This window comes from Schistocerca cancellata, chromosome 8 (genome assembly GCF_023864275.1).
Source record: "Schistocerca cancellata isolate TAMUIC-IGC-003103 chromosome 8, iqSchCanc2.1, whole genome shotgun sequence".
Lineage (NCBI taxonomy): Eukaryota > Metazoa > Arthropoda > Insecta > Orthoptera > Acrididae > Schistocerca > Schistocerca cancellata.
Window position 1 is genome coordinate 88,180,458 of NC_064633.1, and position 144,179 is coordinate 88,324,636.

Below are 144,179 nucleotides of genomic sequence, written 5' to 3' on the forward strand. Positions count from 1 at the left end.
CGGAACTTGCGGCTTATGACTATGTGGTCTATTTGATTTTCGGTAACATGGTCTGGAGAAACCCACATTATCTTATGGCAGTTAAGATCTGGAAACAATGTGCCTCCAATGACTAGGTCATGTTCAGCACATGTTTCACCATTTACATTCCTGATCCCCACGCCATGCACACCCATGATATGTTCAAGCCCTTCATTTTCTGAACCAACCTTTGCGTTCAAGTCACCCATTAAAATTTTTATGTCGCTAGAATTTGTTTATCTAAGGACTCCGTTAAGCTCTGTATAAAATGCATCTTTTAATTCTCTTTAGCTATGTCAGTAGGTGCATAGCATTGAATTACAGTGACATATCGCACATTTGTTTTAAAGCGTGCAGTTATTATCCGTTCTGAGACTGGTTTCCATTCCAGTAAGCTCTTCTTGCTGCTTTTATATAGTAAGAGCCCTACACCATTCCTATGCATCGCGTCCTCACCTGTCTGACCTGCATACAGCAACACTCCACCATTTTGTGTTTGAAATTCCCCAGATTCTGGCCACCTTATTTCACTTAGTCCCAATATATCTAGTCGATAGTTCTCCATATCTTTTTCGACCTGTCTTAGCCTCCCTGCCTCTCTCAAAGTCCTTACATTCCAAAAACCAATATGGGTTTTCCTTTTCAGGCCAAAGGTCGTATCCTTAAGATCCATCTGGCTGTTTCTCCTTTTATTTTCTGTGATATGTGTTTTTTGGTGATACGAGTTATTAGCCCACAGCCCCCGAGTGTCCTGGTGGGGCTGGCACCTCATGGCCTGGACACCTGCCAAGGTTTTATTTCAGGGCCTTACCCCTTAGAGAGCTTGTCTTCACCACGACTACAGAACGCTAGCCATCCCTTCACACTGTAAGGCCTATGTGCATCAACATTGTCCTGGTTTCCAAGGATGTTCCGCTATCCACATTAGGGGACTGTGTCTGCTGCCACACAATCACAGGGAGGGAAAGGAGAGGAAGGGAGTGTATAGGATGGGACAGAACAGAATAGGATAGGACAGGACAGGACACTAGATGGGTCATTGTGACACACACTTTGTCTGGATCCTCTATGGAGACCTTACTGGCTTGGGAGGCCCTGCTGGTAGTTACACCACCACCGGCATAGCCCTCCACTTCATTGGATCTCACAATCCTGTCGCCCACACGGACAGTGTTTCATTAAGGCTGTGTCTCCTGAGGGGAATCGATGTGAAATAGCTTACATTTTACAAAAAATAAAAAAAGGATCTTATTGAACTTTTAACACTCAATAAAAACAAGAGAAAAAGTATGGTTTCCATTGATAGAGATATCTACACGGGATAGGCAAAATAATGTGAACACTTGTACTTATTTGGGATTGGTTTACTAATAAGCAGTTGGACCCACATTTGTCCATAATACAGCTATGATTCTTCTTGGAATACTGTTATGTAATGATTGTATAGTTTCCAATGGTATGTTACACCAATCTTCAATTAGAACCTCTTGTAACTCCTGTAGTGACGAGGGAGATGGAAAGCTGCTCTGGTGTCTGCACTCCAATACCGCCCACAAGGGTTCGATAATGTGCAAGTCCGGGCACTGTGCTAGCCATGGTAGACACTGCAGTTCAGTTGCATGATCCTCATGCCACGATTGTACTGTCCTTGCAGTGTGAATGGGTGCATTATCGTCCGAAAATATGTCATCATTGTTGGGGAACAACATTTGAATCATGGGATGCTGATCACCTAAAATGTTCATATAATCGTTGGCTGCAAGATGGCTTTTGAGAGTAATAATGGGACCAGCAGAATACCATGATATGGCTGCCCACATAATCACACTTCTACCTTCATGTTTAACCGTTGGAATCAAGCAATCTTCTTTCGGCATTCTCCAGATGTAAATCTGGCCCAATGTTGGAAATAACAAAAACATTGACTTGTCGGATCATTTGATGTGTTTCCACTGATCGGTCATCCAGGATGTATGCTCCTGTCACCATGATTTACGCTTCTTTCTGTACAGCAAGTCATCCAAGAATATTCGCTTTATGAAGTTCTTGGCGGACAGTGTCGATGCATATGGGATCTCTACGATGGCTATTGAGCTCTGCAGCCACTTTAGCCATAGTAGTTTTATGTTGTTTTGACACAAAGTGTGTTCACATACAATGATTTCTATCATTTATTTCTGATTTGAGCCCACTATTACGTTTACACGATGATGTCTTTCCATGATTTGTGTAGGCTGTTACGACTTGAAACAGTCAACAAGTTGGCTGTCTTGGTTACTGACGCTCCAACTAATAAGGCCCCCACAATCTGCCGTCTTTGGAACTCTGTTAGATCTTTCATTGCACGTAGACTTCTACCTATGATACAAATGCAAATGGAAAATGGAAATGAGCGTATGGTATTGTAGGCTAGGAGTCTCCCATTTGGGGAAGTTCGGCCACCGAGGGAATGCAGATACAAAGTGTGCGCGGCTCTTAAACAACCTGCACTGATGCCTAGTCCGTACTGAACACTCACAGTCCAGCATGACGTATACCTTACCTGCATTGTTGGCTGTCAAACACAACCATCCCATTACTACCACTGTTCACATTATTTTGCCTATCCCCTGTACATTTATATTAATTAATCTAACATAAATTAATTAATAGACTTACACTGCTAACTAGAATTAGTTGATATATGGGGTAAAGTAAAGATTTCTTGTACTCTCGCGATTTCAGTCACCACCTTAACAATTCGTGTGCAGTGTTGGGAAATGTGTATTTTTCTCTTGTCGCATTCAAGGTTAATGATATCTGTCATACTCTAAGTACAACTTATATTCTTTGGAAGGTTGTAGATGGCGACAAAAAGTTTACACGAGAATAATGTGAGCATAGGAATTTTATTTTTTCCATGCGCTACGTTTCATTTTTGACAGTTACTGCTTCTGGTCACTTCAACTATTTTCGGTGAAAGAAATGGGTCATTGGAACAAATTCCACTGAAGATGGCTTGACTACCCCAAAATTCTGCAGGTAGAGTTTCAAAGTTCTGAAAAGGGTTATGTCACATTGCCATTATGTCACAGCTTGCAATATCACAGGTGCTACTGTTTGTATTATATATGATTATAGTATAGCAGTGCTAGCAAAAAATTAAATCCTACACTGGCAACATCTGCCTTATGCAGTGTCACTGTCCAGTACACTAACTCACTAATGTAAACTAAATGGATACATTTAACTAGTTTATACAGTCTACTAATAACATTCTGAGATAAAGAACTACAAAATTTTTCATACTAGAATAAACCTCATCTCCAGAATTGTAAACATTAGTGACTCTTTGGCTGCTTAACTTTCACCCAGACTGAAGACACTGACAAAATTTCTTTAATCATCTACTGCTTTCTTCCTCCACAACTTTGTCATCTGAATGCTATTTTACTCATGCAGCGTTTTAAGCCCTGGACCATGATCATAAATTTACGATTTTTTAAATATTTCATATTAAAGAAATAGGATACATCTTTATGATGCATTTTCATCACATTATTATACAGATTAATTTTATACATAGCTGGAACCTTATCTTTTGTACATCATTTTTATGTTACAAGTCACAAATGCTGGATGCTAGTAAAGTTCACAACTTCATTCTTTATGTATATGCATTACTGATTTAGTCAAATCACACTCAACAACATTACAAGAATTTTATACCACCACATGTAAATAATAAAATAATGTTATAAACTATTTATGCAGAGACTAATATTTTCATGTAAGTGTGGTGGGCTGTCTTGGCATACCACCATTGTACTAAGTGTTCTTGTTTATAACAAATTTCTACTTTGTTTAACATTATGTCTTGAGCTAAACATGTAGGTAACTTTGTGTGTCAGATGTCATATAATTTGTTGATAAACAGTGTCTATACTTGTGGATATTTATACTATAAACAAAATTATATATTCATTATATATAGATTTGAAGATGCATTTTCATCACACGCCATATATAGCAGTTATCTGGGTATGGTGTAGTTTACACTAGTTTGACATACATGGTTCTAGCCAAATACTTTACAGAAATCAAATGAGGTAGATGACTGATTTAAACAACTTACAGGAATGCAGATGGATGTCACCTTTTATAACCCTTGAAATTTCGCCATTTATGCCTTGAAAATGTTTGGGTGATTACCTGTTGAAATATTGGTGGTTGTCGAAGACATCACATGGCTGAACTCCTCTCTGTTGTTTAAACACTTTTTATGCAGTATAAACTCTCGTTTGAAACAGAGAACTGGTGTTTATCGGTAGTATTTCTCTATTGTTCAGTTTCCTAATGGTGTTCTAAAGATTTTTTCAGTCTGTTTTTTCAAAAGAAAAGTTAATTATATTAAATTATGTGCATTTCCATTGTTACAATTGTTTAGGTGTCGAGGTTACATGTACTGCGTAATGATGGGTACATATGAATAACAATAGGAGTAATTTTTTGTCTTTACTTAAGAAACAATACCCTGTAGAAAGCTTTGTTTTATCCACAGATGTTTATATAATTAGCAGCTTTATGTTAGCATCTGTACAAGTTGATGGCGGTTTTTACGCTCAGCGAAGTATTTGGGAGTGTTCCCATCCTTATCGCTCGCCAGCCTGTCGGCTCCCGCTTCTAGCAGTGCAGCTGTGGTCTCTGTGTGGCCACGATCTGCTGCAAAGTGCAGCGGCATACACCCACAACAATTGCTGGCATTTGGGTCAGCACTGGACGCCACGAGCAACTGCACCACAGCTGTATGGCCATTGTATGCAGCCTTGTGCAGAGGTGTCTCCTGCCATGTGTCTCTGGAGTCCACCTCTGCTCCACCCTCCAACAGGCACTTCACCACCTCCACATGTCCTTTGGCAGCTGCATAGTGCAGAGCAGTGTGCCTCAACACATTCTTGTCCCTCGCCTCCACATCCGCCCCCACAGCCAGCAGTTCCTGCAGCTCCTCCACTGTACCCTCCTGAGCTGCTCGAATCAACCTTTTGGCTTTCTCTTCTGCAGACAAGTTCCTGCACAAAACATCAAGGCTCTTACACTTTATAATCTCTCAGTCTCACTCACTCACCACAGTTTTCTATGTGTATATGTAGGTGCATGCAAATTAATACACATGCATCCATCAGAAGATACTTCCACTGTAACATGTATGCACATCTGCGCACAGTCTCACTCTCAAACATCAAAACCCTCCCTAGCATATACACAGACAATCACACATGCTCATGCTCTGTTTGACTACATTCTTGAGGCTGCTATGTTTGAGAACGCAGCAGAAAAACCTGTAGGCTCCGAGTGTAAATCAATATTTCACATTCCTGTAAGCCAACCTTGGCTTCCTGGACACTCTGTATGCCTCACGCCATAGATGTAAGTACTGAGAGAGAAAGAACCTTGCCATTGATACATGATATTACTGCAGTGAGCCAAATGGACCACACCTGCCCTCTAATACCTTTAATTGTGTGTTGATGTGGTGAGGAGTAAAATGCAACAAATTCTTTATAATCCAAAGACATTTGAAAACGCAGTCTTTTTCTTATACTGCCAAGGGAGGTGGTACGCCAAGTTTTTATAAATTTTATATGCACATGTAGATGGTTATGTCATAGTTTAAATTAAAAATGAGTCTGTACAAACAAATTAAATGAACATTAGCTCATACAGTTCAAATCAAATATTAGACACTGATCATAAATCTTATTATTCTCACAATTATGTCAAATGCTTTGTGATCTTTCCTATCAAGGGGCAAGCTAGATAAATTCTGAACGACTCTACACTGGCCAACCACTGAAATGGTTTTGACCACCCCTCTCACTTTCTTAGGTGTGGCGCTGGTGTAGATGACATGCGTTTGCGTTGTTCTGCAGTCTGCACCAGTTTGTACACACCCACACAATGACATGGAATACTAAAAATAACAATACTTCGTTTTAGAAGACATGGAATACTGACAATGGTCGATGATCACAGTGCTTGAAATGTGAATCAAATGTAAATTGCGAAATGGGCCACTTTGATTTGAAGCAACCAAGATGGTTCACATACAGGCATCTATATCCATATCTACCACCAGAGTTTGTGATAATATTCATGAGAGTTGGCTGCAGTGCCTTCCTTCAGTGCCATGGTTCGATGTATGGTTTACAGTATATATATATATATATATATATATATATATATATATATATATATATATATATATATATATATATATATTAAAGAAAATGTGGTTAATGTGTATTGGTCATGATATGAAAAATACATATATTTGTACTGTGTGTGATTTATTTTAAAATTTGTGTGTAAATTGCATCGTTGTTTATTTTGTGTTTATTTTGTTGCATGGGCTCAAGGATGCTGGAGCAATGACGGCGGATTTGCTATGGCAAGGAATAGTGTCAATGAAGCTGATAACCATATGCGCCACGTTACACCAGGCTAGAAGAAATCGTCATAAGGGGAGCGGCCTTTAATCAATATTAAAAAGATGCTGATTTGTATTGTAACAGAAAAAACGAAAATGTTTTATATGATTTCAAATCTATATCAGTTAGATGCGTGATTGTCTTCACTACATTAACTTTAAACTGATATGTTGAAGTATCAGAGTTAGTGTTATTACGTTAATGGTGTGAAAATGCATTATCAAGACAAATAAAACTACATAGAAGATGTTATTTATTAAGATTTCAAAAGTGTGTCGAGAAATTACTTGTTTCAAGAGTGTTTTTGTGCTTAATGCCTATTATGATAAACGCAATACAGATCATTTTACTGAGAAGAAGAACTGTTAGTTGATTGAATATGGGCTGTACTAAAAATCTTCAGAGACATTGGACCTGCACTGTAAAGAACCTGTGGTGACAATTGAAAATGCGAGACCAGCACTAGAATTGGAATTTCTTGTTGCGCATAGCAGTTATCATAACCATTTTTTTACGTCTTTCACTGTGAGATGTAATTAAAAGGAGTTCCTTATTCCCAACCTTTTACGTTAATTCTTCAACCTTTTTCGTTAATTCTTGCTTAGTATAAGGGTGATCTCTCCACTCTGATTGAAGAAGGTACTTCAGTTCACCGAACAAAGTGGCGCAGTGGTTAGCATACTGGACTCTCATTTGGGAGGACGACGGTTCAAACCCCCGTCCGGCCATCCTGGTTTAGGTTTTCCCTGATTTCCCGAAATCGCTTCAGACAAATGCCGGGATCTTTCCCTAATCCGATGGGACCGATGAACTTGCTGTTTGGTCCCCTACCTGTACTTCGATGTGCGTGACAATTGCTATTCTGACCAGAGCTATGCTTCCCCCATATCTAGTTCATTACATTCACTCTATCAAATTATTGGCGTTGCAGATTAGGGCGTAATAGAACTCTGTATAACTTTTGTCTGTTAGTAATTTTCTCCTACCAGCCAGCTTTCAATTGTTTAGTCAACACTGTATAGTCAGTACGGAATTATTTGTATTACTCCTTGTGAATAACTGGTGCCCACGTAATACCGTCAAATAAAATCTAGATGGTGATTTATCTAGCCTGCGTTGATTTGGATGTGTCTGCTAGGGAACTCCAGTGCCACGAAACAAATTTGTATACAGAATTGTGATTGGTATGCAGCACTTCGTCTTCCATCACGTTCAGCACCATTGCTTGAGCTCTAATGTCTGACTCCCTGCCATACTAGTGTGCACTGTAGCTTTGTGGTAGCAATGGCAGTCTTATTGTTGTCACATCAGACTAACCGTCGTACCACTACCTGCGGCTGTCAGCAAATGTGGTGGGCAGCGGAAGGAATGCTGATAAAAATATTACCATTTTGTGCTGATCAAAAGTTCTCGTGTCGAGAGTCTTCATCACTGCAAGTGTTACCTTACTTTTATGCTCCGGTCAACAGAAAACATGCTTCATGATTATATTAAACTGAGAGAAGCTCTTACATCCACGAGCTGGGATGTTTTAATAGTTAATTTTCGCTCCTGTTACTTCGGTTTATGTTGTTAAAATTCCTTTAGTTTCTGACATATATTCCTTGTTGAAAATCATACTGATTTCATTTGGATATTCCTAACATATCGTTTCCATGAAGAAAACGTCGATAACTTATGTTTCGATACGGGTTCCTTGTCAGTTGTGTGTAACTTGGCAAACAGTGCCATCCCTACCGGATCAGGATTTCTACGGATAATTGTTAACCCTGATTCTGGGGGCCTTCTATCATGTTGATTAGCTTATCACACACGGTGTCTAAGGTCGCGAACGGTCGGCTATGTGTGATTTGTATGTAAGATTATTCTATATCTGCATGTTCTAGAAATAGGTCCGACATACTCGTAATTGCACTGTACTACGTTAGTATGTTCTTAGTATTTCAATAGGAGTTTTTAGTCGGCTATTTACTAGGCATGCTAAAATTTGTAATCCGTCGTGAGCAACGTCATCGGTCGACAATCTTACAGTGGCAATCTTAGTTCTTCAAAATCTCTAGGAAATATTGCTTCAGCTGAAAATTTATTCTATGTGCAAGAGACATCTCTGACAATTATCGCTAACAGCTACTCAAACAGTTTCGAGGATATTCCATCAATGCATGATTTTTTTAAGACGATTTGATCATTTCTTGTTTGGTGAAAGGAAACAGATTTCTTACGCAGTAGTTCTGGCTGTAGCGATAGCCTCCGGCTGCTCTTCTTGTCTCTGGATTCGGTTACACTGAGGTGAAAAAAGTCATGAGATAGATACACATGGTGGCAGTATGGCCTACATAAAGTATAAAACAGCAGTCCATTGGTAGAGTTGTCACTTTTATTCATCTACTTAGTGTGAATAGGTTTGCGACTTCATTATGACCGCACGGCGGGAACTAGACTTTGAACACGGAATGGTAGTTTGAGCTAGACATTTAGGACATTCCATTTCGAAAATCGTTAGGGAATTCAATATTCCGAGATCCACACTGTGAAGAGCGTGCTGAGAATACTGAACTTCAGCCAATACCCCTCATCACTGACAACGCAGTGGCAGAGGGCTTTCTCTTAAAGACCGAGAACAGCGGCGTTGTCTTTAAATTGTCAGTGCTAACAGACAAGAGAACTTCGAGAAATAACCACAGAAATCAACGTGGGGCGAACAACGAACGTATCCGCTAGAACCGTGCGGCGATAAGTGGTGTTCATAGGCTGTGGCAGCAGACGACCGACGCGAGTGCCCTTGCTAACAGAACGACATCGCCTCCAGTGCATCTCCTGGGCTGACAGTGTATTGGTTCGAACCTAGCCGACTGGTCAGGTGAGTCCCGATTTCAATTAATAAAAGCTGATGGTAGGATTCGTGTGTGGCGCCGACGCCACTGAGCCATGGACCTATGTAGTCAACGAGGCGCTGAGCAAGATGGTGGTGGCTTCATAACTATGTGGGCTGTGTTTACGTGGAATGTATTGGGTCTTCTGGTCCCACTGAACCGATCGTTCACTGGAAATGATGAAATTCTTGTACTTTGAGTCGATCTGCAGCCATTCATTGACTTCGTGTTCCCAAACAACGATGGAATTTTTATGGATGACAAAACGCCGTGACACCGGTCCACAGTTTTTCGACCCGGCCGGTGTGGCCGTGCGGTTCTAGGGGCTTCAGTCTGGAACCGCGTAACCGCTACGGTCGCAGGTTCGAATCCTGCCTCGGGCATGGATGTGTGTGATGTCCTTAGGTTAGTTAGGTTTAAGTAGTTCTAAGTTCTAGGGGACTGATGACTACAGATGTTAAGTCCCATAGTGCTCAGAGACATTTGAACCATTTTTGAAAAGTTTTTGGCGATTGATTTAAAGGACATTCCTGACAGTTCGAGAGAATCGTTTGGCCTCTCAGATCGCCCGACATTAATCTCAGCGAACATTGAGGAACATAATCGATGGGTCAGTATGTTGTAACGCCGTTTCCTTTGGAAAATTGAAAATGTAAAATAGTACACAAAACCCAATAAAAGTCCCAAAATCCAAGATCCCAATTTCAAGCCCCACTGGAACAGCATCACTTGAATAGTAGCAAGTACCAGGTGACCAAAAAGTCAGTATAAATTTGAAAACTTAATAAACCACGGAATACTGTAGATAGAGGGGTAAAAATTGACACACATGCTTGGAATGGCATGGGGTTTTATTAGAACCAAACAAAAAAAACGAAGTTCACAAAATGTCCAACAGATGGCGCTGGACAGCAAAACGTCAGTGACTGCGCATGACAATCGTGACGGGTGAGAGGTACGCCGATATGTTACAGAATCGCCTCATTCCCAGCCTAGCTGATAAACACCTGCTGGAACGTATGATGTTTATGCAGGATGGCGTTCCACCGCATATTGCTAGACGCGTGAAAGATCTCTTGCACGCGTCGTTTGGTGGTGATCGTGTGCTCAGCCGCCACTTTCGTCACGCTTGGCCTCCCAGGTCCCCAGACCTCAGTCCGAGCAATTATTGGCTTTGGGGTTACCTGCAATCGCAAGTGTATCGTCATCGACAGACATCTTTAGGGATGCTGAAAGACAACATCCGACGCCAATGCCTCGCCATAACTCCGGACATGCTTTACAGTGCTGTTCCCAACATTATTCCTCGACTACAGCTTTTGTTAAGAAATGATGGTGGACATATTGTGAATTTTCGGTAAAGAACATCATCTTTGCTTTGTCTTACTTTCTTATGTTAATTATTGCTGTTCTGATCAGATGAAGCACCATATGTCGGACATTTTTTGAACTTTTGTATTTTTTGGTTTTAATAAAACCCCATGTCATTCCAAGCATGTGTGTCAATTTGTACCTCTCTATCTACATTATTCCGTGATTTATTCAGTTTTCAAATGTATACTGACTTTTTGATCACCTGGTATATAGAAAGAAAATCCAGTATAAAGTGACTTAATGTTTTGAAAAGGAAAAGAAATAGAATCCATTAGTTTCAAATTAAAATAATAAGAGGTCGCAAAGTAGTGTACTTACAGATCACGGAACAGAACGAGTGAACTCAAAGAATACTCTTTGAGGACACTGCGTAATAAAGAAGAAAAAAGTCATACATTGTTATTGTGCTGCTAGTGCTTGCTGGATCAGATTGTATCTCAACGTATGTATGCTCTTGTACGTAGGCGCGACGAGATTGTTTTTGTGCATTTTGGAAATTTTGCGATCTGCTAGGAATCAAACTTGAAATAAGTAGATCATCAAACTTGAGTATATCATTACAAAAAGCGAAGAGGGGAAGAGATCCGAACTTGTTTTAAATTGATTATCATACAGGGAGAACTGAACTTTGCCCCGAAATAATACACTGTTAGCAATTTTCCGACATAGCAAGTGAACATTGGCATTGAATTGTTAGGAAGTACTGAAGTTTTGTTAAAGTAGCAAATGAAATCTATATCTTGTTACAAACTCCTTGACTGAAACTTACGCAATTAATTCCACCCATCTTAGGGAAAAGTTACTTCCTTAATACAATGATAGAACGCGAATAGTATAGAATAAACCAGCATAAAGTGGATTTACTGTGTGACATTTCTTTCAGTCCATTTAATATTGTGTGTTTATGAAATATTTGTTTGTGCGACGACATAGATTAATAACGGAGCGCAGCATGCATAAATATTCTTTGCCGCGTTAGACAGTTATTGGACCGATTCAAACTATTAAGCTTACGTAAACTGAAAACTTTAGGGGAGAAGCTATTGCCGTACATGGACTGTAGCCATAATTAGTAGAAGGATAGTCATTGGCGTGCAACTACGGGTAGCTGTGCTCGTACGCGTCGGGGAGCATATAATTATTTGAACTGGTCGGTGTCATTAATACGCACTCGGCGTGAATAGAGTGCAGCAGGACAGATTTTTTTATGTAATTCTCCTCATAAGACGATATTACCGCTGGTTAGTCGGAGCACGCATTTCATCAACGAACATTTCTAATATATCTTAAGAGCAGCAGTTACAATGTGCACAACATCCTGCATCGGTAACACATTCGCAATTATAGAGGGCCATATAGGCAGCACGGCTCAATATTTCTGAAGGGGACTTCCATCGGCTTGCTGAGTCCACGCCACGTCGAGTTGCTGCACTTCGCCGAGCAAGAGGAGCTCCGACACGATATTAGGAGGTATGTCACGGCTTTCGTCAGCGTAGTGTATTGTGTGGTAAAAGGCATAGAAATGTGTCTTGAAATTTCTTCCTGCTTCTGACGTTGTGTTTCGTTCTTTCCTGTTAACTGTTCTACTGGTGCTTCGTTTGCGCTTCTAATTTACTGATAACGTGTAAAGCCGATGTTTGTAATTACTTCCACTTACAATTGCCTCACTTGTAAAAACTATTATGCGTTTGTCTGATTAATCCTCAAAAAATTGCGTTGTTTGTGATCCATCTGTTGATACTGGCCGTGGATATACGTGGAATAATAAGGTGTTTTGCCATTCTGTGCGTTTCTTTATGAATTGCATTAGGGTTCGTCTGATTTTGTTTTCATAAATCTAGCCACCAAGCCACCAGTGCACCCCTGTTTGGAAACGTGGAAAAAAATGTCTCAAATAGCGCTTGTGATATGCAGTGATCTGGTAAGCTGCATGGCTCCATTTTAGACTTGTCGTTCTACCTTCCGTCTTCCACGTCCTTTGGTTTGTTTTGTGCGAGTATTTTAATTTATTGTGCGTATATGTTTCCTAAAAGGAAGGGCGTTGTCTTATCGTTGGCAGACAAAAGTCCTTGAACAATTAAAGAAAGGCATAGCTAGTAAGCGGTTACATGAGACGTTTTGCGTGGGAACATCAACAATGTGAGACATAAAAAAAGTCCTCAGTTTTAAGCTTTGTATCTCCTTCAGAAGGAGGTAGGAGTTCGTCGAGAAAAGGGATGACAACAGCAGAAAACAAAATGATTGAAGAGGCCATATCCAAGTGGTTTTGCAGCAGTTTGCAAGAAATCAAAACTTTTATCCTAGAAAATGCACAGTTCGTCTTCATTAGCCACTGGCTGACTATAGAATTTCAAGGGTAGGCACGATATTCATAAACCAGATTTAAGTGGTGAAGTAGACCCAAAAGTAAGAAAAAATTTTACTGAAAAATTCAAAATTAGTGGAGAATCTTATGACAACTTTTATACAATGCAGATGAGAAAAGCCTCACTTGGAAGGCTTTACCTGACACACCTGTACTTCTGAAAGGTAAACTGATGCTCCTGGCCAAAAGATTAGTAAAGACCGTGTGACCCTGTTGAACGTTAAAGCCTCGTATCTATTTTGAGGAGCGATCAGAGGACCAGAGGCCCGGATTACTGCTGCTTTGTTTTGGAGGGGTACTATTCAGTTTTCGTATCTGAAGTAGAAAATAATACCAAAAGGCCACGGGGGAAAGAGGCAGTAAGGTGATGTAAAATCTGTACAATGCACCCACCCATCAAACAGAAAGCTTCTTGTTAGAAACGATGGTCGTTTCAGAACTCTCTTCCTGCGGCCAAACGTTAACACGCTTGCTGCACCCAATGGACGAATCTGTTACCGAAACTATGAAGCAGGATTACAGGAGACAACTGCTGAGGAAGCTTTTGTCAGAAGATGGAAATGAAGAATGCGTTCTGGTTCATCACCAAAAACTGAATATAAAAGTCTGCTCTTACACGGTGGTGGAAGCATGGAATTTGGTAAAAACAACAACGTGCAAAACAGCGTGGAGTACTGTGAAAGGCATGTCATCCACACTGGTTCAAAAGACAAAGATAAATAGAAGTAGTGTGAAAAAGGAAGGGGATTAATGAACCACCAGATGACGAAATATCACTTGAGGACATAAGAAAGAACCTTCTGAAAATCCACGAAGGTTCCGATTGCAGTGCAGAGGATGTATGAGTGGCTTGTTTGTGATTCTTTTGACCGTGGATTACAAATCCTCAGTCACGGTGAAATCGTACGAAACGAAAGGGAAGATACTGACGGACAGGATGATGAAACATCCGCTGAACCATATGGGGGACTATCAGCGGATGAGGCGCTGGCATGTCTTGACACTACGCTAACATGGCGACCGGTGTGAGACCATATAGCAGATGTTCACTGTCAAGTGAATGCGAGGCTTGGCTGCACGAAAACGACTGAAGACAACAAAACAACTGATTCAGACCGATATGTCAAAGAACCGACGCTGTACGTGTCATTAAATTGATGTTACAGTAGAATACATATCAAAATATCGCTTTTTTTAAAACTGAATCACCAGTTTTCATGATTCACCCAATTATTTGGATTAGCCAGATCAAATCCAGAGTTCTGTTGTATTTTATAGTAGTGCATTTTTAAAGGAAGTGCATATCCCATACATAGGCAATGTATCACAGAGTAAAAATTGGGGTTTCTACAGCTAATAAACTACAACAAAAAGTAATACATAATATAAAGTGTAATCAAGATCCATATTCAGACTCTGGAATATAGAAGGTAACATGCCAGGAGTGCTCCAAGTTCTACGTAGGACAAACAGGCCGAAATTTCAACATCAGGTACACAAAGCACATTAGAGCATATACACACACAACAAACACACTACATCAGCAATAGCAACACACATATATAATACAGAACACCCATTTGGAAAAATATAGCAAAATGTCAAAGTACTCCATCAACTAAATAAAGGACACAAAATGGATTTACTTGAAGAACTGGAGATATATTCACATTACAGAAAATGTGAAGATAAAATATTAAATGAAAAACTTGAAAGTGAATCAGTGAATTTCTTCAGATGTATCGACAATATACTTAAATAAGAATAGTAAAACATAGAAATAAGCACAATTGTAAAATAAATATAAGTAATTTATGAGCCAAATTAAGATAAATAACCTCTGTACAAAAACATATAATCTGTGGAAGACCTATAATGTTATCTCTGTGGACTACCTGTAAGAAGACCTTTGTAACTGTTTTTGTTTACATAAGATATTTTCTGTGTGTAAAGTGTTCATCAAGTTGTCTGTGATGTTTAGTGTGTGTGAGACTCTGCACAAATGAACCATTAGAAAACTGTAAGTACAAAGTCTTCTAAATTTCGCCACTAGCTTCACAAAAAGAATTGATATCCAACTAAAAATTCGCGTGTTTCTTATATATTGCAGTAAAAGTAAACGAAATGAAGCAGACTCACACACACTGACAACATCAAAGGAAATGGCTTAATACACACAAAAAACGCACTTGAAAATGGGAATTATTTCTCGAAACGCGTTGTGCGAAAAGTAAAATAAAGAAAAATCGTGACTGCTAGCAGAAGTTTATTTATTAATAAACAAACCTATTGTTTTTACAGTCGCAGGCTTTCAAAAACCATTTATAAAGGATCGAATGAGATTTAAAGGAATTTGTTGCTATAGTGGACATTAAGTTAGTACAGAGGACAAGACGAAAAAAATTGCGGTAGTAGCCGGCGATTTGTGTGCTGCTTGCACGTGGATTTCTCGAAAGCAAGAACGCACATAATGGCTCAAAAATGGATTTCCAAAGAGCAACAATCCAGACTTGTATGAAGCATAGGGCTATGTACGTGTGAGTTTGTAATAAAGGATATTTGCATCCAAACATCTCATGAATTCTGAGGTTTTTAGAGATCAGTTAGTGACTGCAATAGATGGCACAGGAAAGTTCATCATCTGTGCCCTAGGACAAGGGAACGAGGTGCCATTTACTGGATGGTTGTAAGTAGAGAGCCATAGAGAAATTCTAGAGGGCAGAAATTTGAGCCCTGTTCCTCCAGTATTTAAGGAGAGTGCATTACAGTTACACCTCATCCTGTGTGTGTGTGTGTGTGTGTGTGTGAGAGAGAGAGAGAGAGAGAGAGAGAGAGAGAGAGAGAGAGAGACAGAGAGAGAGAGGGAGGGAGAGGGAGGGAGGGAGAGGGAGGGAGAGAGAGGGAGGGAGGGGAGGGCGAGGGGGGGAGAATGGGGTGTAAGAGGAGTAAGCAGCAACATCTTGCTCCATATGTAACTACAGCACTTTGTTTGCAAGGTGCTGCCTTACGCAACCTGACTATGCACCAAACCCCCTCCTGTGCGTATTTTGTTTGATGTATCTCAAAAGTTATACCAAATTCTCTCTGCTCTGCTAAAGGATAATAAAATAATTTAGTTAAGCTTATTTCGCATCAACCCGGTAGCAGACAAGCCGGCACTGTCGCCGGGCTGACACGTGACCTTCCGCCTTTTCATACGTAGCCGGCAGCCCCACAACGTGCTGTGCCTTCTGCATGTTTAGTTGACCTCGACTACAAATGGAGCACGACCAGCTATTAGCGTGGCATCTCTTGTACAGATGTTGACTGCATTGGATCCATCCAGTCAATATGAGAAGAGACGAAGTGGCTGCATTCTTTGTTCTTTTTGGGGAATTACGGGGAGATGAAGATAAGTTATTTAATTATTTTCAAGTGAGTTTACGAACTTTTACGATCTACATGCACGAATGAAGAGTTCCAGTCAAAGCCGTAATACATCCTTCCGAGAACGTATCCAGCAATTACAATCAGGTAAGTTGGAAAGAAAACAATAGTTAAAATTTAAAAAAGTTATTATCCTAAAGGACGTGTATTTTTATTATTACCTTAAAAAATTAAAACATTGGTTAGGCATTAAGAGATGCAATACTGATTTTCCAGAGAGTTATGAAGCGCGGGGATCCGGTAGATGTTCCTGAAAATTGTTCTACTGCTTGTTCGCAATACTGTTTGTCTGTAGTGGGTGGTTGACTAATTATTGCAACATTTGTAGATTGTTGTTCCTGATAGAGAAGGGAACTTGAGGTGTACGCACGTGATGTACTATGATGAGTGGTTGTAATAACTTTTTCCAAAGGCTTTTTACGTTTCTTAATATCGGAGACAAGCTGCATAACCCTTAAATGAAACTCGACTACCTCATCGTCATCAAATGTTTCCAAAGTTGGAACTGTCCCGCTAGAAAATGACACGCCGATTGGGTTATCTGTGTAGCGCATTAATCAGCTCTACCTGGACAGGGTCAAGTTTCCTTTTTTTCTATTGCGTGGGTCTACTGTTTTAAAAGTACATACTTCCTCTGTGATTGTCTCATTACCACTATTTTCTTTATGCTGAGCGTCGTCAGTGACCGAAGAAATGTCATCAGAAAGTGATCTTTCCGTAAACTAATCATTATCAGAGAGTGGGAGACTGTCGGCAGTCGGACGTCCTTTGTGGTTTTCTTCAAAAACTGAAGCTGTTGAGTGTATATATACGTTCTGGGTGGCTCCCTCTCACTACCAAATTTTACGGATGACTTACACGTCCTCTCACTTCTGTGGACGGAATCGCGGATATTCGCCCACTTCATAATAAATTTGCCTGAAACAAGAATAGTATCTGAAGTGGTACATCACTCTACTATCCTTACAAAAAATTTAAATGGTTTTTCAGCCTGTCTGAAATAATAGCGTCACGAAAAGCGGAAACGTTAAATGGTCTAGTAAAACAGAAGTTAATCTTTTTAGAAAACCAGTCAGTTTTGCCCTCAATTTGGAAAGTACTGGAGAGCAGTAGGAGATCGAAATTTTATATTGGCAAGTTATTACATACTAAGTTTCTGGTTTATTTCGCAATTTCTTCCCGAGATATGAAAGGCCAAACTTCACACTCTTTCGTGGGGTTATTTTCTCGCTCGACTCAGCTTTAAGTTATATATATATATATATATATATAAGTTGGTAATGCAATCTTTTTTTTAGAATGAGATTTTCACTCTGCAGCGGAGTGTGCGCTGATATGAGACATCCTGGCAGATTAAAACTGTGTGCCCGACCGAGACTCGAACTCGGGACCTGCCAGGAAGTTTCATATCAGCGCACACTCCGCTGCAGAGTGAAAATCTCATTCTGGAAACATCCCCCAGGCTGTGGCTAAGCCATGTCTCCGCAATATCCTTTCTTTCAGGAGTGCTAGTTCTGCAAGGTTCGCAGGGAGCTTCTGTAAAGTTTGGAAGGTAGGAGACGAGGTACTGGCAGACGTAAAGCTGTGAGTACCGGGCGTGAGTCGTGCTTCGGTAGCTCAGATGGTAGAGCGCTTGCCCGCGAAAGGCAATCTTTTTTTTATTTAATTTAAAAGAACGTTGTACAACATGTCGTAGACTTGTTTCTTTCACGAAAATATTGCCGGAGATATGTTTCAATTTGTCGAAAACCGTGGGCGCACTATGCAAAGGTGCGCTATGCATGGAACAAGTGACTGTATTTTCACAAGTTTTTAATTCGCGAAAGTAGAACACTGGCACTGTTATCCGTACATAGTTTCATCAATAACTGTGATGATCATGCGGGACTTCTTTCCCATTTTAGACCACTGGGCACGCAATGGTCCTAACGTAGGAATGTTCACTTTATTTCTTCCATTATTGTTTATGTTAGGTATACACTATCCACTTTTCCGGAAAGATATAAAAAATGTACTATTATTGAACAATTACTTTTTTCCATATATCTGGCCAGTGGCTGCACGTTCACAGATCTTTATTATAGTTACACACTTGGCATTCCTACAATCAGTAAAATAGATGTGTGCCAAGCTATTTGGTCTCTACGTTATGAATGGATGCCTCTACCTACCAAAGACGACGTTGAAAATATTGCTGAAAAAGTTGAGCAAAGAGCAAATTTTTCTCACTGCATTGGAGCTGTAAATGGAAAGGACATTCGTATCGTCCATCCATGTAACTCTACGTACTACAATTACAAAGGATATTCATCTATAGTGTTGATGGCTGTGGCTGGCTGACTGACTCTAGATTTATGTACGTAGATGTCGGCAGTTATGACAAAATGAGTGATTCTACTATATTTAACGACTGTTCTTTGTGGAAATCACTGATGTAAAAAAAGACTGGTAATTCCTGAAGACAGGGGACTTCGTAGTACTGTAACTCCCAAGGAATCTTTTTTTTTTTTTATTGGTGATGAAGCATTTGGACTGCATCAAAACCTTCTATGACCATACTCTGGACACCAATTAACAGTTGCTAAAAGAGTGTCCAATTATCGCTTGTCAAGAGCGATAGAATGGGATCCTCACTAATGAATGGAGGATTTTCCCCAGAGCTATAAATTTAAAACCAGATTTTGCTCTTGGCATTCTCAAGTTATGTGTTGTTTTGCACAACACCATTCTTAAAAAAGAAGGCTACAACCCTAAAGATACTCTGTCCATAAATGGACTTTAAAGTATAACAAAAAATGAATGTGTATGTGGGGGAATTTCTGCCAATAATGTACGAAAAATTATGACGGATTATTTTATGACACCTGAGGAATATGTGAAATGGCAATTATCTAAAATTTAATATACCACCAATGTAATTTTTTTTTGTATTTAACATAAAAAAAAGATTTGTACTTACCATAGTCATCTCTGTTTTTGTCACATATCCGTTCAAAGCCTTCGCTCAGTTCTTTGCGAACTTCCATGCATTTCTTGTTTGTATTCTGTCATAAGAAACTACAGTTTCTTTCTTTCTTTTGCTTACGCCATATCCCGCACCGATCGCAGGGTCGGCGCGGTTAGGACGGATTTGGCGAGGCTAGTTTTAGGGGTGGCTTGATGCCCTTGCTGCCGCCACCCCGTACCCCCCGGGACAGAATTAGTGCACCCCAACTGTCTGTGTCTAGTGTAATCCATGGAATAGTGTGAATGTGTTGATGTCTGCGAGCCGTGTAACTGAGGCGGGACGTGGGGACCAGCCCAGTATTCACCTAGCGGGATGTGGGAAACCGCCTAAAAACCACATCCAGCCTGGTCAGCACACCGGCCCTCGTCGTTAATCCGCCGAGCGGATTCTATCCAGGTTCGGCGCGCCTACCTGAGTCCAGGAAGCAGTGCATTAGTGCTCTCGGCTACCCTGGCGAGTCATAAGTACCTACAGTCTTGTTCCACAGAACTGGTCGTTCCTGAACTAATGTTTTTTTCGATATCAATCTCCACCATGACACAGTAGACTAGTAATGTCCAGAACAGATTAAACCACCAACAAATCAAAACACAACTGGCCGGAACATGACAGTTGTTGGGTAGATGTGTAGCGCTCTACTTTTCTGCATGCCCTGCAACCTGCGCCGACACAGTGGGGGCCGCCGGCATCCCACAGCCAAGGCGCGGCTGTCGGCTGCCGTTTGGCCCTCTGTCGGTCTGGTGTGGAACGTCCCGTAAGCGCTTCACCCTCACAACCGGCTAGCCGGTGCCGGGTACTGGGTAGATGTGACGTAAGTCTTACATAAATCTCTGCCATACACCTTACATTTACTAACATGATGGAAGAAAATAACCCAATAGAGAAAACTTGAAACCTCTCCTGCATTGAGACTCGCTGCGGCACAATGTAATGAAGCACCAGTTGTTCACACTGACTGACAGATCGTTGTCCTAAGTAAAGGTTCCCTGTATGTTAGATATTACGTTTAATATCCTCCAGCTCCTTTCCGGGCCCCCCTGCGTACACCCCCGTGGTGTGTGCCCCGCCCTTGCCTTCGGTTCGAATTGGCATAGGGCCCGAAGGACTCAGTACCTCTGGAGGCCTTCCGCCGCCGCTTTCTTTCCATCCTTGCCACGTATCAGGGCTCTGGCGTTGTTTACACTAATGGTTCGATGGTTGCTGGTCGTGTTGGTTATGGGGGACCATTAGGAACAACGCTCATTGACGGCTGGCTGTAGCGTTTTCACTGCTGAGCTGGTCCCCATCTTTCGTGCCCTAGAGTATATCCGCTCCTGCTCAGGTGAGTCCTTCGTTATCTGTAGCGACTCCCTGAGTGGTTTACGAGCTATCGACCAGTGTTTCCCTCACTCTCGTCTGGTGACGGCTGTCCAGGAGTCCCTCCATACTTCTGCCCATTGCGGCCGCTCTGTGGTCTTTGTGTGGACCCCTGGTCATGTCCGCATCCCGGGCAATGAACATGTTGACTGCCTGGCCAAACAGGCCACCAGTGAACCAACTCTGGACATTGGCCTCCCGGAGATTGATTTGCGAGCAGTCTTACGCCTCAAAGTTTTCGCGCTTTGGGACGCTGAATGGCGCCATCTGCCCACACCTGATAAACTCCGTGCTGTCAAGGAGATGACGACCGTGTGGCGGTCATCCAAGCGAGCCATTCGCAGGGTCTCAGTTGTCCTCTGTTGGCTCCGCATTGGCCACACCAAGCTGACGCACAGACCCTGAGGACCCGCCTCTCTGTCACTGTGGGCGGCTTTGACGGTAGTCCACATTTTGTTGGCCTGTCCGCTTTTATCTGTGCTCAGGCAGACATTTGCGCTGCCTGATACGCTCCCTGCCCTTTTAACAGATGACACTGCCATGGCAGGCTTAATTTTGCGTTTTATTTGGGCAGGGGTTTTTTATCACTTGATCTGAGTGTTAGTCATTTTTTCGTTATGAGTCTGGCCTTTGGCTTACGATTTTAGACTGCGTTATTTTTTAGTGTGTTTATAGGTGGTTGGCTTTTCCTTTTTTGTCTCTACGGCCGGCCAACCACTGTCACACTCTGTGTGATTTTAAAGTCCCTTTGTATAATCTCAGTCTGCGTCGTTCTTGTCCTATGTCGTCTGTTGTCATGTCCATAGTTCGTTTTTATTCTGTGTGGGTGTTTGCAGTTACGGAAAAAGGGACCGATGACCGTAGCAGTCTGGTCCCTTTAATCCCACAAACCAAACAACTGTACCCACTTCAGTCCCACATCTGTGTCTCTCAGGAAGCGTCCAGCATCCTCTTAGAGGTGACAGACAGACGTCTGCACACGTCAGCGGCCTAACACCTGGCAGTCCCATATTTCAGACGGATACTACCAGATGCCTGTGCAGATGGTGGGAAACCTTATGTTAGTATTCTCTATGAAAACCCCAAGCCTGGAGAGAAGCTCTCTGACATGGACCGCAATCGTACAACCTGACCGGGGCTGACATTCGGGGAGATGGACGACCAACTTAGGGAACAGGAGACGATAATTAGGATGCCCGTGCAAGCTACAAACATGTGTAGCATAAGCGGCCAGTAGACGCTGGCGCCATGACTACAGTGGAGGGACACCTGCCTCCACAAGTACGCTGTTCACAGGGCTAGTCCAGAAAGCTCCAGTGGCAAGCCGGATCCCGCTGTGAACGGTTGGGTCCAGCACCCTCAACGCAGAAGGGGATGCTGATCTATAATCCAGGCTCCCATAATCCAGATGGGACTGGATTAACGCCTGGTAGAGCTGTAACAGGGTAGATCGGTCGGCGCCCCAGCTGGTGAGGCTCAAGCATCACAGAACATTAAGATGCCACCAACACATCTGTTTAAGCTGCCGAATATGTGGGAGCCAAGACAACCGAGCATCAAAAACCACACCGAAAAACCAATGTGTCTCCACCACAGCAAGAAGTTCGCTGGCAAGATAGCGCCACAGCTCAGGGCGAACTGTGCGTCGCCGGCAGAAATGCATAACGCAGGTCTTGGCAGCCGAAAACTGGGAGCCACATGCTACAGCCCAAGAATGAGCCTTGCGGATAGCGCCCTGCAGCTGACATTCTGCAGCTGCAATGCCAATGGAGCTATAGTAGAGGCAGAAGTCGTCAGCATACAAGGAAGCTGAGACAGACGTTCCCACCGCCGCAGCGAGCCCAGTAATTGCAATTAAAAACAGGCAGACACTTAAGACAGATCCCTGTGGTACCCCGTTCTCCTGAACTAGGGGGGGGGGGAGGGGGGGGGACTCTGGGAGGCCGCTACTTGCACGCGGAAGGTACGATGTGACAGAAAATTTCGTATGAAAATCGGCAGCGGACCCTGAAGACCCCAACCATGAAGTGTAGAGAGGATGTGATGGCGCCATGTCGTATCGTACACCTTCCGCATGTCAAAAAAAGACGGCGATGAGGCGGGCAAAGGCCATACGGATGGCTGACTCCAGGCTCACCAGATTGTCGGTGGCAGAACGGCCTTTACGGAACCCACCCTGAGACAGATCCAGAAGGCCCCGAGACTCGAGTACCCAACTCAACCGCCGGCTCACCATGCGTTCGAGCAACTTGCAAAGAACGTTGGTAAGGCTAATGGGGTGGTAACTGTCCACCTCCAATGGGTTCTTGCCAGGTTTCAAACCGGGGATAACAATGCTTTCCCACCATTGCGACGAAAACTCACCCTCGACCCAGATATGGTTGTAAAGGTCGAGGAGGTGTCGCTGGCAGTCCACTGAGAGGGGTTTCATCATCTGACAGTGGGTGCGATCTGGCCTGGGAGCTTGGCCCAAACCTATGATGGAGAGATATGGAGGCCAATGGCGGAGACATACCGCTCCCAGCACTCCTGCTTATGTTGGCGAATGATGCAGCGGGCTTGCGCATGGAGCCATTTAAAGGTGATGAGGTTTTCTAATGAGGGATGCCGCTTGTGACGCTGGAGCGCCTGCCTGCGATCTTTAATCGCCTCAGCAATCACAGGCGACAACCAAGGCACAGTCCTTCGCTGACGGGACCCAGAAGAATGGGGAATGGCAGATTCTGCGGCAGTAACGATGCCAGTGGTGACCGAGTGAACCACTGCATCAATGGGTTCAGTAGAAAGAGGCTCAATAGCGGCAATAGACGAGAACAAGTCCCAGTCAGCCTTATTCATAGCCCATCTGCAAGGGCGCCCACTAGAGTGACGTTGTGGCAGTGACAGAAAGAAAGTGGTCACTACCAAGTTTCTTGAAGAGCAATGCAGAAGAAAGGGTGAAGGCTGATAAGTTGTCGGAGCTCAGCAAGATGGTGGAAGAAACCGCCGCAATTCCACTTGAGGATGACATTGTCCATGGCTGAGAAATGGTTGAAGGGACTGGGGAGGTAGATTACGCCACTGGGTCACTTGCTGCCACCGATTCAGTACCCGCATGAGTGATATCCATTATGTCTGAGAGTCCAGCGAGGCGAGATCCAGGTCTTCAGCAGACGTTAGAATCTCGACCTCATTCTCAGACGATGAGCTTGTAGGAAGCGGTGGGATGGGTGCCACCGATATCACTGGATTCTTGGGAGCCTTTTTGTTTTTGAGCTTTTCACGCTGTGCCTTTGGTGGTTCCAGCTGGGAGGGCTTCACCGGGACAGTCTCAGGGATGAACAAGGACCGTGAAGTCCTATGACCAGCGACCTGTGGTTGCCTCAGCCACTGGCAGGTGTCCTCTTTTCCACTTGTCTGAACTTGCGAAGGGAGGTCGCCAAGGGCGAGAGGAGCCGAAGGAGTGCATCAGGATGACATATGCCGAAACTTCCAACATTTAAAACACCGCATTGGATGAGGGATATATGGCTTCACATCAAGTGGTAAACCAACACCTTGACCTTTTCAGGTAAGATGTCAACCTTGAAGGCCAAGATGAAGGCACCCTCGGAACCCGATGGACACGCCGGATGAAATGAACACCTTGTCGTTCTGGGTTGGAGCGTAGTTCATCATCTGACTGCAGAAGAAGATTTCTGTGGAATATAATACCCTGGACCATGTTTAAACTCTTATGGGGCATGATGATAACTGAAACATCCCCCAACTTGTCACAAGCGAGCAACCTCCATGACTGGGCAGAGGATGCTGTTTTGATTAGAAATGACCCAGAGTGCATTTTGGACAAGCCCTCCACCTGCCCAAACTTGTCCTCTAAATGCCCCACAAAAAACTGAAGCTTCATCGACATAAATGATTCACCATCAACTTGCATAGAGACAAGGTACCGAGGTGAATAATCTTCACTGCCGTCTTTAGCCATGCTTTCCTCCCATGGAGTGGCCAGGGAGGGAAATGATCTCTGATCATATTTCTTCCCATTGAGGGTAGACCTCGATCACTTAGAGACTGCTGGTGGAGGCCCACCAGCGAGAGATATTGTACCACACTTCATTGTGGGTCATCTGCCCTGATGCTACCCACTCTGACCAGGGGCTCTCCCCACGGATGCCACCCAGCCACAGCAAAGACCACCTGGCATGATGGCCTTTGCCAGGAGTCCTGATGCCCCAGAGGGATAGGCATCTACTCCTCGGCATACGTGGGAAGGTAGCAACTCAGGCATCAGCAGTGCGATCCCTGTGTAGTCAGGGGGCTACCACAAAGAGAGTACATGATGACCCCACCACAACAGACTGGCTACCGTGCTGGATGTTGGGTGTCGAATATCCATATATAACATGAGGGCAAAGATGGAAGTGCACAATGGAGGGAATGTATGCTACCCGGAACAAACTGCACCCGATGTGCCCGGAAGCTCGGTGTAACTCCAACTCCATTTCAATAACGAATGTACCAGATCTTAGGGCAAGATGGATATATAATGCACCACGTAAGGCGTCCTTCCCCAAATGGTACGCACTAATGGAAAATTTGGAAATGTAGTGGTCAAACCCCTTAGGGGACCATCACATTAAGGCCGAAACGTTGGAGACTCCTTTTTATCGTCTCTTACAACAGGCATGAATACCACGGGCCTATTCTAACCCCCAAACCCGCACGGGGGCGTGACGTGGGTATAGCAAAATGCTTTACTACATATAGAAATTGCCACCATTTCGCCATTTACAGCTTGGCAACATCGGCTAAATGCAGAGTGATACCATTTGTAGGTAGCTCATGAACAGCAGTATCACCAAAACAGACGGCTGTTTTATGTGAAGAGGTTCACTGTGGTGACCTGTGCCATGCAGACAAAAAATGCTAAGCATTCGCCTATCTGGCTACAAACTACCCATTTCAGTGTGTGTGTGTGTGTGTGTGTGTGTGTGTGTGTGTGTGTTTCCGTGTTCAGCAGTGGTTGTGTCCATAGCGAGAATTATTCCTGTTGAGCACACAGTCAATATATCCTTTGTTCAGAGTCTTCATACCAAACAGAAACAATGATTGCAAAAATGGATGGTCTGCTTCAAGGTCAAAATTTTTGAAGCTTTGCTCTTCAGTGATTTTTGTTAGTTAACTTATCTGCTAATAAAGTTTGAATTAGAGCTCTATTGAACCGGTCATGACAAGGGAATGGAAGCATTGTTAGCTACCAGCAAAAGTCTTTTATAGCCAACAATGGAGAATTATTTCGTAACACAGACATTACACGCACACGCATACGCACACACACACACACACACACACACACACACACACACACACACACACGAAACACTGATGAGTGCTTGCCTGAATTGTGCCATCTCACCGAGCAGCCGACTCACTTCGACTGCGTCATCGGGCTGGTGGAGCACTGCATCGGACCAACCCTGTGTGGCCAGCACTTTGTGGTTGGCCTTTATGAAGGCGAGGGCGGCCGCTGTGAGGCTAGGACAGGAGTGTCTCACGGCGAGCACAGCTGTAGCCGCTGCGGTCTCCACTGATAGCTGAGCGCCTAGCTGCTGCTCGCACACTGCCTTCAACCCCGAAATGTCGTATTTGTCTGCAGCTGCCAGAAGTTGTGGGACCACGCTCGGCCGCTGTGGAGCCCGAAGGGTGTAGCAGTACGAGACCAGCTGGCGCAGCGCCGGGCCCTCGACGTCTGTGAGGGTGATGTGGCCGCCGCTGACCTCCAGCGTGTCCTGGTGGACCATGGCGGCAAACACTGGACTCCTCGCTGCCAGGACGGCCCTGTGCGCCGCCAACCGCGCCTCCCCCGCCGCCAGGGTCACCATGGCGCACTCCCCGGCGTCCAGCAGGGGGCCCAGCTCCAAGCCCGCCATCTCCTCGGCCTCCGGAACGCGTCCCATTGAGGATGATTCTGAAAGACCGCATCTTCTGATCAGCCCTCTGCCATTACCCAACACCATCAACATTTGTGTGAACCTCAGGCAGATCTTCGTCAAGCAACAGCTGGCAAATTTTGTCAATCACCACTCAATTACAACAAACATTGTCAAACCAATGTTACAGGTGAACAGCTACAGATTATCAAAGATACAATTGCACCGACACAATGAACACAAACAAAAGCAGAACACGGATAATGGAACGTAGTCGAATTAAATTAAGTGACGCTGAGGAAATTAAATTAGGAAATGACATACTTTGCTATTTGGGGAGCAAAATAACTGATTATGATGATCGAAGTAGACAGGATATACAATGTAGACTGACGTAGGCAAGAAAAGCGTTTCTGAAGAAGAGAAATTTGTTAACATCCAGTATAGATTTTAAGTGACAGGAAGCCTTTTCTGAAACTATTTGTACTTCGTGTAGCTACGTACTGAAGTGAAACATGGACGATAATCAGTTTACATAAAAGGAGAATAGAAGCTTTTGAAACGCGGTGCTACAGACGAACGGTGGAGATTACATAGGTGGATCACGTAACTAATGAAGAAGTACTGAGTAGAATTGGGGAGAATAGGACTTTGTGACACGACTAGAAGAAGGGATCGGTTGTTAGGACACGTTCTGAGGCATCAAGGGATCACAAATTTAGTATTGGAGGGCAGCGTGGAGGGTAAATATCGTAGAGGGAGGCCAGCGGATGAATAGTGTGTTCATCGGTCAGTCAGATTCACAAGGATGTACACTCCTGGAAATTGAAATAAGAACACCGTGAATTCATTGTCCCAGGAAGGGGAAACTTTATTGACACATTCCTGGGGTCAGATACATCACATGATCACACTGACAGAACCACAGGCACATAGACACAGGCAACAGAGCATGTACAATGTCGGCACTAGTACAGTGTATATCCACCCTTCACAGCAATGCAGGCTGATATTCTCCCATGGAGACGATTGTAGAGATGCTGGATGTAGTCCTGTGGAACGGCTTGCCATGCCATTTCCACCTGGCGCCTCAGTTGGACCAGCGTTCGTGCTGGACGTGCAGACCGCGTGAGACGACGCTTCATCCAGTCCCAAACATGCTCAATGGGGGACAGATCCGGAGATCTTGCTGGCCAGGGTAGTTGACTTACACCTTCTAGAGCACGTTGGGTGGCACGGGATACATGCGGACGTGCATTGTCCTGCTGGAACAGCAAGTTCCCTTGCCGGTCTAGGAATGGTAGAACGATGGGTTCGATGACGGTTTGGATGTACCGTGCACTATTCAGTGTCCCCTCGACGATCACCAGTGGTGTACGGCCAGTGTAGGAGATCGCTCCCCACACCATGATGCCGGGTGTTGGCCCTGTGTGCCTCGGTCGTATGCAGTCCTGATTGTGGCGCTCACCTGCACGGCGCCAAACACGCATACGACCATCATTGGCACCAAGGCAGAAGCGACTCTCATCGCTGAAGACGACACGTCTCCATTCGTCCCTCCATTCACGCCTGTCGCGACACCACTGGAGGCGGGCTGCACGATGTTGGGGCGTGAGCGGAAGACGGCCTAACGGTGTGCGGGACCGTAGCCCAGCTTCATGGAGACGGTTGCGAATGGTCCTCGCCGATACCCCAGGAGCAACAGTGTCCCTAATTTGCCGGGAAGTGGCGGTGCGGTCCCCTACGGCACTGCGTAGGATCCTACGGTCTTGGCGTGCATCCGTGCGTCGCTGCGGTCCGGTCCCAGGTCGACGGGCACGTGCACCTTCCGCCGATCACTGGCGACAACATCGATGTACTGTGGAGACCTCACGCCCCACGTGTTGAGCAATTCGGCGGTACGTCCACCCGGCCTCCCGCATGCCCACTATACGCCCTCGTTCAAAGTCCGTCAATTGCACATACGGTTCACGTCCACGCTGTCGCGGCATGCTACCAGTGTTAAAGACTGCGATGGAGCTCCGTAAGCCACGGCAAACTGGCTGACACTGACGGCGGCGGTGCACAAATGCTGCGCAGCTAGCGCCATTCGACGGCCAACACCACGGTTCCTGGTGTGTCCGCTGTGCCGTGCGTGTGATCATTGCTTGTACAGCCCTCTCGCAGTGTCCGGAGCAAGTATGGTGGGTCTGACACACCGGTGTCAATGTGTTCTTTTTTCCATTTCCAGGAGTGTAGGTTGGAGTAGTTATTTGGAAATTAAGAGCTTTCACAGGATAGGGTAGCATGGAGAGATGCGTCAGTCCAGTTTTTGGACAGAAGACCACAACACAATAGTAGTATTTCCCATATTGCTTTAACACTCGTATTTTAATACATGACTTACCCTCCTAAATTCTCCTTGTATTTACGTACACAAACTATAATTTACTTGAATATGTATTACTCTGCTGTTAACAACCAGTCCTGTATGTTGTCAGGCTGGTTCAAACAGTTCATCGACCATTTGGTAGTAAAGCCTTGTTGAGAAATGCTACCTCTGGTCAGACTGCAACACCTGAAATGTCCGTACAGGGCAACATCCAACGATATGTAGCACTGAATGTTTAGTCAGTTATTCACATATTTGTTTTGTTTTTGCTTTAGTGCGCAAGAAACAACTGGGGCCAGTCGCGCCCAAGTCAAAACTACAGAACACGAAGACAGAGATGAGTTGAAAAACGACTATACGTCAGTCCCTATTGACATAATAGAAGACAGCTAAAAACAGACACGTGAACAATGGGTTAAAAACGATACCATCCTGAAACGGAGGTCAAAAACTAAAAATTAAATCACCGTCGCCATGTTGCTTTGGCGGATAAAAATTAAAACGCAGTCGAAAGCCCGTGCGTCATTTGCTAAAACGGCCGATAACTCAGATGGCAAACCCAAGTGGGAACGTAAACGTAAACGGTTAAAAAATGGACATTCCATCGGGAAGTGGCGGGCAGTTAAAACTTGGACGCAATGTGTACCAATTGGTGGGGTATGGCCACTTATCAAACGACGATGCCTAAAAAGGAATCGCCCAACACGCAGCCTACTTAAAATGACCTCCTCCCGGCAGGAGGGCCGAGGGTAGGTCGTCCAAGCCGGAGGGAGAGCCTTAATAATCCTGAGCTTATTCCCGCGAACGGAGGACCATTGGCGATGCCAAAGGGACACCACGTCCTGACAGAAGGCAACACAGAGATCATTGGAGGGAACAGAGGTACTCGCGGGCTGAGGTACGAGGACTGCAGCCTTGGCAGCAGCGTCAGCAGTTTCGTTTCCTGGCAGACCGACATGACCAGGAAAACACAGAAGCATCACACTGGCTCTACCAAGTGTGAGCAAGTGACAGTTTTCCTGGACCCACTGCACTAAGAGATGGGCAGTGTGCAGTGCACATAGAATTTGAAGGACGCTGAGTGAGTCTGAGCAGATGGCACAATTGAAAAGGCTGTGTTGCTGTATGTACTCCATGAACTGATACAGAGCGAAGAGATCAGCTGTAAATACTGAGAAGTTTGCCAGAAGCCGATATCGAAACAAACGGGTTGCAATGATCAAGGCACACATCCGACCCCACAGTCAGTCTGAGAGCCATCAGTGTATACGAAGGTACTATCGCGAAGTTCCATGTGGAGTTCGTGAAACTGAAGGCGATATACCGAGGCTAGAGTAGTGTACTGAAGGCCAAAGTTAACAAGGGCCACTTCACGAAGGTAGTGAAGGATTCACACCCACTGGGAAAGTTGCAGGTAGCGTGAAGTCAAGCCGCCATAGCAAGTGGCGAAAGCGGACTCCAGGATGTAACAGAGAAGAGGGATGCGCCCCATATTGGCGATCAAAGGAATCACCGAAGGCGGCGGCATAGGATGGGTGTCCACGCATGGCAGACAAACGGCAGGAATATGTTTTGAGGAAAAAGTCACGGCAGTGGGGCAGTGGTAGATCAGTAGCTTAAGCATACAGACTCTCAACTGGGCTAGTCTACAAGGTGCCCGTGGCCGAACGGATAACACGGTGGTGGATAGTGTTGAGATGACATACGAGGGATGGATGCGTAGACGCATAAATAAAGCACACAGTCGAGTTTCGAACGGACAAGGGACTGGTACAAATGGAGGAGGGTGGTTCGATCAGCACCCCAGGAAGTAACAATTAGGACTCGTAGGTCACTGAGGAACCGAGTACAGCGGGATTCCAGGTAAGTCACATGATCAAGACAGCGCTGAAGACGACGTTCAGTGAGACAGGTCCGTAAAGAACTGCAATAGATGGCAAAATCGTCAACAAAAAGGGAGCCGGAGATGCCTGGCAGGAGACATGCTGTTTAGTGTTAACGGCGATAGCAAAGAGGACGACGCACAAAGCGGAACCCTGAGGCGCACCATTTTCCTGGATAAAGGTGTCCGACATGGCAGAACCCACACACACCTTGAAAATACGGTCTTTTAAAAATGCCTGAAGGAAATAGGGCAGATGGCCGCGGAAGCCCCACGTGTCAAGAGTACGGAGGGTTCCAGTTCTCCAGCAGGTCTCTTAGGCCTTCTCCAAATCGAAAAACAAGGCCATAGTCTGTGATTTCCACAGGAAACTATTCATGACATAGGTGGACAAAGTAACGAGATGGTCAACTGCAGATCCCCATGCTCGAAATCCACACTGTGCATTCGTCAGCAAATTGCTAGACTCGAGCCAGCATACCAGCTGGGCATGAATCACACGTTGCATCACCTTGCAAACGCAGCTCGTAAGAGAGATGGGGCGGTAGCTGAAAGGCGGGTTTTTGTCCTTGCCGGGCTTAGGTATGGGAATGACAGTGGCTTCACGACAGCGTCTGGGAATGTGCCCTCTGCCCAGATGCAGTTGTATGTGTTAAGCAGAAAGTGCTTGCTCGCAAGAGAAAGGTGCTGCAACATGTGGATGGCGCCTGGCCCTGGGGAAGGGGATCGGGATTAACTGAGAGCTTGATCTAGCTCCCTCATAATAAAGGCGGCATTGTAGCACTCACGATTCAGAGAAGGGTATCGTCCTCGCACTCATGATGTGGAGAAGGGAATGGAATCACCTGAGCCTCCTCCGCTCGTTTCTGATGGAGAAAAGCAGGATGATAGTGTGAAGAGCTCGAAACGTCCTTAAACTGGTGGCCCAAGGTATTAGAGATAGTAGTAGGGTCCACGATGACATCGTCAGCTACTGTCAGGCCAGAAATTGGGAAATGGATCTTGGTTCCAAGAGAGCCTTCGGAGGTTGTCCCACACGACACAGGAAGGTGTGGAACTGTTAAAAGAACTAGTGTATGAAATCCAGTTGGCTCTCTTGCTTTCCCAAAGAACGCGATGACACTTTGCATGCACCTGTCTATAATGAATGTAGTTTGGCATCGTAGGATGGCGGTTAAACACGAGGAGAGGACGTCACTGAGTGCGAATTGCGTCGCGGCATGCCTCAGGCCACCAAGCGACTGGGACACGATGTGGTAAAGAGGAAGTGCAGGAAATGGAATGTTCTGCAGTAGTAAGGATAACGTTTGTGAGATAGTCCACCTGATCATGACAACTGGGAAAAAAACATTCTCTGTAGGTTGCCAGGGAGGAGTAAAACTGCCAGTCATCCTTAGGAAGCTGCCATTTGGGCGTGCATGTGGAAGGGGTAGGAGTCAACAAATGGATAGCACACAGGAAATGGTCGCTCGAGCAGGTGTCAGAGGGAACTACTGCTCGCTGCTTGCTCTGGCAGCTCTCCAGTGCAGATGTTACGCACGTGTGCGCGCGCGCGCGCGCGCACACACACACACACACACACACACACACACACACAGTTTACAATTACAGTTTTCTCTGTCATCAAATATACTTAGATTTGTTTCTTTGAAGGATATGAGAAATAAAAGAGGAAACTACAAAAAAATAGTTTGAAGTGAAAATGTTTATTTATTCAGTTGATATGAATATACAAAGTTTTAAGCACTGCTAGATTAGTTTTTTATTCTTTTACGTTAAGCAATAATAGCAGCTTCTCGGAGTTCTTCCTCTATTGAAATAATTTCATTGTCGTGTGAGTTGTTGCCAGCTGGTTTTGATGCAAGGAGAAAAACTAGACGTTCAACAAGTTCGTTTGGGTTATTCCAGTGAATGTAGTCAACATGTGATTTGTTTGAATAGTCTTTCCAGTCAATTTTTACTTCTTGTTCTTCATCTTCTTTGTTTACTCCAGGTACAGAGGGAATTCCCTTTCCTGTACGTATTTTACTTTTATTTTCGCTGCTTTACCAATTTTGTATTCCTCAACAATGTCATCATCACTATCGTCATCCTCGCTTCTATTATTACCCTCTTCACGGTCTTTCTCTGTAGATGTTAGGGAAACCGTTGCAGTTGCTGCTGCTGCAGTACGACGTTTTGTACCCTCAAGTATTCCAATTAATGGCTTTATGATACGTGTATACTTATATCCTTTGTTTGAATTTACAGGCTTGAAGGCGAGGTATTGTTGTCTAAAGGCATTGGTTGCCTTCAGAATTTTTGCATAATTTTGAAGATCACGGCTCGTGTAATTCTTAGGCTTGATTTTGAACAATAAACTGTATCGCCCTCTAGTTCCAGGATATCTTACGTTGTGTATTATTAAGTCATTTACATCAACTTCCACTGGTGAGTTTCCAATCATCCATTCACTTGATAATGGATCAAATCTTACTCCGTACACGGTGTCGCGCGTTTTGTCTATAGGTTTATTAAAATACAAAGCCGACAGTCGACCAGCTGCATTTTCTGCTATACGCAACTCTTGTATTTTTCTGCTACTTTTCGTTTTTTTTTCTCCACATCATCGTCATCATATTTTTTTTAATGTCACAGCCGTTGATATTGTCTTGACATTTAGCTGCAGAATTGCTATTGTTTTCTCTCGGCGGAAATCGGTAAATCAGTTCCTTTAGTGCTTGTGAAATGGGCTTAAATGTCTTTTCCAGCACAGATTTTGTTTCAGTTTCTCTTTTATTTAGAGATAGCATCTTTCTTCGGATATTCTGTCTAGCTTTAGCGATCTGTTTTTTAATATTAATGTTTCGTTTAATCAAATCGTGCAGCATGTTTTTAGCTCAAAACTGCCCACTCCCTATCTGAACTAAATTTACGTAGACATCTCAATTTATAACAGTAATTTCTTCACTTAGAGGTTTCAAAGTATGTGTTTATCACACGCTGCCTATGCGCATCGTCGAGGATTGGTGAGATAATTTTACACATTTGTTCTATACGTTGCTTGAATCGAAGACTGTCAATGGCGGCACGTTGCCAGCAAAGCCCTATTCGAGCCTCTCTGTATACCGAAAAATCCCAATCATTTAAAATGTGCACTGAGGTACATACTTCATTTGGAAAGTGCACTTTCTTTTTTCTCACCTTCTCCATTTCCTATATAGGTCTTTAATGCTGGCGTGAAAGATGTGCACTCATTGACGTCTGTTAGGAATCTGAGGAACATGATGATAATTGCGAGTGCTTAGCAGTACGCAACTGCTCAGATAAATTACACTTTAATTTACAATCCGATATTCAAATTCAGCATGAAGTGGACCATTTCCAAGTGTTAAATGCGAGGCTTTATGGAACTTGAATCTGTCTCCTTTACGTACGTCAATCTCTGTATTCATGAAAAGTTGGTAACTGTTTTCATTCAATTCAAAGCTAATTGTTTCAATATCAGGGGTAATAGAGCGTAAAATAACTTTACCAGTGTCAGGTAAAACATACTCATACTGACCATTGTGTAAAAGGTAAGCTGATTCATTGGGATCTCCTGAAGGGATGCTGTCAATTCTAAAAATGATGGAACACATTCGATTTTTTTCAACGTAATCTTTTGTTGCAACATCCGAGTCTAAAATTGGCTCACGCACATTCGTGATGCGTTTATTCTGCACGTCTAAAACTCGTTCTGTTACACTAATTAAATCTAAAAAGTTTTGAACTCCTGCATTCATAGATGTACGTAAGTATTGTAACAAGGCCGGTGCCATTCCAAAGTACCATTATCCATGATGGCGGCCTTGACGTCAGAGACATTATGAACTGTTTTGATAACACCGCCACCATTCCTAAGCATCGTTAGGTGACAACAACAAGGTCGCACGCAGTGTATCCAGCACGTGTTGCCTCTCTAGTCTTTATTACCGCCACCAGAGTAATCTTCATCAAGTCAGCTGATGGTTTTGTGGGGTGGTGGAAATGGCTGTATCCAATACGATCCCTTAATTGAGTCACATGTTCTACTTCTACCAATAGGATTCAACTATCCTATGACCTCATTGTAGGACATATATAGGTTAAGTTCCGGGACCTCAGTCTTGGTCACTCAGTCAGCGGGAGACTAAGAAGAACAATCATGAAGCACCAGTCGACCTCCAGTGCAGTCACTCAGAACAGGATCAAACGGAAAAGTAAGTATCATATTTCACATTATTCTATCTCGTTCATTATCCTTATTATTCAATGTTTTCACTTATTCGCTAATATCTAATCATTCATCATCTTTTTTCAACAGAGTCAAACGCAACCATGCTTAGCTCCGCAGACGCATCCGAACCTGCATCATCATTAGCTTCGTTAACCATCTCATCCGGACCTACACCAGCGACAGCCGACTCATTTGATCCAGTAGCGACCACGTGGGATCCTGTAGCTCACATGTTGGAGCAGGACAAGGAGTTGCTGCTCTCTGTCCCACTCAGCAACTTGTGTGATGAAGACGCTCGATCTGCTCACCACACAACGAATTCAACCACTGGTGGTGTTAAAGATCAACTAAATGGTGGTCAGTAGTGGATGCCTACATATAACTCATCACAATCGAACACTCCCGTGATAGTGCAACCACCGAGTTTAGATACTGTAAATAAAAAGAATACGTCTAGTGCGGCTACGCTATTCACCACGACATATAATTTAACCTCCAGTGGTTCCAAATGTGTGAACATTGCTATAGACGTCCATCATGTCTGGGGAATCCAAGCTATAATGGAGATTGAAAATATTTCCAAAAGTGTTAAAGTCCCGATTTCCGAGTTCGACTGGGCCGGGATCTGTCATGCAGAGCGCTACATCAATCAACAAATGACCACCGAATATGATCCAACTCATCCCCCACCAGAAATTCGTCTTGCCGATGTCACACTTTCCATTACTACTGTATATGATGACTGCGCCTTATGCATTAAATCAGGTGTCGACAGCGTCTATCTAAGGCATCCATCAGTTATCAAATTATTCAACCTAGACTCCTCTATACGGTTTGCTCTCGAGAGACTGAATCGTTGGGTTCCTAGCATAGAGGCAGCATATAGTGATGTTAAAAACTCTCTACGTGTTAATAATATACATATTGACGATTTTGAGCAGCATCTTCGTTCGCATATGGCCATTAAAACTACAGACATCCAATTGAAATGCGTGTGTCAAAAACCAGAGTACTCAGAGTCACCTATCGGATTGCGTGAGATACATGCAGAATTTATTGCCAACCAAAGAGAATTATTTGGTATATATTGTACAGGTTCTAAGAAGAAACGTGCAGATTATGATAACACCTCAGAAATAGTACATCCAATATATGATTTTTAAATAAATAATTTATATTTAATCTTATCTCCTGTTTCTCTTTTATTTCAGACCACCACTCCTATTATAATCAAATTGATCCAATAATTTTTTAATTCTACTCAAATTATGACCATCTTACTCTTCATACATGTGTTCCTCGTGTAGGCAGTATAGCTCAATCGTTTAATTGATCGAACTATACTGGCTACACACAAATATTATTATTATCCTCTCAGTTATATTTTCTATATATGTCAAGTACTTGTTTGTACACGGCTCATTTACTATCATGGCTGGCTGGGTGAAGCACCCTCACCACAAGGACTTCATTGTCGGTGACTGGTCATGTGAAGATTCAAGTGAAGAGCAGAAGAAGAAGAAGAAGAAGAAGAACAAGAACAAGAAAAACGGAATTCTCCTTCCCGATAATATAAGAGCGATTATTGTAGGCCCATCCAACTGCGGCAAGACTAATGTCCTCATGACTCTGCTAACTCATGTGCAAGGTGTCCGATTTGAACATGTCTGTCTATTCTCAAAGACACTCTTTCAACCCAAGTATCAGCTATTGCATGAGATATTTCCAGGTGTAGATGGCGTTACATACACAACATTCAGTGAAAGCTCTGATATCCCCCCACCTGAAGAAACAAAACCAAACACAGTATTCATATTTGACGATGTTGCAGTAGAAAACCAAGACCAATTTCGCAAATATTTCTCTTTCGGTCGCCATATGGGTGCTGACGTATTTTATCTAAGTCAAACATATTCCAGAATCCCCAAACAACTTGTTAGGGATAACGCAAATCTCATTATAGCCTTCAAGCAATACAATCTTAATTTAAGACACATTTACCAAGCACATGTGGGGACGGATATGTCATTCAATGATTTCTTAAAGATATGTGCAGACTGTTGGAACCATTCACAGTATGGGTTTCTCGTTATTGATAAAACAAGAAAACTGTATGATGGTAGATACAGACGAAACTTTCAAGAATTTTTGCATATATAACAAGGTAATAGACGTTAACACATCAGTCTACGCCATACCATGGACAAATTCGCGCGTATGTCCACCTCTCAACCTGAGATGATTGGTGTACACAGACAGAACATTCGCTTGTACATGGATGCGAAAATTCAAGCTATGGCTCTTAAAGTTGCAAGTATGCGCAGGGAACTAGAGACCTATTACCAAACCCTTCTGAGAATGGTGAATCAGTTAAATGAGCTAGTTAATCAAATCAGTAAGAAAGTAACCGACTTAACTGAAAAGGTCGATCATATTCAGAGAAAAATAGATGTAGACCTCATTGTTGTCGATAAGGGTGATCGTGATCATACTAAGAAGCTGAAGAAAATGAATGCATATATAAAGCCTCATGTCGCAGAGACGACTGATTAGTATACGTTGAGATGTCGACGACCAAACAGAAAGTCATTCAAGCCCGTAAAGCAGTCCGAGAGAAATTACGGTTGCTTAGGTTAGGGTATATTGATCGTCAGCAAACACTAAGAGAGACCTTTAAGCCCGTTACTGAGTCTCTCCGACAGCTCTCACCAAAAACAAAAACGACCCAAAACGACAGTCAAGCCATTGATGAATTCATTATTAGTCACGCACCAGGCCAGATAGATAGAACATTTGGCGTTAGCCCGGGAAGACCATACATGTTGGGCACGCATCCCATAACTGTAACAGAAGACAAAATACAAATAGCTGATAGACAGTTTGACCGAACACCAGGCTTAATGAATCTTATTTTCCTAAGACCAACTAAAAAACCTATAAATTATTCAGTTAGTGATAAGGACACGTACCGTCAAATACTACACATGACTGGTGTACACAAGATCACCAAAAGCCTAACCAACAGGAAGTATAAAACCATTATAAAACCAATACTTGAAGACCAAAACAACAACAACGGTGCCAGCAGCGGAGATGGTATTGACATTGGTCTTAAGACAGTGAACAATCGAGTCCCTCAGTATATATATTATGACGACCCCAACGAACTAATAGATCGACTACGTCTGCTCATGGCATCAGCTGCTGCAGGTAATACAGCTCATTCGAATGAAGTTATCTCCATAATCTCTGAGCTTCGAGAGAGAGGTATCATCGAATAAGTATGGAGACCGTAGTTCGAGAACTACACAAACCAGCACGCAAAACATACCCGCGCAGGCATGTCATGATTAAAGGGATGGATGACTTGTGGCAAGCTGATCTTGTAGATATGCGACAATATTCACATGAGAATAATGGCTTCAAATACATTTTAATTGTTATTGATACATACTCCAAATTTGCGTGGGCAGTACCAGTCAAGACAAAAACCGGACCAAATGTCGCTGATGCTTTTGAACGCTTGCTACAGATAGGAACCAATCGATGCCCGGACAATCTCCAAACCGATCATGGTGGTGAGTTCTACAATAGGTACTTCAAGACAGTGATGCAGCGGTATGGAATACATCACTACTCGACATTCACTCACCTGAAGGCAAGTATCGTAGAGCGCTTGAACAGAACAATAAAAGGCAGAATGTGGATGCGGTTTAACCTTCGTGGCTCATACAAATGGACAGATATCCTCCCAGAAATAATTGCTCAATATAATAGAACCAAACATAGCACAATAAAAATGCGGCCAATTGATGTTCGTGATAACACACTCATGGATACGGTATACTTTCACATTAAGATACTGGATCCACGCAAACAGAAATTTAATGTAGGTGATTTGGTGCGTATCTCAAAACACAAGACCGCATTTGAGAAATCATACCTACCGAACTGGTCAACTGAGATATTTACAGTTTCAAATGTGCAGCGAACGAATCCTAGAACTTATTTATTGAAAGACAGTAAAGGTGAAGAAATTGCAGGCTCCTTCTACACTGAGGAGATGCAGAAGAGCTCACAACCAGATCTTTTTCTCGTGGAGAGAGTCATAAGACGACTTGGAAATAAAGCCCTAGTCAAATGGCTTGGTTTTCCTGCTACACAAAACAGTTGGACTGATGCCAGGGATTTGCTATATAATGAACATTCATCGTCCACAACCACCACAGTAGCCTGACATGCGCGATCGAGGGCACATTAGAGGAGGCGGTGGTGTTCTGGACAAACTACCTTTGGAATTACACATCCCGGGGTATAATTACTGCGGACCTGGGACAAAGCTTCAGAAACGCTTGGCGCGAGGTGATAAGGGAGTGAATCTGCTTGACGAAGCGTGCATGGAACACGACATTGCATACGAAGCAAATAAAGATCTACCAAGTCGTCACATTGCAGATAGGATTTTAGCTGATAAAGCTAAGGCGATACGGAAAAGAAAAGATATTGGTATAGGTCAACGCATCGCAGCATTCGCAGTTGATAAAACCATGCGCGGAAAAATCAAGTTAGGATTAGGAGTGATGAATTTCAAGCGCGTTATGAACGCTGCACGTCGCGCACTAAACATGGAGAACAAGAAGGGTTCTTTGAAGAAATGTATCCTGACAGCGATGTATGCAGCTAAAAACGCAATGAAGGACAAAGAATCGCCAACGAGAAGATCCGTTAAAGCACCTCGCATTCTACCGATACCCAAGACATCCGGCGGTTTTATTCCTTTTCTCATCCCAGCCCTCTCCGCGCTCTCAGCGGTAGGTTCGCTCGCCGGTGGGGCTGCAGCTGTCGCTCGAACAGTCAAGAATGCGCAAAACTCGCAAACCCAGTTAGAAGAGGCGAGAAGACATAACCGCATGATGGAAGCAGCAGTCATTGGAAAATGTCTATACTTGAAACCGTACAAGAAGGGTCTTGGTCTATTCATAAATAAAAAAAAAAAAAAGCCCAATAGCAGTCCTACCAGATCGACCACTCACAAATACAGACCTTCTTAAGTTTGTTAGACATAAATTCAAGATACCAAGATTCCGTGGTGTGTTTATGAGGGATACATTACCTAAGACTATGTGGAAAACTGGTGAATGCGGTATTGTGAATTTAGATGTTGTCGGAGGTCCTGGCACCCACTGGGTGGCGTACGTTATGAAAGACGCTGGGGTAGTCTACTATTTCGACTCCTTTGGTGACCTGCAACCACCCGAAGAATTACAGCAATACTTCGCTCACAGAAGACATGTGCTATACAATTATCAACGGTATCAGGACTTTAATACATACCTCTGCGGGCATCTTTGCATCATCTTTCTCTTGACGTTCACAAAGAAGAAGAATAAGAACAAGAACTAACGTATATAAGCAGGATGTTTAAACATTCATTCATCAGTTGACGTTCAGATGCAATGTCGTACACTTTGACGTTGAAAGGACGGTCATCTGTATTGCGTGCAAATTACTTCCCACCAATTGATTTGAGTGCAGGTCAATGGAGTGTTGCATTGATTGGACTGGAGACGTACAACAGCATCCCGAATATCACCAACACTAACAATAAACTGCATCTCGATATTAATGGTGAAAAAGATATTCTTGAAATAGAATCTGGTGCATACGATATTGACGATTTAAACGAACTCTTAAAACAGTCTGGAAAAGGTATTGAACTACGTGCAAACATCAATACACTTAAATCTGAAATAAGGACTCTAAATGCAACGATTGACTTTAGCCAGAAACATTCAATAGGACCCCTGCTTGGATTCACAAAAGGGCAGATTTTGAAGAAAGATCCAACTAAATTTTACAAGTCCAATCAGTCTGTGGATATACTCCCAGTCAGCACAATACGTGTCGAGTGTAACATTGCTACGAATTCCTATCTCAACGATACTCTCATTCACACTATTTACGGATTCTTCCCCTCAGTTGCAGCGGGGTATAAGATTGTTGAGACACCTGCCAATGCAATATACCTTCCAGTGACTGCTCAGACATAGGGCTATTTGGAGCTGCGTATTGTGGATCAGAATAATAAACTTGTCGACTTTCGCGGTGAGGAAATCACTATACGATTACATCTAAAACAAGATGGGCTTGCGGTATAAAACAAGTGCACGCAATACACAGCGCGCCACTTCGCTACTGAACAGCAAACTGATAACACCTGTGAACTACGAATTTCTTAAATCAGTTGGTCTCAAACCCTGCAATGACGTCATCACTCAATATAACCAATCCAGTAGAGTATGATGACAGAATTATACGTCAAGAATACTTCTCTCATAAATCTTACGCTTCAACCACGTTTAACAAGAATGATGAAATCAGGATTGTCATACAGCACCAGGACACACTCACTCTTCCGTGCAAGAGTTTCATATATCTCGAAGGGTCATTCAAGAAAACTGATGGCACCGATACAGTGGGGTCCAAGCTGACACGCAACGCATTGGCATTCCTCTTCCAAGAGATTCGCTATGAACTGAATGGTTCTGAGATTGATCGTACACGCAATGTTGGTCTAACATCGACCCTTAAAACATACGTCTCGGCATCACCAGCAGATCTGCACAGTTTAGAAAATGCTGGATGGTTCATAGACGATGCGGAGGGTAGAACACCCCAGGAGTACAAGCGATTTACTGCATGCATACCTCTAAAAATACTTATGGGATATTTTGAGGATATGAGACAGATTATTATGAACGCTAAACAGGAACTTATTCTCGTGCGGAGTGCGACAGACAATAACTCGTACATTCAAGGAGCTCAAGAAGAGAATAGGATCACAATCAACAAATTAATATGGAAAATGCCTCACGTCAGTGTATCCGACGAGGAACGATTGAAGCTTTTGAAAGTGTTTAATTCAGGTACATTTCTGTCACTGACCTTCCGCTCATGGGAGATCTTTGAGTATCCAGTGTTACCGACCGCGAGCAGACAAACATGGGCTATTAAGACCTCCAGTCATATCGAGACACCCAGATTCATTATACTTGCGTTTCAGACTGATAGAAGAGCAAATACATCAAACGATTCCACCGTGTTCGATAACTGCAAGTTAACTAACGCCAAAGTCTACCTCAATTCAGAATTCTACCCATATGACAATCTACATCTGCAATGGAATGAAAATGTATACAGCCTCGCGTATGACATGTATGCAAGGTTTCGTCCTTCTTACTATGAAATTGCTGAAGGAGAGGGAGGGGGGTGTCTACTGAGTCCTCGTAAGTTCAAAGAGCTTTCACCGATCATTGTAATAGACTGCTCTAAACAGAATGAGATAATTAAGTCTGGACCTATAGACGTTCGAATTGAATTTGAATCATCGACAAATTTCCCAGAACACACCGCTGCATATGCATTAGTCCTACAACGACAGAATAATCAATTACTCACCGCTCACAGGTGTTGTGCAACGAGCTGTATAAATGAAAATATGCTGTCCTGTGCATTGATCATTTGACGATGGCAACTCAGCCTGTGAAGATCATTGCAGATGTTCAAGGATTCCATGATGGAGAGCGAAGACAGTTCGTATTTAAACAAGTTGCTTTTGTGGTCTACACACAAGACGCAGGAATAATTGAAACCTTCTCCGCAAATATTCGATCACCAAGACCGTTCACGCAAGTGAAATCTTGTAAAACACGGACCAGTGCATTGGGGTTAACTAATTTTTATCATGGAATTCACTGGGATGATCCCGGCATACCCTATAAAGATGTGGTGATCGCACTTAAATTATTCGATCACAAGGACACCATCGTTTACGTGAAGGGAAAGGACAAAACCTCCTGGATGCGTCAAATATTTAAATTTGCATCTATTCAAGACCTTGAATGGTACGGATGTCCATCCATCCATCGACTGAAGAACGATTACCAAAAAAGTGCTTTTGTATCTGCATATGAGAATGTAAAATTACTTTTCACTTTTATTAGAAATAAATAATAATTTATAAGATTGAGTGTTTTTTCTTTCTATGACATCCAACGTCCCTAGTATTGTAAGTTTATTCTTTTTATATTGTATATGAAGGGAACTGTCCGAGAGAGACTCATACCCCGGCCTTTGACGTGGAATGAGCCTACTGTCATAGTTAGGCGCGGATGCGTCAGATGCCGATCTCACGGCCTCCGTCGAAATCGGCAGACACGCGCTGACGCTTGGTAGGGGGTTGCACCAGTTGCCGGCCTCGCGGCCGCTGTGGAAAGCGATGTGTCAGATTACGATCTCTAAAGTATCTGTTGACGTAGGACTGTAAGAGATAGCGCTGCAGTGGGCTGTGTGTGTTCGTGACAACTAGCAGAAGTCCGGCACTTGTGAATAAAAGCAGGAAACCTTATAACTTTATGCATTGCGATGTGGCTGTATGTACATATTCTGCATACACACATAAATAAATTTATAATATTTTTAATAAAAAGAATAATCATTATTAGGGTATCAAATAATAACAACATTTTTTTTAGAATGAAATTACTGAGTTTATTATTGAATTCAGAATTTAACATTTTTTACATTATATATAAATATGAGTTTACAGATATAAGATTGGTTTTTAACCAAAAATCTGAAATTCCACATCTTTTTAGATAATTTTTTTAACAATTTTAGATAATTAAGAAATATATATAAGCATTCTCTTCAGATAAATTATATATATAATTTTAAAGCTAATGCAGAGGTACTACCTTATCTTACAAAGTAACTAATATCGCTAATGAAGTTCCACCAGAATAACAAAGCACTTTTAATTAATACCAAACCTATTTGCTTCAAGTCAATGGCTCTAAACATTTTCGAAAAGAACAACAACAAATTGAATATATATTTTTTTCCAAGTAAGTCGATTTAAAGATTTTCAACTACAAGAACAAGGTGAACATATATATTTTTCTTTAAAGTGGACGTCTAGAAACATTTTCCGCTAGAACAAGCAATTGAACATATAGAAAGAATTTTATTAGTGGAACTCATACACTTAAAAACTAGTTCTGGCTGGGTGGCTAGCGGTAGGTGAAACTTACAAACTAAAATCTAAGCTCTATAATGACTAGAAGTGATGCATATATTACGTGAGAAATTTTTTTTTTTGTTCATACAGAAGTTAATTGGCTAAATTTATAGCCTTTTCATATATATATATATATATATATATATATATATATATATATATATATATATATTAATAATGGTCAGCAATATGTAGATATAAAGACTATTTTATTTATTATGATTTTCTTTGAAAAAATAATGATTATATTTACATACACACACACTTAACACAAGTTCGCGCTCATTCGCACACTCAGACATGCATGGAAACACGCAAACTGATACACGCAACAAAACACTCTCATCAACTATTTACACTATGATAAAAGAGCCATACTATTTCCACGCATAGCCCACATTCGTAACATTCACACGCTCATTCCCTCTCTATCACTCAACCAGAGTACCCCACCCCTACTTTCGTTTCAAGTAAATAGTGTGAGTATGGGAGGGTTCCCACACCATCCTCACAAATGACTCTTTTATCGTCATGAGGAGACAGTCCGACTTTAGACTGCAGCACAGTGTACACCTCGTGAGCTCGTGATCGAATGCTAGTTTGTTGAACCATGTGCGGATGAGCGCCTTCAACGCTACGACCGTACAGGCACTGCAAGTAGTCCTCGACCGTAAGCGCACGAGACGCGATCCGTCTAACACCCTTTGCCCGTCTCAGAGTGCCCCCGTCTACTGTGCGATATGCATACATTTTCGATCTCAGTCCCACAAGCTCTACAATTGGTAAACCATTCGACTCGTCTTTCATGAGACCGATAACCTTCTTGTTCTGTGGAACAATACTATAAGGGTTATTGACCTCATAAGAAGAGGTGTCGAATTCTTTACCATTGCACCTAATTACTTCATATGGTTCACAGTTCTTGATCCAGTAGATAAAGCTGTCTGTATCCATATAAAGTAATTTTGGATCTACGAAATGAGGTTTCGCAAACTCATAGTGGAATCGGTACATGTAGAATTTGGAGATATCGAGTATACACATCCCCAAATAGATGGGTTTCATAAACTCTACTGCAGTCTTCGACATCTCCACAGCAACAAAGTTTTCATTGAAGATGGTGGCACGCTTAAAATTTGGCCTGGCTATACATTTTCTCACGCCGTAACGCCCTTCCCATGCGGTTCTAATAACAATATCGCGTTCATTTCTTACATTTTGCATAGTTTTCCCGAAAATGGAATTATTCATTAATTTATAAAAGTCTTTTTCAAAATCATTACTCGCGACCGCCCTCTTTTCGGTATTTAGTTCAATATACTCCTTCAACCAGGGGGATTGCTTGAAGGAGATTGCCCGGGTGATTTTAATGAGCTCCATTCCTGATCTGAGACACTGCTGGAGGTTACGATAATGAATAATATACCTCTGCTTATCCCCAACAGTGGCCATCAGTTTAGGGATGGTGCTTCCTCCTGGAATTTGTTGCTCTGCACATAACGGCAAGTCGCTTGTCTCTCCATGCAAATTATTAGGGTACGCGATGTCTGCCTCAAGCACATACCCTACATCAGAATCGGCCGCAAGACCCATTATCTGTCCACCTAATCCCTTCAATTCGTCTTCAGGCACCCATTGGAACCCGGCAACCGGCAGCGGTTGCTTCATAGCATGCCCATATAAATTGTTAACATCTAAGTACAAAATGTAACTAGAATCAAGGGATGCGTTGTACTCGACACCCATCCGCGGATTATTTGCCCTGGCGTGTCTGTGAACACATTGACAAAGTCCACCGCGGATCCCTCGCTCAAAAAATAGAAGCATTGAAGCATCAGTCAAAAGTTCAATGTTGCAATCCGTTTTTTTGAGCATAGCGTCCCAGGACAACCCAGGTGCCGTGTAATAAAAGGCAGGGTCCAGAGAGTACGTGGTCATACATACACTCCGGAACTTTTCGAAAACATCTGCAACCAAACGAACGTCCGTGTCCATGTATAACCTTGCATATTCTCCCAAATTGGGGATGTTGAATTCCTGCCAGACATTAATGGCATGCTCATAATCTGTGATAGTTATGGTATCGCCAGTGAGAGTACTGGTAAAAGAAGTTATGTCGGGAAGCCTGGTTTCATTGAGTTTTGCCATACTATCAAGATACTCGTACGGGAAAACTCCTTTCCTCGTCGCAAGTTGAAACTTTTCCTCATCGGTAAATGCAGATCGAGTGATATGCATATCATTCCGAGGTAAAGTCTCAACCAGTTTCTGAAGCGAAGTTTGCATAAATCGTAGAGTGTCAAGGAAGCGGAGCGTAATTTTCGGCGTCATTCGTTTTGAAAAAGAAATGTACTTTTCAACACTTTCGGGCAGGATATTGACCTGATCATTCTTCATACCGAACTTAGCCAAGTGCTCAACGAGAAAATGAGCGTCATACCCGCTCAGATTATGAAAAAAGACGGGTATGTGTGTAGGTAACTGATACTTCAAGTTGCATGCATTGTGGGCTGCACCGCGGAACTTACCCGTAAGATGACAATGGTCTCTACGAGGAGTCTCCGCTTTTCTATCTAAGACCAGCCCGCAAATATGACAATTAACAGCCTTTTCATACAAGTCATCATTTTCCTTTGATTTGGTCATGGGAATATTGATGCTGTAGAGCTTGTGAACTTGCCAAGAAAGTTTTTCAAGCTCTGTGAGAAGCCAAACCGCCGGGTCGTTCCCTACATAAGACTGATAGCTATTAAGTTTATAGTCATATGCGCATACAACTTGGAACGCCGCCGCATAAGGTACGTGTTTTTGTGTGAAGGTTGTGTGTGAGGCTAAAGGGGTTCCCTTCACAACGAGTAATAGGAGCCAGCAAGCATTCAAAATCGGCGTACACAACAAAAGGACAACGCTGCTGGTGGTGAGCATTTTTAAATTTAATGAAGTTATTTTCCTCAGTGGGCATAACAACACGTACCGGGTCCTTGCATGCACAATCTAATAGATGCGTTGCTAATAACTCTTGAGATGAAAAATAATTCAAACACCTTATACAAATATGTTGTTTATGATCATTTTTACTTAACTGGGAGGAAATGAGTCGGGACATGTCTTTGATCCAGACGTAGTGATAATTATCACGTTCAGAGAAGAGCAGCATGTTGACATGCAGCTCTCGCTCACCTGCAAATTTTGAGAAATGGAGGGGGCCTACTACTGTATGCTTGTTCTGCTCATCTGACTTGCTTTTCTTCTCCAGGCCATAAACGTGGACCGATATTGCGGTATTCTGAGCCTCAAACTTAGGTATGTCCTGGATTCTTAAAGGGAACTCTATTCCGTCAAAGTTATACTGTCTCTTAATATCTTTGACTTTGTAACTGCTGGGACGCTCGGGATGATGTTTGTAATTGTAATTTCTCTCGCAAGCCAGGACTGACCATGCAAAACACGCATTATCATACTTATTTTGAACATTAATGCATGCTTGCTTTTTCTCAATATCTATAGGGAGTTTAATATAACTGGACCCTCCATTCATTGGATCATAGACATGTATAAGGATGTCGAGGTGTGGTATACTGCTGAGCGCTTTAGCGGATCCACGTACTTCCATCTCGGAAAATCGGGCCATAATAGCGCTCAAGGTGGATTCGCGATACCACTCAGCAATCGATGTGCTCCGAGAAATAACGCCATTGTCACCCCATATATAATGCAGAGTAGCCGTCTCCGCGTCACCTTGATGTTTAGGGGGGTGACTCAGTTCACAGCATAACACAGCACTGCATTTAAAGGCGTTAAATTCCGGATCTTCTAAGAGTTTGAGGAGCTCTGTCTCCAAGACGGGGAGGCACGCCTCCAAAAACCTTACAGGATCGCGATACCTCCCGCCTGGATTCTCAATTCTGGTGAAAGAGATTCGCCCCTCAAACGCTCTAGCAACTGCTGAGTATTCTAAGGGAGTCATTACGCCGTTATTCTGATCGAATTCGTTATCGATAGGACGGGGGAGAGAACTACCGCTAGCCATAAGGAAATTACTATTATTACTGTTGCTACAACTAGGAGTCCACCCGATAGATGAATGGGCTGGTGATGGGTGATCGTAATCATCATCATTTGCGGGGAGAGGTATACGTCTCGGAACGCATACCTTGCGTGGGCGGCGGCGGCGAGCTGCTGCTTCTAGAGGAGGAGGGGGTGACAGCCGGTTTGAAGGGCCAGGCTGTGGCGACGGCGGACGGGCTGCGCAGCCAAACGGTTGCGACAGCGCTGGGGGAGGAGCTGGCGCGTGTTCTGCATCCGTCTCCCGCGAAGCCCTTATAGGGGCTACGCAAGGCGCGGCGTGTCTTTGCGGTTCGGTGCGCCCGAGTCCCGCCCCCGCAACCACCGCTCTAGGAACACGGCCTACGCCGTGTGATATACCTGTAAGATAAATAAGGAAAAAAATTAATTTAGTGATTTATATTTAAAAGAGCGATAAAAATAACAATAAGAGTAGATAATGGCGGTTATGTGTAGGAATGTTAATGTTCAAAATTATTCACCTTCTCCGCTCTGACTCCATGGTTTGAGCAACTCATTGCCAAAATCAAGTAGATCCTCAAACCACTCAGGTAGGTTGATCTCCTCCTCAAACGGGTCAGGCAGGTTGGTCTCCTCCTCCTCTAAAGACTGAGTGTCCTGTGTGGCGGGCGCCGTTTGAACGCTACCGCCGCCTCCTTGAACGTTTTGGGTGGTTGAACCGAATGCTGAATTAGGCGCATCTACAAAGAAAAGACCGGCTTATGAGGACTAAATGTATACAATCAGGAAACGGGTATATATTAGATGAAATTAATTAAGTTTAAGAAGTATGATTGTATTATAAATGTACTTACATTCGAGCTGCGCTTGAGCCCTTTCCATCTCGATCTGGTTGTCTAGATCAGCCGTGATTTGCTGGAAGAAATCTGGAAAGATGGAGAAGACTGAATATAATATCGCATATGGAAAGGGAAAAAAAAAGGAACGAAATGAAATATTTACAAAGAGCACTGCACAACGAGTATAACAGATACACAACACGTGGAAGCTAAATCTTTATAGCGGATACGGTAAATTAATTATAACACATACAACATGTGGAAAGTCATTCTTTACATAGAGATGTCCAAAACGGATATAAGACTTAACACATACACAAACATAGAATCCGTTAAAAGACTTAGTAAACTTTACAGAGAGAGATCGAAAACGGGTATAACACGTAACATACAACACGTGGGTGAACAATATTTATAGAGAGCAGTACAAAACAAATGTAACAGTTAAAATAAAAGATTCAGACACCCAAGTTAGAGGTAAAAAAAAAAGGTGTGGATAAGCAATTTTTATAGAGAGAGAGATTCAAAAGGGTAAAAAACATAAGCCGGAACACACACAGAACAAGTGGAGGAGCGATCTTTATAGAGAGCATTATAAAAGATATGTAGCACTCATACACAGAGTTAAAGGGTGTAGATATCAGAATACTGAAAATGTACTTACCAGGGAATGGAACTTCGTCCACATGAGCACGTTTGCTGCTGCTGCTGTCACTGGCGGTTCGTGATCGTTTCATTTTTACACGTTTAATTACGAAGACGTGACAAGTATTGGATGAATGAAGTATACGAGCAGTGTGAGAGTGAGGTAGGTCGTGCATTGATTTATATAGGTCCTGCCTAGCGCGTGTATGTATGCGCGGGGTTGCGGCATAGAGAGAGATGGCGCTAACTCTCTCTCTCTCTCTCTCTCTCTCTCTCTCTCTCTCTCTGTCACAACCCCGCGCCGGTAATAAAGACTAGAGAGTCAACACGTGCCGGAGTGCGACCTTGTGCGACCTTGTTGTTGTCAACTAACGATGCTTTGGAATGGACTCACTCTATGTCACAACCCGCTACGGTAACAAAGACTAGAGAGGCAACACGTGCCGGATACATTGCGTGCGACCTTGTTGTTGTCGACTAATGATGCTTAGGAATGGTGACGGTGTTATGAAAACAGTTCATAATGACTCTGACGTCATGGCCGCCATCATGGATAACGGTATTTTGGAATGGGGCCGGCCTTGTTACAATACTTACGTATAGAGATTTTTAGCTCTCTGAAGTCGTTAAGCTGATTTTGCAGCTTTTGGAACAACAGATCGACATACGATTTAGTTACTACATCACTTGCCCTCGGCTTTGCCTTCTCAGCAGAATCAACTTTGTCTTTCACATGTTTCACAGAATTTTCGATTCTTCTACGAATGTCGTCTACGTATTTTTTCGTTACTGCATCATGATCAGTTCACGGATCAGTTAAGTTAGTGGTGGTTTTGCGGTGCTTGACCGTAAGTGAGCTCTCACTTACATCGAATGCGTTCAGTTTTTCCACCGCATTATCCACATAAACTTTCGTACATGCATCATGATCTTCAGCAGGATCATGTAATCCACTTAAACGCTTATTATTAAAATAAATTGCTGCAGTTGTAGTGTATATGGAGGAAAACAAAGCTGTTATCTGCGGCAAAAATTTCGTTATTAAAGAGCTCGAGGCAGCATCAGTATTAGAGTTTGTTGCATCATTTCCTGTTTTTCTCGGTGTCGAGTCTCTGGCAGAAGAAGAAGAAGAAGAAGAAGAAGAAGTGATACTCACTTGTTTCTCAAATAGCTGATTTACTTTATCGATAAGATTTGTAATAATCTTCGAGTATGACTGGAATTTCGAATCCACATATTTTTTATTAGCAACATCGTTATTGTATTGAGGATCTAGTACGAGCAATAGAGTATTGCTACTGCTGTTATTCGAAGATGTTACCTGTGCAGAAGCCATGATGGTAATAATCTGTAATGGTCAAGCTGTTGCTTTAAATACAGATATAATTATCAAAGTTTATACGATAACGACCATTATTTAATTCATCATCTTTGCTAATAACAAGAAAATCGTAGGCATTCCCATTCAATGCTCGTTTACACATTTCGAGAAATTCATTGAATGTCATGTCAGGATTAACATGATCACTGAAGACATGTTTTAAATTACGCTCATCTTGCTTAAAGAGAACAATAACGTTAGCATTGTCTCTGATTAACTGTTTAGGAATTTTGCTATATGTCTGTCACAAATAGAAACTGTCTACACCGTAATGCCGACCCATCGAAAAGTAAGCTTTCATGTGATCTTGTTTGTCGCAGGCAATGTCGTCGAAAATAAAAACTGCAAGTGGTCGGGCTTGATCTGGTGGTATTACATCTTCTTTACTGGAAAATGTAAAGAAGCCAATATCATGCAGGTTTTTAAAAATTTCTTCCAAATATTTATATTTTTATTGTTGCAGCGATTTGGAAAATATGTAGACATTCTTAAATTTGAGACCATTTTCATGAATTAGAAGATTAACAATCACATTTGTTTTTCCACAATTGGAAGGACCTGCAATAATACACCTAATCGTATCAGGAAATAGATCACCATGCCTACGATCTTGCCTTTGCAGTTTATTTCTGTGTTCAGCAATAGGTCTAATAGGAAGTTGAAGTGCATGTTTCCTGAATTGCATCTTTAAGTACACTAAGGACTCTACGTATCTTACAATTACTATTATAATAGAGCACTCTAGGTGGCAAAGTTAGCACTCGGGCAGTGATCATGATTATAAAAAAAAAAAAAAATTGTCAGATGTGGGATTCGAACCCACGCTCCCACAAGATCTTAAATCTAGCGCCTTAACCACTCGGACAATCTGACAGATTTGTAACAAGCGCCACCATTTTGGAGAAAACAATTCCTATCTTACAAATACTGTTATAATAGAGCATTCTGGGTGTCAAAGACCAGTCGTTAGTTAACACTCAAGCTATGAAGAAGCATCGCAACAACAACAACAACAAGCCAAATAAGTTGAGGAAGGGGAAGAATAAGAGAGGGACAAAAAAACGTGGTGGTTCCCTGCTTAACCGCATGATTAATAAACTACCTGTTGAACTTCACATACCTGGCTACTCCTACTGTGGTCCTGGCACAAAGTTAGAGGCGATGTCGGTATCAATCCACTAGATGAGGCGTGTAAAGAACATGACATAGCTTACGCAACTCATCCAGACAGTTTGCCTGACAGACATCAAGCAGACAGAATTCTGGCTAGAAAAGCGTGGAGTAGAGTAAAAGCAAAAGACGCTAATTTGAAGGAAAAGTTAGCTGCCCTGGCAGTAACTGGAGCAATGAAAGCTAAAGTTAAAATTGGTATGGGTTTGAATAAGAAGAAGAAAAGTCCTGGACGAAAGAAAGGTGGTAATATACTGAACAAAGTAATTAAAAAAGTTCGAAGTGGACTTAAGTACTTGAAGCCTGGTGCTAATCTGATAACAGTTGTGAAAGTGGCTCGTAAAATCGCATCACAGGTTGCTCCGACGAAAGCTGTGGGGAAATTATTAGACAGAGAATACCTGTGCCCAAAACAGGTGGAATAATACCTCTAATTCCAATATTTGCTGCTTTATCAGCACTTGGAGGATTAGGCGGAGGTGCTGCTGGAATTGCTAAGGCTGTTAATGATGCGAAAAGTGCTCGAAAGGAGTTAGCTGAAATGCAGAGGCATCATCGTGAACTTGAAGCAATTGCTTTGCGTGATGGGAAAGGGCTGTACTTGGGTCCATAAAGGAAAAATGGATTCGGTCTGTATCTGGCAGGTATAAATGGAACAAGGAAGAAAAAAAAAGTTCTCCATGAACAGTCTTCCTGCAAGACCACTTACCAACATTGACTTAGAACACTATGCTAAAAAGTTGCAGATAGCACACTTTCGAGGTGTCTTTATGAGAGATATTTTACCTTCAAGACCTAACACTTGTGAGAGTGCAATTGTTAATCTCAATACTGAAGAGGAACCAGGTTCACACTGGGTAGCTTACAGAAAGGAAGGCGAAATTGTCTACTATTTCGACAATTGGAAATTTACCACCTCCTCCAGAAACAGTAAGGTATCTGAAAAACTGTACGATAAAATATAACTACAATACATTTCAGTCACTTAACAGCCAGAGATGTGGTCATTTATGTTTAAGGTTTCTGAATTCAATATAAAACAGTCTTGCAGGGTATAGTTGTAGTCTAACAATGGACATTGAACACGGCATAACGTTAAGTCTGACGGGTAAAGAATCACTTCTAACTGCTGTCTTCAATCCTGCATTGAATTTATCCTCACATGTTTACGAAATTGCTCTGCTAAACCTTTTTACATATAATTCCATTCCCAATATTACATCGTTAAATAATAATCTCAACTTCTACAACTATTTGAATGATGTAGAAATTTTGGATAAATTTAGTCTGAAACATGGAACATATGAACTGCACGACATTTTTTCAGCATTATTGAAAGAAATTGAAGCATACAACTTGAAGGTTAGCAGTGATAACTCGATAAATAAGAAAAAGCATGACTTGCAATTAAATATTACCTTCAATAAAACACTGAATCGATGTCAGATTAGGAGTAATCTTACTATAGATTTTAATCTCCCAGACAACATAGGTTCAGTTTTAGGGTTTGCAAAAACTGTAGTGGATAAAAAAGTCTTGACTGCCGAATATTCAGTTAACATTCAAAGTGTTAATGTCTTGTGTGTTGACTGTAACATCTCAGGAGGTTCATTTCACAATGGGGAACCTACACATACATTGCATCAGTTCTGGCCTGCTGTACCACCAGGATATAAGATTGTGGAAACACCGAATTCATCCATTTATATGCCAGTAGTTGCAAGATACGTTTCAGAATTAAGTGTGTCAATTAGAGATCAAGATGGAAATCTTGTTGATTTTGACGCGGAAGAGATAACTGTGCGATTACATTTGAGGAAAATACGGTAAAAAAAAAAAGAAATGGGTATCGTATACAAACAGAATGCCTGCATAAGCAAGGACACAAGATACCTTGACAACGTGAGCAATAATAACGAGAAGAAGAAGAAAAGAAAAGCAAAGAAGAGGAAAGTCAAAAATGTTTTAACTCCACACAACAGAGAAATTCTGTCGTCACTGGGATATAGAGTGATATAAATACTGATACCTTCATCTGCAAACTCTCATTCGAGTCGTCCGACTTTCAGTGATCAAACAGGAGGAGGAGGAGGAGGAGGAAGAGGAGGAGGAAGCTAAGGAAAAAACAAAAAAAAAGTTGAATGTAAGAGAAAAAATTCTCGTCGACGACTCGGTTAGTCGCCTTCAGTATCATAAGTATAAACCCTTTGGTCAACCGGCTTTTGCTCAGAGCGATTCCATATCAATTGTTATACAAAATGAAAACACTTACCTGCTTCCTTCCGAGAGTCTGCTGTATATAGAAGGACGACTTCTCAATGCAGAGGGAAAGGGAAAAGCTACTGATATTGAGTTAACAAAAAACTGTGCACTTCATCTGTTTTCAGATATTCAGTACCGTCTCAATAACCAAATTATTGATCATGTACGTAATCCAGGAATTGCAACATTAATGAAAGGATATGCTTCTTTTACACCAGGTGACGCAAATGCATTACAAAATGCCGGATGGGGGGCAAGAAGAGAATTGAAAGAGTTAGTCGATGATGATGATGATGATGGTCGTTTTAATTTTTGCATTCCGCTTAAAATGATCTTAGGCTTTGCAGAGGATTACAAAAAGATTATTTTAAAGGCTCCCCATGAACTGGTACTGATTCGTAGCAGGTAATATATTAACTGTATTGTCTCAGATAAAGCAGATACTAAATCAAAAATTGTGTTTGAAAAAATTCACTGGGAAATGCCACATGTTCAAGTGTCTGAAAAGCAACAAATATCACTGTGGAATATCTTAAAAAATGATATCAGTTTGACTCTACCTTTTCGTCACTGGGATTTGGTTGAAAGCATTGCGCCAGAAATTAACTCATGGACATGGCAAATTAAATTTAATACAGCTCTTGAAACAGCAAGGTATGTAATATTGGCTTTTCAGTCAAACAGAAATTTGATTACTGCTGACTCTAGTGTATTCGACAAAATAAACATATCAAACTTGAAGGTGTATTTAAATTCTTCTAAATTCCCAGAGGAGAATTTTGCTGTTGATTTTGACACGAAGAATACTGCACAGGCGTTTGAAATGTATGCCAATTTTCAATCACTGTATTATGGAGATAGCAGTGTAATAAGAGGGAACCCGCTCATGAACCATACTGAATTTCAGAACTGTCCTATATTTTTCATTGATTGTTCTCATCAAGACGAAACACTGAAATCTTCGGTCGTTGACATGAAGATTGAAATAGAAACAAAAGAAGCATTTGCTAAAAATACAATAGCTTACTGCCTGGTCATTCATGATTCAGTGATTGAAATGACTCCATCAACCAATCAAGTCACAAAGGGGGGGGGGGGGGGGGGGCAGAATTTTATCATATACAGAGAGGCTCGCAAAGTTACATGTATGCAAGCAGCTGTTGACAGTAGTCACTTTTTAGACGTCGTGTAAGGAGGATTTGTCTCCCAGCCAATCAGGTCACATAAGGCATACTCAGAGATATAAAAGAGGAAAAATGTGTAAGCATTTCATCATTGTCGTCCTGTTGTTCCCCCAGTAGCTTGAGAAGGAAATATGAACAAAGTTATAATAATTACCGCTAAGTCTGAGAATCATCCAGTGATAGTGTTAGTGACTAATTTAAGTGATGGTTGTGAATGTGTACTACAAGTTCATAACATGGAGGCCTCTTTCAGTGGACTGAATTGTTCACTCGATTCATTGATAAAAGAGAACAGTGACTGTAAAACATTAGTGTATTCAAAAAATCTGCTGTGTCCACTCGTCCTAAATATTCTAGAACAAATTATTATTATTCATAAAGATGTTGAAATGCTACGATTGGAAGATTATGGATTGGACTGTGCTAATAAGAAAGAGAAAGGTGCTGCTGCTGCAGCTGCTGATGATGATGATGCTTACTTCTTGTTCGAGTGGATTAAATCAAAAAATGTTTGTAAAATGCTCTCTCGAATTTATAGGAAACTTACTGTGCTACAGTGTCAAAATCTAAATGCAATTGATTATTACTTATTTCCTAAACAGTTGTTACCCTCTTTATGTGATCTTTCTCATATATTTCACAGTTTACCACAAGTGTTTCAAAATGATGCTCTCATTTCTAAGTACCAACATTGTTACAAGCATTATAATGTGAATGCACATTGTCAAATTGATGGACCACCTCCTATTAAAATGAATTGTAAAGAGTGCAGAAAGGAAATTTCATATGAAATAAAATAACAATTAATGTATGTGTTTTTTAATTTCACTCAGTAAATAAAAAAAAATTTACAGTGAATGTATAATGTTTTGTTATTTTCTGTATACAAATCAGTTACAAACTCACATGTACACAATTAGTTACAGATATATTATACAAATCAGTTACAAATTCACATGGAAGTTGTCTGAATGACAATACTCTGTGAATCTTTCTCAATATCAAATTATGTTGCAAACTCACATGTACGCAACTTCACACAAAATCAGTTACAAACTCACATGTACAGTATTTCACACAATAAAATTAGTCAGACGTTGTCAAGTTTTCTTTTTTGTCAGTTGGTAGTGACCCCACGCTAAAGTATTCACCTTATCTGACAGTATAAAACGTTTATCATCATGTGCAGACAAACCAAGCTTTTGTTGTTTAACAGTGGATACCACATGACACTTTGATTGAATAATATACTGTACAGAAGTTTTAGCATCTAAATTCAACATACATTCTCGATAATCATCGATGCTCAATGCTTTAATTGAAGACTGTTTTATACCTTTCGCTCTCTGCATTACACGTAGTGATTCGGTCAGTCCTATGAACACAGTAATAAGTTCACCATTTAATTCATCTTTCAATAGTCCAACATCCTTTTTATTCACAAGTGGAATGTTATATCTGTTATTAACGGGAAAACCTGAAGTATCAAACCATTTTCGCACATCACTTTTGATATCCTCATAAATATTTTGAGTTTTAATATGGTAAATTAAACTATCAGTATCAGTGTAGCACAGTTTTACATCTTTTACAGGGAACTTGTTCAGTATATACCCATTATGAAAGTCAACAAGACGCGTCTTTGAAATGTCTGAACTCGCCATACCTACAAATATAGGCTTGTCAAACACTACATTGAGTTTTTCTAATTCAATACCAACTAAATTTTCCTGAAATATAACGCTCCTTTTGAAATTTGGTTTTGCAATCATTGCAGATGCTCCATATTTACCATCCCATGAAGTTACTAGTTTTATGTCCCTCATCTTTCGTACATTTTGCATTGTCTTACCAAAGACGCTGTTATTCATTAGCTTAAAAAAATTCTTTTCAAAATCGTTATTTGCTGCCATACGTTTCTGCGTTAATATCGATGTATGGTTTTATCCATGGAAGTTGTCTGAATGACAGTACTCTGTGAATCTTTCTCAATTTCAAATTATGTTGCAAACACTGTTTGAGATTACTATAGTGAATTACATAATTTTTCTTATCATACAAAGTAGAAATTAATTTTTTGGGAGCACTAGCCTTGCCTACCACACAGCTAGATGGTGGTATCATTTTCTCAGGACATAGTGGTAGATCAGAATGCATATCGTGGATGTTTTCAGGATATTCTAGATCTACTTCCAGAATGTAGCCTATATCAGAGTCATCCGGTATGTTGTTTACGTCAAAAGTTTTAACAATTTCAGGGTTGAGCCAAGAAAAATGTGAAACTGGGAGGTACTGCATCATTGCCCAACTGTAAAGGCTATTAACATCAAGGTAAATAATGTAGGATTCATCAGTATTTTCATCATAATTAGACATGAACCTGTTGTTTACCACAGCATGTCTACACAAGCAGTGAACAATGTTGCCTCTAATACCTCGTTCGACGAATTGAAGTTGCTCAATGTCTGTAATGAGTTCTAATTCTGCTTTGGTAGTTTTCAATAATGCATCCCAAGCCAATCCAGGTGAAGTAACATAATGTGCGGGATCTAACTCATAGGTTTTAATGCAGAGATTTCGAAAATTTTCCAAAACATCGCTTAACAATAACACATCAATTTTTAAATAAAGATCGGAGTATTCCCCCAGTGTCTTGCACTTGAACAAATGCCATGCATTGCACGCCCTTTGATAATCACACTCCGAGACAGTTCTTCCACCAGTCAGCAAACTTTTAAATTCCTGAATTGGAGGTAAGTGTTCTTCTGATAAAACACTCTCACCACTCACATACTCATATGGAAATATGCCCTTCTGATTGACTAAATAAAATTCACGATCATCAGGAAAGTATTTCCTCACTATCCTAAGTTCCTCTGGCTTTAGGTAAGATGCACACTTTTCTAGCGAGCATGATAAAAAATTAAATGAATCTATAAATCGGAAATTTATGTAGCAGTGCCGGTCTTTACGTGTTACTTGAATGCTCTTCGTGAAAGATTTGTATTTCTCCATATTCAATGGTAATATAGAAACGCGGCCTGGATTTAATTTAGTTTTCCTCCTCCTCCCGTTCTCATTCATTCACTAGTTGCTCGCAAATATTTGTAATTACGAAATGACTATCAAAATTAGACAGATTGTGGAATACGACAGGCACTGTAAACTGAGGTCTGTAGTTTACATTGCAGCTAGCATGCGCTGCGCCGCGGTACTCACCTGTAAAATGGCAATGGTCACGATGCTTCACATCGCCTGCCTCAAAGGCTTCCTTACAAATATGACAAATCTTTGCAGAGCGAAAGGCTGATTCTTCCTCTGGGCTTAATATCATCTCTTTATTTTGTAATAAGAAACCATTCACATACTCAGCAATTGCATACAGCTGTTTCGTGAACCACTGCATGCAATCACGACCGCGATACAACTGAAATTCCGAAATTCCGAATAGTCATCATTATAAGTACAATGTATGTAATATGCAATACTAAATGGTGTATGTAAATGTATTTGATCAGAGTTACTACTTCTACTGCAGCCAGCAACTGGTTGCAGCATGCGCTCAGTGTCCGCATATATTATAAAAGGCAGCTTTAACTTATTTCTGAAATTGGAAAATTGTATATATTTATTGTGCTCATTTGGCATGATAGTGTTGACTGGCTTAAACTGCGCACAGTCAAGCAAGTGTGCTTCTAACTTCTGTTTTGAATGAAAATAAGACAGACAATGGGGGCATATCACGACAGACTTATGATGAGCAGTAATGCTATTATGTGCTAGCTTCGACAAACTTTTTATATAATAAAAATGATTTATATTTGTATTTTCTAGCTGCAACATTAATAAATTTACATGTTTTTCTCTTTGGTACTTTGTAATATGCAGTGGTATAACTCGGAAATCTTTCGACCTTTCCCTCGTCCTCCTTGCCCCCCCTCTCTCCTCACCCGCTTCTCCCTCTTCAACAACCATCCACTCATAACCCGAGTACTGTATACCGTACACATTGACGGACACACTTTCATTCTGCTTTTCGAATATATGGACATGCTTTAGCTCTGTAGGAAACGGTATATTAGAAAAGTTTAATTTGTTTGCAGACACACGGTGCGCATTCTTGCCTACAGGATACAAAGCAGCTAGAATTGCCCATTTAAAACAAGCATTACCTTTCGAGTGAACGTTAATTACTGCATGTTTATTCGCAATCAATTTTGGCAGTTTCGTGTGACGTCCTGCATAAAACCTTTTGTTTTCGTTAACATTAATACATAGTTTTACTACATTACGCAACGCCCAACCTGAATCTCTCAATTGAAATTTCTCCAGTTTCTTTAACAGTACATCCCTAATTTTAGTTGAATACCACTCTTCGGTAATGTCAGAGGAGAATAGATTTAAATTCTTTGTATTTAAGTACTTGTCTTCTACGTCACCCGATTTGGGCAGGACAAAGTTGCAAATGAGTGAAAAATTAATTTTAAGAGGCTTGTTAATTTTACGCACTATGTTCTCAAAGACAGAGAAACATGCATCCAAGAAATATTTTGGGTCCTTAAACCCCCCTCGGTTAGATATCTCACCTGTACATAATCTATTTTTGAACGCACTTTCAACCGAAACCCATTCCAGAGCATTACTTTCCTGATGATCATGATTCAGCTTAATGCGCTTTGGCGATGGTTCGGTCATTATTCACTTTCAGTGCTTCTCAAAATATCGTATATGGCAGACAACAGGACATTACAATTAGAATATATAAATGAAACATCCCCACTCTTTAACCATGTTTTGAGGCAAGCAGCTCCATTTAGAAAATCAAATTGACAACTAAATGCATTATGAGAACAAATTGTATACAATACAAACAAAATCTCTTTGATGTAAGCATCAACAAGATTATTAAAATTGGTAACATAACTGTGTAATAAGTACACTCGTATTTGTCATAGACTTGAAAAGCAGCAAAATGTTCACCTTGTTTAAAGCACTCTGTTTGAATTAGCTGCACTATTTTTCCATTCAATTCGGAATATGCATTTACATCCTCACCACACCCTATTACTTTTACTGCAAATACTAATGTGTCATGTGTATCAAAATCTGTGCCACAGGTATCGTCTTTTAAGGATTGCAAATCTATTTCCTTAATCTTGCCATTTGCTGAAACTTTCCGTATTTGAATAGACATGGTTAGTATCACAATATGCTAACAACTACGTAATATTAGTATAAGGAAACATACGTTAGTATTTATCAAACAGATTCAAAGTCAATGATATCCACACTATTTTTCCTACAACGATATAGCAGAGCAACTGTTCCGGAATTCAGAAATTCCAATTCTTCATCACTGAGAGTGGCGAATCTTGCAGGAAGGAATATTTTGGACTCCTTCAAGTATACTACGACCGCTGCTCCAAATTTCGTCGTCGTCCGTCTCGCACTTAGGATGGGATATTTCTCCCCCTGTTCCAGAGACGACAGGCGCAGCGAAGTTTTCGAGCCTCCTCCTTCTCCCAGATGCTTCAGACTCTGCAACACTGAATGAGAGGCATCCCTGTTCTCTCTTGAGTTACAACTTCTCAGTAGATGAAAACTATATGCCACTTAGTAGTAGTAGCACTAAGTAATACATGTTAGACTTACATGTTTTGAGCCAGCTATGTGTTTCACACTCTCTCCGACAGCAAAGGTGATTCCAATACTGACACTCGCACGGGCACTCGCACAGCTGAAGGAATACGACAGAGTGGAATCGTCTGTCGCTTTATACTGGTCTATAGGCATTAAAAAAAATTATTGTTTCTCTGCTACATGCACAGAGAGAGAGAGAGAGAGAGAGAGAGAGAGAGAGAGAGAGAGAGAGAGAGGGGGGGGCATCAAATAAAGACATGAAGAGAGAGAGAGGAAAAACTCTTGCAGTCATACTACACATTGGTTCTCTTGGAGTACATTCACCCCTGGTAAAGAAATGCTACGTCCCGCTGCTACTGATGGAGTTGTTATTGACATTGTATTCCCAGAGACTCGTATGGTTCTTCTCTCAGCGTGCTGCATCATATTACCGTGTTATTTGCTAGTCATGTTATCAGATAATGTCCCTCCATATCCTCAGAGAGAGGCTTTTTTTTTTCTTTTCCCACCCTGCAGTATCATGCATTCACTTTATGCGTTCACATAACATCAGCTGTTGGACGAGGACAATGACCGCCAGCCCGAAAGCAAGGGCAATGATGCAACTGATTACACCAGATGGTTGAGTACAAGAAAAAACGGTACGTCCCACCAGCCACGATCACATGCGCAAATGTTCACTATGACCTTTCGCAATGAAAAATTTTTTTGCCATCAGTCTACGTTTCACCGAGGTGGCTGCTCCTTTTATCCTCCTCGTCTTATCGCCATAATCGTCTAGAGAGAGAGAGAGAGAGAGAGAGAGAGAGAGACATTATCTGTTTGTCAGGTAAGAGAAGTCGGTGATGGATGGAGATTTACAATGATACTAGCAACATTAAACGAAATTAGACGATACCTTCATCAATTTTTTTTCTTTTCCTTCTCACATCATGACAGAATGAAGATAGCTTTCGTAGACCTGCAAGGATTCAAAGACGATGCAAATAATTTTGTGCCTAAACAAGCTGCTGCTATCCTCGTGGACTGTAATCAAGTTATTGCAGAGCAGTTTGTCACTATCGAACAAGTTTTAGCATTCAGCACCTTATCAGAAAAAACTCAGTGGGTGACACGCAATCACCTTCATCAGCAGTGGGGAATGGATGGAGTGTCACTACTTACTGCGAGAAATACGCTGTGGGAGTTGTGCAAATCTTGTGACTACATTATGGTAATGGGTCTAGAAAAGGCAGATTGGACGACGACTTTATTGGGCACAGATCATGGCAGAGTAGTTAACATGCAATCTCTGGACTGTCCATCATTGAAAATGCTGAAAAAATCTTTCAATATTGCTGATGAAGAAAATGATCGATGTTTAGCAAAGACTAATGTACGATTAATTATGCGATGGTATTTTGAAAATAAAACGTCTTCTTAAAATATGTGTTATCTTTCTTTTTCCCTTGCTCCTCTTTCTCCTCCTCGTGTCTCCGCCCCCTTCCAGCTCCATATAAGCAAACATTTTTATCACAACTGTGTCATTTCGAAAAGCATATTGCCTTCAGTAAGTAGCAAGTTAGAATAAAAAAAAAGGAAGTTGCAAGCTGCCATTGCTGATGAGCTTCATCGTCCTCCTCGCCGAACGTACCCCAGGCGGTCAGTTATCACGAAAGGACTTGATGATCTCCAGCAAGCAGACTTAGTCGATATGACTGCATATTCTAAATGGAATTCTGGGTATAAGTATTTGATAACAGTAACTGACGTTTATTCAAAATATGCATGGGTCGCTGCTATAAAGACTAAAACTGGAATTGCAGTTGCAAACGCACTTAAAATATATATATATATATATATATATATATATATATATATATAAAGTAAGCGGGCCCCAGTAAATTTACAAACCGCCCGCATCTCGTGGTCGTGCGGTAGCGTTCTCGCTTCCCACGCCCGGGTTCCCAGGTTCGATTCCCGGCGGGGTCAGGGATTTTCTCTGCCTCGTGATGGCTGGGTGTTGTGTGCTGTCCTTAGGTTAGTTAGGTTTAAGTAGTTCTAAGTTCTAGGGGACTGATGACCATAGATGTTAAGTCCCATAGTGCTCAGAGCCATTTGAACCATTTACAAACTGATCAAGGAAAAGAATTCTGCAATACTAGTTTTAAAAAGTTAGTGCAGAAACTCAGAATTAATCACTACTCCACTTTTTCAAATATGAAAGCTTCCGTAGTTGAACGCTTTAACAGAACTCTCAAGAGTCTTATGTTCCGAAAATTTACTGCTCAGGGCTCCTACAAATGGATTAACACTGTACAAGATCTGGTCAAACAGTATAATCACATGACACACAGAACGATTAAAATGCGACCAGTGGATGTAAAAGATAATAGTCTTCTATCTACTGTGTACAACAAAATTAAAATGATTGATCCACGCCAGTCAAAACTCAAAGTTGGTGATTACGTCAGAATTTGTAAACAGAAAACAGTCTTTGACAAAGGGTACACCGCCAATTGGTCCACGGAAATTTTCAAAATACGTAAAGTGCAAGAAAACAATCCGAGAACGTATCTCCTTGAAGATTACAAATCACAGCCCATAGCTGGAGCTTTCTATGTTGAAGAGTTACAAAAAACTAAATATCCATCATCATATATTGTGGAGAAAATAATACGTAAGAAAGGAAGAAAAGCTTTGGTAAAGTGGCTTGGATTCAGCAATGCACACAACAGCTGGATAAATTTGTAAAAATAAAATAAAAAGATGCATAGTACATGTTGAATGTGTGTGTGTGTGTGTGTGTGTGTGTGTGTGTGTGTGCGCGCGCGCGCACGTGCGTAACATCTGCACTGGAGAGCTGCCAGAGCAAGCAGCGAGCAGTAGTGATGTCACGGGGCGGTACGGTGCTAAGGACTGTACGTATACGTCCTCAATGTGTTCCAAAACCCCCATAGACTATCTACTGACATGCTTTCCCTTGATCAGTTTGTAAATTTACTGGGGCCCGCTTACTTTTTATACATATTTTTTTTAAGTGCGTTTGCAACTGCAATTCCAGTTTTAGTCTTTAGAGCAGCGACCCATGCATATTTTGAATAAACGTCAGTTACTGCGACACGGAAGGGAAAAAAAATGCTGCAAAGGCTGGGGCCCTGTGGCAGCCAAGCACGACCCGCCAAAGAGTGGCGATCCCCCTGGGGAAGTCATTCAGATATGATAGCCATTATACTAAGGTATAGGTAATCGTTCCCAGTTTAATCATACATTACCAAAGTATTTGATGTGCTAAAAGTAATACTGTATTTTTCTGACATCACTAATGCATTACAATGTCTAATACTGGATCAAGAAACTCTGAATTGCCTTTCATATAAAGACAGAGAGGACGGTGGGTCATTTAAAATTATTTTGTTTAATCACAATATCAGCACACACACACACTGACCAATGACACTAAGTAACTGATATCCCTACATTTCACCTGTATGAGTCTCTCCTGTCTTGTGGGCAGCCGCCAATAACTGCAATAATCTGGAGCGTACTCGCTTGAAGGAACTAAAGATACAAGGAAGTCCTAAACCAAAACATAGATCACTCTACAACGATAAAAATACGTCGCATTCTTAGACTTGTTTCTTAATATGATTCAGTGCACTTATTATTTTTTTTAAAATATTGACATCTGTATTTAACAATTTTGGCACACTAACGCCAAGTAACTACTTTTGTTTTCATTCAGAATGTCCAAGACTCTCCAGTTAACGGTTGCATTATTGTTTTCTACCACATCCCTTCACAATTCATTATTATATTTGTCTACGAAATGAAGTTATAAAACCATAACTAACATTACTCCAATACACTTTCTGCTACTGTCACTCTACTTCCCGCCATGTCAAAAATGTCTCTCATCCAAAAAAAACGTAATCAAGCGTCTCCTCACAAAAAACTACTTAAAAAAGATGTGACTCAAACACTTCACCCAAACTTATGACTCATCTCCATCAGCCTACTGCTGTGGTACAAAATATTGAAAACGACAGGAACATAAATATTAGAATTGAATAAGCATTTCGTGCATCGTCTTAAGATTTTCACAGCCGTAATTTACAGTACCAAAGTAACAAACATTTCTATAGTTAACTGTTAAATCACACGTCCTGAAACACCAACTGATCGAACCTTAAACTGGTGTGTCTTTTCTGCTTCATTGTTTCACTACTCCCACTGATGTGTGAGGCATGATCAGAGACGATATTCTCTAATGCAGGATGCAATATTTAGGTAGATCTGTCTATGAGTGACTGTACAGGAGGTAACGAAGCCTATCAGCCTGGTACCGTAACGTCTAAACCACTGCAGCACAGATTTCCAGATGACAATCACAAACATATTTCACATGAACAGGTGTAATTCTCGTTGGGGAATAGCACCTGTTACACCAGATTAAAGCTGTGATGTCAATCAGATACTGTTTCTTTAACTGTGCGACAGCTGCAGTGTTGCTAAGTTACCAGATGTTACTCCTGTATCTTTCCATTGTTCAACGATTTGCGGTACCGTCTAGAATTGTCGTTCACCAACAGATGCTTTGTCTGGATGTCAACTGACAGACTGAGTTACCTTATCACTTACTCTCTAGTCCCCACAGTTCCATAAGGTGACTGTCGAAATCCACTAACGCGGCAAAAAAATGAGACAGTACATATCCCATCCAGTTTCTAGTCTCTACATAACGGAAATACAGGATGTCTGGTAAGGTTTTTGAAGCATTTCTTCTACGACAACAACAATACTAATTGATGTCCTGCTTAAGCGAACAGAAGTTTTCCGATAAATGTGACAAATTCCTATCAGAGGAGATATGCATTTGAACGTGTTCGTTCAAATCTCTCCCAAACTTCCGACGGGTTATAACAATGGTCTCCTCTTATACCAGGGCACAGACATTCTTTTCAACTATGGAAGCTGGAAGAAGCGAGTAAGTACTAAACAGTGTCAGTGCTTTAGGTACAGGCCATGAAATCTTAAGACAGCCCCAGGCTGGTCCACCATGTATGTTACGCTGTTCTGTCACGTGGCAGGCAGCAGCCTGGTGGTCACCAAGCAGTCATGGAGGACAGCCGAGTCCAAGGCGGTCGTCGGGAGGGGGAGGGGAAGGGGAGGCACTCTAGGGGGAGTCTGCCGAAGCGTTAACAGAGTACCACGGGCTCACCGACTGCCATCATCACGATGTCCCAGCTCTGGAGAGAGCTTCCTATCTTTCACGAATATCAGTCATCACTTACAAAGTCATCATTTTCTCCTGACATACACTCCTGGAAATCGAAAAAAGAACACGTTGACACCGGTGTGTCAGACCCACCATACTTGCTCTGGACACTGCGAGAGGGCTGTACAAGCAATGATCACACGCACGGCACAGCGGACACACCAGGAACCGCGGTGTTGGCCGTCGAATGGCGCTAGCTGCGCAGCATTTGTGCACCGCCGCCGTCAGTGTCAGCCAGTTTGCCGTGGCATACGGAGCTCCATCGCAGTCTTTAACACTGGTAGCATGCCGCGACAGCCTGGACGTGAACCGTATGTGCAGTTGACGGACTTTGAGCGAGGGCGTATAGTGGGCATGCGGGAGGCCGGGTGGACGTACCGCCGAATTGCTCAACATGTGGGGCGTGAGATCTCCACAGTACATCGATGTTATCGCCGGTGGTCGGCAGAAGGTGCACGTGCCCGTCGACCTGGGACCAGACCGCAGCGACGCACGGATGCACGCCAAGACCGTAGGATCCTACGCAGTGCCGTAGGGGACCGCACCGCCACTTCCCAGCAAATTAGGGACACTGTTGCTCCTGGGGTATCGGCGAGGACCATTCGCAACAGTCTCCATGAAGCTGGGCTACGGTCCCGCACACCGTTAGGCCGTCTTCCGCTCACGCCCCAACATCGTGCAGCCCGTCTCCAGTGGTGTCGCGACAGGCGTGAATGGAGGGACGAATGGAGACGTGTCGTCTTCAGCGATGAGAGTCGCTTCTGCCTTGGTGCCAATGATGGTCGTATGCGTGTTTGGCGCCGTGCAGGTGAGCGCCACAATCAGGACTGCATACGACCGAGGCACACAGGGCCAAGACCCGGCATCATGGTGTGGGGAGCGATCTCCTACACTGGCCGTACACCACTGGTGATCGTCGAGGGGACACTGAATAGTGCACGGTACATCCAAACCGTCATCGAACCCATCGTTCTACCATTCCTAGACCGGCAAGAGAACTTGCTGTTCCAACAGGACAATGCACGTCCGCATGTATCCCGTGCCACCCAACGTGCTCTAGAAGGTGTAAGTCAACTACCCTGGCCAGCAAGATCTCCGGATCTGTCCCCCATTGAGCATGTTTGGGACTGGATGAAGCGTCGTCTCACGCGGTCTGCACGTCCAGCACGAACGCTGGTCCAACTGAGGCGCCAGGTGGAAATGGCATGGCAAGCCGTTCCACAGGACTACATCCAGCATCTCTACGATCGTCTCCATGGGAGAATAGCAGCCTGCATTGCTGCGAAAGGTGGATATACACTGTACTAGTGCCGACATTGTGCATGCTCTGTTGCCTGTGTCTATGTGCCTGTGGTTCTGTCAGTGTGATCATGTGATGTATCTGACCCCAGGAATGTGTCAATAAAGTTTCCCCTTCCTGGGACAATGAATTCACGGTGTTCTTATTTCAATTTCCAGGAGTGTATGTAGTACTTCATTATGGGCATGAACTCTATCTCTAAAAACTATGAATCTGTCACCCAGAACCTTAACGGAATATCAAACACTAACTCTTACAGCATAATGGAACCTGTTTAGTACACCATAAAACTTGAGACGGAATAAGAAATGTCTCTACATTATAGTAACGGAATTATGTTACCTAGTAATACGTACAATCACAGCAGCATTTGCGCACAGTGATTTTACGGTGAACCGTGTGACTAATAACCATTTAACCAGAAGTGAAAATTTCTATGCAGACCATGCATCCCTTTGTGAGGAGCAGAAAGTCGTTTTATGCCATGCAGTGAAAGACTATCAGGTAGGTACTAGACATGAGGGAGACAACGTGCACATATACAAAACTAAACTAAGAGCACTTCTCAAAAATTTGTCTTAGTGGAAGCGGTCGGACATCATTTCTCCAATTTATCACAATATTTGTCTCATAGGGTGAATTTCGCGTGACTGATGTTTGTAACAAACTTCTTGCCGGCGCTCTTCAGAGACAAGGGTATCACCAGAAGTGGCCCAGGGATGTGTGATAGGACAGATGTTACTTTCTATATACATGAATGATCTGGCGAACATGGTGGGCGGCAATCTGACGATGCAGTTGTGTACTGGAAAGTGGCGTAGTTGAGTGACTGTAGAAGTATACAAGACGACTTAATTTCTAGTTTTTGTAACGAACGGCAGCTAGAACGATGTAAGTTGATGCAGACGAGTAGGAAAAACCAACCCATAATGTTCGAATTCAGCAATATTGGTGCACTGCTTGAGTCATGTCGTTTGAATAACTGGGCGTAACGTTGCCAAGCAATATGAAATGGTACGAGCATATGAGGATTATAGAAGGGAAAGCAAAGTATCGATTCTGTTTATTGGAAAAATTTTTGGAAAGCTTGCTTCATCCCTGAAAGAGATTACACACTTGTGGGACCTTTTCTTGAATACGCACTACGTTTGATTAAATGGCGTCAGATAGGTAATTCAGAGGCGGGCTTCCAGATTTGCTACCAATGGGTTCCAACAACTCGCAAGTGTTACGGAGACGCTTTGGGAACTCAAATGGAAACCCCTTGGAGTGAATGCGGCATTCTTTTGAGGACTACTATTGAGAAAATTAAGATGGTTCAAATGGCTCTGAGCACTATGGGACTCAACTGTTGTGGTCATAAGTCCCCTAGAACTTAGAACTACTTAAACCTAACTAACCTAAGAACATCACACACATCCATGCCCGAGACAGGATTCGAACCTGCGACCGTAGCGGTCGTGCGGTTCCAGACTGTAGCGCCTTTAACCGCTCGGCCACTCCGGCCGGCAGAAAATTAAGAGAACCGGCATCTGAAGCTGACTGCAGAAAGATTCTCCTGCCGCCAACGTACATTTTGCCTAAGGACCACGAAGACAAGCTACAAGAAATTCGGGATCGGACGGGGGCATATTAGACAGTCGTTTGTTTACCCCTCTTTCTGTTTGAGAGTGGAACAGGAAAGGGGGTGACTAATAGTGGCATAGGGTGCCCTCCGCCATGGGTTATGATGGCTTCCACAGTACCATAGCTGTACTTCCCCAGAACACAGCAAGCTGACGGTTTTGTCTGTGGAAGTTACATAACTGTTTTCTTTCAAGTCTTCGACAAAAACATCGGCTGAGTAGTATAAGAGAAGTAATTTTTCTTCTTCCCATATACAGGGCTATTACAAATGATTGAAGCGATTTCATAAATTCACTGTATCTCCATTCATTGACATATGGTCACGACACACTACAGATACGTAGAAAAACTCAAAGTTTTGTTCGGCTGAAGCCGCACTTCAGGTTTCTGCCGCCAGAGCGCTCGAGAGCGCAGTGAGACAAAATGGCGACAGGAGCTGAGAAAGCGTATGTCGAGCTTGAAATGCACTCACATCAGTCAGTCATAACAGTGCAACGACACTTCAGGACGAAGTTCAACAAAGATCCACCAACTGCTAACTCCATTCGGCGATGGTATGCTCAGTTTAAAGCTTCTGGATGCCTCTGTAAGGGGAAATCAACGGGTCGGCCTGCAGTGAGCGAAGAAACGGTTGAACGCGTGCGGGCAAGTTTCACGCGTAGCCCGCGGAAAATTGGCTCATGCCACAACTGGAGACCGACAGCGCCGACTTCATCTTTCAACAGGATGGTGCCCCACCGCACTTCCATCATGATGTTCGGCATTTCTTAAACAGGAGATTGGAAAACCGATGGATCGGTCGTGGTGGAGATCATGCTCAGCAATTCATGTCATGGTCTCCACGCTCTCCCGACTTAACCCCATGCGATTTCTTTCTGCGGGGTTATGTGAAAGATTCAGTGTTTAAACCTCCTCTACCAAGAAATGTGCCAGAACTGTGAGCTCGCATCAACGATGCTTTCGAACTCATTGATGGGGACATGCTGCGCCGAGTGTGGGAGGAACTTGATTATCGGCTTGATGTCTGCCGAATCACTAAAGGGGCACATATCGAACATTTGTGAATGCCTAAAAAAACTTTTTGAGTTTTTGTGTGTGTGTGCAAAGCATTGTGAAAATATCTCAAATAATAAAGTTATTGTAGAGCTGTGAAATCGCTTCAATCATTTGTAATAACCCTGTATATATAGTCAATTCTCATTATCTCCACCCACATCCACAAAAATGTTTTACATTGACTTTTCATTAAGTTGGCCACCTTATCAAAATATTAAATAGTTCTAGGGATGATGGTGTTCTGTAAGATTCGTCTGCCCAAGAAAATGTATGGGACGGATGTGTGTCAGGTGCTAAAATTGATGTATCCGACGTCTTTGCCTGCAACCATGGCTACCCGTATTACAGGTACGGTTGTCAGGTTGCCCGTGCTTGGAGAGACTCCTTTAGCAGAAGCCAACAGTACTGACAAGCATGGATACCAACCGCAGCACGCGGGGCTGTGTGCAAAACACGCCCGTCTGTTATGAAGTGGAGAGCAAGCCGCAACACAGAAACACGCGCCATGAGAGGCACAACCTCAAGACTAGCGGTGGACGCATCCCAGACGACAGCACCACCATCAGAAGCGCTGCTGTACCTCCGAAAATCACGTTCCGTCCAAGCATCGGGCAGATATTACTCCGTTAGACGCGTATTTAGGACGGTCCGCAGCCCTTCGGCGCTAGTTCAGTGTGCTGAGTCGCAGCAAGCAATTCTGACAAGCAAAGCGACCACAAGGATCAGCACCACTTAGTTCCAGCAGCAGCCTCATCAGAAGGATACCACACCGCAGCCAGCCGTCATCCAGGGAACTTTGCCTCTTGTGCCTCGTCTGGCTACCACAGGTTCGGTGCTCCAAGACTGCTAGTCCCGTGTGGAACTAAAACTGTCGACTACGCTCAGTAATGGCCATCACTTGACTGCCGAGCGGAATGTAACTGTCGCACATCATAAACTGGGGCTAGTGCTAACTGAGTAAGATTTATTATAGCTATCATTAAGTAGTTCACCGACTCCTGTCAGTGTGATTCCTTCTGGCAATTACTTTATTGTTCATCAGTCCTTAATCTTTTTTTGTTTTGTTTTTAGTTTTAGGGCGCAAAACTGCTATGGTCAATTAGCGCCCTGTCTGTCACTTACGAAAAGGGAAAAAACGAAAACGGAAACCAGCAGCAATGGGAACGTTACTCAAAAAATTGGAGAAACTAAAATCAGAAGGTAAGCTTAAAAAACCACTACAGAAAGGGGTTAGTTGTCCCCAAAAAGAGCTTCAAATGACTGACGTCATTGCACTGGCACTAATAAACTCGAGAACGCGATCGGCTGAGCGCGGGTCATCTGCTAAAATTGACGATATGTCAGGCGACAGCTGTAGACGGGAGCGTAACGGAGTAAAATAGAGGCACTCGAGTAAAAGGTGTCTTACCGTCCACAGCTGACAGCAGTGGGGACAGAGTGGGGGAGGATCGCCGTTTAAAAGATGTCGATGGCTAAAAAGACAGTGCCCTATCCGGAGTCTAGTTAAAATTACCTCCTCCCGACGACGCGTTCGGGAGGAAGAGGTCCAAGCACAGGGAAGAGCTTTCACGTCCAGCAATTTATTATGGGGATGTGTCGACCAATGTGCGTGCCATAAAATAACAACACGATGACATAAAACACTCCGTAGATCGGCGAAGGGAATCGTGCGAATAGCTGGCCGAAGAAGAGAGATTGCAGCCTTGGCCGCTATATCGGCCGCCTCATTTCCACAGATACCAACATGTCCTGGGAACCAGAGGAACGCCACCGAGACGCCCCCCCCCCCCCCCCCCAAGTGGAGCAAGCGCAGGCAGTCCTGAATCCGGTGGACCAGAGGGTGGACAGGGTAGAGAGCTTGGAGACTGAGGAGAGAGATGAGAGAATCTGAACAGATAACATACTGCAGGCCGCACTCGTGGTCGTGCGGTAGCGTTCTCGCTTCCCACGCCCGGGTTCGCGGGTTCGATTCCCGGCGGGGTCAGGGATTTTCTCTGCCTCGTGATGCCTGGGTGTTGTGTGATGTCCTTAGGTTAGTTAGGTTTAAGTAGTTCTAAGTTATAGGGGACTGATGACCATAGTGCTCAGAGCCATTTGAACATACTGTATCCGCTCATGGCGACGGATGTAGTGGACAGCCTGGAGAACAGCGTAAAGCTCCGCAGTATAAGCCGAACACTGGCCGGGAAGCCGAAATCGATTTGGGGTGTCGCCAACAATATAGGCACTCCCTACACCAAACGATGTTTTTGAGCCATCAGTGTAAATAAATGTGGCTTCCTTCATTTGTGCACATAGAGCAGAAAATTCCCGACGTTAAACAAGTGAAGGGGTACCATCCTTGGGAAACTGACAAAGGTCACCGAGCAGGCAGGTCCGGGGACGGAGCCAAGGCGGTGCTGTACCCCAAGTTGTCAAGAAAGTTTTAGGAAAGCGGAAGGAAAGAGAATGGAGCAGACTCCCGGTGGTAGTAGGGAGGAAGAGCGGCCTGCATACCCTAAATCCAAGGAGGCGTCGAAAAAACTGTCATGGGCCGGATTAGCAGGCATGGAAGACAAATGGCTAGCATAACGACTTAGAAGGACAGCTCGCCGATTGGACAGCGGAGGTTCAGCACTCTCAGCATAAATGCTTTCCACAGGGCTGGTGTAAAAAGCTCCAGACACTAAACGTAATCCACCGTGGTGGATAGAGTCGAGACGCCGAAGAATAGACGGCCGAGCAGAGGAGTAAACTATGCTTCCATAATCCAATTTCGAGCGCACTAAGGCGCGACAGAGGTGGAGAAGGACCACTCGGTCCGCTCCCCAGGAGGTACCATTCAGGACACGGACGGTTTTGAGGGATCACAGCGAGCTGAAAGATAGGAAACGTGGGAGGACCAGCACAGTTTTCTGTCAAACATAAGACCCAAGAATTTAACGATGTCCGAAAACGGAAGGTTGACAGGTCCTAGATGTAAGGAAGGTGGAAGAACGTACGAGGCCAAAAATTAATACAAACGGTCTTACTGGGAGAAAAGCGGAAGCCTGTTTCGATGCTCCAAGAGTGGAGGCGATCGAGACAGCATTGAAGACGTCGTTCAAGAAGGCTGGTCCGTTGAGAGCTGTAGTAGATCGCAAAATCGTCCACAAAGAGGGAGCCCGAGACATTAGGAAGGAGACAGTCCATAATTGGATTTATGGCAATGGCAAACAGTACAACACTCAGCGCGGAGCCCTGAGGTACCCCGTTTTCTTGGGAAAAAGTACGGGAGGGAGTAGTGTTCACCCGCACTTTAAATGTGCGCTCTGCCATAAATTAGAGAAGGAAAAGGGGCAACCGACCGCGAAAGCCCCAAGAGAACAGTGTGCAGAGGATGCCTGTCCTCCAACAGGTATCCTATGCTCTCTCCAGATCAAAAAATATTGCTACTGTTTGGAGTTTCCGGAGAAAATTGTTCATGATATAAGTGGAGAGAGCAACAAGATGGTCAACTGCAGAACGATGCTTTCGGAAACCGCATTGGCCAGGTGTTAAAAGACTGCGGGACACCAGCCACCAAGCTAAACGGCAATTCACCATACGCTCCAAAACCTTACGTACACTACTCGTGAGAGAAATGGGGCGATAGCTAGAGGGGAGATGTTTGCCCTTTCCAGGTTTCGGAACAGGAACGACGATAGCTTCCCGCCATCGTCTGGGAATAGTACTGTCGGTCCAAATTCGATTATAAAGGCGAAGGAGGTAACGCAGACTATGGTATGATAAATGCAGCAACATTTGGATGTGGATACCATCCGGTCCTTGGGCGGAGGAGCGAGAAGAAGAGAGTGCATGTTGGGGAGTTCCCGCATGGAGAAAACAGTATTGTAGCTTTCGCGATTTTGAGAGGAGAAAGCAAGAGGTCGCACTTCCGCTGCACGTTTCTTCGGGAGAAACGCTGGCGGGTAATTTGAAAAGCTCTAAATCTCAGCAAAGTGTTGACCCAATGAGTTAGAAATTGCGACGGGGTCCACTAATGTATCATGCGCGACAGTGAGCCCAGAGACCGGGGAGAAACTAGGCGCGACTCCAAACTTCCGAGGAGGGAGTGAAGGTGTTAAATGAGGTAGTAAAGAAGTCCCAGCTTGCCTTCTTGCTATCGCGGATGACGCGACGGCACCGCGCACGGAACTGCTTATAGCGGATACAGTTGGCCAAAGTAGGATGGTGTCTGAAAACGCGAAGAGCACGTCGCCACTCACGTATTGCGTCACGCCATGCCTCGTTCCACCAAGGAACTAGAGGGGCGCCGGGGCAATTCGGAGGTGCGAGGTATTGAACGTTCCGCAGCTGAAAGAATAACGTCTGTAATATGAGTGACCTCATCGTCGACGCTAGGAAAGTGACGGTCATCGAATGTCGCTAGAGACGAAAAAAGTGTCCAATCGGCTTGGGCAAACTTCCAGTGTCGCGGGTGCATATATGGCAGGTGTGGCTGCAATCGGAGGACGCATGGAAAGTGGTCACTTGAGTGTGTATCAGCAAGGGCGAACCATTCGAAGCGCCGAGCTAGCGGAACAGTACCGACCGAAAGGTCCAAACAAGAGAAATTTGTCGTGGAGGCAGACAAAAATGTAGGGACCCCAGTGTTGAGGCAAACTAGATCCGCTCGGTGGAAGACGTCTATCAATAGTGAGCAACGCTGACAAGGATGTGGAGATCCCCAAAGCGGGTGGTGGGCATTGAAGTCCCCAACCAGCAAAGAGGGGGGTGGAAGCTGACCAAGAAGATGAAGGAGATCAAAAAAATGGTTCTGAGCATCATGGGACTCAACATCTTAGGTCATAAGTCCCCTAGAACTTAGAACTACTTAAACCTAACTAACCTAAGGACATCACACACACCCATGCCCGAGACTGGATTCAAACCTGCGACCGTCGCAGTCCCGCGGTTCCGGACTGCAGCGCCAGAACCGCACGGCCACCGCGGCCAGCTGAAGGAGATCAGCTCGTGCCATTGGTGTCGACGATGGAATGTATACGGTACAAAGAGAGAAGGTGTATCCAGAAAGGGAAAGATGGACAGCGACGGCTTGGGAGTATTTAAGGGGACTGGATGATAATGGAGAGTATCATGGAGAAGAATCATGAGTCCTGCATGTGCTGGAGTGCCTTCAACAGAGGAGAGATCAAATCGGACTGACTGAAAAGGGGAAAAAGCAAAGTGGTCGTGGGGACGCAGCTTTGTTTCCTGAAGACAGAAGATGACCGGCGAGTAGGATAGTAAGAGGATCGACAATACATCCCGATTGGCTCGAATGCCGCGTATATTCCAATGGATAATGGACATAGGGTGGACAGAAAATGGAAGAATGTGACCAAGGTTGCCCTCAACGACAGCTCAGAGCTTGCGACTTACAGCGTGGAACGGCAGTCGGCGGAAGGCAGAAGATCCTGATCCGTAGGTTGTTCAGGAGCAGCTCCTGCCACCAGCGATCGGCCGGTTGATCGGCCGCCTGCAGTGCGCCTCGGCGACACAGAAGACGGCCGAGGGCGGCTACCGCCAGGTGGTGCTGTAGATGAGACTGTAGTGGCAGAGAAGGAGAGGAACTGGGTTTCGTATTAGCCTTCTTGGAAACAGGATGTTTAGGTGGAGGAGGAACTGATGGTTGTGAATTTGGGTTACGTAAAAAATCTTCACGTGTAGGCTCTTTTTTGCAAGTCCGGGTGTCTGACTTTTGGGCTCGAGATTTAGCAGAACCCGATGAAAGGTGAGCCTTAGAGTGAGCAGGCGAAAGTGGAGTTACTTGCTCTATACCGTACACAACTGACAAAGCAGAGGAATGTTCACGTAACGAATTCCACGAGAAATAATTCTTAGTAATTTTACGCACTTTTGTCGATAAGACGATGATCTGCATTTTTTATCGACTAGTCTATGTACAGAATAATTTCGGAGGATTAACTGAATGACAGTTGTACCACTCGTTTGGATCTGACATGAGTTTAAGGAGTGAACTTGAACTTTGCAGTTCAATAACTCAGCTGCCATAGGAATAAAATTCAAGGAAGCGTAAACTGTAGGTTTCTAAAGTACTGCATTGAAGGAAACATTCATAAGGGGGTTCGAAAAAAATAGCGGATGCACTTGGAACTTCATATCCTGATCGAACTTGTAAGCAGACTGTTTATGTTTTCTTTATGTAAGTAGGCTGTTTATGTTTTGTTATTGGCAACGTTACGTAGCGCTCTATATGAAAATCACTGGCTGTACTGTGTGCAGTCTGTGGCTAGTTTGCATTGTGTTTATGCAACTACACAGATGGATAACTTCACACTTATGAAATTGTATTTTGTCTGTACTTTGTGAACTGTTCATATCTTTTCAGAACCATTGTGATACTATGAGAGCTTTGAATGATGTATTTGGTATGAGATCATGATTTTTAAAGTACGTTTGAGGCAGGTGACACTTTTGACATGAGCAGAGAATTTTTTTTAATTATTGGAGGAAGTTACGACGATTTTGAGATTTGACTGAGGTGTTATGATATTATTACGACGACGATGTGTATTATGCTGCTGAGGTATGTTTATGATTAATAGATGCCTATCAGTAGTTAGTGCCTTCCGTAGTTTGAATCTTTTATTTAGCTGGCAGTAGTGGCGCTCGCTGTATTGCAGTAGTTCGAGTAATGAAGATTTTTGTGAGGTAAGTGATGTGTGAAAGGTATAGGTTAATGTTAGTCAGGGCCATTCTTTTGTAGGGATTTTTGAAAGTCACATTGCGTTGCGCTAAAAATATTGTGTCAGTTTAAGCACAGTCGTGTATAATTGTTCTAAGGGGACGTTTCAAACTTTGCACGAAAACTTGGTTTCGCGAAGTGGTAAAGTACTCTAGAAACAGTCTCGTCGGTAAAATTAACCACAGCTTCTGAGAGCTAACTTTCCATTCCCTGACAGTAACTGTTCAAAGTACCTTAACAATAAAAATTGCACTGTATTATACACAGGTGTACTACTTCATTTTTAAAGATCTTTTTTGGTGATGGATCTTACCTTCCTCGAGTGACAAAATGGTCCTCTCTGCATTGCACAAAAGCAGCACCAAAAGGAACTTAAAATGCTGCGTCCTTAATCGAGCTGCCCTTCTGCAAGAGTTACATGTAAAGAGCAAACACGTCTGTGCCAGCTCTATTCTCTCACCTAGAGTTCGCTCACACTCCACTTTCAACCCAGAGACGCCGTATTTCTTTGCAGCTGCCAGAAGTTGTGGGGCCACGCTCGGCCGCTGTGGAGCCCGAAGGGTGTAGCAGTACGAGACTAGCTGGCGCAGCACCGGGCCCTCGACGTCTGTGAGGTCGATGTGGCCGCCGCTGACCTCCAGCGTGTCCTGGTGGACCAGGGCGGCGAACACTGGACTCCTCGCTGCCAGAACGGCCCTGTGCGCCGCCACCCGCGCCTCCCCCGCCGCCAGGGTCACGACGGCGCACTCCCCGGCGTCCAGCAGGGGGCCCAGGTCCCAGCCCGCCGTCTCCTCGGCCTCGGTAGCGCGTTCCATTGACGATGATTCTGAAACACGGTGTCACTGATGACCCCTCTGCTATTACACAGCACCATCAATTTTTGTACAGGGTGTTTCAAAAATGACCGGTATATTTGAAACGGCAATAAAAACTAAACGAGCAGCGATAGAAATACACCGTTTGTTGCAATATGCTTGGGACAACAGTACGTTTTCAGGCGGACAAACTTTCGAAATTACAGTAGTTACAATTTTCAACAACAGATGGCGCTGCAAGTGATTTGAACGATATAGAAGACAATGCAGTCTGTGGGTGCGCCATTCTGTACGTCGTCTTTCTGCTGTAAGCGTGTGCTGTTCACAACGTGCAAGTGTGCTGTTGACAACATGGTTTATTCCTTAGAACAGAGGACTTTTCTGGTGTTGGAATTCCACCGCCTAGAACACAGTGTTGTTGCAACAAGACGAAGTTTTCAACGGAGGTTTAATGTAACCAAAGGACCGAAAAGCGATACAATAAAGGATCTGTTTGAAAAATTTCAACGGACTGGGAACGTGACGGATGAACGTGCTGGAAAGGTAGGGTGACCGCGTACGGCAACCACAGAGGGCAACGCGCAGCTAGTGCAGCAGGTGATCCGACAGCGGCCTCGGGTTTCCGTTCGCCGTGTTGCAGCTGCGGTCCAAATGACGCCAACGTCCACGTATCGTCTCATGCGCCAGAGTTTGCACCTCTATCCATACAAAATTCAAACGCGGCAACCCCTCAGTGCCGCTACCATTGTTGCACGAGAGACATTCGCTAACGATATAGTGCACAGGATTGATGACGGCGATATGCATGTGGGCAGCATTTGGTTTACTGACGAAGCTTATTTTTACCTGGACGGCTTCGTCAATAAACAGAACTGGCACATATGGGGAACCGAAAAGCCCCATGTTGCAGTCCCATCGTCCCTGCATCCTCAAAAGTACTGGTCTGGGCCGCCATTTCTTCCAAAGGAATCATTGGCCCATTTTTCAGATCCGAAACGATTACTGCATCACGCTATCTGGACATTCTTCGTGAATTTGTGGCGGCACAAACTGCCTTAGACGACACTGCGAACACCTCGTGGTTTATGCAAGATGGTGCCCGGCCACATCGCACGGCCGACGTCTTTAATTTCCTGAATGAATATTTCGATGATCGTGTGATTGCTTTGGGCTATCCGAAACATACAGGAGGCGGCGTGGATTGGCCTCCCTATTCGCCAGACATGAACCCCTGTGACTTCTTTCTGTGGGGACACTTGAAAGACCAGGTGTACCGCCAGAATCCAGAAACAATTGAACAGCTGAAGCAGTACATCTCATCTGCATGTGAAGCCATTCCGCCAGACACGTTGTCAAAGGTTTCGGGTAATTTCATTCAGAGACTACGCCATATTATTGCTACGCATGGTGGATATGTGGAAAATATCGTACTATAGAGTTTCCCAGACCGCAGCGCCATCTGTTGTTGATAATTGTAACTACTGTAATTTCGAAAGTTTGTCCGCCTGTAAATGTACTGTTGTCCCAAGCATATTGCAACAAACGGTGTATTTCTATCGCTGCTCGTTTAGTTTTTATTGCCGTTTCAAATATACCGGTCATTTTTGAAACACCCTGTATGTTTGTCACGCGGCACACATCAAGTCTACAGCCAGGCGCTGGATAGGTAGCGAGGGGCCCAATGACAGGGCTTGCTTTGCATGGCCTCCACGTTCACCCGACCCAACGCCATGCGATTTTTTCCTTTGGGGATTCATCAAGGACCGTGTGTACGTGCCTCCGCTACCAGGAGACCTCCATGAATTAAGAAACTGGACTGAAGCAAATGTAGCTACAATCACTGAAGACACACTTATCAGGGTTTGGGAAGAACTCGGCTATAGACTTGAGTGCCATGTGACTAATAGTGCTCACATTGAACATTTAGGAGGTTCTTGGTAAAACTGTGAGTTGCTCTTTGATTTGACATATCATTTATAACTGTAAGTTTAATATAATAAATATTATAAAGCGTTAAAACCCGATGTTCATTTATAAACACACTGTATTTCACAATCAATCGTCAATTAGGACAGCTGCAATATTAACTTTATCAACGAGTTCACTTACGCCTGTCGCGGCACTCTGACGCCCTCGCTAGTGCACTCTGCGTGGCCGTGACTTGTTTAAGTTTCGCCAACGGGTGTGGTCCTTCGTACTCTTCGCGTTCTTACTAGTATATCCTTAGCCACATCGTCGTTTCGAGGAGAATCGTTTACCTGCAATGTACGCCGGAATGTGGTTTCTTCGTCATACGTTGTCGGCGGTAGTGCCACATAGTTCACCGTAAAACGACCGATTCCAGCCGACCGCTGTGGCCAAGCGGTTCTAGGCGCTTCAGTCCAGAACCGCGCTGCTGCTACGGTCGCAGGTTCGAATCCTGCCTCGGGCAAGGGTGTGTCTGATGTCCTTAGGTTAGTTAGGTTTAAGTAGTTGTAAGTCTAGGGGACTGATGACCTCAGATGTTAAGTCCCATAGCGCTTAGAGCCATTTGAACCATTTTCACCGATTCCTCTGATACGGCCCAGGTCATACAGTTTGCACTAGAAACCTGCCATCGACACGCAACGACAGATGTTCCATTGCCATCAATGTCCGACAACCGTGGTGAGATCCCGGATACAGGGCTGCTCCAACACCAACAAGGACAGGAGCCACAACATCAACCCGAACAGCAGCTTCTGCACCACCATCAACAACAATTGTAGTTTCAGCAACAATTGGCTCGACAGCAGCCGTTTTTCAACTATCGCAGCTAAGGCAACAGCAAATACAACCGTATCACTAACAACAACAACAGTTGCATCAGGTTAGTCAGAAAGTTAGCCAACCAGCGATCCTTCAAGCTTCGCGTTTGAAGCCAGTGCACCTGCAAGTCAGCACAGGAAATTACTTTTCTTACTCAAAAGGCTGTATGTCGACTCTTAGACTGTGATATGCGTGAGTTAACGGGTTAGGATCTCCATTCTAGTAATGGTACAGTGCAGACAAACTCAGAACGGTCTCAGAGTCAACCGTTGCTTCCACAACTGGAGTCGTACGGGCGCAAGTATTAACAACCGGTACAGTCGATCGGATGCAGGCCCCTATATTGTCTCTGTGGAGAGCTTAGATAAGAACGTTGACAAACACCTCCCTACGTCGGTACAAAAGTTATTTTCCTGTAAATCTCATCTCAAGCATGACATTTATAACATTAGTTTGTCAGGCAGAAACAGAGTTAAGATAGAGCTGAAAACTGCTACACCTGCCAACGCTTTGATAGAAGTGCCTGTTTCGCACGATCTTAAGTTTGATGTCTGTATTCCCCTCTTCCTGCTCCGAACTTATATTTGTGTTGACATCACCCTGACAGACAAGAAGATCGTTTACGCGATGGAAAACATTTACCTGTCCCAGGTATCAAACGGCACACATCATTCACATCCTAAACAAGCCGATTCCAGTCTGTTTGGTGTTGTTTCACTCCCAAACTTTCCCATCACATGTTGCTGTGTGTGTGTGTGTGTGTGTGTGTGTGTGTGTGTGTGTGTGTGTGTGTGTGTGTTTGAAGTTTACGGGCGCTAAACAGCGTGGTCATCAGCGCCCAAACGCATAAAAACAGGAACACATGCAGCGAAGGGACTAAGACAAACAGCGAACAAGGAGAACGGCTAAAACACACAGACCTGACGCAGTTACAAATCCTCACACACAGAGGTAAAACGAGAGGAGAAGGGACACACTAAAAAGGAAAGGAAACACAAGGGAAAGAGAACAGAAACCGAAGGGAAACAAGGAGGTAATCGTGACTGGCTGACCTCTTACCTAAAACCCGGGTGAGCCAGTCACCCAGCAGCACATTAAAACCCTCTCCCTAAAATCCGAGGCAACAAATGGGACAGGACACAAAACCGTAAGACCTTAACTACAGTCGTTGCGTCATCTTGTAAAACAGAGGGCAAATCCGGTGGCAAGGAAACCACCGCCCTCTGGTTAGAGAATAAAAGACAGTCAAGTAAAATGTGGCGGACAGTAATCTGGACGCCACAAGAACTGCAGATTGGGGGGTCCTCCCGCCGGAGTAAAAAACCATGTGTTAAGGGACTGTGCCCGATGCGGAGGCGAGTGAGGAGAACCTCATCCCGCCTGCATGACTGGTAGGACGTACGCCATGGCCGCGTGGTAGCCTTGACCAGACGCAGCTTATTGTCACCGACTGCCAGCCACTCCTCTTCCCACTGACGCATAACACGAAAACGCAGGAGGGAGGTAACAGCATGGAGGGGGACGGCACATTCAACAACATGAGGGAGGGAACATGCATCTTTGGCAGCCACATCCGCCGGTTCGTTTCCCCTAATACCCACGTGCCCCGGCACCCAGCAGAAGGACACCTCCTTCCCCTGCCGTTGCAGGTGGAGGAGGGCATCATGGATGTTCTGGACGACCGTATCCGCTGGGTACAAGTGTTGCATGGTCTGAAGGGCACTCAGGGAGTCAGAACAGATGAGGAACTTAAGACTGGGAACACACCTCATCTGCTCCAATGCCCGCAAGATCGCAAACAATTCGGCATCAAAGATGGTAAACGCCGCAGGAAGCCGTAACTTCACGACTCGATCAGGGAAAACAACAGCACAACCAACAGAGTCCCCCTGTTTAGAGCCATCCGTAAATACTGGTACATGGTCGGGATGCTGGTTTAAAATATCATAAAACAAGGAGATAAAAACAAACGCAGGAGTGCAACTCCTCCGGTACTCCGACAAGTCTAAAAGGACGCTGGGCCTCTGGAGCAACCAGGGAGGCAGGCGAGTAAAACCTTGTCGTTGAGGGGCCACACGCTCCACACCAAGGGACTCAAGCAAATGCTTGGCACGAATCCCAAATGGTCTCGTTGCCCTGGGACGACTGGAAAAGAGACGTTCCATAGGCGGTCGGGCAACGGTAGGGTACGCAGGGGAGGTAGGACAGGCAAGGAATTGACACACCCGTCGCACCATGAGGAGTTGCCGCCGGATGGCGAGCGGCGGTTCCCCTGCCTCAGCACACAGGCTGGGGATGGGACTGGTACGGAAGGCACCAGTGGCCAGCTTGATATCCTCATGGTGTACGGCATCAAGAATCTTCAGATACGAAGGCCTTGCTGACCCATACACGGTGCAACCATAGTCAAGACGCGACCGGACGAAAGCCCTATAGAACTGCAGCAAACGCGCCCGATCTGCTCCCCAGGACCGATGGCTCAGACACTTCAAAATATTCAGTGCCTTCAGGGCCCGCACCTTGAGGTCTTTAAGGTGAGGCAACCACGACAACTTGGAATCAAAAGTGAGGCCCAGGAACCGCACAGTGTCGCTAAAAGGAAGAATGGTGTCCCTCAGACGCAATTCAGGGGAGGTAAAAAGACGTCGAGAACGATTAAAATGAACACACACACATTTTTCTGCAGAAAAGGTAAAACCCGTCTTCGCAGTCCATGCCTCTAATCGCTGTATCGTAAGCTGCAACTGCCGACTAGCAGTGACAAGACTGGAGGAAGAACAGAAAACAGCAAAATCGTCCACAAACAAGGAGCATTGGACAGGACTCCGGATAGTGGACGTGATACTGTTAATAGCGACAGCAAAGAGGGTGACACTTAAAACGCTTCCCTGAGGAACACCATTCTCCTGCACAAACAAATCAGATAGCACATTACCAACCCTATAACGAAAGAGGCGGTGGGAAAGAAAGGACCGAATGAAGATGGGGAGACGGCCACGAAAGCCCCACTCATGGAGTTGATTGAGGATATGGCGGCGCCAAGTAGTGTCATACGCCTTATGAATGTCAAAGAAGACACCAAGAAAATGCTGGTTACGTAGGAAGGCCTGCTGGATGGCCGCCTCAAGCAGGGTCAAGTTGTCGATAGTGGAACGACATCGCCGAAAGCCACACTGAGAGGGGCTAAGGAGCTGCCTGGTCTCGAGCAGCCAAACCAGGCGACGGTGGACCATGCGTTCCAACGTCTTCCCGACACAGCTCGTCAAAGCAATACTGCGATAACTGCTGGGATGCGTTCGGTCCTTCCCCGGTTTGAGGAGAGGAATCAAAACCGCCTCCCTCCATGAGTCAGGGTATGTGCCGGATAACCATATCATATTTAAACAACTCAGGAGAACTTCCTTGGATGGCAGCAACAAGTGCTGCAGCATGCTGTACCGGATTTGATCATGACCAGGCGCAGTATCATGAGCCACAGACAGCGCCGAATCCAGTTCCCACATTGTGAAGGGGCAGTTGTAGGGTTCAGAATTTGGAGACCGGAAGTCCAAGTGACCCCTCTCGATGGCAGTTCGGTAGCGGCAGAAATCTGGATCACAGTTAATTGTGGCGGTAGATTCCGCAAAATGCATGGCCAGTGTCTGGGCAATGTCTCTCGGCGCCGTGAGGAGACATCCCTGATGCAGCAATGCCGTGACAGGTAGGGGGCTGCGTTGCCCAGAAATCCTCCTGATGGCTTCCCATACTTTCGTAGAATTAGTGGAGCGGGAGATGGAGTTCAAGAACAATTGCCATGACCGTCGTTTGCTCTCTTTAATCACTCGCCGCGCTTTGGCCCTTGCCACCCGAAAGACCGCAAGATTGTCAGCTGAGGGACGGCACTTGAAGCAGCGCAGAGCTGCACGGCGGGCTCGGATGGCGGAGCGGCACTCAGTGGTCCACCAGGGGACAGGACGCCTCTTGGGATTACCGGATGACCGTGGAATGGACAATTCAGCAGCATGGGAGATCACGGCTGTAACATGGTCTACCCATTCGTGGACGCTGGCACGGTGTTCCAAAACAGCCAGTTGGCTGAAAAGCGTCCAGTCAGCTCTGCAGAGGTGCCACTGAGGCGGCACTGAAAATGCCACAGCCTCATCCAGGAGGCGAATCCAAAGGGGGAAGTGGTCACTAGAATGGAGGTCAGCAACAACCTCCCACAGAGCAGAAGCCGCGAGTGCTGGAGAGCAAAAGGAAAGGTCAATAGCCGACGACGACCCGGAAGCAGTACAAAAATGAGTGGGGGCACCAGAGTTGAGGATGCACAGTTCTTCAGACATCATGAGGCTTTCCAGAATGCGACCCCTGGGGCAAGTAGTCGGAGAGCCCCATAAGACATTATGAGCATTGAAGTCCCCCAGCAGAAGAAATGGGCGGGGGAATTGGCTAATAAGGTCTGTGAGAGCCTCAGAGTCTATCACATCCTGAGGAGGTAAGTAGACTGAACAGACTGTGAGCCTCCGACCCACAAGAAGGTCAACTGCAACTGCTTGCAAGTCTGTAACGAGAGGGAGCTCAGATGAGGGGTGCAGGTCACGGACAAAAACCGCAACACCACCCTTTGCCCGTTGCCCCGTCAGATCATCTTTCCGATATACGGTATAGCCCCGTAAAGAAGGAGCATCAGTGGCCCGAAAATGTGTCTCTTGGAGACATAAGCACAAAGGGCCCTCTCGTACAAGGAGTTGTAATTCGGCCACATGCGTCCTGAACCCATTCAGGTTCCACTGTAATATGGGAGCCAGTGATTAGGGTGGCTGAACTTTCACCCTTCCTCTGTGCTTCGGAGGAGAGCCCGTACCCGCTGGAGATTTATTCCTGGGGCGAGAAGATCGCCCCCGGTCGACCCACGGGAGATGTCAGACAGTACGATGGCCTCGTCATCGGACCGACCCTGACTAGTCTCCTCAGGTGGCAAAACCTTCACCTTCGGCGTCTTTGTCTTGGAGGGCTTAGAATGCACAGCCTTGTCAACAGGTGGAACTTTACTCGCCTGGGCAGAAGGCGCCATAGGGGGAGAGGCAGGAAGTACCCCAATGTCAGCAACCACAGCCTTGTCCGACGTTGCAGGGAGAGCCGCAGGTTGCAAAACAACCGCAGCAGCACAAGTGCACTGGCAAACGCAGGTATTAGTGCTAACACTAGCAACCTCCATTTGCGTAGCAACGGTGGCCATTTGTACCGGTTTCTTCAGAGCGGAAGCGAAAGACGTTGTAAACACAGGAGGTTGCATGGCCTTAAAGAGCTTCTTGGCCTCACCATAGGGGATGCGCTTAGATGTTTTAATCTCCTGTATCTTCCGTTCTTCGAGATAGATGGGGCAGACCCGGCTCCAGACAGGGTGACTCCCAGAGCAATTCACGCACTTCACAGGCGATGAACAATCGGCTCCTTCATGGGCAGGCTGACCACATTTACCACAAGTGGCTATCCCATTGCACCCCAACGTAGTATGCCCAAAGCGCTGACATTTAAAACAGCGCATGGGGTTGGGGAAATATGGCCTTACTGGCAACCGTAAGAACCCCACTTTAACATGCTCTGGGAGTCTCGGGCAACTGAACGTGAGAATAAACGAGTCGGATTTGACTAGGTTCCCATCGACTCGTTTCATAATATGCTGCACGTCAACAATACCGTCATCAGCCCATTCAGATTTTAACTCATCTGTGGGGATATCCACCAAATCCCTACATGTCACAACACCCTTACTATAGTTCAGAGTAGAGTGGAGCTCGGTCTCGATAGCGTACTCTCCAAGACAGGTTGCCTTCCGAAGAGAAGCGACTTGACGGGAACTAGAAGTCTCAACTAACAGAGTCCCATTGCGAAGTCGCTTCACAGATTTAAGTGTTCCTGCAATCCCCTCAAGACCCTTGTGGATGTAAAAGGGAGAAACCCTCTCAAAGCTACCCTCCTTCCGTTTAATAATCAAAAACACATTCTGATTATCAGCATATGCTCTGTTACGACAGTCTGATAAATCTCGATCAACACCAGGCGCTGGAGGACTCCCAGCACGAAGTCGCTTTTTCGATTGGGTGTGTTTTCCTACCAGTGGCCCACCCAATCCACTGGTAGGGGGAAACGTAGAGGTCGAAGGGTCCATTGTGGTCCCACGAGCAGCTAGGGAACTAAAGGTCCGCTCAGACAGAGCCCCGCGTGCCTGAGTAAGCCTGATACAACTGGGGTGCGGCAGGTGCCCCAGAGGTTGCCCGCTTGCGACTGTTCCACCCCAACAGCCATGCATCTCATAGGCGCGGAGCACACCGGAAGATTGAGGGTTTTTTATAGAGGTTGTCCTTCCTCGCAATCCAGGCGGTCAAGCCAAGATTACCATTCCCCGCAGCACACAACATTCCACCGCCGCGCCATACAGTGGTCGCTGAAGCATGTCCGGGGGTTATGGTGACAGGAAACTGGCGGCGCCGACCAGTCCCCAGCTCAGGACCCCGGGGTCGCCAAGCCCGTACTCAGCAAATGAATGCTGAGCCCCTGGGGGGACATGTTGCTATTCCGGGGATGTCGCTCCAGCCATTCAATGTAGAAATTGCTGGCGTTTTCATTAGCCAGCAAGCCAATGTAGAATTCACACTCGTTGCAGCAACTGCGGTGATCCACACCCAGCGGATTCACATACGGCGCCGTTTCCGACCTGGTTAAATTGCTCTCGTCGGCCTTTCTCCATCAACAAGTGCTCCAACGTGCAAAAGCCTATGCTGCGCCAGGAAGGGTAATTGGTAGCTCGCAGCTCTCATACGGCGCTGCTCTCTGACAGCCTCCTAGTCCCCAAAATCACCTGGATTTCCAGCCTCTACCTCCAATGCACTTCCCGCAACCAATATCGCTTCACGAGACTCTTCCAGGCGGCCAACGCCACCGCCGGTGTCACCCCAGTGGGCTCTCCCCCTCACGGTGCCTTGCATCGTCTACATGACTTCCAGTCGGTAGACTGATCGGGTACCATATCTGACACGAGAGGTCCATCAAAATGAAGTGATCCTAGGCCAGTCTGGCGACAGGAATTCTGAGACCTTTGTTACGAATACTTTGTCTCTTATCTCCCCCAAGTCCCGCTACCATCCAACCCGTATGCCCCTCAGTACAGTAACAACCCCCTCACTTCGTAATAAAGAATATGTGGTCGAAAAGATTATCTCGTTTATCAAGTACCTCTTGGAAGATGCAAAGACACCAGGAAATTTACAAAAATGTTTCCAGAATGAGATTTTCACTCTGCAGCGGAGTGTGCGCTGATATGAAACTTCCTGGCTTCCAGGCCGTGGGTAAGCCATGTCTCCGCAATATCCTTTCTTTCAGGAGTGGTAGTTCTGCAAGGTTCGCAGGAGAGCTTCTGCAAAGTTTGGAAGGTAGGAGACGAGGTACTGGCAGAAGTAAAGCTGTGAGTACCGGGCGTGAGTCGTGATTCGGTAGCTCAGATGATAGAGCACTTGCCCGCGAAAGGCAAAGGTCCCGAGTTCGAGTCTCGGTCGGGCACACAGTTTTAATCTGCCAGGAAGATTTACAAAAATGGTTCACATGGCTCTAAGCACTATAGGACTTAACATCTGCCAGTGCTAACTAAGGATATCACACACTGCCATGCCCGAGGCAGGATTCGAACCGGCGACCGTAGCAGCCGCGTGGTTCTGGACTGAAGCGCCGGCAGGAACTTGACAGTTACAGCATCTACGACAACTATTAACGACCTTCCTTACACCTAGCAGCTGTGGCGAGCTTTAGGAAAGCACCATCTGAGGTTGCCAATAAACGAGTCCAACATGAACTCTGGATGCGGGAGATAGCAGTGGCTGCCATATCAGGGACGTTGTTTCCATCGGGTTTTGTTCTCTGCTTTAGAAAATACCAGGTTTATCGCCAAGACAGAAATGATGCTCGAGAAAGTGTCGCCCTCTTCGTTAATAACGGAACGTATCACACACCAGCAAAGATGTCCCATGAGGCTATCAACAGCTTCCAAGTGATAGTGGCCAGGCGCTCTATTCTAGTCGGTCACCTAAATATCGTTCCTACTTACAGCTGGATAAAGTCGTATATTTCCCTTGAAGAGTCATACACACTGGTTCAGCAATAGAAACCTCCACTCCTATTTTATGGGGATTTACAGACTGTGGGGCTGTGCCTGTAATGATAGGTTGGGTGACGGGATCCTTGATATTCTTGATAGTTTTATCCCCAACGTTAGTTCCATTACCTGGACAGAAACCTTCAGCCATCGATTTGACTATGTTTAGCATCACTTTCTTCGCTTTTACATGAACTACTCTTCCCTACCCCATGAGGTCTAACCACTAAGCTCTTCAATTGACTTTCACTGCAACGGCCATCATGGCCTACTGGAACTCTCTGCAGGTAGATTGGTCACGGTACGGCGCACTAACGTATGACCAAATATCGTCTTGCAAGCAAGATAGATTATGTTTAGGAATTATATCAATGTAGCGGCATCGCATTGTATTCCACAGAAGAGGATGATGATTAGGACCAGCCGATCCCTAGTTCCCTGGTGGCACCCAGAATGTTCTCGTGAGGTGCCGAAACAAGACTGGCTTGTAGTCATACCATGTGGGAGAACTATGTTGCCTACAAACGGATGGATGCATCCACTAGGTGCTTTCTCAAGACCCATAAGAAAGAACACTGGAGGTAGTTTTGCAGGAAGTTCTGCAAACAGCTATCTGTGCATACTCCCGTTGGATGTATTTGGTAGATGGTGAATTCTCTCAAATGGAAACCGGTACCTCCCAAGCGGTAGCAGATCTGAATAGACGAATTCGCTACCATTGACGCGCCTCCAACTGCCTTACCGGAACCCGTCAATCTCGCGCCAACATGTGCCCCTGCCGATCAACGCGACGATTTAACCACGCCATTTTTTATTGCCGAACTCCAAAGGGCCCTTACGTCCTCATCAGATACACTATGTGATCAAAAGTACACGGCCACCTGGTTGAAAATGACAAGTCCGTGGCGTCCTCCATCGGTAATGCTAGTGTTAGCCCACCCTTAGGCTTGATGACAGCTTCCACTTTCGCAGCAATACGTTCAGTCATGTGCTGGAAGGTTTCTTGGGGAATGGTAGCCCATTCTTCACGGAATGCTGCACTGAGAAGAGGTATCGTTGTCGGTCGGTGAGGCCTGGCACTAAGTCGGGATTCCATAACATCCCAAGGGTGTTCTATAGGATTCTGGTCAGGACTCTGTGCAGGCCAGTCCATTACAGGAATGTTATTGTCGGGTAACCACTCCGCCACAGACCATGCATTATTAACAGGTGCTCGATCGAGTTGAAAGATGCAATCGCCATCCCCGAATTGCCTTCAACAGTGGGAAGCAAGAAGGTGCTTAAAACATCAATGTAGGAATGTGGTGTGATAGTGCCACGCAAAACAACGAGGGGCGCAAGCCCATGAACAACACGACCACACCATAACACCACCGCCTCCGAGTTTTACTGTTGGCTCTACACGCTGGCAGATGACGTTCACCGGACATTCGCCATACCCACACCCTGCCATCTGGCCGCCAAATTGTGTACCGTGATTCGTCACTCCACACGACGTTTTTCCACCGTTCAATCGCCCAGAGTTTACGCTCCTTACACCAAGCGAGGTGTCGTTTGGCATTTGCCGGCTTGATGAGTGGCTTATGAGCAGCCTCCCGACCATGAAATCCAAGTTTTCTCACCTCCCGCCTAGCTATCCTAGTATTTGCAGTGCATCCTGATGCAGGATGGAATTCCTGTATGATGGCCTGCATAGATGTCTGCCTGTTAGATATAACGACCAACTGTCGGCTGTCTCTGTCAGTCAACAGACGAGGTCGGCTTTGTGCTGGACGTGTCCCTTCACGTTCCCACTTCTCTATCACATCGGAAACAGTGGACCTAGGGATGTTTAGGAGTGTGGAAATCTCGCGTGCAGACATATGACAAAGTGACACCCAATCACCTGACCACGTTTGAAGTCCGTGAGTTCCGTGGAGCGCACCATTCTGCTCTCTCACGATGTCTAATGACGACCGACGTCGCTGATGTGGAGTACCTGGCAGTAGGTGGCAGCACAATGTACCTAATATGAAAAACTTATGTTTTTGGGGGTGTCCGGATACTTTTGAACACATAATGTATATTTCATAGCTATGACCAGATCCACAGCTCCATGGTTCTACATTTGTCTGACACTGCAAATTGCGTTCTTGAGAACATCCTTAATGAGATCTGGAGAGATGGGAATGTCGCTGACGACTCTCGATTAAAGGACATCATGGAATCCTTCATAATTAATCTACTAACCGCCTTGCCAAGAGCAGTATTACAGGAGGACAGATGGTGCCCATACTGAAGCCTGTGAAAGACCCTGGTCAAGCGATATCGTATTGCGCTGTCCTCTTGCCTGTGTAAGACATCCGAACGTCTCCCCAAGCTTCGCTGAGAATGGTGGCTGGAACATGAGAGCTAGCTTCTGTGGACGCACAACGGCTTTTCTAAGGGCGGAAGTACTTATATTACCTCACTTGCGATGGACATTGAAACCACGTCCTCAACTGACATGTATTCAACGGACTTATTTCTTGACTTTTCAAGGGCGTAGGACAATGTCCTGGCACCTGAACTAACCAACAAATAGCAACTGTTGCATCTCCCGGGGATGATTTTACGGATTACTTACAGTTTACTTGATTGCCGTATAGTATATATCCGCAATCAGGTTGACGTGTTGTATGTGTCGTGGCCTCCCGCAGGGCTCGATTCTGAGTCCCTTACTATACGGCCAGTATGTTGTCGAGCTAGAGACATTGAAGTTCATCAGTACGCGGCCGACGTCCCTATATATGTCCACTCGCCGTGCTTTTGTGTCACAAATCTATGGCTTACCGAGGGATGAGAAATGTTAGTCGCATCGAAGTTCGAAAATGGACTTAGTTTGTGAACTGACAAATAATTTGTGATATTCACGAGGAAACGGCGCAATAAATTCACATTCTAACTTCAGTTTGGCCCATACACATTATCTCCTGTCAACTTGGACAGCATGCTCACAAGGACGTGACAAGTTACGTACTTCGTCGACAAGGTGGATAACACTGATTATCTCGCGTGTTCTCGCGTGAGTACGGTGGGGAGCAGGACCCTTTATGCTGTTGACTCTGTATAAGGCTTTGCTCCGTTCTGTCTTTGACTGTGGTAGGACTGTCTGTGGCAGTGCAACGCAGTCGACTTTGTGCAAGCTCGATGTCATCCATGATAAGAGTGACTCGTCCTCTGAGCCATGAAATCAACGTCCATTATTTATAACACGGCAGATTGTTGTCTGATATTTTTCTCCTCAGTTAATCTTCGATATCTGATTGTGATTCAGGTAAGGCGGAGGTTCTGGAGACTCGCACAGGCACCTCAGACGGTGAATGACCAGAATTCCTTTACTAGTTCTCAACCAAGAGAAATGGTGCTATCTCTTTCCACTCGATCCACAGGACACAAAACTCCCCTGTTTTCGTTTTCATGTAGTGTATTCTTCACTTCAGCCCCAGTGGCATATATGCCTTCCGATTTCCGAACGCAGAGCAACATCACTCGCGACCTGGAGCATACAGTGGCCGCAGTACGCTCACATCTATGCCGACTGTTCTAAATCTGAGGCTGGTGTGGGATACGCTCTCTTTTGCCCTTGGACATTACCGTCCAATTACTCTCGATTGAAGGACATCATGGATTCCTCCATAACGAATCTACTGACCGCCTTGCCAAGAGCAGTATTACAGAAGGACATATCATCTCGATGATAGGGAAGGCTACTTATCACGCTTGGAACTGTAAATAGCATGTCTATCAGCACTCTAAGGACGGCTGCAGAACAGGACATCTCTTCTCGACCATGGTTCGGCATCGTGCAGCTTTGTGGTGTTTCCCCAAGCACCTATATTGGTTGAAGATTCTCATATCTGTACACTGCAATAAGGACTTAACAGCAGAAGCGGATCTTAACTACGTGATATAGGCATGTCCCAAGTACACGACTGCTGTCGGTCTTGTATAAGAAACTGGCCGCGAGAGGTAACTCCCTCCAGACCAGTGTTTCTGTCTTGCACTAGTACCGTTTTGATAAATACAAATACAACTTCCTCACAGACTATTTGAAAGCCATCGGAATTAAAATTTAATTTATGAATTGCCGAGGTCTTCATTTTCACATGACATCAGCCCGGTTCATAATTTGGAGCGTAATTTTGTGTTCAGATTTACATACACGCCTCTATTTGTACATTTAATTTTCATTATTGCTCTCTTGTTCATTTTATGTCCCTGTCCTACTGGCACTATTGTAGATACCGTTGGTTGTATTGTGTTTGTCCTATCGGATTTTTCTTTTACTTTAAGTACGTCTGTCTGTATGCTACATTTCTCATACTGTTATATGATGTTATTTGCAATTTTGTCCTTCATCTATTGTTGTACTTATTGTATGATGTATGAACGGTGTTTGCCCTTTCATGTTTTATCTTTTAATTATTGTTGTATACTGCTATTTATAATTCTGTTCCAATGTTATTATTATCACTGTCACCGACTGTCTCGTTCTGTTCTTTTCTGCTTTTTTGCAATAATGTTTCGTTGGTACTTTATAATCGTTGTTGGCTCTATGTCCTTGTAACCCAAAACCAAATTGAAGTAGTAAAAAAATATCAAGCTGATTTTGAGATAACTATTGTCACAACGGTAAAGTAGAAAGAATTAATTTACTTCTCTTTTTGTATGTCCGTAATGTTAATTTCATTTAAAGTTCGTTGGTGTTTCTTGTAAAGGAAAGAATTACATGTTTGCATTTCATATTAGTAAAGAAAAGAAAATTCGACTTGTTCCCTTATTGGCTTTATCATTATCGTTTGTTAACTTATTAAAAATAAAAGACATTACGGAATTAATTTTCAGCTGAGATAATTTGTGGCTGAGACAGAATACTAATATACTAGAATGTACCGTAAAATCACGGCCAACATTTCTATTGTAACTCTCATATTCGCGTCTTGCTTCTGTAATGCGTTTCGAAGAGTGTTATATAAATCACTGACACTTGAGAAACAGGTTTTGAAATGGTTCAAAACTTTCAGTTCTTCCTCTCATAGTACGTTAAACAAAATTTAAAGGCTACATATAGTAACCGACTATTCACTACTGGACGCACCCAATGCTTTCGATGTATTGTTCTCGCTTTCAAACCTGTCAGCCGTACGATGCCACCGCTGCACAATGTTGAGCATTCATCGTGACTACCAGCTGATAAAAAGGACGAAAAAAAATAATAAAGCAAATTCTGTCTACTTGCGTGGACTACTCGCTGCTCGCGACTGTGAAGCGAACCATTGTCATTTCGAGAATATTTCTCAATTTACTAAAGAGTACAGCGTATTTTTTCTTTAGTGTCTTGATTTTTTACTGTCACTTACAAGCAAGGTAAACTTACAGGTTCGGCTTTGCTTATCCTCTTTTTTAAAAAATGTTAACTTTAACAGTTACTAAATATTTTGTGAATAAAACAGCGTAGACCAGAAGCAGCATACATCATACAGATAGCACTGACTCTGGATCTGCAAATGTCAATCTCTAGTTCTAAAATGGAAATAATTTACTGCAATGCTACTGTAAGTATGACTGTAACTGAGTTCAAAAACCACATAGGGAAGAGAAACGCGAAGCCCAACTCCTCTTAGCGAGCAGCCATAGATTCGAGAGCTGTGCGATATAGTCCGTCGCGGTCGGCCAATGCATATAACTTATTTATTCGGGCCCAGAAAGAAATGTGTATATCCTTTCGGTGTTTAAAACAATTTCGAAATGTTCGCTACATCTGGTACACAGCATTAAACGAGGGATTGTAAAAAAAAATCGGAATTTTTTTCTACATTTTAGGAGGCCCGCACTTGAGACTGGTCTTGGCAGTACAGGAGAGGTCTGACCCCGAGGCCCACGAGGAAGGCCGCGGCGCGTACGCCACACAGGTAGGCCTGACTCGCTCGTTCAGCTCAGCAGACAAACTACGCTTCTGCACCTGTTAACTCTTAACTGCGTGTTTACGTACAAACCAGAATTGCACTTTCTACTGTGAATCCGCTACTATGGAGTCTTAATGTTTTTAGGCCTACAACGATCGAATGTCCATATGCTTACTATTTGTTACGGTTGTACTGGTTACAATAACACTTTATCGGTTGGATGAGGCACTACACCTTGTATGAAATCAGGACTGTTAAGCAGTAGAGACAAACTGCTATGAAGGAGCTTTTATGCCATTTATGCAGAGCATACATCTCTAATTGGAGGTACTGCACAGTTGTGTATTTTGTTGTAGTACTAGTGATAAGTAAGACTATACAAAAGCAGATTTCAGTAGAATATGCAAAGCTCATGAGTACGAGAACACCCAGTTACGAGTTAACACGATTAGAAACGCATTTCTTCCGCTGAGCTGAGCGAGTGACCTAGCTCATGCCTACCCTCGTGACGTAAATACCCTGTCTTTCTCGTAGGCCTCGATCTGACCTTGAGTGACGTCATACTATACGCGTCACTCGCCTAAAGCGAAGCAGTTTGAGGAAAGCGGGGAAAATGTACGGGCGTGTTCACTGTATCCAACATGGATCTCAAGTTGCAGCAGTGCGTATCAATTAGATTTTGCGTTCTTATTGACAAAACTCAGTCACAAACGTTGGAATGTTACAGAAAGCGTACAAGTGCAAGCCATGGGGAAAACAAATTTTTGAGTGACATAAACGATTTAAGGAGGGGTAAAAATGACCTTGCGGATGCTCCACGCCCCGGAAGGCCCTCAACTTCGAAGAATGAAACCAACTTCAACACAACTGATGTCATGTTGCGCAAAGACAGTCATTTACCGTTAAGAAAGATTGCAGAGACCATGAATATGTCCTACGGATCAGCTGAGTACATTGCACGAAATGTTCTAGGATACAGAAAAGCGGAAGCACAGTTGGTACCTCGTGTGATTAATGAGGAGCAGAAGGCTCACGGTCTGACGGTGTGTCAACAATGGGAGGGAAGGGTCAGCGGGAGCCAGATTTTTTGGATAAAGTCATCACATGTGACGAATCCTGGTTTCATCATTATCAACCAGAGACAAAAATGGTTCAAATGGCTCTGAGCACTATGGAACTCAACATCTGAGATCATCAGTCCCCTAGACTTAGAACTACTTAAACCTAGCTAACCTAAGGACATCACACACATCCATGCCCGAGGCAGGATTCGAACCCGCGACTGTAGCAGCAGCGCGGTTCCGAAATAAAGCGCCTAGAACCGCTTGGCCATAACGACCGGCCACCCAGAGACAAAACAGAACAGTGCCCAATGAAGATTGTGCTCCAAACCCAACACCCTAAAAGGCCAAAGTAGAACCAAGTGCAGCAAAAGTCATGTATTTTTTCTTCGATAGTACAGGCGTTATGTAGGATCACGTAGTGGATGAGCAACATACTGTTATTTCCAATTGTTGTGACGTATTGAAGGGGCCATTAAGGAGGAAAACTGTAACAAAAAGACCACATCTTGCTCAAACGAGATGGATCTTTCATCAGGATAATGCACATCGCGCCATCAAGACTCAAACAATCCCTGAATTACGCACTGAGGTGATGCCACATCGATCTTATTCACCGAACCTAGCGCCGTGTGACTTCCTACTTCTCGTAGTGAGAAAATGGCTTCGGAGTCGTTATTTCCAGAGTGATAGAGAGCTAAACAATCAAATTTGGGGTGTACTATCAAAAATGATCCTAAGGGAGTGTTTTGATCACTAAACTGAACGCTAGAATCTTATTGTGAGCGAAGTAGAAAAAAAAATGGTTCAAATGGCTCTGAGCACTATGGGACTCAACTGCTGTGGTCGTAAGTCCCCTAGAACTTAGAACTACTTAAACCTAACTAACCTAAGGACATCACACACATCCATGCCCGAGGCAGGATTCGAACCTGCGACCGTAGCGGTCGTGCGGTTCCAGACTGTAGCGCCTTTAACCGCTCGGCCACTCCGGCCGGGAGCGAAGTAGATTACTTTAAAGGTCTGCAATGAAATTTGAAAAAAAGGTGAGCGTTATCTTCCACTAAATAAATAATTCTGGTTATTATTTGACACCCCCTCGTATGTTCTAAAATGCACCAGAGGTAAACTGGCCGGCGACGACAGTGTTTACGGCGAACCTGTCAAAATAAGCGCTGTGTTTTTCCTCACTTCGAAGTATCAGAATAAGTACCGGCAATGACGCCATGAAAGCCGGTTCATTATCAAGCTGTGATGTCAGCCGATAAGATACGAAAAATGAATGATTTTCCTCGAATACTTTTCTCACAATCCAATAAAAAAAGTACTGCTTAGCGCAGAAAACACGCAAATCCGAAGACAACGTTTTTAATTTTTTACATGAAAAATGAAAGTTCTAACGACGAGGTAAGTATATAGATGGATGTAGTTTTGCTTTTACATAAAACAACTTTTAGAGACATCAGATGACTCGGTATTCGGTACTCCGCATTTCCTTCCGCCTCTAGCCGCACGTCTAGAGGATTCGGCGTTTCGCTACAGTACGTCGCCCGTTGCGTGAACACTGCCCGTGTGGCCTCAGCCTTAAGCCTAGTTCACACCACTACACACTGGGTTGCGCCACTCGTTGTGTGGAATGAGTGAGTTGCATGCAAATGGTTTCATATTTGACTGTAGACACGGCGAAAGCAGTATGTACTTCAGTTTCGTCGTTTTGTGGGTTCCTGAGTCGTGTCTGAAATGAAACTTTTGGCAGCTGCACGTCGCACGATTTGTAATGGAGTTAAGGCTTGTTGCGTGGAATCGCCGCATAAGAAAAAAAAAAAAAAGAAACGTGTTTCGATTCGTGAATGGATAAAGAAAAGACGTCAGCTCGATTGCTCAGCATCCTTGCTGAAATAATTTGCAATGGAAGACCCAAGAAGTTCTTTTAATTACCTTAGAATGTCATCAGACCTGTTACCGTTTCTTCTCAATAGAGTTAATTATGCGATAAGGAATAAAGATGTTGTAACAGATGAAGCACTGTCGCCAGAACTGAAATTACGTATCACATAGAATGCATTACAATCGAGAACACTCAACATGCTATAAAATGCGGTTTTAGTTGGTGACGACTTTTTTTCATTAACACCAATAATTATTAACAGTAATAATTATTAACATTAACAGCAGTAATTATTCGAAGCAGGCCGCATTAAGAGAATGGTTTGCAAACTACTCCCTTGAAGATGATCTTTACAGTGGCAATATTTCAAAATTCAATCATATGTGAAAGGGGAGCACTGCTGCGACGTTTTAAATAGAGGAATAGTGAAAAAAGAATATAGCTTCTTGATTTGCGTAGCCTTCCCTCCCGTCAACAATATTCCTTAAAAAAGAATGGGCCAACTCGAACGACGGGATTTTACTCATGTAGACAAGAGCATTTCTACAGCTAGAATTACATTTGCTTGCATTTTTCTGAATTCAGTTGTATATGTGCTCCTAATTCAATGAATTTTGTCCTACAGCTCAGATATCGTCAAACTATGTTCTGATCGCACATGATGGTCTCAAGAGCAGCAATATGTTGCTTCTTTTTGTAATCATCATCACTGAAATCCCACAAACACATATGCAAAGCATAGATATCCAAAAAGCAAACATTCTCCGTTCCCCACTTCATATTTCAGTTTGTCTACACACTAATAACACACACAACCTCAAAACTCATTCAACTAGTGTCGCCAAAGTTGAAACACGCCGAAACTGTTTGGTTTCACCGACGCGTGGCGCGCATGCGCAGTGGCCGGTAGCGCAGTTGCATGCAACCTAGTGTCGTCGTGTAAACTAGGCTTAGGTGTCATGAGTTGCTGTTGGGGGCCGCTGCTGGCCCGGCGACGCAGTGTTGAAACTAGAGATGGGCAAAACTGTTCTTTTCAGAGATTGGATCAGAACTGTTCACTCCCTGAAATGAATTAGCTCTTTTTCATGACTCACCACTCATTTACAATAGAAAATAAATGGAAGGCACATTGCCCTTTAAACTTGGTTTATTCCAGTACTATACCTGTATTTTGATCTTATTTGATCCTATTTTGAAGTAACACAGATAATGAGTAAGAATTATGTATTGTTTATTGAAATTTCCACGATATGACAAAGTTTTTGATTATTGATTTATTTTGCACTATCGTGGTTTTCTGGGTGATCGGAAAATGTTGTAATTTGAGATTTGCATTAACAATATATTTGGCTATAATGTATTAAAATTTCATTAACCTCATACAAATACATCGCAAGCCATATATTTTTAAAGTGAACGTTTCCTTCCAAAGACGCCTAAAATCGCAAAATCCGTACCAGAATAAGAAAAAAATATATAAATTTGACTGTAAAACGAAAGTGCTGCATATAGCCTTACGCAGAATAAAACAAGGAAAATATTGGTGTATCACATTTTGCAATACGTTTATCGGTTCGCTCGTAATTAAAGCGTAAATTCGAGTGTCCATAATAAAAATCCTATAGTAAGAGGAGTCGTCAGGAACCTAATCTAATCAGTTTAAACAAATAAAAATAAAATAAAAACAATTGATGTATACATAACATAATAATGTAATATACATAGCAGTATTACTACGAAGAACAATATCCAGTAGGGATGAACTCCGATGCAGAGGCGCTGAGTCGAGCAGGTCGAGCCGCGAGCTGTATTACTGCATGAGCTAAGACCGCAGAGACCAGAGTGACACCTGAGTCGCTTTGCTCGACACTCTGGCTAGAGTCGAGATGGTGGGGTGAGCGTTGAGCGGGCGAGTTCCAAGGGTGGGGGGAGCGGTGAACTCACCCGCTCCGAGACAAATCGTCCGTTCCCTTGCGAGCAGGTTTTTGCAAGTAGTTCCTATGTTATCCGCTAGGTGGCTCTCTGTCCTGTTGCTCGCATCAACTGCCCAGAGGGCAGGACGTGCGACTGAAACGATCGCCGACAGAGTGCGATGCGAAGTTAAGGTGCGCCAGACACTCCACGCGGCAGACGACGCACAGAGACGGCACGGCATATGTGAAACACAAAATCCAATGGGGCACTGCACAATGCAGGCAGCCAAGGTAGAAGCAGGGCAGAGGCCGACGCTGGCTGTGTTGTGTGGCGTGCACTGTGCTCTGACCAGCAGAGGCGCTGCTGATATGCTCCGTCTCTCTCTCTCTCTCTCTCTCTCTCTCTCTCTCTCTCTCTGCCGTGGGAAACGTTTGGAGCTACCGTTCTTTTTTTCTGAATCACTGATTGTTCACTCCTTTGAAAGATTCAACTCTATGAATTAGTTCAAGAGCGGATCCCCCATCTCTAGTTGAAACACAAGCATCAGCGTGGCGCACTGCTGTGGACCAAACTTGGGTCTCATCAATGAGCACGCCTTACTCGTATAGCTGTTTTACCAAGGCGGAAGCAGTAGTGGTGCCGTTCTTAAGAATGTGTAGGTGCGTTAAATGAATAGCGGAGAAGTCGTCTTCCCGCAACGGGGGTGAAGAACGTGAGACAGAAGTTCGATTTAACTGGCGATTTGAGAATTGGGAGAGCCCGACGGCCAATTGCGCCACGACTGTCGCCGCGGCTGTGAATGCCGGACGCAGCGCGTCCTCTTCAAGCAGTGCACGATCTGTCAGGACAGTCTAACATTCCATGAGCCACCTTTTGGAAAGGCTGCGAACAACTGTGAAAGGGAGCTGTACGAACTTCCAGACTATCGTGGATGCAGATGGTAGTCACATTGAGCAACGTTTGTAACCAGGAACGTAAATGTTGTGCAGTATTGATAAATGTTCCTCTCTCTCCCTTGGAAATTAAGATGTGTTTCTCTTAATGATTTACTCGTTATTACTCTTCCTCATGTCCTGACAAATGCTTCCACAAAGTTTCACTGTCCTACTAGCAGTCGTTTTTCAAGAAGCCTCTCAAGTAGCAAACGTTTAATTACAACAACCCAGTACAGAAACTGCTCAAGTCATCATACTTGCAAGTTTAACTACAAGAGTGAAGCAAGCACTCTTCTCGTCCGCCAGGCGCCGACTTGTGCAGCCAGCCTCAAAATTCGGAATTCAGAGTGCGCGTCGTTAAAGATATGTCGAATTATGAAGTTAACGGAGGTCACACATTTAAGCAGCACAAAATATCGCGGCTCTCCATACATCTACATGGATACTCTGCAAATCACATTTAAGTGCCTGGCAGAGGGTTCATCGAACAAGCTTCACCATTCTCTATTATTCCAATCTTGCACAGCGCGCGGAAAGAATGAACACCTATATCTTTCCGTACGAGCTCTGATTTCCCTTATTTTATCCTGGTGATCGTTCCTTCCTGTGTAGGTCGGTGTCAACAAAATATTTTCGCATTCGGAGGAGAAAGTTGGTGATTGGAATTTCGTGAGAAGACTCCGTCGCAACGAAAAACACCTTTCTTTTAATGACGTGCAGCCCAAATCCTGTGTCATTTCTGTGACACTCTTTCCCATATTTCGCGATAATTCAAAACGTGCTGCCTTTCTTTGAACTTTTCCGATGTATTCCGCAGTCCTATCTTGTAAGGATCCCACACCGTGCAGCAGCATTCTAAAAGAAGACGGACAAGCGTAGTGTAGGCAGTCTCCTTAGTAGGTCTGTTACATTTTCTAAGTGTCTTGCCAATAAAACGCAGCCTTTGGTTAGCCTTCCCCACAACATTTTCTATCTGTTCCCTCCCATTTAAGTTGTTCGTAATTGTAATACCTAGGTATTGTTGAATTTACGGCTTTTAGATTAGACTGATTTATCATGTAACCGAAGTTTAACGAGTTCCTTTTAGCACTCATTTGGACGACCTCACACTTTTCGTTATTTAGGGTCAACTGCCAATTTTTGGACCATTCAGATATCTTTTCGAAACCGTTTTGCAGTTTTTTTTTATCTTATGATGACTTTATTAGTCGATAAACCACAGTGTCATCTGCAAACAACCGAAGACGGCTACTCAGATTGTCTCCCAAATCGTTTACATAGATAAGGAACAGCAAAGGGCCTATAACACTATCTTGGGGAACGCCAGAAATCGCTTCTGTTTTACTCGATGACTTTCCGTCAATTACTATGAACTGTGACCCCTCTGACAGGAAATCACAAATCCAGTCACATAACTGAGACGATATTCCATAAGCACGCAATTTCACAACGTGCCGCTTGTGTGGTAAAGTGTCAAAAGCCTTCCGGAAATCCAGAAATATGGAATCTATCTGAAATCCCTTGTCAATTGCACTCAACACCTCGTGTGAATAAAGAGTTAGTTGTGTTTCACAGCACGATGTTTTCTAAACCCATGTTAACTGTGTGTCAATAGACCGTTTTCTTCGAGGTAATTCATAATGTACGGACACAATATATGTTCCATACTCATGTTGTATGAACGTCAAGAGCTCAGATGAAAACCCAGTTCTAAGCAAAGAAGGGAAAGCAGAAAGGTGGAACGAGTATATAGACGGTCTATACAAGGGCGATGTAATTGAGGATAATATTATGGAAATGGAGGAGGATGTAGATGAAGATGAAATGGGAGATACGATACTGCGTGAAGAGTTTGACAGAGCACTGAAAGACCTGAGTTGAAACAGGCCCCCGGAGTAGACAACATTCCATTGGAACTACTGACGGCCTTGGGAGAGCCAGTCCTGACTAGAGATGGGGGATCCGCTCTTGAACTAATTCATAGAGTTCAATCTTTCAAAGGAGTGAACAATCAGTGATTCAGAAAAAAAGAACGGTAGCTCCAAACGTTTCCCACGGCAGAGAGAGAGAGAGAGAGAGAGAGAGAGAGAGAGAGAGAGAGACGGAGCATATCAGCAGCGCCTCTGCTGGTCAGAGCACAGTGCACGCCACACAACACAGCCAGCGCCGGCCTCTGCCCTGCTTCTACCTTGGCTGCCTGCATTGTGCAGTGCCCCATTGGATTGTGTGTTTCACATATGCCGTGCCGTCTCTGTGCGTCGTCTGCCGTGTGCACTGTGCAGTGTCTGGCGCAGCTTAACTTCGCATTGCACTCTGTCGGCGATCGTTTCAGTCGCACGTCCTGCCCTCTGGGCAGTTGATGCGAGCAACAGGACAGAGAGCCACCTAGCGGATAACATAGGAACTACTTGCAACAACCTGCTCGCAAGGGAACGGACGATTTGTCTCGGAGCGAGTGAGTTCACCGCTCCCCCCCACCCTCGGAACTCGCCCGCTCAACGCTCACCCCACCGTCTTGACTCTAGCCAGAGTGTCGAGCAAAGCGACTCAGGTGTCACTCTGGTCTCTGCGGTCTCAGCTCACACAGTAATACAGCTCACGGCTTGACCTGCTTGACTCAGCGCCTCTGCATCGGAGTTCGTCCCCACTGGATATTGTTCTTCGTAGTAATACCGCTATGTATATTACATTATTATGTTATGTATACATCAATTGTTTTTATTTTATTTTTATTTGTTTAAACTGATTAGATTAGGTTCCTGATGACTCCTCTTACTATAGGATTTTTATCATGGACACTCGAATTTACTCTTTAATTATGAGCGAACCGATAAACGTATCGCAAAATGTGATACACCAATATTTTCCTTGTTTTATTCTGCGTAAGGCTATATGCAGCACTTTCGTTTTACAGTCAAATTTATATTTTTTTTCTTATTCTGGTACGGATTTTGCGATTTTAGGCGTCTCCGAAAGGAAACGTTCACTTTAAAAATATATGGCTTGCGATGTATTTGTATGAGGTTAATGAAATTTTAATACATTATAGCCAAATATATTGTTAATGTAAATCTCAAGTTACAACATTTTCCGATCACCCAAAAAACCACGATAGTGCAAAATAAATCAATAATCAAAAACTTTGTCATATCGTGGAAATTTCAATAAACAAATCAAAATTCTTACTCATTATCTGTGTTACTTCAAAATAGGATCAAATAAGATCAAAATACAGGTATAGTACTGGAATAAACCAAGTTTAAAGGGCAATGTGCCTTCCATTTATTTTCTATTGTAAATGAGTGGTGAGTCATGAAAAAGAGCTAATTCATTTCAGGGAGTGAACAGTTCTGATCCGATCTCTGAAAAGAACAGTTTTGCCCATCTCTAGTCCTGACAAAACTCTACCATCTGGTGAGCAATATGTATGAAACAGGTGAAATACCCTCAGACTTCAAGAAGAATATAATAATTCCAATCCCAAAGAAAGCAGGTGTTGCCAGATGTGAAATTTACCGAACAATCAGTTTAATAAGCCACAGTTGCAAAATACTAACACGAATTCTTTACAGACGAATGGAAAACCTAGTAGAAGCCGACCTCGGGGAATTTGGATTCCGTAGAAATACTGGAACCCGTGAGGCAATACTGACCTTACGACTTATCTTAGAAGAAAGATTAAGGAAAGGCAAACCTACGTTTCTAGCATTTGTAGACTTAGAGAAAGCTTTTGACAATGTTGACTGGAATACTCTCTTTCAAATTCTAAAGGTGGCAGGGGTAAAATACAGGGAGCGAAAGGCTATTTACAATTTGTACAGAAACCAGATGGCAGTTATAAGAGTCGAGGGACATGAAAGGGAAGCAGTGGTTGGGAAGGGAGTAAGGGTTGTAGCCTCTCCCCGATGTTATTCAATCTGTATATTGAGGAAGCAGTAAAGGAAACAAAAGAAAAATTCGGAGTCGGTATTAAAATCCATGGAGAAGAAATAAGAACTTTGAGGTTCGCTGATGACATTGTAATTGTGTCAGTGACAGCAAACGACTTGGAAGAGCAGTTGAATGGAATGGGCAGTGTCTTGAAGGGAGGATATAAGATGAACATCAACAAAATCAAAATGAGTATAATGGAATGTAGTCGAATTAAGTCGGGTGATGTTGAGGGTATTAGATTAGGAAATGAGACACTTAAAGTAGTAAAGGAGTTTTGCTATTTGGGGAGCAAAATAACTGATGATGGTCGAAGTAGAGAGGATATAAAATGTAGACTGGCAATGGCAAGGAAAGAGTTTCTGAAGAAGAGAAATTTGTTAACATCGAGTATTGATTTAAGTGTCAGGAAGTCATTTCTGAAAGTATTTGTATGGAGTGTAGCCATGTATGGAAGTGAAACATGGACGGTAAATAGTTTGGACAAGAAGAGAATAGAAGCTTTCGAAATGTGGTGCTACAGAAGAACGCTGAAGATTAGATGGGTAGATCACATAGCTAATGAGGAAGTATTGAATAGGATTGGGGAGAAGTTTGTGGCACAACTTGACTAGAAGAAGGGATCGGTTGGTAGGACATGTTCTGAGGCATCAAGGGATCACCAATTTAGTATTGGAGGGCAGCGTGGAGGATAAAAATCGTAGAGGGAGACCAAGAGATGAATACACTAAGCAGATTCAGAAGGATGTAGGTTGCAGTAGGTACTGGGAGATGAATAAGCTTGCACAGGATAGAGTAGCCTGGAGAGCTGCATCAAACCAGTCTCAGGACTGAAGACCACAACAACAACAACAACTCATGTTGGCAGCTGTTCTCGATTCGAATTGTGGAATATTTACTTCGTTTTCTGTGGGGCACCGAGGAACGTCGTGGCAACACTTGGGAAACCTCAGTCAGTGCAGTAACCAAAGCTGGTGACCGAAGGCCTTGTACAGGACATTCGGCGGGACAGAATGAGCGCATTGGCGTACCTGAATGCATGCAAGGAACGCAATACAGGGTGCAAGCACCGCACAAAGTCGTCAGACAATCACTTGTATAGCTACCGGCCTTCCCGACTACTCTGGTAGTAGCACTTTTTGACGGAGCTGATTGCCTCGTTTCATATCATGATGCACCAGCTAAATATTTTGAAAGTATCAGTGTTCACAATGTAGGCAAAATCATCCGTTAACGATACTGTTGTGGTAGCGTGTAACAATGCGCAGCAGACAGTAGCAGAAATCAATTACTCTTTAGGATTTGTGTGTAAAATGTGGTTCAATGAAATAGAATTACATGTAACTCTGATGCACGCACACTTGTGAGAATAAGCCAGTGATTCAAAACTGCACACTCATATGCTTATAATTGTGAAGTAATATCACATTCAGTCACAAGACTGATAATGGTTAACGTCGTCTCGTAGGAAAGCAGGCTGTTCGTTCCAGGGTATGTACACTCCTGGAAATGGAAAAAAGAATACATTGACACCGGTGTGTCAGACCCACCATACTTGCTCCGGACACTGCGAGAGGGCTGTACAAGCAATGATCACACGCACGGCACAGCGGACACACCAGGAACCGCGGTGTTGGCCGTCGAATGGCGCTAGCTGCGCAGCATTTGTGCACCGCCGCCGTCAGTGTCAGCCAGTTTGCCGTGGCATACGGAGCTCCATCGCAGTCTTTAACACTGGTAGCATGCCGCGACAGCGTGGACGTGAACCGTATGTGCAGTTGACGGACTTTGAGCGTGGGCGTATAGTGGGCATGCGGGAGGCCGGGTGGACGTACCGCCGAATTGCTCAACACGTGGGGCGTGAGGTCTCCACAGTACATCGATGTTGTCGCCAGTGGTCGGCGGAAGGTGCACGTGCCCGTCGACCTGGGACCGGACCGCAGCGACGCACGGATGCACGCCAAGACCGTAGGATCCTACGCAGTGCCGTAGGGGACCGCACCGCCACTTCCCAGCAAATTAGGGACACTGTTGCTCCTGGGGTATCGGCGAGGACCATTCGCAACCGTCTCCATGAAGCTGGGCTACGGTCCCGCACACCGTTAGGCCGTCTTCCGCTCACGCCCCAACATCGTGCAGCCCGCCTCCAGTGGTGTCGCGACAGGCGTGAATGGAGGGACGAATAGAGACGTGTCGTCTTCAGCGATGAGAGTCGCTTCTGCCTTGGTGCCAATGATGGTCGTATGCGTGTTTGGCGCCGTGCAGGTGAGCGCCACAATCAGGACTGCATACGACCGAGGCACACAGGGCCAACACCCGGCATCATGGTGTGGGGAGCGATCTCCTACACTGGCCGTACACCACTGGTGATCGTCGAGGGGACACTGAATAGTGCACGGTACATCCAAACCGTCATCGAACCCATCGTTCTACCATTCCTAGACCGCCAAGGGAACTTGCTGTTCCAACAGGACAATGCACGTCCGCATGTATCCCGTGCCACCCAACGTGCTCTAGAAGGTGTAAGTCAACTACCCTGGCCAGCAAGATCTCCGGATCTGTCCCCCATTGAGCATGTTTGGGACTGGATGAAGCGTCGTCTCACGCAGTCTGCACGTCCAGCACAAACGCTGGTCCAACTGAGGCGCCAGGTGGAAATGGCATGGCAAGCCGTTCCACAGGACTACATCCAGCATCTCTACGATCGTCTCCATGGGAGAATAGCAGCCTGCATTGCTGCGAAAGGTGGATATACACTGTACTAGTGCCGACATTGTGCATGCTCTGTTGCCTGTGTCTATGTGCCTGTGGTTCTGTCAGTGTGATCATGTGATGTATCTGACCCCAGGAATGTGTCAATAAAGTTTCCCCTTCCTGGGACAATGAATTCACGGTGTTCTTATTTAAATTTCCAGGAGTGTAGCAAGTGCCACGCAGAGAAACAGCGTATGGTATTTTTTCCCCCCAGAAAGGATTAATCGACAAGGCTCCCAAATTCGTAATTGATAACTGTATAGCGTTGTTAACTGAGAGTTACCAGCGTTGTAGTCTGCTCACGATCACATTAGGACTGACTGCTAGGAAGCAAGTAGTGGCGTGTGGCTCATGAAAAAACGCACGGCAAGTGCTCAGACGGTCCCACCTCGCACCACAGCTGCGGTGTAGTTGCAGCGACCAGATGCGGTTGTCTGACCACCGCGCCTACAATCACACTGCTGCACCATGATTACCGTGTCAAGAGGCATGATCTCCTGTGGTATCGTCATTGCACGCTTACGTTTTTCCTTTTCTTACAGATGCAGGTTTAATAGTTGATCTGTTATTACTATTGTTTGCTGCGTGTTCTATCGTACTGAACAGTGCGAGAAGCAAAATCGTAAAATCTTATTCAGTGCAGAAGTTCCATGTCGCTCTCCCTGCGAGGGGATTGTCATATGATGCCAGTGGAGAGAAATGGCTTGCGCGTTTCATGGTTACACAGTCAGCAATTGTTCCTAATAACGCACCCAACCATCCCCTTGTGCTTAAAATGTCTACCGTAGCAAAACGAAAGGACGAAGTGCTGCACCCCCAAAGATGGCATTGACTCTGCTGAAAAATGTGGACAACGTACGATGTGAACTGGGCCGACACCCAAGGATTTTGCGAGTTATAACTGCGCCAGAGAAACATCAGATTTGATATAGAGTACCTTTACGGAGAGGTAATGGTTCAACAGAAGGTGAGAGACGTTACTTCGTAACAGATTCAGTTTTCATTTATTCTTTAGTAACACACTGACGGAAAAATCGCAACACCAAAAAAGAGTTGTGCGACTCCCTATACGAAAGTTGGTAGCGTCTTTCTACATCTGAAAGATGATGTCGATTCAAATTACGCTCCAATCGCGTAAGAGTGGCACTAGTAGCACCACTATGAGGACGCAAATCAGGTTTGGTTTGAATACACTCTGTAATGGCAGTGAGTGTTAATAACCTTTGGCATTGGGCGGGATGAGTTGATGTTAGTCAAGAATGCCTTAAATGCGGACCGAGCGAGGTGGCGCAGTGGTTAGACACTGGACTCGCATTCGGGAGGACGACGGTTCAATCCCGCATCCGGCCATCCTGATTTAGGTTTTCTGTGATTTCCCTAAATCACTCCAGGCAAATGCCGGTATGGTTCCTCTGAAAGGGCACGGCCCACTTCCTTCCCCATCCTTCCTTAATCCGATGAGACCGATGACCACGCTGTTTGGTCTCCTTCCCCAAACAACCAACCAACCTTAAATGCGACAAAGACGCCTTTATCTATACATGAGTATAGAGTTTGAACGAGGTCGCGTAATAGGGCCACGGGAAGCTTCGCGTTCCTTCTGCGACATTGCAGAAAGACTAGGCAGCGGTGGTCACGACAATGTACGGTCGCAAGAAGACCAGACTCCGGACGGCCTCGTGGTACTATTGTTCCGTGAATGGCTGTGGCGCATCGTACTGCATCTGCAGCAGCAATTTTAGCAGAAGTCTATGTCATAGTAACAACGAACGTCTACAAATCTGTTCCTTCAAGGAGCCGGCCGGAGTGGCCGTGCGGTTCTAGGCGCTACAGTCTGGAACAGGGCTACCGCTACGGTCGCAGGTTCGAATCCTGCCTCGAGCATGGGTGTGTGTGATGTTCTTAGGTTAGTTAGGTTTAATTAGTTCTAAGTTCTAGGCGACTGATGACCTCAGAAGTTAAGTCGCATAGTACTCAGAGCCATTTGAACCATTTTTTTTTTCCTTCAAGGAAAGCTCCAAGCTACACGACCTCTAGCGTGCATTCCACTAACCTGAAACCACCGCCACTTGCGACTTCTCCAGTGTCTATTGTGTTTTCTGTTCTGTTTCTGTCTCGGTGCGAGTGAGGGCCATGTGTTGGTTAGGAGGAGGACAGTTGAGGGTTTGCAACAACCTGTCTGCGTGCTGGACACACTGTGGACCTACACCTGGAAGTACAGTGTGGGGTCCGATTTCGTATGACAGGTGGAGCACTCTCGTGGTTATCCCACACACCCTGAAACTTGACTGCATATTTGTACGTCAGTCCGGTAATTCGACCTGTTGTGCTTCCATTCAGGAACAGCATAGCAGGGGTGCTTTCTAACAGGATAACGCCCCCCACATGCCGCTGTTGTAAGCAGACATGGTCTACTCAGTTTCTACGTGCTGCGGGCTTGGCCTGCTCTATCACCGGATCTGTCTCCAATAGAGCACATATGAGAGACCAGCGTCATCCACAGACTGCATTAACCGTCCATGTATTGGCCAACCACATAGTACGTGAATACCACCTTTCACTGAGATACTCAAGGATGACAATGTCCATTCTCATCTCAAAACCGAGCCAGCTTGGACCTGATAAGAGGGAGAACTTGCCGCTGTCTGCATACCACTCTGAAAAAACTATTGGATATCCATCTCAACACGGCTTCAGCGCTCTCCCTCAGTGGGAGTGGGTTAACGCTGTCACATGAGCATAGACAGAGTGCACGAAGAAACCCTAAACTACTCTAAACAGACGTCTAAATGTGAATGTCTAGGAGCACAACAAAAAGCACATAGTCATTATCTCAGCCTAACAGGAAGAAAGATCAACAGTGCAGCAATGCAGTTGTAGAATTTTGGAACACGTATTGTGTTCGAGTATAATGACTTTTCTGGAGACTAGAAATCTGTATGAATCAGCATGGGTTTCGAAAAAGACGGTCATGTGAAACCCAGCTCGCGCTATTCGTCCACGAGACTCAGATGGCCATAGACACGGGTTCCCAGATAGATGCCTTGTTTCTTGACTTCCGCAAGGCGTTCGATACAGTTCCGCACAGTCGTTTAATGAACAAAGTAAGAGCATATGGACTATCAGACCAATTGTGTGATTGGATTGAGGAGTTCCTAGATAACAGGACGCAGCATGTCATTCTCAATGGAGAGAAGTCTTCCGAAGTAAGAGTGATTTCAGGTGTGCCGCAGGGGAGTGTCATAGGACCGTTGCTATTCACAATATACATAAATGAGCTGGTGGATGACATCGGAAGTTCACTGAGGCTTTTTGCAGATGATGCTGTGGTGTATCGAGAGGTTTTAACAATGGAAAATTGTACTGAAATGCAGGAGGATCTGCAGCGAATTGACGCATGGTGCAGGGAATGGCAATTGAATCTCAATGCAGACAAGTGTAATGTGCTGCGAATACATAGAAAGATAGATCCCTTATCATTTAGCTACAAAATAGCACGTCAGCAACTGGAAGCAGTTAATTCCATAAATTATCTGGGAGTACGCATTAGGAGTGATTTAAAATGGAATGATCATATAATGTTGATCGTCGGTAAAGCAGATGCCAGACTGAGATTCATTGGAAGAATCCTAAGGAAATGCAATCCGAAAACAAAGGAAGTAGGTTACAGTACGCTTGTTCGCCCACTGCTTGAATACTGCTCAGCAGTGTGGGATCCGTACCAGATAGGGTTGATAGAAGATATAGAGAAGATCCAACGGAGAGCAGCGCGCTTCGTTACAGGATCATTTAGTAATCGCGAAAGCGTTACGGAGATGATAGATAAACTCCAGTGGAAGACTCTGCAGGAGAGACGCTCAGTAGCTCGGTACGGGCTTTTGTCAAAGTTTCGAGAACATACCTTCACCGAAGAGTCAAGGAGTATATTGCTCCCTCCTACGTATATCTCGCGAAGAGACCATGAGGATAAAATCAGAGATATTAGAGCCCACACAGAGGCATACCGACAATCCTTCTTTCCACGAACAATACGAGACTGGAATAGAAGGGAGAACCGATAGAGGTACTCAAGGTACCCTCCGCCACACACCGTCAGGTGGCTTGCGGAGTATGGATGTAGATGTAGACGTAGAATGTCGGTGCTCGTGAAAGGACTAAACCTCGCTCCAACATCATTACTAATTGGTCACATTGTTGGCAGTGTGGAGCATGCTACGTACGCCATGTCCGAAGAAATACGCCATTAAACGTGCCGCGTACTCCTCCGGGTGCACCACCAGATAGCGGCCATGTACGAATTCCGCGTGATCCAAAATTCATCTATGTTCAGATGATTCAGCTGTGTCCTGGCAGCAAAATTTAGTCAGCCTCCAGTTGAACGCCACTGCGACATCGAAAAACCTGTGTTGCGATAATCAGCCATCGCTAATGGATTTCTTCAGTTTGCACATATACCTGTAAACAGGTCCTTGCTGCAGCTATGGATATAAATGTTAATGTTCGTTGAGAAACGGTAAGCCCGGGATAGACGGCCGTACGGGAGAGATGGCCCACGCCTGAAGTTCTTCCACGATCCGCTGTACAGAGCTGCATGTCAATTGGTAATTAGTAACGTGAGTTATTGGTGTTACGGATGACACTATTTCAACTAAAATAAATTTTCATGATTCTAGTCCGCAGCTCGTGGTCGTGCGGTAGCGTTCTCGCTTCCCGCTCCCGGGTTCGATTCCCGGCGGGGTCAGGGATTTTCTCTGCCTCGTGATGACTGGGTGTTGTGTGCTGTCCTTAGGTTAGTTAGGTTTAAGTAGTCCTAAGTTCTAGGGGACTGATGACCATAGATGTTAAGTCCCATAGTGCTCAGAGCCATTTGAACCATTTTTCATGATTCTAGTTTTTGGTATACCATAAAATTATGTAGTATGTCATAACCTTTCGATTTAAATATAACTTAGGCTGTGAGTAGCGTCAGAAACTTTAGTATTACAGTTGTTTAGGTTTAACTGCATACTGGTACGTACTGTAGGTTTTATTTGAGTTTGCATCCTCCATGTTTGATGACACGCCATAGGCATCACTCACTCCCGCATGATCAGGAGATACCATCATAGGGATAGATGGCCATCCGATAAACGTCTTATATATTAATTTCTTTTTTTTTTACTAATGCCGAAGGTTATTCTCTGAGAAAGGCTTCCATAGTGTTCAATGTCTCGAGAGGAAATTAAATACCGGCTGTGATTCCAAAATTCCAATGGGTCCTAGTTATTGTTGGAGTTCAGCTAATGAGTTACGACTTGTCCATCCCATAAAACTTGCAGACCCATGGTTTTCCGTTAACGAGGGTCTGTGTATAAGGTGTAGCTTATTAATTTACTGTCAGCTTGGCGTGAAACAAATTTAATAACGAAAAAGAAAATGCGGGTGACAATTGCTTACAACTAGTGTTACGCCGACAAGTGGATCTAAGTCTGTGTAAAAATGAAGGTATGTCTTTGTCTACAGTCCAGGGGATAAGTTGTGATGAAGTCAAGGAGTTACTTAAAAAAGGAGTGGGAGGACAACATGTCATCAGGAAGTAAAGTTCATCACTCCGGATGATGAGATCTTTTTTGAATGGCTAAAGAATCATTTTGTGCCCCGCAAACCCCTTGGAACAGTTGTGCTGGTTTTGATTGGCCACACATCACATTCTAGGTCGGCACAGATGTTGGAGTTTGCCGAGAGGAATCTTACCAGTTCGATGTGCCTCACCAGTCATACTGTAGCCGCAGGACCGATCTGTCTTCAAATCTTTAATGTTTCATTTTTGTAGTGCTGTTGAAAAATTACAAAATGATCACCCACATTCGAAGCTAGGAAGACTGAAATCTGGCGAGCTTCCACAATATCGCTGGGCAAAAGCTGTAACACCAGGGAACCTTGAGTCTGGATTCTAAGCAACGGGAAATTATTTGCTCAGTCCCGATGCAGTTCCACATTAAGCTTCTACACGTGATCCAGATAGACTTATGGGAAATGAAAACATCAACGAATCTGGCCGAACACTCCATGAAAGAATCTCGACATGTTTGTCATGTTCCCCTCGAGAGCAGGTATGATCCAGACATCTAGTCAGAAATCCAGTGAAAGAGTTCTGTTACTCAAGCTGCAGTCCACTACTAGATCCACCGACAACTTCAGCTGAAAATAGTGACAAAAAAAGAATCTCCTGAAATAAGGGCAACGTTACCTCTACCAGGATCTTATACAAGACCAGACGAGAGGCGTCTATGTGGGTTGTGATTTCAAATGAAACTATTCAAGTCATTAAAAAAAAACTCTGAACAATGTTTCATCTTTCCCAGCTAGACCCGAGCCTCAAACAGGGGTAGGCCCGGAAAAATTAAAGCTAGAAACTTGACGCCAAAAGGAAACATTAAAAAGTCAAAACTGAAACTTCATGAAAAAACGAAATTCCTAGTGAAAAAGGCTCGGAACAAGAAGGTTAAAAGTGCTTCAGACGGTTGAGATTCGTCAGATGACTTTCACTACACGGAAGAGTCAAGTGACGAAGTTGTCGAAAAAGAAAAGAAAAAAAAATCTGTGATTGGATTCAGTGTGCCTGCTGTAAGTGTTGGTTACACGAACTCTGCACATCGTATGTTTGCCATCGACATGGTAGCGCATTATTTAATACAACAAATCGAAGTCTGTAAAGATTTCTTTTCATAAATCAGGCTTAGTTCCAGATTCAACTATCCGAATAATTGAGACGATATATCATTTTCTATAGAAGTAGAATTTTCCAACGAGTTAATAAAACGTTAAAAAATTCTGGAGCTGTAAAATGCTTTTTACAAACGACGTTCTGTTTCAGTTATAATTTACCTGCAACTAACATTATACAAATTATTTTGTACCAAGAGATTCCGTGAAACACGTTTAAAGTGTTCAAAGTCTTTTTTAATAATTTTATGATTTTAAAGTGTTTTTCCGACATTCATCTACTCCTTACGTAACTGGCTATCTAGCCCTGATACTCGGGTATGATGGCCAAGTGTTTCATATTTTTTTACGAATTTTTAGCTGCTTTGAAATTTGCTGTACCTTTGTAACCGAAGTCGACTTGTTTTTTATGAATTTAAAAGTCAGTTTATGGAAAGTTTCAGGTTGGTCTTGTGGATCAGGTTGTGAAACTGGCTTTTGAAAAAAAAGAATGACCCTCTGTCCCAGATTTCGCCTATGTAAGCTAAATGTGGGCATATGGGAGGCATTTCGGGCGGAGTAACAGGGCAGCTTTGGAACTGGAAAATATAATTAAGAAAACGCAACGTCTTCCAGATCTCAAGACCCTCTACATTGGAGTAGACAGTACAGTTCTACTGGATTAGTCAAAAAATTATGGAAATTCTAAATATCTGAGGGAAGAAATCAGAATTGGGGGAGTGCATCAGAGGAAATCGTAGCTCAACTTTGAATGGACCCATGAAGCAACTCCTGGAATGAATTAGCACTCAAGATGGTCAAACAGCGAACTCTAGAGAAGCAACGCAGATCTACAGCAAAAATTTCTGCGTCTATGATGAAATAACAGTTTAGATGCACTACGATAGAGATATGAGAAACGGTATGGTCTCAAACTCTTAAGAGGCGTTCACTGTAGAATTCAGACTATTTTCACAGTCCTCCCACAACGTTATCACTGTCGTCTAATTCGTCTAATCTTATAACTGTCCGCACCGATAGCTGAGTGGTCAGCGTAACTGATTGCCGTCTTACGGGCCCGGGTTCGATTCCCGGCTGAGTCGGGGATTTTCTCCGCTCACGGACTGGGTGTTGTGTTGTCTTCATCATCATTTCATCCCCATCCGGCGCGCAGGTCGCCCAAAGTGGCGTCGAATATGATAAGACCTGCACCAAGGCGGCCGGAACTGCCCCGTAAGAGGCCTTCCGGCCAATGACGCCAAATGCTCATTTCCGATCTTACAGCTATGTTTACAGGGCATGGAAGATTAGTCTGCCTCATATCTGTTTCGACTGGCCGCCATAGCTACTGGCATATGTGCAGAAGGTGCTCAAATAGTGAAGAGTCTTATTGGCTTCTCTAACGTAATAAAGAAAGAAAGACGCTATGGAAGCGTAGGACAGGAAAGGAAGGTAACTCAGCAGTCGACAAACTTGTACTAAAACTGTGGTGGAACGGAAATTCATACAATTTGTAATGATAAACCTCCTCACAAATAAACAGTTATGCCATTTGCCTAAGGTAAAAGGAGCATTCTGCTACCTGAAACCTTATGTGGCGTACAGACCTATTTTGTATGCCGGAATATTTTCCGTATTAGTTGTAAACATCGCTTGCAAGAAATATGAAGCGTATGAAATGTATTGTTGTGAAAATTATTGTATACTCTCATTAACAGAAACATAATAATTTGTATTTAGTCTTGTCCATCACATACCTCGTACAAAAATCAAACCTAAACAAGAAGTATCCCAAAATTAATATGATGGAGCAAGTTACAAAACTAACCATCTTCATCTTTTACTTCTCAGACAACAGAGTGGTGTGTGGTGTCAGCTCCGTGAGCTGCCTCCTCCTGACAAACAAGTTTCGCAACGCCGATTCATCATCAGCAAACGCTACCTACTCCTGTCAGAACTTAACGCGAAATCAGCCGCATCGTCGCTGAAGGAGGCTTCAGCTGGACCGGCTTGTGTCTGATCGGCTAAGCTATCCGCCCACGCCTTACGACGCAGCGTGGAACAGATCTAGACCTTCACTGTCGATGTTAAGCAAGTAACGTAGCCTGCAGAGTTCACGATTCATTTTAGTTTGCAATGGAGAGGTATGGGCTAATTTTACACAGAATATGTTCAAGCCTCAGAGTAATGGCGAACTTGCAATCCCTGTTGAAACTTTTTCCAGTGAAAGAGACGGGAGGTGTCTGGTAAGTTTAGAAACATACCCGTTGTGAAAACGTTACCTTGACGCTGCAGAAAGTTCATTCCCTTTTCAATTTCTACAGTTCCACATAACACAATTACCATGAACTCACAAACGTAATATGCATTCAACTGCAAATTAAATGTGCATAAGTAGGTAGCACAAAATAACCAGCAGTGGAAGTTTCAGAAAGTAAAAGTCTGGACCAGGCAGACTGCAGACCGTGATTCATACTGGCTGACTGCACTTGCTGTACAGCAGTCAGCGCCCTGCCCCACTGCGTAACTCTACAGTCTTCTTGGGCAAGGTCACCGGCACTGCCTCACTGGTCGCCCACTGAATCGATCGATGTTGGTTCTGTTGCGCTCCTACTGTTACGGATTGTCGGCGTGTAAACAAGCATCCAGCACTATAACTCGGTGCTATTTTTACTTTTATAAATGCTTGCCTTTGCTGGGGAATTTTATTCCTCCAAGGCGTACTCCTAAGTATGCGATATATTGTATAACTGTTTTTAATTTTAAACTGAGTATTTCTCAAAATCGTTATACTGTATGGTTAAATGATTGCGTCCTCTTGCGTAAATATTCCGCAGGTAAAACAGTCTCCCATTCGGCTCTCCAGGCGGGGACTACTCACGAGGACGTCGTTATCAGGAGAAAGAAAACTGGCGAAAGAAAACGGATCGGAGCGAGTAATGTCAGATCCCTTAATCGAGCTGGTAGGTTAGAAAATTTAAAAAGGGAAACGGGTAGGTTAAAGTTAGATATAGTGGGAATTAGTGAAGTTCGGTGGCAAGAGGAATACAGGGTTAGAAATATAAAATCAACAAGAGGTAACGCAGGAGTAGTTTTAATAATGAATAAAAAGAATAGGAAAGCGGGTAAGCTACTACAAACAGCATAGTGAACGTATTATAGGAGCCTAGATAGACACGAAGCCCATGCCTACCACAGTAGTACAAATTTATATGCCAAGTAGCTCTGCAGATGAAGAAATTGAAAAAAAAAACGTACGATGCGATAAAAGAAATTATTCAGATAGTTAAGGGAGACGAAAATTTAATAGTCATGAGGGACTGAAATTCGATAGTAGGAAAAGGAAGAGAAGGAAAAGTAGTAGGTGAATACGGACTGGGGATAAGGAATAGAAGAGGAAGCCGCCTGGTAGAATTTTGCACAGAGCATAACTAATGATAGCTAACACTTAGTTTAAGAACCATGAAAGAAGGTTGTATACGTGGAAGAGGCTTGGAGACACTGGAAGGTCTCAGATTATACAATGGTAAGACAGATTTAGGAACCAGGTTTTAAATTGTAAGGCATTTCCAGGGACAGATGTGGACTCTGACCACTATTTATTGCTTATGAACTGTAGACTAAAACTGAAGAAACTGCAGAAAGGTGGGAATTTTAGGTGTTGGGACCTGGATAAACTGAAAGAACCAGGGGCCATAGAGAGTTTTAGAGAGAGTGTTGGGGAACGATTGACAAGAACAGGGGAAAGAGATACAGTAGAAGAAGAATGGGTTGCTTTGAGACGTGAAATAGTGAAGGCAGCAAAGGATCAAGTAGATAAAAAGACTAGGGCTAGTAGAAATCCATGGGTAACAGAAGAGATATTGAATTTAATTGATGAAAGGAGAAAATATAACACTGCAGGAAAATGAAGCAGGCAGAAAGGAATATAAACGTCTCAAAAATGAGATCAAAAGGAAGTGCAAAATGTCTCAGCAGGGATGACTAGAGGACAAATGTAAGGATGTAGAGGCTTATCTCACTAGGAGTAAGATATATACTGCCTACAGGAAAATTAAAGACACCTTTGGAGAAAAGAGAACCACTTCCATGAATATCAACTCAGATGGAAAACCAGCCCTAAGCAAAGAAGGGAACGCAGAAAGGTGGAAGGAGTATATGGAGGGTCTATACAAGGGCGATGTACTTGATGGCAATATTAAGAAAATGGAAGAGAAGCTATGGCAAAACTCTTCTATCTGGTGAGCAAGATGTATGACACACGCGAAATACCCTCAGACTTCAAGAATAATATAATTCCATTCCCAAAGCTACAGGTGTTGACAAATGTGAAAATTACCGAACTAATAGTTTAATAAGTCATGATTGCAAAACACTAACACGAATTCTTTACAGGCGAATGGAAGAACTGGTAGAAGCCGACCTCAGGGAAGATCAGTTTGGATGCTGGAGAAATGTGTGAACACGCTAGGCAATACTGACTCTACGACTTATCTTAGAAGGCAAACCTACGTTTCAAGCATTTGTAGACTTATAGAAAGCTTTTGAGAATGTTGACTTGAATACTCTTTCAAATTCTGAATGAGACTGGGTTAAAATAGAGGGAGCGAAAGGGTATTTACAATTTGTACAGAAACCAGATGGCAGATATATGAGATGAGGGGCACGAAAGGGAAGCAGTGCTTGAGAAGGGAGTGAGACAGTGTTGTAGCCTATCCCCAATGTTGTTCAATCTGTAAACTGAACAAGCTGTAAAGGAAACAAAAGAAAAATTTGGAGAAGAAATGAAAACTCTGAGATTTGCTGACACCATTGTAATTCTGTCAGAGACAGCAAAGGAACTGGAAGAGCAGTTGAACAGATTGGACAATGTCTTGAAAGGAGGATATAAGATGAACATTAACAAAAGCAAAATGAGGGTAATGGACTTAAATCAGGCGATGCTGAAGGAATTAGATTAGGAAATGAGACGCTTAGAGTAGAGAATGAGTTTTGCTATTTGGGAGGCAAAATAACTTGATTGTCGACGTAAGGAGGGTATAAAATGTAGAATGCCTATGCAAGGAAAGTGTTTCTGAAGAACAGGAAGTTGTTAACGTCGAGTATAGATTTAAGGGTCAGGAAGTCTTTCCTGGAAGTATTTGTATGGAGCATAGCCATGTATGGAAGTGAAACATGGACGACAAACAGTGTAGACAAGAAGAGAATAGAAGGTTTCGAAATGCGGTGCTACAGAAGAATGCTGAAGATTAGATGGGTAGATCACGTAACTAATGAGGAGGCACTGAAAAGAATTGAGGAGAAGAGGAATTTGGGCCACAACTTGACTAGAAGAAGGGATCAGTTGGTAGGACACAATGGATCACCAATTTTGTATTAGAGGGAAGCGTGGAGGCTAAAAATCGTAGAGGGAGATCAAGAGATGAATACACTAAGCAGATTCAGAAGGATGTAGGTTGCAGTAGTTACTCGGAGCTGAGGCCTGCACAGGATACAGTAGCATGGAGAGTTGCATAAGACCAGTCTCTGGACTGAAGACCACAACAACAACGATGACGACGACGACGACGACGACTCAGAATCGCTTCAGAAATTATTTATGGACTAATTTCTCGAGAGGCATTCATCAGCGAAATTTGCCAAGCATGCTTTCGGATAACAAAAACTGAAAGTCCTTTAGCACTGGAAAAGATGTCCTCGCCTCTGTATCGATGCAAAATCGTCACCTCATGCCCAGCTCGATAGTGTAATTCATGCCTTCGTCTGCGTCTGCCTTGTTCACACTTCGATAGCAGGCCAACATCTGTTCTTCGAATTCTACTAGTGAAATTCACATTACAACTACTGTAGAATGACACGAAGAAGCGAGAGAGAAGGGTAACATACCCAAAGCTGTTAGAGAGCACCTGACCACACACACAAAATACTGGAGGCGGGCAGAGAAACTTGGTAACTGCCTGGTCGGAGACGGAACAAACCGGTGTGTCATATCGGCAAGTACTCGCCGCTTCCTGCTACGCATCCTCTTTTAGTAGTGTTTACTTACATATTTCGCTTAATAATTTCACATCTTATAAGCCTGCACTTAGGACCAAGGAAGATGTTAAGAGTCGCGTTAACTCAGTCTCCTACCTGCTGTATACACGCACGCCTGCTCTGCCTTAGACACGAAACACAGTGCCACCTGCTCTGCTGCTTGCTACCAACGCCACGTTTCGCGAGCGACTGTTGAACAGAATAGGCGACGCTGCAGCTTTGCCGTCACGTGACCCCCGCTCTACGAACCCTGGCGGAGAAGGCCGAACGCGCGAGGCGTGACCTTCGTTTCATGCAGCTGTTCCTAAGACGTGGTGAGCCAGCCAACTCCACACTTCCTGCGATGGAGCGTCGCATCCCGAGTGAATTGTTCAATCCACCATTTGCCTAGACGTCCGCTCACCTTTCCTCAAAACGACGCCAGTGACTTGTCTTTAGCACATATTTTGACAGTTAGCCCCACTTTGCGGTTAAAGACAACTGATGCTGTGCAAAATGCGCCTTCCCTTTTTAATCAATATCGAAATTATCTGCACAACAACACATATTTAGACGGAATACGATTGTACCATCTTAAGTAATATCTAAGTTTTACAACGGATGCTTCAAGATTTTACATTCATTTCAGGCATTACAAGTCGTTTTAAATCCAAATGGTTGTCCTCTGGTATTTATCGAAATTATTATCGTTCATTGCCATCCTCTCTTCAGGCACTAGACCTTTTTTCTTCACCTATTACTGAACTCACCGCTTCCTCGGCCGCCGTTGACGTCTTTTCTCAAATGGCTTAAATATTCTCACTCAGAGAGATAATTTTTATTCACTCATTCTTTAGAAATGTTTCAGTTTCTCCTATTTTCCCGTATTTTATTGCGAATATTATATATCGTCAGTTCTTACTCAATTTCCGAATTTCGGAATCTTGTGGCCCTTGCGCATCCTTTTACTGCTCTTAGAAACATCATCTATGTTACTTGTATGCAAATTTCTTGATGTTCATATACAGCCGACCATTCGCTTCCGTAAACAAGCATTTAAAGGGCCATTCTCTTATAAAATTTTAATTCTGTTTCACACATGTTCCCAAACTTCGCTAACTGCTCTACGTCTTCGCCCTACTCATACGGGACATCACAACTTAAATAGTCAAAATGTTTGACCTGTTCTGTTGTTACCACAGTTTTTGTCCATACAGCATGTTTTCCTTTAAAATACATTAATTTGGCCTTTTTCTGAATTCGTCAAATAGTGCTCTTCACACATCTTAACTAATAAAAGCATTCTCCTCGATAGGTCATCTTCATTCTCCGTCAGTAGTGTGGCTTCGTCTGCATACAAAAGGCCATTCAAGCAGAAACATTTGTTAATCTTAATTCCTCGTTTAGAAATTACTTTTATTAATATTGTTGTGTCTAGACAAGAGTCTAGACACAGGGTGAGGTTACCGATAGGCACGCGTACACACACGCCGGCTGGCGTGAGTTCTGGAACAGGATACTTAATTAATGCTATAAGAAAAATATGCAGCTCCTTGAATACTTAACTTTAATTCATCCTTGTGGTACATCGCTATTGACGATACAAATGAGTCTATCTCCAGATACGGTTAATTACAATCACTGTAAGGCTAATGGCGCCTTGCTAGGTCGTAGCCATGGACTTAGCTGAAGGCTATTCTAACTATCTGCTCGGCTAATGAGCGAAAGGCTTCGTCAGTGTAGTCGCTAGCAAAGTCGTCGTACAACTGGGGCGAGTGCTAGTCCGTCTTTCTTGACCTGCCATGTGGTGGCGCTAGGTCTGCAAGTACTGACAGTGGCGACACGCGGGTCCGACACGTACTAATGGACCGCGGCCGATTTAAGCTACCACCTAGCAAGTGTGGTGTCTGGCGGTGACACCACAAATATATTCGAGAGAAGCAAATAGGTTATAAGCGGGTAACTTAATTAATTCATATGAACTGTCCATTCAGATCACTGGCAGTCGACTGTTTGTTCGGCTGGGATCCGTCCACTGACCTGTAACTGCTCGCAGCAGTTGAATTTGTTGGTCGGCTCCAGTGTAAAATTAACGGTTCCATCCATGTTGAGATGAGCAGAACATTTTTTTGTAGTATAAGTTATTTCTGGCATCGTTCTTTAATGGTTTCTAGTAAATAGCTGTTATCTCTGCTGCGATTGGTTACAGGAGGACATATCTGGCAGACGATACATTTAGATTCACCATTCTGAAGGTTTTGTGCAGTATTTGGTGAGTTTTTTTTTTTTTTTACGAAAACTTAGGCACAACGAAAAAGTCCATCAAAAACTCCCATTTTTCTGTACCATTTCCGTAAATACAATGGTGCAGAATGCTCTGCAAGCGCCAGTTACTTTAACTAAAATTTCAGGTGTAATTTATGCAGCTTCAAACTAAGTGCAGTGTGTTATATACTGAGGTGACGAAAGCCATGGGATACTTCCTTTTGCCCAGCGTAGTGCAGCATCTCGACGTGGCATGGACTCAACAAATCGTTGGAAGTCCCCTGCAAGAAATGGATGATGATGATGTTTGGTCTGTGAGGTTATCAGCACCTGTACAAACTCCCAACCTTTGTTCAGCCCAATGTCGCCACCTTCATGAATTATGATGAAATGATGAGGACAACACAAACACCCAGTCATCTCGAGGCAGCCAGCCGCTGTGGCCGAGCGGTTCCAGGAGCTTCAGTCCGGAACCGCTCTGCTGCTACGGTCGCAGGTTCGAATCCTGCCTTGGGCATGGATGTGTGTGCTGTCCTTAGGTTAGTTAGGTTTAAGTAGTTCTAAGTGTAGGGGACTGATGACCTCAGCTGTTAAGTCCCATAGTGCTTGGAGCCATTTGAACCATATCGAGGCAGGTGAAAATCCCTGACCACGCTGGGTATCGAACCCGGGACCCCGTTGCAGGAAATGAAGCCATGCTGCCTCTACAGCCATCCACAACTTGCCAGAGCAGGATTTTGAGCACGAACCGACCTCTCAATTAAGCCCCGCAAGTGCTCGATGAGATCTAGGTGGCCAAATCATTCACTCGAACTGCCCAGAACGTTTTTCAAACCAATCGCGAACAGTTATGGTCCAGTGACATGGTGCTTTGTCTTCTGTAAAAAAAATACGCCGTTTAATGGGCTGCAAATGGCCTCTGAGCAGCCGAACATAACCATTTCCAGTCAATGGTCGGTTCAACTGGACCAAAGTGAAACGTCCCCTTAGAACAATTATACAAGACTGTGCTTAAACTTACACACAATATTTTTAGCGCAACGCAATCTGACTTTCAAAAATCCCTACAAAAGAATGGCCTTGACTAACATTAACCTATACCTTTCACAAATCACTTACCTCACAAAAATCTTCGTTACTCAAGCTACAGCAATACAGCGAGCGCCACTACTGCCAGCTAAATAAAAGATTCAAACTACAGAAGGCACTAACTACTGATAGGGATAGTTAGCAAATGAAAGATTTTAATAGAGAACAAACAACATACCTCAGTGCTTTTCGGCTGTGAATTTGCACCGCCAACATTCACATTTTGACAAGCGGAAAATGTGTCTTGACTCATTTGAGAAAACGGTGAGAACCCAAAACCTGAGTCTACAGTATTTGCGATATTGTATTCTGTCATTCCCGATTCCTGAGGCGAGCTGTTGCCGACCGATCGATCGATAATGCTTCCCTGTTCACTACCTGTTTCACTGACTACACCATTATTTGACATCCGCTCCGATCGATTGATAATGCTTCCCTGTTCACTACCTGTTTCACTGACTACACCATTATTTGACATCCGCTCCATTTCCCTATGCACAGTTACCAAATTACTACTTTGAATATTAGTTAATTCATTACATGGTGGCGTTAACACACTGCTTTCGTCTTCACTGTCATTTCTCAGTTTTCTTTGGAGCCTAGTATTACGTTTTTCACACGCCATTATTATCACAATATTTCACACGACAACACAGAAAAACACGATTTGAAGAGGAAAAATAGAGGAACACATTAACATAGCACTGAAAATAATATCTAGTTAATTGCAGCTGCGAAATACTTGGTGCAAATCTACATACATGCCACAACTGTTTTACTGTACAACAATGAAAGACTGCAACTACAAAGGAAATTCTCTCTATATATACGCGCTAGCAATAAACAAAAGCTACACTAATTACACAAACTACAAGAAAAAATCAGAAGATTCCAGTGAGGTATCCTCGGCTAAGGGTCGACATGTGAAACGTCCCCTTAGAACAATTATACAAGACTGTGCTTAAACTTACACACAATATTTTTAGCGCAACGCAATCTGACTTTCAAAAATCCCTACAAAAGAATGGCCCTGACTAACATTAACCTATACCTTTCACAAATCACTTACCTCACAAAAATCTTCGTTACTCAAGCTACAGCAATACAGCGAGCGCCACTACTGCCAGCTAAATAAAAGATTCAAACTACAGAAGGCACTAACTACTGATAGGGATAGTTAGCAAATGAAAGATTTTAATAGAGAACAAACAACATATTTACCTTAATGGTCATAATATATATAGCAGTTCATGACATCCAGTGTTACAAATTTCAAAACTCCGCCATCTCTCTCCCCACATCCACCACTGCTGGCGGCTCACCTCCAACTGCGCTACGCTACGCGCTGTTAACAGCCAACTGCCCAACACTACAATGGCAGACAACAATGCAAACTAGCCACAGACTGCACACAGCACAGCCAGCGATTTTCATACAGAGCGCTACGTGGCGTTACCAATAAGAAAACCTAAACAGCTTACTTACAAAAGGACCCAGTCAATTATAACACCATCATATGACCACCACCAGCTTGCACAGTGCGTTGTTGACAACTTGGGTCCATGACTTCGTGGGGTCTCCGCCACTCTAGCATCCTACCATCAGCTCTTACCAGCTGAAATCTGGACTTACCTGACCAGGCAGCGATTTTCAAGTCGGCTAGCGTCCAACCGATGTGGTCACGAGTCCAGGAGAGGCGCTGCAGGTCGTGTCGTGCTGTTAGCAAAGGCACTCGCATCGGTCGTCTGCTGCCATAGGCTATTAAAGCCAAATTTCGCTGCACTGCCCTAACTGAAACATACGTCCCACATTGATTTCTGCGGTTATGTCATGCAGTGTTGCTTGTCTGTTAGCACTGACAGCTTGTAACCTCCCCACAGAAATGTAAGACAATTATTAAACATAAATGGAGCCAAGTGTTACCTCCCCGTGAAAATTTCTAAAGACAATACTAATGAAAACGTGTGCCAAATGTTGACTTCCAACAAAATTAACGCTAAAATGAACCTGATAAATTTTATAAGGGCAGCAGCGCTGTCCCTCGGCCCTGTGCGATTATAAATTGTGAAAAAAAAAAAAAAAAAAAAAAAAAAAAAAAAAAAAAAAAAAAAAAAAACCAAAATTCTTGCATCAGTAAACTCCCTCAATAACTACTCTTGTTTTGCGGCACAGTTCCGTGCAATGCTGGCGTATATTTGATTCTGATAGTAGTGATTCTTCAACAGAAAGAGGTTCCTACTCAATGGTCTGAAAATGACCACAGTAGTGGTCGAAACCGGTCACCTCGTTAAATAAATCGTGATCAGGACTGTTTTTAATAGTAATTATTAATTCTGATTCTTGGAGGAAATGCATAGGAAAAATTCTTTAAATGGGAATGATTGCCTTTCTTTAGAAGATTTACTTTATAAAAAAAATTATTATTGGGGCAATTCTTCAACAAATTAATTACAATTACATTACATTATTAGCTGAGCGCAATGCTGCTTCATTACCTTATTTAACAATATACCTCGTCCTGAATCGACCCCCGCCGACTCCTCACACACTACTGACTAACTACTGCTCTCGAACTCCTAACTCGCAACTAAACTACATGCTTTCGCGACTCGCTACGTACCACAACTGCACTCACGCGCGGTCAAGCGCAGACTAGCCAAGATAAATAACTCTCTGGTCAGAGATTCTCTCATGCCTCGCCATCGCCGGTAATGAATACCCTGCATACATACGTGTTTCAAGCTCTACGCAACTGCCGGCTGCTCCTGGTCGTTAAGTGAAGACCGTCGACAACTGCGTCGTCCGTGGTGGGAAGTAATGCTTGCAATTTGGTAGCCCTGGCACACTTCTGACACAGTGGAACTCGGAATACTGAATTATCTAACGATTTCCAAAATGGAGTGTCCCATGCGCCTCGCACGAATTACCATTTCGCGTTCGGAGACTGATAATGCCTGTCGTGCGCCCACAGTCGTGTCGGACGCCTTTCTTACATGTATCTCCTGAGGGCGAATGACAGCTCTGCCAATGCCCTGCCCCTCTTACACCTTGTGTACGCCGTACTACCGCCATCTGTATATGTGCATATCACTACCCTACGACTTTTCTCAGTTTCGTGTAGACTAGGGCCGGCCAGAAATTCTGCACGCGTGCGGTGCTCCTGCACACGTGCAACTTCCGGGTCACAGCGTGCACGCCGCAGCCGTCAGCGTTCATGTAGTGCATGTTTCTACGCACAGATGTCGCTTTATCCACTTACTGACAGGGGAACATCCCCATCGCACCCCCCTCAGATTTAGTTATAAGTTGGCGCAGTGGATAGGCCTTGAAAAACTGAACACAGATCGATCGAGAAAACAGGAAGAAGTTGTGTGGAACTATGAAAAAGTAAGCAAAATATACAAACTGGGTCGTCCATGTGTAAGATAGGCAATATTAAGGACAATGTGAGGCGAGGAGCGCCGTGGTCCCGTTGTTAACGTGAACAGCTGCGGAACGAGAGGTCCTAGGCTCAAATCTGCCCTCAACAGAAAATTTTGCTTTCTTTATTTTCGCAAAGTTATGATCTGTCCGTTCGTTCATTGACGTCTCTGTTCACTGTAATAAGTTTAGTGTCTGTGTTTTGCGACCGCACCGCAAAACTGTGTCATTAGTTGACGAAAGGACGTGCCTCTCCAATGGGAACCGAAAACATTTGATCGCAAGGTCATAGGTCAACCGATTCCTCCACAGGAAAACACGTCTGATATTTTGTATACGACACTGGTGACGGCATGTGCGTCACATGACGGGAATATGTTGTCGACCTACCTAACTAGTACACTTGGCGAATGGGTGAAAAGTTTCTTCTACCTTGCCCGATTTAGGTTTTCTTGTGGATGTAATAATCACTCCAAAAAAAGTGATGAAAACATAAGAGTTTTTCACATAAACTGAAAATAAACAGTTAAAATTTTCAGTCGAGGGAAGATTTAAACCGAGGACCTCTCGTTCCGCAGCTGTTCACGCTAACAACGGGACCACGAAGCTCCTCACCTCACATTGTCCTTAATATTGCTTATCTTACACATGGACGACCCAGTTTGTATATTTTGCTTATTTTTTCACAGTTCCACACAACTTCTTCCTGTTTTCTCGATCGATCTGTGTTCAGTTTTTCAAGGCCTATCCACTGTGCCAACTTATAACTAAATCTGAGGGGGGTGCGATGGGGAGGTTCCCTTGTGAGATACTCTGTACCGGCGCATTCTAGTGCTCTTTCCACAGCTTGCAAGCCAACCATGGGAAGGTATTTCGCGTGTTAAACATTTAAAATACTGTCACAGTCTACTCATTGAGACGTCTACTTTTATGTTAACAGTTTAACCCAGTAAGACAAGTAATACAGTTGACAACTGTGGGTTTTTATTAAGGCAGCTTGACTGACGGCACGTAATTACGCGTAGTGTTTTTGATCTAGTATTGAAGAAAGAGAGCACTTAGCGACTTCCAACGAACCTTAGTCATGATTTCAAATAACATTAAACTAATGCAAGGTTTCCTGTAACTAATTCTCGGTGCCCTGAGCTACACCCACATAATTTCTGTCTCACTGACCTCTGAACAGAATGACAACCGCAGACCTCTCGATGATGACCTGTACCATTATTGCTACATCTTTCATCAGTTCCGTCTGAAATCTGCACAATAACCGACAATTAGATGAATGTTATGTTTTATCGACTTCAGCTGAGCGTAGCCCTTCACACTTTTTTTTTTTTAAAAAAAAGAACCTAAATGTAAGTATACAACAATCGGTTTAATGACCAATTTTCCTTATAATAATGTAACATGGAGCAGAATGAGGCAATAGTGCACAGTTAGTTAGTAAACAATAATTTTTAATTATGTAAGGAATAAATCCAAACACGTTTATCAGTGGTCATGAGAAATGATATAGCTAATATCGGGCACAAAAGCACGGCTCATTGACAAACGCAAGCAGTTGCGGGAGATTTTTATCACTGATGCTTGATCAAAACGACTGAGAACATAGATCTTCCGTTCTTTGCATTTTCACAGTACCTGCCATTTCTCAGTACTTCTCTGTTAAAGTTACGGTCACCAGGGGTAAACGAGACTGGGCATGTTGCGCTCTTCCTTGTACCACATAAACAGGGAAGAGGAGCTGCCGCCGTTCATTTAGGACACATGTCTAATAACAGATGTGTCGCTGTCGCTCGCTGTCGCACACGTGCGCACATGTGCAGCACTTCCGCACGTCTGCACACTGTGCAGCGTTTGGCCGGCCCTGGTGTAGACTGTTATTTACTACACACGAGAATCAACTGAGGTGATGTGTGAGTAGGTTCGTTTATTCCTGGCCGTGATGTTGCGGATGAGAAATACTCGGAGTATGATAAGGAAGTTTTACAATAAATGACAAAAATTTCGCTATTCACCAGTGAAAGGCTGAGCGTTACATCTGATACTATGAGCATAAAGGCTGGTAATCGTGTTACATGTTTTCAAGGCCCCTATGTCTATGATGAGGCAGTACTGGACTGTAAAGTCGGTTACTAAATCATCAGTAAGATGTAAGATGTCGTTAGATGTAGCGGATTCTCTCCCAGGAGGTACTATTTCCTTTTCGTTTTTACGTAAAAATCTGTGGCACCTGTAATTTGACGGATTGCCGCGTGCATCTTTTCCATACAGAGGTGAGAGGTGGAGAATTCTAGTACGACGTAAAATGACACGGGCGTCCTGTCGGGCAGCGGGCAGCTACTGCAGGAGAAGGACGGGTGACTCTCGTCGGTATAACCCTTTAGTGACCAAATTATTTCCGGAAGTTGTAAACTTTTTATGAACACTTTATTGGGCTAAGAAACCGTTCATAAAATCATAGTTTAAATCTTGAAAGTGAGAGTTTAGCCTACGAGTATAAAAAAATTAGTGGGAAATATTGTTGCCACCGAACTCTGGAGTAACTTCACTTGCTAATTTAAAAAAATATATTTCCTTTATTTTTTAGTACAAAAACATTTAAACATTACATTTATATTTGTATTAGTTCATACTGTCCTTTGAGTTCACTAAGGTGATGTACTATGGAACTTAGAGAAGCATGGTGCTACACACAAAGGTACACGTCAGTTGCTACACATTATCTTTGTTCTCTTTTCTTTGTTCTTGGTGCTACATTGGCGGCATCTTCTGTTTGTTGTACCTTTTGTAGGCAAATGAGTTCCAAGTTTCTTCAGACAAACTTCATCTGGTACTCGAGACACAACTCTTTTTGGTGTTTGAAAATGAACAGGCCTTCCTCTTCTCTTACGACTTGAGAAGTCAGAGATAAGCTGCCTTGCCAAGAACAATCTAAATGTTAGCTGGTCTGCTTCTGTCTTCTGTAGCTTCCAAATAACGTAGGAATTGGCAACTGCCAAATCCACAAGAAAGAAAAACAGTTTATGCCACCACTTCCATGAATGACGGCCTACAGCATACCGTTCACACAGCTGATCACAACTATCCACGCCTCCAATTATTTTATTACACTCTGCCACAGCCAATGGGCAGAATACTTCACTTCTGCTTCCACTAACTTACCTTGTAATATTTATGTAATTTTCAGTCAAATCCAGCAAATATACACGAATACCGTCTCCCTCATAAATATAAAAGTAGATAAATACAACATAAGTCACGTCACACGCAAAAGGAAAGCACACTATCCAAAAAACGGTGTAGCGGTCGAACCAGTGGCTAATTTTCACGCGGGAACTGTGCTTCTGCATTGATTGACTCACAAGGTAGTAATACAACAGCTTTCACCTAACTGTTGACAATCTACACATAGTTAGCACACTCTAACAGAGATGGTAGCACAAGTTAGAAGTGGAAACATGGATTACCACTGAACTTACAACGAAAACAAATAAGTGGGAACCTTCGACCATAAATATAATAGACTGGCCCTGACGTCATTTTCGTGGCTCCAACATCTCTGGGCTGAAGTCACGTGAATGTTGGCAAAACATGGTTGTTTCGTGTTGCGCTTATGGCTGTACTCAGCGTTTTGTCGGGGAAATGGCATTACATTTCACGTGTAAGTGTGTCTAAGATAGTGCAGATGGTTTATTGAAATCTGCTGAAGTGACTTTTATATATGTTTTTTACACTTGAAATATAGTATCCCGTAAATTAAAGTGTTGAAAGTGATGCCTGTAAAGTCAGACTCATATTACATTTTGGAAAGTATCTGTGATAATTCGGTTACAGAAGTAAGTATAATCGTTTCTCGTTCCTACTCACAGGTTCCGTAAGGATGAAAACCGAAGGCAGCTTTGGATACAGGCCCTGAAACGGAAAAAAACTTTAAGCCGTTTGCACATACGCGCCTTTGCTCGAAGCACTTCGCGGAGAAGTGTTTTGATAGGTTAGTTATTATTTACAATGTATATCTATAATTTGTATTTACAGTGTCTGTCACTTTTAAACCTAGGCTCCAAAATTATTTTCTGAAACTGCAAAGTCTCACCTTTCATCTAAAATAGCATTTTTTAAACTGATAGTTTAAACTTTTGTAAAAATAGTGGGAACTGAATCTTTGAAGTGCACCTAAAATTGATGCTCTAAATGGACCTGCTCCTAAAGTAAACAGTTTTGAAACCTATAGTTGACATAATTCCCATAGACCATTTTCTTTTATAAGTGACAAAAGCTCGAAACGTGGCGAATACAATGTTTAAAGTTTTGACACGAGCCCACTCTTACTGTTTAAAAGAATTTTAACGACATTTTACTATAATTGATAATATATAGTAATTTCGTCCCGCTGCCCACCAGAGTGGCGTTCGATGTATTTGTTAGATTTTATAAATGGTACATTGAACAAATCCAGGTCAAATGTAGTTCTGGCATAATTTTTCACAAATAAAAAAGTAGTTTTTGTTGGAAGCGTTTGGCAGTCAATTGAGAAATGTGGAGAAAATCCGATACAAACACTGGATGGCAGACCGCTGATTTGAAATCCCGCCACGTTTTGCCAACAGTCACGTGGTTTATGTTGGAGCCACACTAGCCCCATAGCTTCTGCACAGCAAGGTCAGTCTACTAGTATCTATGGTCGAAGGTGGGAACTATAGTTCCCACTGGTCACTAAAGGGATAAGCAGTGACGTCACTATTCTGGAGGCGAGGCCCACGAGAAAGACAGGCAGCGGCGCGTACTTCACGAAGGCAGTCCTGCGCTCGCTCGCTCGCTTGCTCCCTCGCTCAAATCAGCAGACAAACTACTTTCCTACACTCGCAACAGGCCGTGTCCGTACAACGAAAACTGAGTCTTCTACTGCGATCTGCCTATTATGGAATCTTACTGTTACTAGTCCTATAATGATGGGAAGTCCATGGGCCTACTTATGATTTGTTACGGCTGTACTGGCGTACAATAAAATAAAATCATGCTAAAATTAGTATCAGTTGCATAAGGCACCACTACCAGCATGTGATGAGTACTGATAAGCAGAAGAGACTAAATGCTATAAGCAAGCCGTTATACCATTTCTATCGAGTATTGGTCTTAAATTAAATTTTGCTGTAGTACTGTTAATCAGTAAGACTTCATAATAGCAGATTCCAGTGCAAGATGGAATTCTCGTTAGTACTTACAAGTCCAGCTGCGAGTTAACAGGTTTATAAACGCATTTTGTATGCTGAGCTGAGCGAGCGAGCGAGTTCGTGACGTACGCGCCGCGGCCTGTCTTTCCCGTGGGCCTCGTCTGGAGGCCGGAAACAGCTTCCGTTCTGAGCTCTGGAATCTTAGGCGAATGTTCATATTGAGGGACTACGTGACTGTAAATGGTAGATAAAAAAATATTAGGCAAATATGGTAGCGTGAAAAGAGTAAAAAGTAAATTACTGACGACGGCGCCTTTACTCCGAAACAATTACTTTAGAATCTACGCTGTATGAAGGGCGCTACCATTTATAAAATTTATGTGTTCATTAATATTATTTTTCTTGTGGCAAACGAGATGTTGACGAGCTCTTGTAAAGGGCAATCAATTTAGTTGCACAGAAATTGCATGCAGTACCCGACATAGGAGATAGCGCGCGATAGTAGAACACTAGAGTTAATTACTTTATAGACTCTTAGAAGTAAGAACCAGATTAAGACAGAGCGGCGTTCCATTTTAGGAATGTTAGAAGATGCAACTGACTCATATCTACTTAGATAAGCAGATGATAGTTATGGTAGAGTTAAATCGGCAAATCAGGAGAAAACGATCAGGTGTAACAGAAAACCTACTACATGCTGGGAAAGAAGAAAATTTCCTTTCAGAATAACTCCGAACACTTATTAACATCTTGTCACTCGCACACATTTCCTTAGTACTGTAAATTATGCAATTCAAGAAGAATATTTATTAACATGTACGTCTGGCACCAGTCGTTGTAGAATCAGCCACGAAGTCTTCATTTTATTGTTTCATTAGCAAGTGTGCGGCCCCTGAGACTACATCAATGAATTACGAATAATTTAAATGATTTACGTTATACGTGTGAGACACTTTCTGACTTCTGACGTCGACTTGTGACAGTCGAAGCCAGAGAGGCGGGCGAGTCTACGACGGAACAGGAGGTCAGGGACAGATGCACTGGTGGCCCCCACTTACTTGGCGTGAGAGCAAACTGTGAGTGGTTGTGTGAAAGGAACGGGCCGGTGATTTGGTTTGGCGGAAGTGGCGGTTGGGTTTCGTATGACAGCCATCATGCGTCTAAAAGTGCCTTGACTGGGGGATGGACCGGTTTAATGAATACGAAGGAGTTATAGAGATACTTACTGTCATTGTGGTATCATTAGTAATTCGTTACGCAAGCCGTGCAGCAACCATACGTGAACTGGTTTCGGTTTACAGTATAACTTTTCGTACCGGTTTTCCTGTGCGCTTGCTCTGCTGTAGCAATTCTCCTTATCTCAGACGAACACATAACAAGGTTTCACGTTAATTTGACACAATCAACTTTCATTGGAACATAGGTGATTCAGTGTGTCGCCTAAAACATCTTTTCGAAAGTGGTCCACATCTACTGAAATTTCAGAGCGTTTCAGGTAAGCGCTGCATACCTTCTAGTAAAGGGAACGAGGTAATTACGGCGGTCCGCGAATGGCCCTAAGAGCCATAGTATTCAGCGCAATTAACTGTTCCGCCGACAGTAGGAAGTTTCTTGATTTTACTGCACGATCCGGTGTGGCCGAGCGGTTCTAGGCTCTACAGTCTGGAACCGCGCGACCGCTACGGTCGCAGGTTCGAATCCTGCTTCGGGCATGGATGTGTATGATGCCCGTAGGTTAGTTAGGTTTAAGTAGTTCTAACTTCTAGGGGACTGATGATACATCATCCAACGATGCAACATAGTGCCGAAGGTATAAGCAGCGACGTCTTTCAGGGATGACGGGGACGGATAAATGTATTAAGCTTAGGTAAGGGTCTGTGATACGGAGGCGAACAAGTCGAAAGTTACAAGCAAAGCTCGTTCAGATACCTCTGACGTAGGAATGCATGTACCGGCACTGTTATTGCTAAGAATTTAGGGTATGTAACTCTCAGGGGTAGTATTGTGGACCAAAACAACGAAAAACTGTTTAGTAATTATGGTATCTAAAATGGATACCTGAGCAGCTATGAGCACTTGGTCATATTCGCTAGTGTGAAACACAGCTCCTCTACTGAACAAGTGCTCATAGCTCTTAAGGTATGCATTCGGACTTTTTTTCTTATTTTGACCTCTGAAAGTTGCTTGCCCTACAAACTTAGTCATAACAGCTCTAGTGCATGTATGCCACTTTAGAGGTGCAAAAATTCAAATGGCTCTGAGCACTATGGGATTTAACTTCTGAGGTCATCAGTCCCCTAGAACTTAGTACTTAAACCTAACTAACCTAAGGACGTCACACACATCCATGCCCGAGGCAGGATTCGAACCTGCGACCGTAGCGGTCGCGCGGTTCCAGACTTCAGAGGTATCAGAACGATTTTCGCTTGTGACTTTCGACGCGTTCGTTTCCGGTACAGGTAAATGATAGAATTATCCTTCTCCATCATCGTAGAAAGTTTTCAACACCATCACAGAATCACCAGGGTGAAAAGTATTTAAACCGACAAACTCTGGGAGGTTATAGGGGACATCAAAAGAAATATTTTTCCCTAATGTCATTTTTTCCTATGAGGATTTTTTAAACCGGTAGAGGCCGTATTACGCACTGCAGTTGTTAGAGGCCGTATTACGATCTTCAGATGTAGGCAACTACTGTCCACCAGTGTAGCACTGCATTGTCTCTGTTTACTAATGGAGCGATACACGTGGAGTGAGTACACTGATATGGTTTGTGCGTACTACGTAGCGCACCACAACGGACAAGCTACACAACGTGTTTATCAACAACAGTATCCTAATCGCCGTATCCCGCATCATACGACCTTTGCTGCTGTGTACCAACGTTTGCGTGAGACCGGGTCATTTAGCAAATTACCTGGACAGGGATGCCATCGCACGGTAAAAACGCTGCGATTTGAGTAAGATATCTTGCAGCATGTGGAGCGGGATCCTTCAATCAGCACTCGTGCAATTGCACGTAACATTGGGACGAATCAGACCAATGGAAGAACAGTCCTTCTAGAGCAATTTTAACTTCCATTTCACTTACAGCGTGTCCACAACCTGGAACCAGTTGATTATCCACCCAGAGCACAGTTTTCGCAGTGGTACCTGGAACAGAGTGAAATGCATCCCACATTTCCATCCTATCTGTTGTTTACCGGTGAAGCAACGTTCGGGCGTAATGGAGTCTAAAACATCCACAATTCGCATGTCTGGAGTGAAGATAACCCACATGCCACAGTTACTAGCGCTCATCAAGTGCGGTTCTTCGTTAATATGTGGGTGGGTGTTGTTGGGGACTGTTTAATTGGGCCGTATCTGCTACCTAGGCCATTAAATGGCAGGCACTATTACAATTTTGTCGACAAAGCATTCCCAGAATTGGTGGAAGACGTCCCGCTCCCTAAAAGACAAGGCATGTGGATCCAACATGACGGAGCGCCGGCACATTTCAGTCGTCGTGTGCGTCGATTCCTCGACCGACGGTTCCCAGAAACGTGGATTGGCAGAGGTGGTCTTGCACCATGGCCTGTTCGATCCCCAGATACGTCCCCTTTGGGGATTTTTTGTGTGGGGAGAGATGCGCAACCTATTTTACGCAACTCCTGTTGCATCAGAAGAGGATATTGTTGCCCGGATAGTAGCAGCAGCAGAACAATTCAGGATACTCCTGGGGTTTTTGCCCGTGTCGGACAGAACATCCTCCGACGGTGTAACATTTGTTTACGTGTCAATGGAGGCATTTTTGAAAATCTACTGTAACTGAAATTGTGTTGTGTTAATGTGTTGTCTCCTGCTCATAAAAAAATGGAAAAGTGTTCGTTGGTTTAATTAATTTGCCGCCAGAGAAATCTTCCTCTAACGGTTTAAATACTCCTTATAGGAAAAAATGAGATTAGGGAAAAATATCTGTTTTCTTGTCCCCTACAACCTCCCAGAGTTTGTCGGTTTAAATACTTTTCGCCTTGTATACATACATTTACAGGCGACGGAGCCTGTACTCCGACGCTCTGTAGCGTCGTTGGATGACGTATCCGGACATTGCGTCCTACTCAAAATATTCAGTACTCACTAACCTCTACAAGTGCTAGAAGTTTGTAACGAGAATTTCCGAACGCCCTGTGTATGGTGTTAACGAGCGGTGCCTACAGCCGAAAGAATCCTATCATTGACGAAATACATCAGTGATACTAGGAAATTTAATTTCCGTGTCAGCTACACAATTCATGTCAATCTTTTACAGAAATCGTAGTCCTTTCACCATCGACCATTGCACCGAAAATTTTGAAACACGTACATATGTGAGATACCCGTGTGGGAGACTTGATGATAGACAGCTTCAAAGAAAACTGTAACAACACCGCGAGTAAGTAATGGATGCAGAATTCACTATACCATATACAGAATGGAGCCATGCGATGGAAACTGTTGTCCGAGACAGATATTGATGTGAGATTGTTCATAAGGTTATGTTCGAAAATTATTTTTAACAGATAGAGAATCGATTAGCGAGAGCATCTGCGGTCGCAAAGCTGTTATAGCATCAGTGACTACAGGTGTTGCAACGTATATTATCGAAACAGCTTAGAAACGAATTATTAAGGATCTGCGTAGACAATATCAAATATGCAGCTCTGAGAACTAAGATATGAATAGGAAGTGGACAAAATAAAAAAGCAATGTACAAAGCTCCTTCGTCACATATTGCTGAGGGCTACGAAAGGCCCATAGTGTTCCAACTCCCATATTACTAAATTTTCTATGAAATCGAAGAGACCTTTATCACTGATTTGAAGGAAGTATAAGTCTAGTTGACAGACAAATACAGAACAAAGCAAAAGTGAGCGTAATGAGAACAATGCAAGAAGCGTTCAGTGAATTCGTAAATAAAATTATGCCAACCAGTCTCACTAAAAAACCTAACAAGTTTTGGTGTCACGCAGAGTCAGTAAACGACTAGAAATGATCTGCTGAGTCTCTCAGTGACCGTACTGGAAAGGAAACGGGAGACAACTGCGAGAAAGCCGAAATACTGAATTCGATATTCCAAATACAGGGTTAATCTACATGGTGGACCCATTTTCAAAATTTCGTAGTTATTTAAGTACAAATTCAAACGAACAAGCTTTATGCCAATGAAAACAGGAAGTTTCAAAGTTTTTTTCATAATGTTTGATATCAATTTAATAAATTTAATAATATGTAATAATTTGTAATTAAATAGTTTTAATAATTATTTAATAATTAGAAATGTGATAAATGTTATAAATGTTCAATGTGATCACCGTTGGCTGCACGGCAAACGTCGACGTGGTAGTCAAACTCATTGCACACACGCGAAAGCATACCGGCTGATACTGAGTGTACGGCAGCAGTGATCAGGTTCTGCAGATCAAAAAATGTTCAGATGTGTGTGAAATCTTATGGGACTTAACTGCCAAGGTCATCAGTTCCTAAGCTTACACACTACTTAACATAAATTATTCTGAGAACAAACACACACACACACCCATGCCCGAGGGAGGACTCGAACCTCCGCTGGGACTAGCCGCATAGTCCATGACTGCAGCCCCTTAGACCGCTCGGCTAATCCCGTGTGGGTTCTGCAGATCGTTCAGAGTGGTTGGTAGACGTGGGACGTAAACAACTTCCGTCACATAACCCCATAAGAAATAGTTGCAGCGTGTGAGATCAGGACATCTTGGTGGCCAGAAGCGCAGAGCCAAGTCCAGCACTGAGGAAGGGTGTCATTCAAAAACCCTCGTTCATCGCGGTGCCAATGGGGAAGAGCTCCATGCCGATGGAAAATGAAGTCCTGGGAATCTTCCATGACTTAAGGGAACACCCATTGTTCCAACATGTCCAGGTACGTGATTCCCGTTACAGTTCTTTCCGCTAAGAAAAAATGGTCCATAAACCTTTGTACGGGATACGGCACAGAACACGTTGATCTTCAGTGAGTCTCTTTCGTGTTGCAACGGTGAATGTGGATTTTCCAAATACCATATACGAACATTGTGTCTGTTGACTTTGCCACTAAGGTGGAACGTCGCTTCATCGCTAAAAATTATACGCCGTAGAAATGCGTCATGCTCCATCTTTGCTAGCACATAACCACAAAATGCAAGACGCTTCTCTTTGTCATTGGGGTTGAGAGCCTGCACAAGTTATAATCGGTAGGGTTTGTACAGCAAACGCCGTCTCAGAACTTTCCATAGAGTTGGTTGGGATACTCCAAGTTCTCGATTAGCTCTATTGGTAGACTTACTGGAACTGCGTAAAAAACTTTCTCGAATCCGTCGGACATCATCCTCTGCCACGCTGTCGGCCTGTGCTTTTTCCTTTGCACACACTCGCAGTCTGTTTAAATTACTGTAACCAATGGCTAATGCTTTTGCGAGTTCCTGGTTGAATACCAAATTTGGTACGAAATGCCCGCTGCACTGCAATTTGCGACTCACTTTTCGCGAACTCAAGCTCGCAGATAACCTTGTGTTCCACAGTCGCCATCTCACTGACAACTGAGTGAAACCAAATGACAGCGCTATTGCCACGCGAACTCTACCGGCCACTTCTGAAACCTCACCGCCCGCCTGCCGCAGCCCGCCAAAAACTTTGAAACTTCCTCTTCCCATTGTTATAAAGCTTGTTCATTTTGAATTTGTAGTTGAATACATACGAATTTTTGAAAATGGGTCCATCACTTAGAATAACCCTGTACTTTTACAGCGGAAGATAGTAATACAGTTCCCCTTTCAGTCATCGCAGTAATGACGAGATGGCACATATTGAGATAAACGATTGTGGGATATAAAATTAACTAGAGCTGCTCAGCAAAGGAAAGGCGTATGAACCAAATGGGATAGCTGTGAAATACTACAGAGGCTGTGCGAAATATATTGCTTCCTTGATAGACGCAGATCGCTAACAAAGAATGATAACCAAGAAATTATAATTAGAGGCCTCTATCAGTGACTTAGGCGTATTGTACAATTGTGAAAACTGTTTTATGCTCAAGTAATAGTCCAATACTCGTTAATGATTGGCCCCGCCATGTTCAATACACGGAGCTGGACTATTCCGCAAACAGAATCTTGGTAACAAGTTCGTTTGCGTAGCAATCTTCCGCAGCAATGAAACCACCTTTCTTGTTGCAGCTTAAATGTATTTCCCTCAGGCGCGTTTCGCCTTTTTCTTACTCTAATGCACCATCAGTGGGATCTATAAGGATACAGTTCTGTGATTTTTAGATTATCAAACAGCTCACGTCGCGATTTTTTATACAACACTTTCAGAGCGGTATGCTTTACTTTTTGGACGCTGGGTGAACTTTTTTTAATCTTTAGTCCAGGCGCGGCTCGTAATTAAAGGCTCTGAGGCGGAGCCGCCCCAAAATATATGTTCAAGTAAATTTCGCAAGAACGTATTACATAATTTAAATTATCAGGACGAATTTCGCATATCTCCCGTTCCGATTAAAATAACGACGGTCAACGTTTTTGGAACTGCTTGTATCGATAGATGTTTTCCGAACGGTTAGTAATGTTTAGGCTGCGCCTTGGAACGTCCGTAAGCTGCATGTAGTAGCGGTTTGGGGGCGTGGCTTCTACATAGTACTGCTCTTTATGGGCGACCCGAAGGCTCAGAGCTTGCAGCCTAAGGGTGTCATACCAACCACCACACGTTTTTCACGTTCCACTATCTATGTAATAAAGGAATGTAGAGTGGCCGAAACTTCGCTATCCAATCTCTGTCTCTGCACATCTCTACTACGCTTCGATGTGTCATAATCGACGTTCAGTATTATTGTTTTGATAATGTTTTACATAGTTGTTTTGTTTCTGCCATTGGCTATTTTATCCACGTTTAGAATAAGTTTGCAAATATCCCGCCAGAGTGCACTAGACTACAGTAACTTAACGGTACTGCCATCTAGCGAGAGTTTCATAAGTAATTAGAGGGCAAAGCGCGCGAAATTTGTCCCATTACTTTACTTTCCTTGCTTGCTGATACTGACTGCTTTTGTTGATATCGTGTGATATTAGCAAGTTTCTTTTTCGGAGTGTATTTTGCAAGATTTTAGTGAGTTTTACTTGCACAAGACCTGTGACGTCACCAAAACATGACAGTGTCGTCATGCGAACTCGTAAACTTCGAGCTTTGGAGGTAAACCACAATAAACGCCTTAAGTTTAGAACTGAAAACACCTAAAATATTAAGCAGCCGCAAAGTTAAGATTCGTCGCATTAAAGATCTCTCCGAAACGCGTCTTTTCATATGATTTGCTGCAAAGTGTCAGAAAATGTAATGATGACGTATAAAAACACTAACCAAAGATTTTAATTCGAAGTTAGCTTCTAATGATATTTAATACCTGATTATAGAAGATACAGTACGTAAAATTATAGGTAGAGAGTGATATGCCCCCCCCCTCCCCCTGAATCCTTAGTTGTTTATGTCAGACTAATCTGTAGCGTAACCCGACGTCTATGTTGGCTCCGATCGATAAATACCGCAGCCTTCCCCAGTATAGAAACCACGAGCCGCGCCTGATCTTTATATATACTTAGGTACAAAAACAAAAAAATACACACACTTCAGCTCTCTCTCTCTCTCTCTCTCTCTCTCTCTTTCTCTCTCTGTCTCTATCTCTCTCTTTCTCTCTCTCTCTCTATCTCTCTCTCTCTCACACACACACACACACACACAATATAAACATCACGAGCAGAAGTTGGTTTTGAGGATGTACCTCGTTCGGTTGGTAACGTAGATAAACAAACCAAAGAGGCGGAAACACATAATGAAATTAACACTATTTACATTGTTAAAGGCACAGCGTCCGAAGAAATAGCTCTATCTAGCGGCAAAAAAATAATAGTACACAACAAAAAGAAGAAGAAACTTAGTGAACAGTGTGAAAAAGTTCGTAATACAAAATTGTGCTTATATGTCGCTAATAAAGTGGTAGTGAGACCTCCAGACTAGATGAGAGGAAGGGCAGATCACAGCCAACCGTACGTAATTCCTTATTTACATAAGAAAATCGCTAAGTGAACTGTTGATAATACAAAAAATAAGAAAACTGTATCGTTATAGATCCCTCTGATGATGCCTTACAGCAAGAAATAGGCGAAACGCGTCTGGGAAAAATAAATTAAGTTGCAGCAAGAAACGGCGGTTTTATGTACAAAACAAGAATCTTGGTAACTCAGCTCGCAGTTTTTGTCCTTAAGAGCCAAGCAGCCGTAGAGGCTTCCATGTTCAAACCATGTTCTTTGACTTCCGGAAGGCATTCGACACAGATCCGCACTGCTGTTCAGTGAGTTAAATACGAGCTTACCGAGTGTCAAACCATATTTGTGACTGGAGTCAGGAGTTTGTAGCAGACTGGACACAACACGTTGTTCTGAACGAGACAAAATTATTGTTTACCATACGTATAAATAATTTTGGCCGAGCGGTTCTAGACGCTTCAGTCCGGAACCGCGCTGCTGCTGCGATCGCAGGTTCGAATCCTGCCTCGGGCATGGGTGTGTGTGATGTCCTTAGGTTAGTTAGGTTTAGGTAGTTCTAAGTCTAGGGGACTGATGACCTTAGATGTTAAGTCCCATAGTGCTTAGAGTATACATGATATAATGGATAGTGTCACAATATCCATGATGCTCTTCACACACATTTTGTTCTATAAGAACGTTGCAACACCGAAGGCGAATGGTCAGCTACGGTTTATTGGGAGAGTCTTAGGAAAGTGCTGCTCATCTACGAAGGAGGTCATGTGTAGAACATTTCAGCGACCTGCTCTGTTGTTCGGTATCCCCATCAGCCAAAACGTCACAGCAATTAAAAGTCGGGCTGCTAGATTTGTTACTAGTAAGTTTCGATCAAAATGTAAGTGTTATCGAGGTGCTTCGTGAACTCATGAGGGAATCCGTGGAAGCAAGACAGTGTTCGTTTCGCAGAACACTAATGAGAAGAATTTGAGCGTAGGGACATGCAGCTGACTGCATAACGATTCTACTACCTTGAACATACACTGTGTGACATAAAATCTGACCGCCAGTCGGCCACCACAGAGTCTAAGTCCGCGCCGATCACGACAAGGGACAGCCGGCCAGTGTGGCCTAGCGGTTCTAGGCGCTACAGTCTGGAACCGCGCGACCACTACTGTCGCAGGTTCTAATCCTGTCTCGGGCATGGATGGTGTGTGATGTCCTTAGGTTAGTTAGGTTTAAGTAGTTCTAAGTCCTAGGGGACTGATGACCAGAGCAGTTGTCCCATAATGCTCAGAGCCATTTGAACCATTTTCGAACGACATGGGACAAACGACATGCCCACGCTGGTGATTGTAAGGCTGTCTCCATAACCTGGCACCAGTTCAGGCTGCAGCAGTTCCTGGAGGAAGCCTTGGCTTCGGTTCCAGGTGTTACTGTACGTCTAGTCCCGTGGTCTAGCAGTAAACAAAAAAATAGATCTGAGCACTATGGGACTTAACTGCTGAGGTCATCAGTCCCCTAGAACTTAGAACTTCTTTAACCTAACTAACCTAAGGACATCACACACATCCATGCCTGAGGCAGGATTCGAATCTGCGACCGTAGCGGTCTCGCGGTTCCAGACTGTAGCGCCTAGAACCGCTCGGCCACACCGGCCGGCTTAGCAGTAAACCGTGCATCGTCTGAACAGAGCGTCTTGGAGTCGAAACTGCTCGTTGCCTGAATTTTAATAGCGTCTTCCGTGTAATGGCAGGTCTTGAACGAGTCTCGCTTGCCTTACTTTTTCACGCCGGTATCAGAAGTTCTGCGAAAATTTCTTGGCACAAAGCCTGCCCTCGAACACCGCATTGCCAGAGCGCCATGAGACCGATATGCCAGCAATCGACAGCGGCTGCAGCGGCGGCGCTGCGCAACATCGCCCTCTGTCGCAAGCGCCAGCTACCGATTACTGCTTTGGAAACTATAAAATACGTTGCTGTTATTGAGAGACGCTCCATAAACAGTGTCGAAGATTTGTATTTCACGCTCGAGAGCAATGGAGGTAGATGATCAATTTTAATACACTACTGGCTATTAAAATTGCTACACTAAGAAGAAATGCAGATGATAAACGGGTATTCATTGGACAAATATATTATACTAGAACTGACATGTGATTACATTGTCACGCAAGTGTGGTGCATAGACCCTGATGAATCAGTACCAAGAATACCCACCTCTGGCCGTAATAACGGCCTTGATTCGCCTGGGCATTGAGTCAAACAGAGCTTGGATGGCGTGTACAGGTAGAGCTGCCCATGCAGCTTCAACACGATACCACAGTTCGTAAAGAGTAGTGACTGGCGTATTGTGAAGAGCCAGTTGCTCGGCCACCACTGACCAGACGTTTTCAATTGGTGAGATATCTGGAGAATGTGCCGGCCAGGGCAGCAGTCGAACATTTTCTGTATCCAGAAAGGCCGGTACAGGACGTGTAACATGCGGTCGTGCATTATCCTGCTGAAATGTAGGGTTTCGCAGGGATCGAATGAAGGATAGAGCTACAGGTCGTAACACATCTGAAATGTAACGTCCACTGTTCAAAGTGCCGTCAATGCGAACAAGAGGTGACCGAGACGTGTAACCAATGGCACCCCATACCATCACGCCGGGTGATACGCCAGTATGGCGATGACGAATACACGCTTCCAATGTGCGTTCACCGCGATGTCGCCAAACACGGATGCGACCATCATAATGCTGTTCTTGGATTCATCCGAAAAAATGACGTTTGGCATTCGTGCATCCAGGTTCGTCTTTGCGTACACCGTCGCAGGCGCTCCTGTCAGTGATGCAGCGTCAAGGGTAATCGCAGCCACGGTCTCCGCGCTGATAGTCCACGCTGCTGCAA

The 144,179-nt window shown here is 43.7% G+C and overlaps 1 protein-coding gene and 1 non-coding gene across 3 annotated transcripts; both read right to left on the minus strand.

Annotated features, from left to right (window-relative positions):
* Window positions 1–2,890: 2,890 nt before the first annotated feature.
* LOC126094674 (ankyrin-2-like) lies at window positions 2,891–120,505 on the minus strand. 2 transcript variants are annotated; one of them, XM_049909184.1, is made up of 4 exons: window positions 120,418–120,505; window positions 77,923–78,288; window positions 26,266–26,836; window positions 2,891–5,069 (listed from the first exon to the last, which is right to left on the minus strand). In XM_049909184.1, the coding sequence occupies exons 2-4, from the start codon at window positions 78,275–78,277 to the stop codon at window positions 4,583–4,585; spliced, it is 1,413 nt and encodes a 470-aa protein (XP_049765141.1). In that variant the 5' UTR covers window positions 78,278–78,288; window positions 120,418–120,505; the 3' UTR covers window positions 2,891–4,582. The 2 variants fall into 2 exon arrangements, with proteins under 2 accessions (XP_049765141.1, XP_049765142.1); XM_049909185.1 differs by having other exon boundaries at window positions 4,624–5,069; window positions 26,301–26,836.
* On the minus strand, window positions 52,057–52,131 carry Trnal-uaa (transfer RNA leucine (anticodon UAA)). The gene has a single exon. It is a non-coding gene; the product is annotated as a tRNA-Leu (tRNA).
* Window positions 120,506–144,179: the final 23,674 nt, after the last annotated feature.

Bases quoted from the DNA above. Each gene is read 5' to 3' on its own strand.
- LOC126094674 (XM_049909184.1), bottom strand. From the start codon at position 78,277: ATGGAACGCGCTACCGAGGCCGAGGAGACGGCGGGCTGGGACCTGGGC. The intron at 26,837-77,922 runs GTGAGAGAATAG...GCGGTCTTTCAG, and splicing joins GGAGTGTGAGCGAACTCTAG to AATCATCCTCAATGGGACGC. The intron at 5,070-26,265 runs GCAAGCACTCAT...TGTTTTGTGCAG, and splicing joins GGTGAGATGGCACAATTCAG to GAACTTGTCTGCAGAAGAGA.